This window comes from Rhinolophus sinicus, chromosome 3 (genome assembly GCF_057876585.1).
Source record: "Rhinolophus sinicus isolate RSI-liver-muscle chromosome 3, RSI-T2T, whole genome shotgun sequence".
Taxonomy (NCBI): domain Eukaryota; kingdom Metazoa; phylum Chordata; class Mammalia; order Chiroptera; family Rhinolophidae; genus Rhinolophus; species Rhinolophus sinicus.
In genome coordinates, this window is record NC_142503.1 from 51,635,177 (window position 1) to 51,752,917 (window position 117,741).

The 117,741-nt window shown below is 41.6% G+C and overlaps 1 protein-coding gene, 1 long non-coding RNA gene and 1 pseudogene across 2 annotated transcripts; all 3 read left to right on the forward strand.

Moving 5' to 3' along the window:
* The first annotated feature begins 14,464 nt into the window (after positions 1 to 14,464).
* On the forward strand, positions 14,465 to 106,591 carry SERINC5 (serine incorporator 5). The gene is made up of 12 exons (XM_019728198.3): positions 14,465 to 14,669; positions 58,535 to 58,702; positions 78,525 to 78,703; positions 79,185 to 79,267; positions 81,255 to 81,348; positions 86,746 to 86,957; positions 89,074 to 89,169; positions 91,811 to 91,937; positions 100,276 to 100,342; positions 103,515 to 103,554; positions 104,257 to 104,401; positions 106,289 to 106,591. Exons 1-12 carry the CDS (start codon positions 14,643 to 14,645, stop codon positions 106,434 to 106,436), a joined length of 1,386 nt encoding a protein of 461 aa, XP_019583757.1. The 5' UTR covers positions 14,465 to 14,642; the 3' UTR covers positions 106,437 to 106,591.
* LOC141570688 (uncharacterized) lies at positions 14,680 to 18,816 on the forward strand. The gene is made up of 4 exons (XR_012495067.2): positions 14,680 to 15,281; positions 15,478 to 15,553; positions 15,919 to 15,974; positions 18,650 to 18,816. It is a non-coding gene; the product is annotated as an uncharacterized LOC141570688 (long non-coding RNA).
* On the forward strand, positions 96,284 to 100,269 carry LOC148758490 (heterogeneous nuclear ribonucleoprotein A1-like; annotated as a pseudogene).
* Positions 106,592 to 117,741: the final 11,150 nt, after the last annotated feature.

A 117,741-nucleotide genomic window follows, 5' to 3' on the forward strand; every position in this document is an offset into this window, starting at 1 on the left:
TTAGGAATTTTGTGAGCCAGTTGTTAAAATATCGATAGTTTGAAATTGGCTGTGGTGGGAGTATTTACACTACAGAAATTGGCAAACACTACAAGTCAGGGCTCCAGAGAGCTGATTGTCAAACATTTACCAACATGCACCTGGGTACCACTATCCTGTCTTATTCCTAGTCATCCCACCTCAATATCTTTGAAGCTGATATAGAAAGCTATCAGAGAACTATTTGTTTAATAAGTGGGGAAATACTCTTAGGAGAAAATGTAGGTAAGAATCTCCTCAACACTGGTCTTGGCAATGGTTTTTTGGATATGACCAAAAAACAAACAACAAAAGCAAAAATCAACAAATGGGACAACATCAGACTAAAAAGCTTCTGCACAGCAAAAGAAAAAATTAACAAAATGAAAAGACAACCTACTGAATGGGAGAATAGTTTTGCAAGGGGTTAATATCCAAAATATATAAAGAACTCATGTAACTCAATAACAAAAATACAATTTGATTTAAAAATGCCGAACTAAATGGGCAGAAGAACTAAATTTTTCCAAAGAGGACATCACAATGGCAAACAGGCATATGAATAGATGTTCATCACTGATGATCAGGGAAATGCAAATCAAAACCACAATGGGATATCACCTCACAGCTGTAAGAATGGCTATCCTCAAAAAGAGACAACAGCTGCTGGCAAAGATGTGGTGAAAAGGGAATCCTTATACACTGTTGATAAGAATGTAAGTTGATCCAACCACTATGGAGGTTCCTCAAAATCTTTAAAATATTATAAATAGGTCTATCATACAGTCCATTTACTTTGGGTACATACCCAATAAACAGGATTTTGAAGAGATAAGACATTCCCATGTTTATTGCAGTTTTAGCTCCGATAGCAAAGATATGAAAACAACCTAAATGCCCATGAACAGATGAATGGATAAAAAAGACGTATATATATGTACAATGGAATACTATTTAGCCATGAGAAACAAGGATATCCTGCCATTTGCAACAACATGGATGGACCCTGAGCACCTTATGCTAAGTGAAATAAGTCAAAGAAAGACAAATTTGTGTGACAGTACTTATACGTGGAATCCGAAAAGGTCAAACTCATAAAAAACAGAGAGTAAAATGGTAGTTACCAGTGTGTGGAAGTGGGGGGGGTGGGGGGGATAAGATTTATGTTGTTTAAAGGTACAAACTTACAAAGGATAGTAAATAAGTTATAGTGATCTAATGCACAATGTAGTGAATATAGACCACAATATTGTACTATAATCACCCAGCTTGCTAAGAGACTAAAACTAATTATCCCAACAACTAAAAAGAAAGGATTTTATAATGTGAGAGAGGTGCAAAGTATCAATATAGCAGCCGTATTACAATATATAAATGTATAAAATTAACACATTGTACACCTTAAATTTACACAATGTTATATGTCAAATATATTCAATTTTTAAAACGAAGTGGAGAAGTAGAAAAAATTGGTGAAAATCAGGAAGCACCTGAGAGAGCCTAGCCAGATATACAGTATGGGAATGGATGAGCAGATGCTGTCCCCTCTGTCCCAGGATTTTTGAGTGTTTATACTCAATTTCAGCACAGTGACTGGAATCTCTATTAGAGGTCCATTCAGGTTAGTAAGGTCCTCATTGGAATCTCATTAACAGCTCTAAGAGTCTGAGCCATCAATCACTCACTAACGGGGATGAATGCCATTACCTGTCCTCCTCCTGACTTCTCCCTGAGGTCAAGGATTCTGAGGGGATGGGAAAGAGAAGAGAGATGGCACTGTGGGGAAAAGATGGTGCCTGGATAGAATCCTCCAGGATGTTCTTGCAGCAGGAGGAGGCCCCAGGTGCTCAGAGGGAGGTGGAACTCGTTTTGCCTTCACCCAAGAAAGAGAAAGGAAGCTCTTCCTTCTCCCTCCCAGCTTAGATTCCTACATTTCCAAATTGTTGCTGGTGATTGTCGTTAGTTTAGTTTTGGTGCTGGGCTACAGAGTCAGAGAATAAGATGCAGAATCCAATCACCTGTTATTTAAATATCTATAAGCACTTTTTATGGCCCAGACCAGGAAGATAACTCAGAATATACTCAAGAAACAAAAACATAATCTGATGTAGAGGTGAGGAAACTTGAGAACTAGGTAATTTATAACATGAATCTAGGGGAGTGAGATACGAGGCGCCCTGTTTGGAGGGCATACACTTTGGGTCCCTAATAGCATTGGGACTAGGAAAGAGGGCTCAGCCTTTCCTTCAGAGTCATGAGAACAATACCCTTCAGTGTCCGCAGCTCCAAATCTTACATCCTTGCCTAAATCTTTGGTTAATAAACAACCTCAGTCCACTGAGAAGTCCTCCCCCAATTTTTCGAGACAGTATAGTATCCTCAGTGGACCAGGTCTTTTAATCCTGAGAAAATGTAGAATTTGCTGAACACATCATCCTAATATTTTTGTGTGCTGTTTGTAAATGCTCTTTGAATAAGTGGTATTTAAAGTACTTGAAATATTTAAGAGAATTTGACATATTAGAGAATCTAATAAATTGAACTTGTGATCCCAGTTAAAGTTGAGTATTTTATTTTAGACTTGTGATTTTAAGTTAAAAAGTATGGGAGAATTTGGTCGAATATATAAATAGTGAGGTGGTTAAGATAACTTATAAACCACAATATTTACAAGTTTTTTTATATTTGTAAGAGTTACTTAACTACCAGGTAGGTTTTGTCAGACAAATGACAGAAAAATCAAATTTATAAATGAAATTTAAACATATTAAATTTGTAATATACTGCAAATTAACATAGTATTTTATTATTTTATAGATTAACATATTAAATTTATAAATGCAGTTTAAAATGCTTAACGAAATTTAATTAAGTTTGCAAATAGGATTAAACATTAATGAAAAGCTGAAAAGTGATTATAAATTTTCCTATAGAATAAGTAGATTTGTACATTTAGAGAGTATAGGAGAGTAGTAAGATTTTTAAGTTGAACTTATAAACTTAAGGTTTTGCAATATATATCTTTAATTAACCAAACACTAATTTTAAAAACCAAAGTTTTCTGTGTACCAAGGCTGCCCTCATAAGCAAAAAACAAAACCAACAAAAAACAGTCCACTGATGGTTGACACCTATAGGATTATCTTCTTTTGGAGGAGTCTGGGGAAATGTGTCCTCACCTACAAATAAGTGACTGACCATTTTTTTAGAACATAGCCCGTTTCAACAATGGGGGCTGTCACCATACAGACAGGAAAGGACCTGGGCGCAGCTCTCCTTGCTCCAGGGGCGTCACCAAGCAACGGTCTGTAGCATCAACTAACGGCCTGGGAGATCCTGCTTACAACTCTCAAATCCCTCATTTGCCAGCCACAGGCCCAAGGCACACACTAGCCCTGACTTGGGGCCCATGTGGGGATGTGGCAGGGAACACCTCCCTTTCCTCAACACCCTCTGTTAAACCTTATAAGGATGCTTGAACATGCCTACTTATCTGGAGGGCTGGGGGTGACTGAGGCCTACGTAATGGAAGCTCCCCTTTTCTGACGGAACACGTGACTGACAGGTAACTGCGGCCTATCCCTTATCATAAAAGAATGAAAAGTATTTTCCTCACCTCACCCACTTCCTCAGCAATGTGGTCGAGATGAATCAGCCCTCGAACTCAGGTTTGCAAGAGAACAACTTTATTATAGTTCCCAACTTTCCTTACTTTCCTTACGTTGAGAGCTCATTCTGCCACACTCAAGAAAAACATTACTTCAGTCTTTCTCGGGGTTTCCATTCTTCTCCCAGGATCAAGACTCGAGGAGGCCTTCTCAGTACCAAAGTGGGAGGAGGAAGCATCTGCCGCACAAATTTCTCCTGACATGACCATGGTCAGCACCCACCCCCAGTCTCTGAGGGTAAAAGACCACAAGTTGGGCCCTCAAATCTGTTGAACCCGTGCAGTCATTTCTTTACTGGCCCTCAGCTGTGGGGCTGCAGGAAGCCCTCCAGGGCTCTCCTCCCCGTTTGTCACTCTCCCTCTCAGCATGGGAGAAACTTTCCCTAGTCTGAGGAGGGAAGCCTCATTCTACTCCTTGCTTTTGGCCAAGAAATTTTGTCTGCTCCCAGTCTTCCTTTACTTACTCCCCCAAACTTTTCTTAAGGCTTAGATTGCAGGCACCTGCCACTTCCCCCCTGAGGCAATAAGCTCAGAGTTTACCCGCTGCCTCAAAGGGAGAATTGAGAAAAAGGGCAATATGGGAGTGAGATGGAGTGGTGTCTCAAGGCGCTGCCCCACCACCTTCTGACAACCTCACGTGCTGGTGATCTAAGGTATAGGATCATAGTCGGGTTTTGGTCCCTTCCAGGAAAATTAAAATAGCCACCAGGAATACTGTTTGGAAAGATCAGACTTAATCAAGGAATGAAACTGGAGTTGCTCAAGAGGCAGATGTGGGCAGACAGGAAGGACAGCGAGGAATTCCCCAAGGCTGGCGGAGCAGAGGGGTGGTGGGATCTGGAGCGGCTGTGTCTGCCCCACTCCCACACATGTGAGAACTGGAGAGAAGTCTCTGCTGGGGCACCTGTTGGTAACTATGGACTGGACCCTAGAGCAGAGACGAGGGCTCCAGGTAGCCAAGCCTGCAATGGCAGTCAGGCCATCATGAGGAACACCACCGCAGCCATCCTGAAAAAGACCCTCTACCCTGTGCAGGGAGGACCAGATCCCCATACAAACATCCAGTAGCTGAAGAGCAATGGTAGCGGTGGTAGCCACCAAAGAGAAGGCCCCTAGTCTCATTTTCTGAAGCCGTGTAAGCCCAGAGATTCTGAATGAGGCGATGGTGAAGAAGGACTCTCAGTAGGGCTGACATAGGAGGCCGGCTCAGTCAGTGAGAGCGCAGGACAGAGTGAGAGCAGGCGCTGGGCTCTAAATCCTAAGAGAGGGGAGCAAACAGAAGAGAAGTCGAGGAAGGAAGGACATGAGGAGCAGGGCCAAGGGGACTTGCACTTAGGGAAGACAAGTGGGCCACACGGGGAACCAGAACCACCTTCAGGCTTCACACTCCCCACTCCAGAAGGTGTTTCTGGTGACACTGTTCATCCAACCTCTAGTCACCAGAGGTAGAAGCAGGCAGCATCAGACCCACATGCAGAAATGGGGGCCATGCAAAGCCTATACACTACTCTAAAACTTCTGCACATGTGTTGTTTCTACAAGAGGGTGTGAGGACAGAGCCAGGAGTGCAATTTCCAGGCTCGGTCTCACATGGAAAGGTGCTGGCTCCAGTAGTAACTGGCCATCAACTGTGATTGGATGCCCATCAGCTGTGGCTAGTTGGCCGTCAGCTGTAACCAGTGAGCCACTGGCCACTAATATAACTGCCATGGCTACGCTATGGAGTGGACGGTGGTGGATGGTGGCTGGCAAGCGCCAATTGCAGTTAGCATAGCAGATTGCAGTTAGCAAGGGGTTGGTTGGTTGGCAGAGAAGAAGCAGACGGCGGATTGCGCATCGTGTGGATTCTGCTTCCTGTGTCTCCAGCCCAGCTGCGACCGAAAATATAGTGGTATGACTCCCCTATCTATGGCTCCTTGGGTGTTCCTTTTTGGCCTCACCATATCCTGCGTTCTTATGTGGGGAGCGGGCGCAGAGACCCTGCATGACAGAGGGAGTAGAATAAAAGTTAAGAAAATATCAAGTAGGTGTCCATCAATAGATGAATGAGTAAAGAAGATGTGGTGTGTGTTTGTGTATATATATATATATATATATATATATATATATATATATATATATATATATACAAACACACAAAGGAATATTACTCAGCTGTAAAAAAGAAAAATGAAATCTTACCATTTGCAACAACATGGTTACACCTAGAGGGTCTACCCATGCAACAATTTACCATTTGCAACAACATGGGTAGACCTAGAGACCAAGTGAAATAAGTCATACAGAGAAAAATAAATGCTGTATTCACTAATATATGGATTTTTAAAAAATGAATGAACAAAATAGAAGCAGGCCCATAGATACAGAGAATAAGCTGATGGTTGCTGGGAGGGGTGGGGAATGGGTGGAAAAAATAAGTTAAAAAAATGATTAAAAAAAAGAAGAAAAGAAATTCCACAAAGAGCCCCTGAGTCAAGTGCCCCAGATGGGTGGTACAGCCCAGGTCCCACTTCTGCCCTAGAAAGTCACAGCTTCAGTTCAAAGTACCCTGGAAAAAGGGTTCATTTCACTCTTTTATCAAAGCTGTGATCAAGTGCAGAAGTCTCCTCTTCACTAAGTTTAACTCTCTAAGTAATATCAAATTTATACATTATAACATAGTACAATAGGTACCATGTCAGAGGGGTAGTAGACTGGAGGGGTTATGACTTCGTGAGGGTTGTAAATGTCCAACTATTACGTTGCTTTGTACACCTGAAACTAATAAAAACATACATAATGGGAAAAAAACAAAACAAAAACACCACAATAGGAAATCACTGTTGGGAGCATATGTGTCCACAAACAAAGAGTTGCCCAACTAAGTGTGAACACCTGTTGGCCATATTTTGGGTTTTTTCTAAATAGTCATTAATTGCTTATTTTATGGCATCCTCTAAACAGTAGCAGATAGGTAATGTCTAAGACAATATCCTCGTAAAAGTCTACACCACTCCCACCCCTCTCCCACCAGAATTCTGAGAATCAGGGGTTGAGAACTAACTTCTCGAAAAGTCCCTTCCAGCCCTGTGGTTTCTGTGAGCTCCTGGAGGATGAGGACTGTGCAATATTGATCTCCGTATCCCACCCTCCGTCCCTCAGTCAAGTATTTATTGAGTTGGAAAAGCCAACGGAAACAAGTCCAACAGCAGAAGACTTCAAATTTTCCAAAGAATCCACTAGGGGGCAGAAATCCCTTAAAAATAGCTCTACTCTGACCAAGCTGCTCTTTTTTAGCTAAAAGATGACTCGTTTATTAAAAGTAAAATAACAGCTATAATTTATTAAACACTTACTCTACTCCTTGCACTATGCTAACTGCTAATAGTTCAGTGCTTAAGAACTCTTATTTATCAAAACATACAACAAAAAAACCATCATCCACGAAACAGCCTAAATTTGAATTATTGTGAATTTGGCTCTAAATGAACACTGAAGCCTTATTTTCTTCGATTTCTTTCAGGAATTGCCTAGAGAAGACTTTTTCTTTGTCCCTCAACCTAAATTCACACTGTCTTCTCCGTGAGCCAGGCAAAGAGCCCTTCATCCATCTATTCATCATTCATTCACTCACTCATTCATTCATCATACACACACTGAGCGATTGCTATGTGCCAGGCACCATGGGGGCACTGGGAGGGATACAAAAAAGTACCCAAATCCAGTCAGCTTTAGTCCAGGCCTCTGTGTGAGTGAGAGCCATTTTCATTCAAATACTGATCATAATTGCAACAGTATCATTTATTTTAGTATTGGATCTCTAGATTCCCTGCTCTCTGACTCTATGTATAAAGCATTTATCTGTTGGAAGAACCGTGACTTACTTATTCCTGAGAGTTTTTAGTTGGATCAAAAAGAGCCTTGTCTTAATGTCCCACCCGGAAGAGCAATTTTCCAGGGAGCAGAGGGCAGTTTCCCAGGCCAGCACAGGTCGTTTGACAGAAGTTGAGACAAAAACTGTTTGGCCTGCACAGTGTTTTCATTATTGGGTTGTTTGTTTTACTAACTTGAACAAACGTAACTTGGAAAAGTTCACATAAAGATCTGGATTTCCAGCTTCTCTTAAAAAATCAGAAGCTCTGGCCACACTATCTGCATTGGACAGGGCTATGTCCTCTACACGCCCCAGACCCCATCCAACCCTCCTCACTCACTGAGCTCCTGCCGGGCCCCTTAGGTGACTGAGCCTGAGATCCTCCACTTGCGATGTCCAAGGCATTCTGCAGAGAGCCCAGAGAAGGGTTGTGTTCCACCCCTCTGGCCCACAGCCTGTTAGGTAACTTGCCCCTAGTCCCACAGCTAGAGAATGGCAGGGCCTGGACTCCAATCCAGGTGTCCTAACTCCTTGCGTGGGTAGGGCTCCACAAGAAACAGAGGGTGTACTCAAGTTGGAGAATTGACAAAGGGACTATTTATGAAGGTAGGGGCTCGTTTCAGGAAACGGAAAGAGAAGAGTGCAGGATCTCTTCCTGATCCCCTCCCCCTCACCCACCAAGCAAGAGAGGGGACTGTTCCCACCCTTCCCCAGCACCCTTGGCAGAACAAGTGGAAAGAGCTGTCATTGTTACTGGAGGGGCTAGGGGTGCAGTGAGGGCCAGCCAGCAGAGCTGCGGCCTTGGGTAGAGGGGCCTAGCCACCCTGCAAAATCCCATGCAGAAGGAGCCAAGGAAATAAGTAGCCCAACCTCAATCTCTTCCCCCTCCCTCATTACTCAAACTTAGAGAGTCAGGGTGCAAGGGAGTCCATTGATGCAAAACATTAATGCCAGCCCCTCCAGACAGAAAGCTGGGTGGAGGCAGATAAGGACGGGGCCCCACTTTTGTCTTAGGACAAAGAGAAGACCCCAACACATTTGTACTCCACCTTAATTAGACTCCACCACACCGCCCTCTGCCTCAGGCCCCAGACCAAAACACCACATTGCCTAAGACAGGATGGGGGAAAGACTAACAATAACAGTAATAGCTCAACTTAGAGAGTGTTCTAGACACTTTGTACACATTACCTCTAATCCTGAAAACAACCCTGCAAGGGTGGGAGGAGGAGGAGCCCCTTTTTGTAACTGAAGAAACTGAGGCCTGGGATGGTAAAGGGACTTGCCAAAGGGCACCTATTTTATAAATGGTGGAGGCAAGATTCAACTCTGGTGTCACTGGCTCCAAAACCTCAAGTTATTCTAGAGTTATAGAAGATACTGTGAAGAAGAGTTAACATAGCACTCCTGAGACTGCTTTCTCTTAAAAAGCCTGCTTGCAAAGTTGGCCCTTGGCAGGCGCCTGAGAACTTGGATTCCGTGAGGGTTCCCACCATCCCCAGAACTGATAAGAGTGACTCGCTGGGGCTAAACCGCACACTGTGGTTTCTGCTGAACACCTGCTTTCCTTCTGGGAATCTGGAACTTCGGGATGTGCTGGGCAGAGTGTGTGTACATGTCCAGCCCCCTGTAACAACCTGGGTGCTGAATCGCTAATAAACTTCCCTGGCAGACATTTCACACATGTTGCAACTCTTTGCTGGAGGGAATTAAAAACATCTTGGGTGACTCCTCTGGGACAGCAAATCTTGGAAGGTTGGACCGGGTTTATTCAAGATTTTACCCCATGCACCTTTTTCCTTTGCTGGTTCGGCCGTGTATCCTTTGCTGTAATAAATCATCACCGTGAGCTCGACTAGATACTGAGTCTTGTGAGTCCTCTAAGCACATCACTGAATCTGGTGTGGTCAGTCACCTCTTTCCAACAGCTGAAAGAGGCCTTGGGGCTGTTCAAGTGCAAAGACTAAATGAAGTGCTCTTTCTACCTCACTAATGAAGGAATAATGGGAAATAGGGAGCCAAAGTTAAAAATGAAGGCTAATAACCACAAATTGCCTGTAAAGCCAGAGGATCAGCCTCAAAGTGGAGACCACTGAGACTGGACACATGTGGCAAGGGGCAGAGACTAAACGGAGTGGCTTATTGGGCTAGTGGTGCACCTAGAGAACTTTAAGGAGGGGCGGCCACTGCCTGTATCTACTCCACCCTTCCTAGTCACAGAGACCACAACTTTATCTGGAACATAAGAATGTCCAGAATAAGACTACATCTCCCAAATTTCCTTAGCGTTGGTTGTGGGCATATGACTAAATTCTGGCTGATAGCACACAAGCAAAAATTCTGTGGTAGCGTCTGGGAATTTTTTTTAAAAGACAGTTGATGTTTCCTCTTCTTTCTCCTCCTACACTTGAATGTGGACGTAACCGCTGGAGCTCCAGAAGCCATCTTGGATTGAGGGAAAACTTTAGGAATGAAAATGTCATAGCAGAGAACAAGATAGGCCTGACACTGTGGAGTAACATGCTGGCCCTTAAATTCCACATCTGGACATTTTGAAAAAAAGAAAAAAAAAATTGACCTTTTGGGGGCTTTTCTGTTACTCCCAGTTGAATTTAATTTTCTCTGATATAGGAGGGATTCAAATGAGCAAGGGTTTATAAAGTTATATATCCAAAACCACAGAATGACCAGATTTTATATCTGAATGGTCATAAGGTGCCATCTGTTTTAACCTTCTCATTTCACAACTGAAGAGACTGAGGTCTAGTCACCTCTGATTTGTCAGGGTCACAGGGCTAACTAGGAGCAAAGCTGGGAGTAGAATCCAGGTTTGGCGACTTGCTCAAGCTGTTCCTACTATTGCTGCTATAAGAATCACTTCAGCTAGGCCAGGTGAAGGGTGTGCTCTGAAAAGCTCACCCAGAGCACTCAAACAGAAAGTGCTGTTAGAATAAACATGACAAAATTCCAGTGGCCTCCTGGAAGGCCATGCCCACTTCCTATTTTGATGGAGAGGACCCAGCAGTGGCAAGTGGGCATATCCTGGGATTTCAGAAGCCCCAGCTTTCCTCCCCTGCACCTTCCTTTCACCCCCACCAGACTTCATGCCTTCATCTTCCCTCAGAGTTTGAACCCAAGTCCACTGGGAGTGCCTCTGACTCACATGGTACATACTGAGCAGAACCCAGGCTGGATTTCAGCCCCACCTGGCTCCTTGGCCAACTGCCTTGATGAAGTAAACAGACCCAAAACTTTATACAGAGGCCCTGGTCAATGTCAGGCTTGAGAAAGAGCTCACTGAGCTCCGTCTTGCATCCCAATGCACACGTGGCCTTGTTCAAATCAAGGAAACTATTGTTCCTACTGAAAAACACTATGGCAGATGCTTTGGGTGGCTGCTCCATCTCCCATCACTTGTCAGTCACTGATGTAAAACTGCCAGCACCTATAGTAGTGCTGAGGCCACTTTTTCTGTCTATGTAGCAGACTGAAGTGCAGGGGAATTAAGAGCCCCCAGGAACAGCCCCTAGCCAGCCCCTTAATTTGTAGCCCCTCACCTTGTAGCCCCTCACCTGTGAGGCATGCATTCCATGTCACCTCCAGCACAATGGAGGTCCTATTGCCTCAGTGGAAACTGCTTCCCCATCCCTGCCTCAGTCTCTATTCCCCCACCAAGGGGTCCTTCACCTCCCAAGTAAACAATTATACTCAAATCCTTAGATGGAAGTGCTCAGTGGGCTAAGCTTTCAGCCCACTTGGAACATAAAGGATAATACACAATAAATGTAATAAACAGATCAGGAAATAATAGTGTAAGAATATTATTTGAAAATGTGGAGGGAAAACTGCTGAAATAATTGATAATGGTTGCCTCTGGGGAGGGGCCTGCAAGGTAGGTTGTGGAGAAGGGAGATGCTATTTTTTCATTTTATACTTTGTAAGATTTTTGATATTTAAAAGACACTGTGCATATATTAATTTAATAGAAATAAAGAAGAATTCAGTTACCAGGAGTGGGGTGGGGACACTATCAGGCTGTGATTATTTTTTGCTGACGCCCCAAATCTATAGCTATTTGTTTCTACATGAATACTTTGTTATTTACTTGAAATGGAAATTAATTAAACTTCCACTACTAGATTGAGATTCTGGAGACTTTATAAGTGAATATTAGAGAAATTTCTTCTTTTATATTTAAAAACCAACAGAACGCATCACTAGGCTTTCTCAAAGGTAAGAAAGTTTTAGGGAATTAGAATCATTAATTTTATTTGCTTTTAAGACATTCTTGAACTGGAAATTTAATTTGTAATAAAGTTTTCTAAATTCATTAAAGGTTAAAAAAATGTGGGTATCTATGGGATGCTTTTTTCTTTAATAATACATGTATACTGCTGTTTTCAGTGCAGGGTGTGGTGTTTTTAAACTCAACATTAAACTCTCCAACCTAAAAAGGAAAACAACAACAAAAAAAATCTTCAAATGCAGGAGAGAAAATAGCAAATTATAAAATGGTTATTTATAATATGCCATATATACATATATAATTATATTGTATAAAAGGAGGTAATTCAGTTAATTTAAGAAAATTTTTGTGGGAGAACTATTTCACATGGTCTGCCAAGATCCACAGTCATATTAAAACAGGCCTATTACTGCTTGTTTCTGAAAAATCCACATCAAAAGAGATGGAATGTAAAACTACCTACATGTTAGGAACACCATGTACAACAGTCTTCCTTGAAAAAGTCTGCAGAGTACTTAAAATAAAATTAAGGTACCACTGTTTTATGTTATGTCTGCTGACATTACATCTATTCTTGTTAACCTACCACAGATACAAAGGATACTACCAACCAGAACTTAAATAGTAACTGCACAGTCTTCAGAGCCAGGAAGGCAGTAAACTTCCAGACAAGGCCATATTCCTTTGAGATCTTCCAGCAGGGAAGGGGAAATCAGCCTGCATGGATTATTTCTTAACATCTTTTACATTTATTTATTAGTACCAGTCAGGGCTATTAATTTAGTCGTGCTTAAGAAGGCAAGGCCTTGTACTGCCTGGTCTGCAGGGGTGAGTTTATCTAATCTTTGCAGAAAGTCTTATCAGCTCCCTTTTGCAGATGATAAAACTGAGGCTCAGAAGTTACCCAGACAATTCTTCGTAGAATTAAAATTTGTAAATTTCTGGCTCCAGCAGCCCAGTCTTCCTTTCTGCTCTTCTTATACATTGGGGCACAAATCCCTGTGTTCTCTCTCTCTGTGAGGCTGACATTGATGTAGTTACAGAACCCTCCTACACTGGCATCAATTTGGTCAAAAGAGCACAGGATTCAGAGTCAGGAGGCCCGGATCACACTACTAGCTCTGCCTCTAGCCCAGTGGTTCCTGGTAAGGGTTGTCTGCCTTCCTGAACCCCACTTTCCCTTAAAGGCTAGGAGGCCTCAGGATCCAAGATGGCTCAAACATGTAGATGTCATACCTTCTCTTCCCAGGAAGCTGCCTAGCTCTTCCCCTTGGTGGCAGAAACTCTAGGCACCCATCCCCCCAGGTAAGACATGGGGCCAAAGTGACATATCCAGCTAACAATGAAGTTCAGTAAAGTCTTGGTGGTACTTTTGGCTTCTGATGAGTCACAGGCCACCATGGAGTGGGTTGCTGTGCTAATCTGATACTGTTTATGCTTATTTTCTTTTTTGTGTGTGGTAACTTTTAATTTTGTTATTATTATTTAAAAAAAAAAAAAAAGATTAGCGCCAACTCTCCTCATTACTCTCCATGGCTCTGAGTAGGGCCTGCTCCAATAATTTCTCTCTCTCTAATTGCCGGCATCTGAAGATTCTAGATCCTATGCAGTTTATAACCAGAGGAATGTTCCTACGCGACTCTCCTTAGTCTCTATTTCCTAAACTGCCCAAGCAGGCACACTCATGTCAAAGGCTGTCTGTCTGGAAGCCACTCAAGTTCAAGCCTTGTGTCTTGTGCGAGGGGATCAAACACGTGGATTCCAGTCCCAGTCTTGCTACTTCTGCTTTGCTGTGAAGTTGTAGACAAGTTATTTAACCTGTCTGGGCTTCAGGTGCCTCATTTATAAAATTGGTATGCACAGTATGTTGGTTTTAAAGACTAAAAGGGCTTGGCGTAAAGTTCGCACAAATTCCTCTTCCTGAAGTGACTGCGAGGAGAGCATAATTGGACAGGGAGAAAAACGTGGGGCACTTCTCTTTGCCTTCTGAATGCAACAATTATTGGGGACCCTCCTCTTGGTAAGGTCTGGTAAGAGGAAGCAGGGATGAAAACTGAGTTCCTGGGCCGGGATGTGCTCTCAGACTAGGAGAGCCTGGAAAATAGATCAATATCGAGGTAAGTGCGGACAGGGCTCCCAAAGGATCCCTTAAAGTACCGTGGGAATCGGGGCAAATAGCCTAGTGCTCAGGGATGCGAGGAAGCTTGGGCAGAGGGGACTTTCCCAAAAGTTGACAAGTTTTCTTGGCAGATGAGGGAGGTAAAGGGATTTCAGGGATCCCGTGGATATCCAGTTGGTGCTAAGCAGAGCGCAGACCAGCGCCGGCAGTCCCCACTGCGCCGGTTCAGGGCAGGACACTCGGGAATTGCTCCAATAACAGGCTCCAAGCTTGATTGGAATCGGCAACCAGCATTTTCGCGAGAGCCAGGAGACAGAGGGGCGCACAGCCAGGCTTGCGCTGGAGCTCGGGACTACAAGGCCAGCCCGTGGGTGGGCGGACTTCGGAGCCCCACGAAGCACCGGGAAGTGATCGTAGCTGCCAGCTGCCTGACGCCAGCGGAAGTGCTAGTCTGGGGTTAGCCTGCTCCACCACCGGGGACCCGGGAAGGGGCGGGTACGGGGCGGGGCTGCAGGAGGCCACGGCTCGAGGGGGCGGGCAAGGCGGGGCCTGCGGCGGCAGGGCGGGGTTTGGCGGCGGTTGTTTTCCCCCAGGTCCAGATTCTTGGAGCTCAGCTGTGTCTTGTCGGCGTGGAGGCGTGAGCTGGTGCGGAGAGGGACGCTTGAGGCCGGAGGGAGCCAAGGAGGGTCGGAGGGGAGCTGGGAGCCAGCGAGCACGGCCGTGGTCCTCAGCCGCCGCGATGTCAGCGCAGTGCTGTGCGGGCCAGGTGAGCAAGGCTGGGCTCCGCGCAGGGGGCGACGGATCGGGCGACGAGGCCAGGAGCCCAGGCACAAACTCGGGCTTGCACCCCAAATCCGCCGCTGAAAGTGGGGCGGGTGGTGGATCTCTCGGGGCTGACCCAGCTCCTTCTGGGTTTAGTGTCTCGGGCCCGAGCGCGGCGCTCGGCCGTCGGGGAAACCCTGTCCGCGGGCGGGCGGGAAGGGAAACGGGGAAGCCCGAGAGGCTATCCTGAGATCTTTGGGTCGGGCCTTCAGGACTTCGCTTAGTGCGGGGGCGGAGGATCCCCATTGCTCCTGGAGCGTGTCACCTTCCCCCAGGCCACGAGTGTGTGGTGCTGAGCTCCGTAGCCCACCCGGCTCTGCGTACCGCATGAACCCAGGAAAAGACGTGGATTTGGGCAACGTCTCCTTTCATACCCTGAACAAAACTAGGGTCAGATCGCCCCAGCAGGTTGCGCTGGGCGTCTTGCAAGGCTTGAGCATTGTCTCTGTACCTTCGGCAACGTCTCGAAGCCTGGTTTGCTAACTACGGTGCTCACTCAGCCTGCTTCCTGCGTTTCCGGACCCAACCCCGGCTGGACACAAACACGACTGCCCGGGTAGGGCGCGAGCCTTCCTGTCCCCGATTTCAACTAAATTTGCCCGAACCTGTTTTGTAACTCTCACCTGTTAAACTCGTGGTCTCTTGAAACATATATGTTCACGTGGGTTAGGCATCTGCGACCGGTGAGTAATGCATCAGGGCAGAATTAGTGTGATTTGACCCTTCAATGCTAATTTCACTCCTTTCTGCAGAATTAGCAAAAACGAAGTAGGTAAAGCCTTCCGGACGTCGATCTCCCTTTCCCTGTACATACTGATTGTCAGCATGGTATGTTTTCACCAATAAATCTAACTGCGGGGGCATTCCGGGTCAGGGATGTTCTTGCTTCGTAATACATTCAACCTTCGACCAGCTCCTAAATGATGCGGGATTAAACTGTGGGTTTTTGTAACCCACCTATTGTACTGGCAGGCAATCTGCAGATAATCCACCCTCTTGGGAGTGGCCTGTAGAGTTCTCCTTTGGTTTTTGAGGTCTCATACATGTACTTGGCATGCATTCAAGCTGGCCTTGAAAGAGAGAAGAAACTTGAGGTTTTTAACATGAGGTGTAATGACTTGCCCTGAGTCAGGCAAGGAGAGAGAGAGAGAGAATGAAATTGAATGCTGAATGAATGCTTCCCATCTTTCTAGGGCTTCTGAGACCAACGTGAACATTTCTTTTCTGAATGTTCTGAATTTCAAGAAAGGTTTGCAAATCTTTTATTGTTGTTTTTAGATATTTTCCAATTTGATGCGACAGTGTTTATTATGTAGTAATTACAGATATTTCAGGACATCTTCTCTAGTCCCTTGAAAGCCCCTTGAGGCTTTCTGTCACTCCAAGTAGCAAATTTAGGGCTCTGAAAATTATTACCAGTACTCAAGTGGGTCTTTTAAAAGAACTGCTGGTATGGCTGATATTTTGGCAGGATTTAACGACTTGTGTCTAAAATCTCCCTCTCAGGACTTTGGAAAGAACCAAATCCTGGCCATTCATCACAGGAAAATTAACTTCTGCTTTCTGGGGACTGCTTGAGGCATCACTGTGGTGGGTCTCAAGGCAGTGAGAAGGTGATGACATGATGACTTCATATGGAGGGGCTGATAAGAAACTTACATTAAAAAAAAAAAAACCTCAGAACCATCAGAAGCTAAATCATTTTTGTTTTTTGAGCACCTATGAAGTGTTTTTATTTACAGCACTTCTGACGTCAAATGTAGGGGTCCCACCCCCCACCCCAAACCAGTTACCCAACTCGCTGGACACCAACTGGATATCCAACAACTCAATTCAATTCTGACACTAACCACTTGGAATTAGGAGTCAGTATCCCACAGATTAAGGGCTTAGTCCCACAAGGCTGGACCCCCCTCCGCCCCTGACCCCAACCCCATTTCGGATGCCATTCACAGGTCTTGGGCTTCCCATACAGGGATGAAGACCAAATACATATTTCTTATTATATCACAGCACCAATGATGTGCCAGGAGCTGGAGCTATGGCAGTGAGCCAGACAAACATCATCTCTGCCCTCGGTGGTCATTCAGTTGGTGGTGGTGGGGGGGAGGGCATTCCATAAGCATGTACACAATGAAACAGTATGTACAACAGGTGCTCAAATAACTAAGGTTTTGTTCAATGTCGTTTTGTTATTGATGAGATGGTATAGGAATTTAACTCATGTTTATATCAATTAGCCTATGGTAAAATTGGTTTTGTTATACATCATTTTGCTTAAAGTTCAGAACCTCCTATAAGAAGACCTTATGGTAGAGTCGCCTTGGGTAGGGTTGCTGGGGAATCCTGTTTGAGGTGCCCCTGGAACTGAGACTCGTCAGTGAGCAGAGGTACGCATGTCGGGGCCTAAGTAAGGAGCCATCCAGGGTGTTTGAGGAACAAAAATGAGTCCAGGGTGGCTGGAGTGTCGTAGATGAGGTCAGAGAGGTGAGCAGGGCCATATATGGCCAGACACTGTTGGCCATCATTGGAGTTTGGTTTTATTCTGGTTGCAGTGAGAGGCTGTTGGAGGATTTTGAGCAGGGGAGAGCTGTGGTTTATTTATGTTTAGAAGATCACTTTGGGTGCTGTGAAGCCTGGACTAAATCAGGGACTAGAGTGGAGCTAGGGAAAGTAAGCAGTCAGCTGTTCATTCAGTGAATATTTTTTAACTGCCTCCTAGACGTAAGCCATGTTCTAGGCTTTAGCGGTGAACAAAAATCCTTCCTGATGGAACTTGAATACTGGCAGTCTGCTGTTGCTGTAGTCTGAGGAGGCAGCGTGAGTACAGTGGGCGCTGTTGGCTTCTGGGTATATTTCAGAGGTAGAACTGGATATTTGTATAGATTAGAAGTGACATGTGGGAAAGAGAGAGATTTGGGTTTTGGCCAGAGCAGCTGGATAGTTGATAGTGCCATTTACTGAGGTAAGTTAGGTGGCTGGTAGGGAAGAAGACATTTGGCAAGGAAAACCCATAGTTTTTCTTTTGGCTTTGTAACATTTGAGATGCCTAGTAAAAATTAAATGGAGGTGTTAATTCACTAGTTGGTTATTTAAGTCGAGAGAAGTTTGAGGTTGGAGATAGAAATTTGAGGGACTTTGAGGATCATCAGAAACAATGTGTAACCCAGAAAAAAGCCTGGGCTTTGGACCCAGGTCTGGGTTTGAATTGGGAAATCTGGACAATGAGGGCTGCTGTGGTTGTACATGTTACTTGCCCTCTGTTAACCTCAGCTTTCCTCAACTGTGGAATGGGTGTGATGATTCTTCCTTGGTTATGAGGATTACACATAATAGTAGATAAAATCTCTAGGATAGGGTTTGGCACAGAGTAAGGAACTCCCCAAATCTTGGTTTGTTAGTAGTCATTACCATCCCACACCTCGACAGTCTCCAGGTCATTTTAAAAAATTTTTGCATTGACTCTGATATATACTGGGGTTTTGATTAGGCCATTGGTTAATGGATGCTAATGGCAGCAGAGATTAGAGGAGAGTGGTCACTCAACACCTTCTGGGTACCCAGCACCGCCATAGGCTTCTGGGGACTGAATGATGAACAAAGACATTTCTTGCTCTGCTGGAACTTGTGGGGTAATGGGGGGATGGAGGTATGGGGGAGGCGAGGTACAGAAAAAGACAGTACATACTGTCAGGGAAAATGAGAGGTGTAATTGAAAAATCTAGACAGTCCTTCCAAGGCTATTCGAAAATAAAGCTTGGCAGGGTTTACTCCAGGCAAGTGTAAGCAGTAGTGATCATAAGAACAATAGCTGAAGTTTATTTCATGCCTACAGCGGACTGTCTCTTTTTACCTACATTGTATTATTCACTCTTCACAACAACCCCACGGGTGGGTAATGCTCTCATTGTCCTCCTTTTGCAGGTAATGCAACTGAAGTACAGAGGAATAAATTAACTTGACTGGTGTTACATGATGGTGAAGCCAGGCCTTGAACACTGGTCCACCTGACTCAAGCTGGAGCATTTAATAGCTGTAGTGCTATTCCTGATTATTTTTGTTACAATATGAATAAATGATCATGAGTAACACTTGCTTGTTATTGGTGCTTATAGTAGATCTAAGTCAGTTTTGAATACATAACTATTACGTTGTTTTGGTAGGTATTGGTGGTTGCCAGTAGTTATGGGTGGGCAAGGTTTAGCTGCTTCCTCATAACTTTGTCCAGGTTATAAAGAAAGCAAGTCTCAGACCAAAATCTGCCACTCAGGCAGACTTGACTGGCAGGCAGGCACAGGACGATGATGCAGCCTGACCTGAGGCTTCATGAATTTCCATCCCTTTGCCATTCTTGGTGCACCATGTGTAACTTGCATGTTCCCCTGAAGCAGATGCAAGACTTGACAGACTGCCAAAATAGCAGGACTCCATGGATGGATCAAGCCCACGGTGCCATTCTCAGGGTGAAGACTCCATCCTTTAGGCCAGTTCATGTAAGGGCAGAATGCCCAGGTCAGGGTATTTCCAGCTGTATAATATTACTTGATCAGTGAGATTTTCCCCAATGAAAGCCCATTTCTAATGTCCGTTATGTTAATTAACAAAGCCACGAATGCCACCTGGGAGTATCCATTGTCAAAGATAAATAAACCTGGATGTTAAAGCAATGAAAACAGATTTTACTCAGTAACCACTGATAGTAGGGGAAAGAGCCGAACTCAGTTTTGATATGCATGTGGAGTTTTAAAGAGAGAATAAGGGAGGAAGGAAGAAGAGTGAGTGGGGGCCCAAGTAGCATTAGGGAAGTACAAAGTTACAAAATGTTGGTCAATGTACATGTGATTAGTCCAGCTGTGTCTGCTAGCTGGCAAGTTAGGATTCTGTCCTTTCTGTCCTTCCACGGAGACTGGGAGGCTGTATCTTTCTATTGGGTTGGTATAAAAGTAGTATTTCAAAGGAATGGCTTTTGGGTACTTGAGAAAGACACTCCAGTGTTGTAGGAAATACATATGGTACATATCAAAGGAACAGAGGAAGGAGTCACAATTTAAAGCTCTTTTTTTTTAAAAAAAGGCTCTATGAAAGGGAGACCTATCTCAGGTGTTGACTACAACAAACAGTAAATTTCTTTTGACAGCCCTGAGCTTTTCCAGACAAAATCTCAAAAGGCAAAAGGTGGCTAGGCCACCCCAGGGTAAATTTCGCCTTGGGCTGCTAGAGGCCATGTTAAAGTTTGGTCAAGTCTTGTGCAGGGGTTTGGGCATAGTTGCTATGTGCCAAGAGTTGTTGCAGTTCGCACTGTTACGCCGGTTAACAAAACCTGGGGTCATTAGAGTTACTTGAAGGCTATGCAGGACACTTAGAGTGTGGCCTCTGAGTAAATGTTAAATGTTAGCTGGAATGGTTTTTCCTCATCAGGACAGTTGACCACCTCTAGATTGTAGCTTAAAACATACACGCACACACACACATCATGAAGACATCTTTAAAGATTAAATTACACACCAGAGTAGTAATTTCCTTGAAATGTCCTCTATGGAACCCAAATCTCTCTTTTTAAATCCAAGCGCAAGAAGTGTGTTCTCAGTAATGATCTTCCCTTTGTCTTGAGAGTTCTCAGAACTCGCACTTAGATCGGTCCCCTCCACTTAGTACTTGGTCATCTGAACCACTGGAATTGTTCCGTGCTTGCTGCATGTATGTGTTTCCTCTCCTAGACAGAGTGCATGCTGTGGCCTAGCTGAAGCTCAGTGTTTTGGGTTATAAAACTCTTCCCTATAGCTCTTGGTTTATAGCGATTGGAAATGTTAGGTCTTCAGTTGCTTCCACCCTGGAAGAAATCCAGACACAAAAGGTCACTGTTTGCATGAATGGTGCTTTTATGAGCAATTTAGGGTATTTGTGAAACACAGGAAAACAATCACGTACCACCCAGCAAGAACCATATTTTGATATTTTACAATCCAGTCACTCATGTTTAACATATTTGATCTTTCTTTGCAAAATTGGGATGATGTTGTCTATCCTATTCTTGTTGCTGAATTTTTATGGGGTGATCAAGGAAGTTTTTAACATGCACCAGCCCCTCCTTTGCAGCCATTAATGTTTTCTGGGTGTACATTCAGGTGTAGATAGTCCTCCACCTTCAAACATGACCAACTTCTCCAGAGGTGTTAAAGTTGAATGTGTGAAAGTCAGTTTATAGGTTTATATGTCAGTAGGTTTATGTTTCGTTTCCCAAAAGGCTAAAAATAATGAAGGACATCCCTAATTATACCCCTTTTGGAAGCCATCGTGTACAACATATTTCAACCATGTTCAACATTTTCTTTAACTTTGATCTTTTCCTTCACGGTTATTCATACAGATAGCATCTGTTTAGATGATGTTTGAGTCCCTGTTTTCCTTCAGTATGAAGGTGCATATCTCTGTTTCAGTCACATTAAGTTTGAGTCCTGTGCTTCTTATCACTAGTATTGGCACTTTTATTTTTCTATTCCATTTTTATGAAACAGGCAAAACGCAGGAAAATGCACACATAATTGCTCCCCCACACTGACAAAGGTGGTGATTGGGCTGGTGTTGAACTGCTGGCTCATAATAGCTCACTGGTGAGCTGATGCAGGAGTGGTTTGCAGATGTATTTGTGTAGTTAGCCAAGTTCAGGTTGGAAAGATGAATCTGTCACTTACCTTGAACAATAAAGAGAGTGAAAGTTGCCCTGTTAGGTGAAGAGTTCGCGTCAAGGTTGCTCTTTCCAATTTGTTTTCTTGGGCTGCATTATAGCCGAGCTGGGCGAGGGGACAAATAGCTTTGGGCTGCAGCAAGTCTGAGTGGGATGACATTGCTGGGAGGGTTGAGGAGGGTGGACCCCTAGGAAGTGGAAGGGGGCCACTGACTCATCTCTCTGCTAATGAGCATGAGCCTTCCCTACTGCTTGTTTCTGCCCATTTTCTGTGTGAAGCTCACCTGTAGATTTCCCACAGGTAATGACTGAGAGTGAGTTGACTATGCGACATGGAAGCGTTTCCGTTTCCCAGGTGTTTTCATGTAAATCACCATTTAGAAGCCTCCGTTTGGGTAGAGCAGTAATGATGACATTTCAAAGTAGTACATCTGTGTTCATCTAGGATAAGTTGGTGTTAAAAAGGACGTCCTCGTGTGAGCTGGTATGTCCGCAGAACTAGCCACTGGACACAATTCTGTTTTATCCTTTGACTAAGCTGTTCTCAGTATTTTAGATTGTAATTTATAAATGAAGATTCTGTGTCCTGAGCAGCATTGTTAGTAAACTTTCATTACATATTGCTGTTGTCAGGTGTATCTAAGGTTGAGATTGGATGCTGAGAGCAATATTGATCAAGTTACTGATCTAAACCACTGATTGTTCCTCATGATTAGGTTTTCTAAGTCATCCGAAGTGAAGCTTGGTGACCCTAGTTAAAATGTATTTTAAAATATTTCCAGTTGGGATGCCCTCTTGTTTTCTAGCCTGTGTATTAATGATATTTAAAAGATTTTAGAACCTAATCTAGGAATCACTGTACTGTGCGTGTAGGAAATTCAAATAGTGGATTGGTTTGATTACATAAAACATCTGTTTGAATAAGGAAACAGAATTTTACTTTTGGCTTTTCTTCTGTAGTTTGCCTTGTGAGATTAACGTTTAGCTAATGTTTAAGGAAAGCAGCTGTTATGGAAAAACTTAGAGTGGGTTTTTATCAGAATACATTTCGAAACAATTTGTGGGTTTGAAGTAGGGTTACAGTATACAGTGATTCAACAACATTTCCCCCCTTCATGAAAACTGTCTAGTCAAAACAGAAGTAGGAAACACAGACGCAAAACCCCTTAAGTCTTATTTGTGCAAAGATAACTAGGAGAGATGGAAAATCAGACTTCTGTTTGTTTAAGTATTATTTTTATAAACTGGCTAACTGCACTTTGAAACAAAGCCCATGAAGTCTTTATGAGATTGCTTTTCCGGTTTTTTGTTCTTATATCTCAGCAATTTAACAGAGGGCCGACTCTCCTGATCATCTGATCTTTAGCGTGTGTGGTTCACCGAAACTGGGGAAGAATTCTGTCTTTTGTTCTTCACTCCATGCTCAGTGAACTCCTCCAGTGGCATTCTCAGAAACAATGGCACTGTTTTGTAACCATAGTAATGAAACTGTTCTCTTGTAATAGCATTCTCTAACAATATGAATTTTCTTCGGTTTGGTAGCATTATTCATAAGGATTCTAGGACATTGTTGACGTACTTCATTTGTTGTTTTTTTAAAAAATTCTAACAACCCCTAAAGCAATATGTCAATTGATGAATATTCATTGGGTACCTAGCCATAATATTATTCAAAGGCAGTAACTAGGCCAACTTTCATGCTTGGGAGCAACTAGTGAGTTGATGCTGGAGTTTCTTAGTATAGATTTCTCCTGGGGCAAAATTACTCGGCAGACCTCATTGAGGTTTGTGTACCTCAGCTTTGGACCTTTTGTGCCTGGGAAAGGGAATGAGGCAGGGTGCCCCTTGGAGACATTCCCTTGGGAGTAAATGAGTTTACCCAGGGGAGTACGTGGAAAGCTCAGTCCTCAGGAATGGGCTTCAGGGATTCCATGAAGCCCTGCAGTTACACACATAGTTGTGTCTGTGTTCATTCTGAACACCTTTTGTAGAATAGAGTCCTTACCATTTCTTAGTTTCTCAAAGGAATCTTATGAGCAGAAAAACCCAATGTAGAATGAGAAGGGAAACACAAACAATGGAGACAGATTCACATAAAAGACAGATATTCACTGTAGCCAACAAAGAAAGAAAGAAAATTTAGGGTACAACCTGCCTGGAGAGAAAGAGCCTAGGGGGAACTTAGGGGGAGAGCTGCTGGCTTTGTTGGATGACACCGATAAGTTAGTACCGTGTTTCCCCGAAAATAAGACCTAGCCGGACCATCAGCTCTAACGCGTCTTTTGGAGCAAAGATTAATATATGACCTGGTCTTATTTTACTATGATATAAGACCAGGTATAATATAAGACTGGGTCTTATGTTAATTTTTGCTCCAAAAGACGCATTAGAGCTGATGGTCCAGCTAGGTCTTATATTCAGGAAAACGCAGTAAGAGGCGGAAAACGAAGAATCTTGGGGGGATTTGGCAGCCTTGGTTTCCAAGAAGCAGAAGCTACAATGCTGTGGGTTGGGCACTACTGGAAAGATGAGGAATGGAGGCCAGGAAGAGTCAATTATTATCTTTTAAGACTGTGGCAATGAAGGTTAAGACCGGGGCAATGAAATGGGAGACTAGTAGCTAGCGGGAGATGCGGAGTTTCTGTGGAATGTGTTTTGGGATTGATTTGTTATGGGTATCTTCACAGGTTGCCAAGGTGAAGGAGGATCAGGTTACAACCTGAGCAGATTTGGGGCTGGCCCTTGTTGGGTGGTTAAGAGGCATAGACATTGCAGTCTCCACATTGCAGGATGCTGAATGGAGTTCATTTACTCCAAGTTCTGTAACCTGCCAAAGTTTAGTCTGGAGGTAGCTTCCATCCCCTTGATTTTTGTTTTCTTTTTCCGCCTGCTTCTTCAACCCCAACCCCACCCCTCTTTTTTCTGTTTATATTTGTTGAATCTAACCCACTGGGGTTTTATTCTTGTTTGGAAAATTCTGGAAAGGCAAATCTAGTTCTGGAGAGATCCGGATTTTGCTATTTGTGTGATGATTGTTGAGGCAGATCGTGGAATCAGAGAAACTTTTGGAAGAGACTTTCCAAGACATCCCTTTTAATTCTTCTTCTGAAGCTTAGATGTCTTTTTTATTGCCCTTCCTAAGTGTACATCTGGTGTGTTTGAACCTCTCCAGTATTGGGGGTGCTTACTGCTGTTCCCAGTTCTTAATTAAGTTTTCTGAGCCTTGGTTTCTTAGTTCATCAAATGGGGGAGATTTGTGTCTTGCTTCCCTTATATGGTTGTTGAAAAGGACACGATTATATTAAGACTCTTTGTTAATCTATAAAGTGGTGTTAACCAAAAAAATGTTCAGGCTCTAATAAAGAACAAAAAGAATTTATTTGAGCAAAAAGAGTTGCAACCCAGGAGTTAACAGATTCAGGTAGCAACCTAAATTGTGCTCTAAGAGAAGAAAGAAATGCAGGATTTGTAAAGGCAAAACAAGTGCAATTCCTCCCTGCAAATAAAGGATTGCTGACTAGGTTCACAGGGATTGGTTAGTTGTAATATGCAAATGAGGTGGTGAAAACTACAAGAAAGTCCATATTTGTCCATGCAGCAGTTGTTCCAGGATGTTTATGGCTCAACATTGATCTGAGTTTAGCAATAGGTTTGCAACTTAATAGCAGCTCTGAGAACTGAGGCACAAGATGTGCACAGGCCTCACTTCCTTAATAGCCTCCAGACTCTTAAGTGACTCTCTTAGCAATACTTATTGTATTGTATTTTCTCCATTATCAGTGGTGATCCAGGTGGGTCAGGATTCAAATATGGGAAACTGAGACCACTCTAGGTATTTTAAGTAGAAGGGGATTTAAGGTAGGGAATAGCCTTTTAAGAAGTAAAAGAACTAAAGGAGCGAGAATTGGGGCCACTCTTGGAACACCTGGATTTAAGAACACACCACTGCAGCAGTAACCCAGAAGTCTGGAAGCCAAAACTACCACCACCACCATGACTGCCTCTTGATACCCGTGCAGTTGGTGGCTTAACATGGAACCCCTGAGTCTAGCCATTGTAAATGCCTGTCCTGGGACCTTGCCTGGCAGCGGACACCACAGCAGGAGGGTGGCCCCCATCTTGTTTTCTCCTTCTAAATATTGTGAGTGTTGCTGATTGTCAGGACCCTAACAGCTAAGATTAAGGGAAATGTGGTTTTACTTTCTAGAGTCTTCGTACTGGAAAACTCATAGAAGAATGTGGGAATGGAGGCAGAGTGAGACAATTGTTCTCGTGGATCACAAGCTATACAGAACTAGTATGATAAACTCTACCCTCATGAGCATTGTACTTCCTGCCCATCATGGCTTGACTAAAGGCGAAATGACAACCTCAGCAATAAGGCCAGTGTTGAGAGGGTTGACTTAGAGGCAGAAGATGGAATTGTATATCATATAAACTGGTTTTCCTCCCTCTAGTCCCTTCACTGCATAATCATATTTCTACACCACCAGCAGGTTGAGCCTTCTCTTAAGTATAGTTCTAACCATGTCATCCTCTGCCTCATTTTTCAACCCTGATTGGGGTTAATGGTAATGGATTTTCTAAATGGGAATGCTTTATAGTAATCTGTTAGGGGTTTGTATCAAGATAAGTTTATATTCTAAATAACAGTGTATGTAATACATGTCCCCTCAGTCACTCCTGCTATTAGTAATGTGTGTTCTTTTTTCAATTGACACTAAGGAGTTTATCAGTTTTATTAATCTTTTGAAAGAAACATTTTTTTCACTGTCAGTTGTTTGTTTTCTGTTTCATTGATTTCTAATCTATTTCCCGTTTTTACTTACTTTGAATTTAATCAGTCCTTTTATTGAATTTAAGAAGCTGAGACTATTATTTTAAATCCTTTTTTTCTCTAAAATAATATTTAAAGCCATATTTATATTCCACATATTTTGATATGTTGCATCTTCGTTATTCAGTTCAAAATATTTTCTAATTTTCCTTGTGGTTTCTTTTGTGACCTATGGGTTATTTAGAAATATGTTATTTTCCAAATATTTGAGGATTTTCCAGGAGTATTTTTGTAATTGATTTCTAATTGACTTTTTTAGTGATCAGAGAACATATTGTGTATATATTCACTCCTTTTAAACCTGTTGTTTTATGGCCCAGAATATGATATTTCTTGGTGAATGTTCCATGTTGTCTTGAAAAGAACATAAAGAATGTTCCATGTTGTTTTGAAAAGAACATATATTCTACAGTTATTGGATATAGTTTAAGTTGGTTGCTGGTTTTGCTCAATCAAATCTTCTCCATCTTAATTGATTTTGGGGGGAGGACGGGGTAGTATCTAATTCTATCAATTACTAGGAGAAGGGTGTTAAATTTTCCAAATATGATTGTTTTTTGCCCTTTTTTTCCCTATTCTGTCAATTTTTATTTAGGATTGTTGTCTTAATGAGTTGATCCGATGCTAAAATGATCATTGTTGTCTCTGGTAATGCTCTTTGTCTTCAGGTCTTTGTATGATGGTCATACCACCCTTTTAACTTTCAACCTATGTCTTATATTTTAAAAATGTGTCTCTTGTGAACAATGTATGGTTGGGACTTGCTTTTTGATCCAGTCTGGCAGTTTCTGCCTTTTAATTGGATGTTTAGATCATTTACATTTAATGTAATTATTCATGTTTGAACTTAAGCCTATATTTTGTTGCTCATTTCCATTTCTCTCTTTGTTTTTTTGTTCTTATCTTTTTTTATGGGGGGGGACATTCATTGAATATTTTCCTGTTTCTCTATTGCCTTTTTATTTCTTAAAATGTTGTTGTAAGGATTATAGTACATAGCACCTTGAAGAAGGGATAAATATCAGAATTTCACCATTAGTGATAGAAACCCTTATACGCAGGTCAGTTTACTAGATACTGGTTGAATCTTTATAGCAAATGATGAATTAAGTAATATTACATGGAAGCCAATTTTAAAACAGTATTTTCTGCTCTATGAAAATAATTTATAGTTATAGGAAATTTGGGGAATACAGAAAAGTATAAAGAAAAAAATAAAAATTATTTGTAATCCAAGAGAGAACAAACCTATTAGTATTGTTTTATTGTATTTCATCCTAGTGTTAAAATAAATTGGGCCATATTCTATGTACTGTTTTATATCCTAACTTATTTTCACTTAACGATGTGAACATTTTCACATATAAGAATTCTTGAAAGCAAACATTTTAATAACTGTATTACATTTAATTGGTCATATCAATATTTATTTTACTATTTTCCTTTTATTTGACATTTAGTGTATTTCACCTTTTAAAGAAAAACTATTATAAATAACTTACATAATCTTTCTCTATGCCCATGCCTCTTTCTTTAGGCTAGAGCCTTGGAAATAGTCCTGCTATAACACAGCTTGAGTATGTGTCCTAAAAATCGTATTATGCAAAATCACCCAATAAAACCCACAGGCTTTATGGAGTTAGGGGCACAGCTTTGAAAAACTTTGTCAGTGACGTATTTTTGTTAAAAAAGGAAACTAGTAAAAGGGTATTGCAGTTTTACAATTAAGGGTATTTTGCCGTTTTACAGTTAAGAAATATGAAAAATTTGGTACCTGACCTTGAAAAAGACCTGAAATTTGCTTGTGGAAGTGGGTGTTGGAAGACTTTCAGCTTGTGAATTGTGAAGTAGTGGAATGAGGGTTATCTGAAATTGGATGGAAAGTTGTAACACCAGATGTGCTTTGGAGTGACTCATACATAACGCACTGGGTTGACCTGAAGTGTGTGCATGTCACATATTCCTATGTGGCCTAGTTCAGCTGGACACAGTTTTCTGCCTTCAATTAGTGTTTCTCACAGACAAAATCGCACATCCTGTTATGCTCAGATTGTCCCCTAACATGGTAGAGGAGGAAAAATCTTTCATTGACCCTCTTAGGGTCTCTGACTGGGTTTGAAAATTAAACTCACAAAGAGATCAAAAGGAGAAAAACATACACATTTATTTAATATATAAGTTGTATGTGACTTGGGAACCTTCATAAGGAAATGAAGAACCAAAGAAATGATGAAACCTACTTGCTTTTATTTTAGGTTGAACAAAGAGGGCAATTGTGAAAAAGTGACTAAACTGTAGGGAAATTGTGAAAGGAAAATAATTATTTTAATAAAGTCTGTTTATACAGAATTCTTATCTCAACTTCTTGTCCTTGATGATGTCTTTCTTCCTCCTGGTACCAGAAGGGCTCCTTTCATCGTACCCATGGTGGGAGGTTTATCTCCTGTTTTCAGGAAGAAAAAGCAAGGTCAAAGAAAAGATGCTTCTTGCACCGTTTCTCAAGTCCCTTTAAGTCAAAATAATTAACATGCCAAAGTGGCATATTTTGGGGGTGAGATGCTCTGAACTCCTCCAATATCAACCCTGTTGGAACAAATTTGTGTTTTCAGAGCAAATACTATATAGCAGAACCGACTATAGGAAGAATAGCTCAGATGGCCTGGACGTTGCAGACCTTCAGAAAGGCTGACCAATTCATACTCCTGTTAGCTATATGAGGAAGGAACTGGCCCCCTGCCTCCCTTTGGACCAACTCCCAGAAAGTTGGTGCTAGAAGTAGCTGGAAGGGTCTTCTGCCCCTCCTACCCAATTGTGCTCAGATTTCTTGTACCGTAATAAGCATACAACTCCAGAGACAGGCACTTCCTGTCTTCGGAAGCAGCTCTACTTTTTCGGGAGCTCTGGTTTAATTCCTCTCCCTGCAGGCCTCCCAAGGCTGAAATGACTTGACTGCCTGTGTTTTGGAGAGGGATGTAGTACTTTTGGATGGTCGTTAGAAGAGGCAGGCAGCCTCACAGGTGGCCATGGGTCATGGCCCCTGGGCTATTAAGGACCACAGTCGGGTTGATGCTGCCACTTCCGTGTACCCAAACCATAAAGTGAAAATTGGGATGTACTGACAAAGGGGAATTGTGCCGCTGGGTATGAGAAATTTTAGTTGGAAGCCAAACTCTTGGAACTTTGAGCATATTCAAATAGTTTTTAAGGATAATGGCCAGGCTGTTTGAAATTAGAACCATCTTGGGAAGTCTTTGGTTGGGATCAAGCCAGAGAAGGTCTCACTGCTGACCGTGAGGTTTCTGATGAAAGTGATACCTGTCACTCCTGGGTGTAGGTTACCATTTTCAGATGGCTTATGGACGGTGAGAATCTGGAAAGTCTCACGGTGGTCTCTGGAGCTAGAAGGATCCGGAAGGGAGTGCCATCTCTATCCTCTCCTGTTACTGAGGAGGAGACTGGCCCCCAGAGCTGAGGGCCTCCTCCAAGGCCACACAGCTAATTAGCGTGCAGGAGGGCCTGCCACCCCACTGTCCTGGCCTTTACCATGCCCCAGTGCCCAGGGCATGGTTGGCACTTGGTAAATGACAAGAGATTGAATGGGTGGATATTGGGCTTCTTCTGAAGACACATGCCGTCTTTGCAGAGCAGTTCAACAAAGAGCTCATGGCTATAGATTTTAAACCTCATCTTATGGTTGAAATCTCATATATTTTCTTTAACACTGTATTTTGCTGTGATAAAGCCCGTTTAAACCTTTTGTCCCCTCCATTCTCTTAAACTCTCAAGCAATTGTTCAAATTTTCTTCCAGAAAGTTCTGCTCTATCTGTGGATCATAGGATTTAACAGAAAGCGGTTTTAAAGACTGTGCTTTCTTACCAAGTGAAGTAGTTTATAAAAGTTGCAGGTTGCTGAGTAAGGGGTATTAGGCCATTTGGAAAAAGCTGGTTAACCAGTGAGCGACTCTACAAATTGTTACGCCCAGCAGTGGCTTCTGCCTCAGGCTTTGAAAAGCATGAAGCAGTAAATTATTTCCTTATGATGGGGAGGGGGGAGAGGGGAGAGAGTTGTCATGGGATTGCATTTTCTTGGAAGCAGAGGTCCAGCAGAACTGAGTCTCTGACTTTTTTTTCCTGCTGTGGTGTGGCAGAAAGAAAGCAGGGCTAAGTGCTGATGCTTATTCCATTTGCCCCTCATAATGGAGAGTAAGGATATTCCCAGGTTATTAGGGAGATGCCCCCTCTCTGCTACTCAGTGTTGGCCTTCACTTCCAGATGTTTGTAAAACTGAGAGTGACTTAGGTACTGCACACAAAGTCCAGAGCTCCTGATCAAAAAGTGTATTCTATAAAGCTATTATTAGAAGAGATAAAGAAAAAGCTACCAACTTGTTGAGGTACAGCATTTGGGAGGAAAGACTTCAGATAGTGTACCTCAGAGGCTGTGCTGTTGGTGTTGGGACAGTGCCTTCCCTTGAGGGAGTTCTGTGAGAGCCGATACTTAACATGCTTGATAACCTCCGGATGTCAGGCTCACCAGTCTTTGTGAAAACACTGCCCCGACCTCTATGACCAAGCAGCCACCAGGCCCCAAGGGGATGAGAAGGTGCTACCCAGATCAGAACCACTGACTGAGTCGTTCATGTATTCATAACAATTTAGAGATCTTGTAAAATGGATTGAATCCTCCTCCTAGGAGTGCACAGCTAGAGAGATGAAAAAGGACTCAGATAAGCAAGGTAGATGATTCTAGCACAGCACCACCTTGACACATATAACATACATTCAAAACTTCACATAAAGATGGCAGGACGTACTTTGGGTGAAGTTTACTTTAAGTGTTGCTCAGGATCATATTAAGATTTACTGCTTAAGCTGTGATAGTTAAAGTTACGTGTTTGACAGGAAAGGGAAAAGCATGCTTTTTATAGTGAGAGTATTCATTTAGACATGTTTCTGGTGTGCATTTTTAGACTTTTTGTGGATAGTCCAGAGGCAATGTAGTGGAGTAATTAAGAGCCAGTTCTGGTGACGGCAGCCAGAGTCCAGATGTAGTCTTTGCCTCTAACCAGTGGTGTGCCTTTGATCTGTCCTTTAAATTTCTCATCTATAAAATTGGGTAATCAATCACTAATACTAGTGATCGTCATAGGATTTTGCACTTGGAAGAGTAGCTAGCTCAGAACGGGTTCATTAATGTTCTTTGTTGTGGGGAGGGCTGGTGCTCTGTGCTCACTCTCCCTTGGGATAGCAGTGCATAGATTGTACGTAAATTGTGAGTTAGCTTCTTTTGAGGTTCGATCCATGTCCTTTACATTAGAATAAATAGTGTGTAGCTCTAATATTTAACAGTGTGTTGACATAAGAAGCCTCCAAATGTGTACAGAATTTTTATAAGTGTTTGTTTGAGCCAAACTGAGGACATATGCCAGGGAGCAAGATCTCAAACGCTCTGGAGAAGCCGTTTTGCAGCTTCTTTAAATTAAGGAGGGTACTAAGGAAGATTACATGGAGGTGGGATAAAAGTAAGGTGGGGATTGGATTACAGGATAGTTAATAAGGTTATGTGCTTTCTTGAGGGTGATTAAAAGACAAAGATAAACCTTTTAATTTATGTGCCTGGGGCATGGCTACCCAACATGACCTGCTCCATTAGGAATTTATGATCAGATCACCCAGTGAGGCGCCTTTCCATAGAACCCCTTTTTTTCCATCCACAGTATTAAAATAGGTTAAAAAGTATTATTAAGAGAAAAGATGAGTGAACTTTTTAAAATAATAATCTCGCAATGGTTTTTCTAATTGTGAAGGGAGATACATAAACCAAATTGATGAATTTAACTATTTAAAAGTTAGACACTTGTCCACAGAAAAATATAAACAAAGTCAAAATACAAGTGATACAGTGATTCATAGGACAGAGATCTGTTTTTCTTAATTTACAAAAAGTGTTCCTACAAATCAACAGAAAAGACGCACAATAGAAAAATGGACAAAGGTCAGGGATAGATAATTTAGGGGGTGTAGGGGACTGTTAGCATGAGAACTGCTACTTTAGCATAAGAACTGCTACTTTAAGGTTAACCTATCTTAACAATAGGGTTAACAGCCCTGAGCTTAAAATAACCTAATGGCCTAATTGTTATGTGAGACCAGATGCCTAATAGCTTATCTCCTGCTCTCTGAAGCAATGGAGGCTTTTGTAGCTTATCTATAAACTCTTTGAAGCATAGCCCAACGTGCACTCCCTAAGCAGAGCTCAACGTGCACTCCCTAAGACTATAAAAAAAAAAAAGTTAATGCCTTAGCTATGTGAGATAACCTGTACTCCCTAAAACTATAGAAAATTACTAAGTGCCTTAGAAACGATATAAAAACCCTTAGCTTTAAGGGCTGGGGGTCCTTGTTAAAACCTGCTGCGTCGGGCAGAGACGGGGACCCCAGCTAGCTGGAAATAAACCTCGCTGTGTGGCTTGCATTATCGTGTGTGTCCTCTGTCTGTCTGAGGGGGGGACGATTCCAGGACTTAACAGGGGGAAATGCAAATGGCCAATAAATGTGAGAAAATGATCAGCCTTACTCATAATTGAAAACAGATACAATTCAAAATGAGATATTTTTCATTAATTAGATTGGGTAAGTTAAAAAGTATAATACCCAGAGTTGACAAAGTGACAAGAAAAATCCAACTTTGTGGATTCATGTTTTTCACCTTTGGAAGAGTATTTAAATTAGTATAATCTCTTTGAATCATAATGAAATAAGTTAGTGTTCTTTGATCTAGCAATTTTTTGTATTAGAAGTAAATACAGAACATCTTACTTGATCATTTATAGTGGAGACTAATTTAAAAAAGAAGTTACTAGCCTTCCATACAATGGAATACTATGCTGCCATTCAAAAGAGTGAGGTAAAGTTCTGTGTGAGGAGAGGGAGAGATGACCAAGATACAGTGTTAAGTCGGGGTGAAAGAACAGTGTATACGATGAATCTATGTATAGCTTTCAAAAGGAAGAGGCACATATGCTTTTATGTATGTAGATTGCTTGTATATGCATAAAGATTTCTGAGAGTTTTTAAGATATTCTAGAAACTCAACAGTGTTTACTGCAGAGGAGTAAGAACAGAAGGTGGGGGTAAGGGATAATCTTGGGGGCATTTGCTTTTCATTTGAAACCTTGCTGGTTATTTGAATTTATCATGAGCATGTGTTGCTACTTAAAAAAAATTTCAAGTTTGTTTTAGCAAGCTTTAGGTTTTAGCCAATGTAAATGTGTGCAATATAACATGTTGTACAATTGCATTTTCTGGCACTGTTTTCATTTTGATGTTACCCCTGCCTCTTGACATGGTGATGGTGTGCGCATGTGCGAGAGAGAGAGAGAGAGAGACAGAGAGAGAGAGAGAGAGAGAGAGAGAGAGAGAATTATTTATTTAGGAAGTGGGTTTAAAGATAACAGATTTAACCCATTTTTGCATTAAGACAGGAAACTGAGGTTATTGGTTTGTTTGCACAGCTGGTATGGATATGTGGTGTAATTTATTTTTATCTTTGTTATCGACAATTTACATACGTAAATGTAGATTTTTCTTAACTAAATTGTACTGAGATGAATAGAACTGGAAAAAAAAGTGGGTGTCAAGATGGTAGTTAAACTGTCAACTCAGTCTTTGTCAGAGGACTCCAGCTGCCTGTGGATTATTAGGAGGTATTGAAAGGGCTGCTTTGGTAAAAGACAAGGAAATTGTTAGAGAAGTGGCAGCTCTAGGACTAAGATTCAGCCATTTCCAATGTGCAGTCTCTTAAGAAAACGAAACGTTGAAAGATCGATGACATATTTTATATAAACTTGACAAAGCATTTTGCAGCTGACCAGTAATTTTAAGAAACACATGAAACAATTTCAGCTTCTAAGTGCTGAGAATTTGCCCTTGGGGACACTTTATTCCTGTTTAAATTAACAGGTGTTCAGAAAAAAAAATCCCTCATAGTTTTATTTTTATTCTTAAAGTGGAGTTGGAGAAATGCCCAAGTTTTTATTTCTCTGTTGAGCAAAAGTGTCCAACCGTTTAAAATTATTAGAGGTATTTTTATGTTGTTGTTGTTTTTTTTGACACTTGCTTATTGGTCTAAAAGGGACTATGTGAAGTTTTTTTTAATGATAGAAATTCTTTATAAAATTTGTAAAATTAGCTTTACTAAAATATAGTTCATGTACAATACAGATCACATATTTAAAGTGTATAATTCAGTGGTTTCTAGTATATTCACAGAATTGTGCAACTGTTGCCAGAGAGGGGGACTTCCTTGGCTTGGTGTCCAGGTTCTCGAACAAAGAATTGAACGAGACACAGAAGTAAAGTGGTGAAAGTGTTCATTAGAAGAGATAGTACACTCCACAAAGAATTAGGCGCTGCCTAAGCACTAAGAAAAGCAGCTCAAGGCTCTGCGCTCAAGGTGGCATTATTATTAGGAGAGAAAGTACACTCCAAAGGGTTTGGAGCAAAGGGCTGGAGCGAGGGCAAGGCTCAAAAGGGGCTTAAAGCTCAATGCTCAAGAAGCTCAAGGGGCAGCGGCTCATGGGAGCCTGGGGGTTTTATCTTTTTCTCTGGGATGGGCTGTTCCCCTCTAGGCACAGGACTGCTTGATTGACACCTGTGATTGATAAGGGGCTATTACCTCACCCTCTTAGACTGTGCATGTCCCTTCCCAGAGTTCAGTCCGTTATAATGATATTAATGAACTTCTGGGCATATGTATGACATTACAATGATGGTATATAATGAGGCTAGGGTGAGATGCAAGTCGTGGTGGCCTCTACCAGTGGTTAATGCTTAGAGCAGATAAGGGAAGAATTTGAGAGATCTCCAGGTGGTGCTCCCCATAGATTCTGCTGGACGTGAAGGAATGCAGAGACCGACCCCCATTACCTCCCTCTAACTGCCTGCCTTATTTTTCCTGAGAGACGTGATCCCCATAAATTCTGTGGGGAGTTGAGGGACGGGAGGTCTCTTCTGTATCTGCTTCAAGCTGAGAAGGCTGGTAGAGCTGTCCCTACTTAATGGGGATTCACGAAACTCTCGCCCTATCTGTTCTTAAAGCAGAGGGGGTCTCATATTTGCCTTGGTTAGGGTGCACTGGAAGCCTCGCTGGGGTGTAACTCGTATCCTGATGGCCCCTAAATGAGGACAGACAGATGTTAGTTAATAAATTAAAAGCTCTGGCTCAAGGAGTAGGACTTGAAGCCTAATTATTTTAACTTTACCCAGGGGTTAGGTATGGACTGGCGTGGAGAAGTGATAAATAAAACCCATTTGGTCTCTGAGATGGCAGTTTATTTATCCAAGAGTTAGGTCTGGAATGGCTTGCGGAAATGTTGGTCTACAATGATTATAGCTCACAGGCTTTTAAGTAGTTATTAGGCAGGGGTGACAGACATTCTGTGATATAGGCTAGGAGCAATCTTTAGTTTAGGATTTAGAAACTGATTAGAAGAGTGATTAAAACCAGGGCTTAAGGAGCTAAGAAACTAGGGAAAAGGAGACTTAAAATTTCTATAGTGAGGGGACTTAAAACTTTTATAGTGAAGGAGGCTTAAAACATAGTGAGGGAGCTTTCCTGTATCACAACCATCACTGGAATCTAATTTTAGGACATTTTTGTCACCTCTGTGGCCATTAGTGGTCGTTCAGTTTCTCCTCAAACTTCCTCAGAGCCCTGGCAACTACTGATCTACTTGCCAACTATCGATTAGCCTATTCTGGGCGATTCATGTGAATGGAACCATACAATATGTGGTCTTTTATGATTGGCTTATTTCACTTAGCGTGGTTCATTCATGATGTAGCGTGTATCATTGCTTCATTCCTTTTTGTAGAATGCTTAAGGCATTTTACTCATTTATCAGTTGATGGTTGTTTGGGTTATTTGCACTTTTTGGGTGTTTTAAATAATATTGTTAATCAACATTTGTGTAAAAGTTTTTGTGTCACATGTTTTCATTTCTCTTGGGCATATATCTAGGAGTGAATTTGCTGGATATGTGGTAACTATATTTAACCTTTGAGGAACTGCCTAATTGTTTTCCAAAGAGTTTGCTGCATCTTGCATCCCCTCCACAGTGTATGAGGGTTCTAATTTCTCCGCATCCATCCTCTCTAACACTTAATTATTGTCTGTCTTTTTAAAAATTATTATTATAGCCATCCTAGTGGGTGTGAAGTGGTATCTCATTTTAGTTTTGATTTGCATTTTCCTAATGACGTTAAACATCTTTTCAGGTGCTTATTGTCCATTTGTGTATCTTTGGAGAAGTGTCTATTCCGATCCTTTGCCCATTTCTAAATTAGGGTGTTTTTTATTACTGACTTTTAAGAGTTCTTTATGTATTTCAGATACCAGCTCCTTATAAGACATGTGCAAATGTTTTCTCTCCTTCTGAGTTATCTTTTCACTTTCTTGATGTTATCATTTGTAGCATAAAAGCTTTTCATTTTAATGTAGTCCAAATTTGTTTTTTCTTCTGTTGCTTGTGCTTTTTGTCTTATATGTAACAAAGCTTTTCCTGACCCAAGGTCATGAAGATTTAATCCTGTGTTTTCTTCTGAGTTTCATACTTTTAGTTCATACATTTAGGTTTTTGATCCATTTTGAGTTAATTTTTATGTATGGTATAAGGAAGGGGTCCAACTTCATTCTTTTGTATTTGGTAATCCAGTTCCAGCACTATTTTGTGAAAATATAATACATTTAATTCTCCGTTGAAGTATCTTGGCCCACTTATCAAAAATTAATTGACCGTAAATGTTAGGGTTTATTTCTGGTCTCACAATTTTATTAATTTTTTAAAAATTGACTATACGTTGGAGGGATTGATTATTCATCTGGGATTTAGACAGTGGGACCATCAGTGAGTAGGCTGGAGAATGCAGTCTGGGGACTAGTCATTCTCTGTCATTCTCAGATGGCTGACTCATCTTTTTGTGATCCTGAGATTAAATATTTACAGAAGTTTAATTGTAAGTTACACAGGGCTGTAGAAGATGTTAGAGGAATGAGAGATGGTTTTGTTTATACAGATTACAAAACATAAATACTGTGGCAGCAGAAACTGGAGTCATCCATACATCACAAGTTAAACTGTTCCTGAATAATGGAGTTGTCAGAACTAAAGTATGCTTCCCTGCTCTGTGGAGCAATAGCTGGTTTTTATTTAACATTTTCATTTAGTAAGCAATAAGTTAATTGAAAAATGAATTTTGATTTGGTTTTTCAAAATAATAATAATTTTTTTTTAAGTGTTGTTCACTCTTTTCTTTTCCACACTCAGTTCGGTGAGGCAGTTAAGAATACTGGCTTTGTAACTACACCTGGGTTTGGGTCTTGTCTTCACCTCTGATGAGCTGTGACCTTGGACAGTGTGGACAGTGTGTTTCCTTGAGCCCAAGTGATGAGCTGTGACCTTGGACAGTGTGTTTCCTTGAGCGCAAGTTTCTCATTGCTACAGTGGGGAGAAAAATAAAAGTAATTGCCTCACACATTGGGAGAAATTGTCCACATGTAATAGTCTGTCACAGCACTTGGAAGTGAGTGCTGCATAAATGGAAGCAGTTGCCTGCATTGTTGTTATTTGTTGTTAAGTAGTTATAAAACGCCTCCTACCCCCCCTTCTTTTGGAGAAAGTTGGCAAACAGAAATACAAAGGGGAATAGCTTTTTGGTCAGATGTGAGGCTTGGGTGATGGGACGGAGGATGCTAAAGCTGCAAGTTTCTGGAGCGGGTTGAGCTGCCAAGAGGACGGAGCCCTTGGGATCCTTGTTCCCAGTAGTGGCCTTGAGCAGTGGGAAGAGAGCTGACAACCAGTGAAGTCTTCCTAAGTGTCAGCTCCAGGTTGAGTTTGAAGAAATTAGATGATAGCTGCTTTGGAGATAATAGGTGCAGATCCCAGCTCTATAAACCTCCAAGCTTCCTTTGTGAGGGCACTAAGAATAACACTGGTTACTAACTTTCTAAGTACTTGGAAGCGCTTTGAATATGTTTTCCATCCTAATGATCCTGTGATGCAGGAGCTACTGTTATCTCCATTGTGGACGTAGGTGAGGTGACTTGGTGCAGAGTATAAGTAACCTTGTGGTGAATGAAATGAGCATTTACTACTACAAGCTACTGTAGAACACACCTATTATGTGCCAGGCACATGGGCTAAGCACTTGACGTGGCTGATCTCATCATCCTTACGATATGGGGCAGGGCGGGGGTGGGAAAGCTTGTGTGTTTTTTATTGCTTCACTGGCCAAGAGATTCCTCCCCACATTGGGGAGCAAGTTTCTGTTATTTATTTTTACCCTTTTTTAGTGTTGACTTAAACTATAAATGTTTAATGTAGGTGAGTTCAAATTCTTGTGTTTCTATTGATCGTTTTTCAGTTATTTGATAACGTCAAAGGTTGGTTGCAAAACTGTGTTGTTTTATGCAGTCTTTGAAAAGAGAGGATCCCAAGTTTTGTTACATTAGCAAAAAATTTGTTTACATCTATGTCAAGTATTGAGATTTTTTTTTTTTTTTAAAGATTTTATTGGAGAAGGGGAACAGTGTGTACTTCCAGGATTTCTTTTTTCCAAGTCAAGTTGTTGTCCTTTTGATCTTAGTTGTGGAGGGTGCCGTTCAGCTTCAAGTTTTGTCCTTTCAGTCTTAGTTGTGGAGGGCGCAGCTCAGCTCCAGGTCCAGTTGCCGTTGCTAGTTGCAGGGGGCACAGCCCACCATCCCTTGCGGGAGTCAAACTGGCAACCTTGTGGTTGAGAGGACGTGCTCCAACCAACTGAGCCATTCGGGAGCTCAGTGCCAGCTCAGCTCAAGGTGCCCTGTTCAATCTTAGTTGCAGGGGGCGGAGCCCACCATCCGTTGCAGGACTCCAGGAATTGAACCAGCAGCCTTGTGGTTGAGAGCCCACTGGCCCATGTGGGAATCGAACCGGCAACCTTCGGAGTTAGGAGCATGGAGCTCTAACCACCTGAGCCACCGGGCTGGCCCAAGTATTGAGATATTTTGAGGGGAAGGGAATTTTCTGAACTGATCAATACATTTGCTTTAAGGCTAAGTATAGTTTTTGTTTTCTGTGTTTTGCATTGTAACTTGTAATAGTTTTATGTATCTTAGAAAGAATAGGAGGTATTCTAATGTTAACAGCAGAAAAATGTGAATTGTGGGACATTTTAGAATTGGACAAATTTTATGCTTGCTACAAGTGCCACAATAACTGGAGTCAAATAATTGCTAGAAACTTTTAAACATCATCCCTCTCTATAGAAAATAATTTTATCATGGGTATATGTCAGCAACTCTTGATAGTTGTTCTGCTTTAGAGATGGTACCATAGAAGTTTGGGTGAGAGTTTTAGGATTTAGCAGACTGAGTTCACATCTCAGGACCTTAGGAAAATTACTTCACTGCCGTCCACTTCAGTTTTCTCATATGTGCAAAAATGGAATTGCCATTTTTTTCCTTTTTCCTCTCATCTTATATGTTTTCTCTACTTATTTTGTCTTGTAATTACTTTTTCAAAGTTGGCATGGCTTAAAATTTTTTTCTGATTAAAAAAGTCATACTTTTTCATGCTAAAAAACATAAGTAATACTTTCCCATTTGTGAAAAAATGGGAAATGAGTATTTACATTATGGGGTTGTGAGGCTGAAATGATTCTATGTCAAGAATTTGACATAGCTGGCACCTAGAAAATATGTAATATAATTTTCTGTTATTTGAAAAGTTGTTCCTAGTACCATTGCTGGAACTTATAAGACGAATGAAGAACGCCTTTTAAAATGATGCTGGGATGCCGAAGGCCATAGCTATACTTAGAGCAAGCCTTCAGAATGGCACTTAGTGAGGGCAGGTGAGGACGAGGTAGGTCCAATGGGCTCTTCTGAGTATATTGGGCCTTCCGTGCATATACTTGTTTTGGTGTCTCTTGATTTTATATTTCTATTATGGGGGCAGGTGGAGGAGGCTTCAAAAACAGTGCATTCCAGGTCTCCTGCAGGTGTGGTGATGTCAAAACACTTTTTGGAATCCTGATGAGCTTTGTAATCAGAAACTCAGGTTTTCTCATCTGTAAAGTGGGGATTGTGGTACTTACATTACAGGGCCCTTTTGAAGATTAAATGGAGAGTGTCTTGAAAAGCTCCTTAGTTAGTGTAGTGTGTTGATACAGGGCAAGTATGTATTTGAGAAATGGTAGGTAACTATTACTTATAGTGACTACTGGGTAAGAAGGATCTTCCTGGTTGCTGAGGTCACTCCCCTCTTTAATTTTGTGTTTTGATGGCAGCACAGCATATAATTTTCTGCCTTCTTAAATTGTGGAACTTGCTGTGAAGTTTGACACTTTGAAATACAGCTGGGGCTCTGGAACTTTGTTCTGCCTCTGGAGCTTTGTTTGTTCTTCTTGGATGCACATGCACACAATATAACCCTGCGTTTTCATGGTAGAATCAAGGTGGCAAAGCTTCTGTCTTTGTCTTTTCTGGTGTCAACAGTCTCCTCTCTCTCTCTCTGCGCTATTAGAGTTTTGCTGGTCATTGCTCTTACCCTTGCAGGGTGCTATGTTAGAAAGAACAAGAACGAGTTCTGAAAGTAAGGCCACTTATCTAGGTTTCATTCATCTCTATGATGGGAATAATGCTACTCTGCCTGCCTATCACGTAAGGTGGTTATCAGGTTAGAATGACAGGAAGTTTGTGAAGGCGTGATCAAAGTGTTAGATTTTGGAAGTGTGAGAACGGAAGAGTGTAGCCTCATGAGGGAAGTGCAAGCCCCAGAAAGAATTTGGCTCTATGATTTTATAAAGTTAGGTTGCAGGCTCCCGGAACATAGAGTTCACACAGTTCTTCTAATCCCATAATGGGCATACCTGCCTTATAATCTTTAAAATGGAAAGAGAAAAATCAAGAAGCAAATGCCTCCTCTTCGATGGTAGAATTGTTCTTATATTTGCCTTTGGTCTGTGCCAGACATTTGGCTCTAATGAAAAACAAACAAACCACCAAGAAAAAACAAAACACTCCTTCTTCCATGAGCATGCCCAGATGACCTCAGCTATAAATCACATCTCCCTCTGAGGCTGCACCATTCACTCAAGTCTGTGCCTGTCCATCCCATGCCACAGTTATTTCAGTAAGAGTCCTCTCCTGGTAAACAATGAACTCCTGCAAGAGTCAACAACTATTTATGGAGCACCTGCTTTGTTGCAGGCACCAGGCTTTGTTGTAGGGACACAGCCTAGAACAAGACGGATACTCTTCGCTTTGATGGAATATAGAGTCTCGGGCAGGGGACAGATTTTAAATAAGTCATTCCCAAAATACCTAATTCCAATTGTGATGAGTTTGATGGAGTTAAGAAAGTTTATAAAAGGAACTTAGTCCAGGCAGGAGGATTAAGGGAGGCAGAGTGGGGAAGCATTAGCACTAGGCTGCCATACCAGGTCACCCAGTTTGTATTCTGCACAAAGGTAACCAGCTGAGAGGGGAGGGAGAGCTGCAGTGCAGTTCCTATCCCTGGCTCACGCTGTGCCTTTTTCTAATTTGCAGAAAGGCATTGTGTTAGACTAGCAGGGGAAGTATTTAGTTCTTGCCCTCCTTCACCCCCGCCAAAAAATACATTACTCTGATAATTAAACATGATAAAGTAGGGGGAAAATGGACTTAGGGGGCACCTGACTGAGGCAGAAATCCCAGTTCTTCCAGTTACTAAGTGTGTCTTTGCTATTTGATCAAATTTCTTATCTATAATAAAGGTTGATGATAAAGTTACGGTGAACATTAAATTCTGTAATGTATAGAAAGAATCTAGTAAAGTATATGTTGCATATAATAGGTACTCAATAAATTATGTTTGAACAAATATGTCAGTAGCTGTTGCTTTGGTTACGGTTGTTTCTGCTGCCTGTTTTACCCTATTTTCTCTACATTTCCCCCAATTTCTTCTTTGCCTTCTTTGGGAAGACTGGACATTGGCTAAAATGCCTGCCATCAGCCCCTCTTACTTTCTAATTGATAAGTGGGAAGTGGTATCATCGAAGGTTAAATATTCAGGTTTCTATTTATTCCTGACAGCTCCTTTTTTTGTTTTGTTTTCCTGCTCTGGAATGCTTCATTTCTAGTTATTCTGAATGCCTAGGGCAGCAACAATTTAAGTCTAGAAAATGAATTTTAATTTCATTAGAATATTGACATTTAAATTTGTTCTCAGGGTGGGATACCCTTTGAAAAGCATGGTTTTCCTTACTGAGGAAGTTAGTGATATGAACTAGATATGATTTTATAGCAGAATATGATTTTATATATGTCCTATAAAATCCCAAGCATATTTGTTCATGAAACAGCAAGCTGAATATCATTTTCTTATTCCTACTTTTCCATTAATTTTGTGATGTGATCTGTTTGCCCTCTCCCGTACATAATTGGGAGCAGGTAGTGAAGGCTTAAGGAAAATTTATGGGATTAAAAAATGAAAACTGTTATTAAAATGAAGTTGTTTTGGGGGTATGTTTTAAAACATAGGTTTAATTATTATCCAGGTATTGTGAAGCCAACAGACCAAGAGATGACTGCCACTGAAAAGAGTTTGTTATTCACATTTCCTAAAGAGAAGGGGTTACCCATGCATGCATGCATGCAGAGCCACATGGGGGAAACCCCGGGGTCAGTCTGGAGGCAGAAGGGGCGAGGGGAAAGCATGGTCGGGAGACTTGATTATGCTCTCCTTGGGAAAGGCAAGGCAAGGCAGGGTAAGCTGGTTTAGGATTGGCTCGCTTGAATAATTTCAGTGGGCGCTGGAGCATAGGGGTGGTCTCTAGTTGTCTGGTACTTGGACCTAGGATGGTTTGGGTAGAGAACTGTTAATATCCTGGAGTGTACGAGCCAAACAGAAGAGGAGGTCCAGAATTTGGGCCCTAGATTGATTGATTTGCACAGGCATGGTATATTAGGTAGCATAGGAGTAATTTGCTATCTCTAGGAATTGGCTAGCCCTGGGAGGGACAATGCCTTCTAGGTCAGCAAGGCCCCAGATGCCAGAGCATCAAGAATATAGAAAATAACTATATTTTGTTCCAGCAAATGAGGAGAAATCTACCATGATTTAATGTCACTGATGGACCTCTTGGTCCCGCAGGTGACATAGTAGGAGTGATAAAGGAGCAGAGTTTAAGAACTCTTGGGTTGGAGCAGATAAGACCACAGGTTTGGGTCTTGTCTCACGTGGACCAATTTTATGCTTACAGAGTAAAGTCTCTGTTCAGGAACCACCATATCACAAATTGTTAAGCCTCCTTGTAGACACCAAACTTGCTGGTGACGATGAGAGGTAATGGCTGGAGATAGTGGATCAGCAAAACTTTTCCCTGCCACTGAGAAATCTCTTGAAAACAGTGACCAAACATGGTTGCTTGGTGGGGTGATGCTTCATGGAGGACAGTACAATAAGATGTTCCCCCATGTCAAAGCAGTCTTAGAGGGGCTTACCACAGAGAGAAGTTGGGACCATTTCTATTATAGTTATCCTTGAAATCCATTTCTTCTGATAGTCTTTGATTTTGCCAAGGTTATGTTGCTCTTAATGTACCCCAATAAAATGAATTTTATACATAAAATAGCAAGTCATGGCATTTTAGCAAATGCCATGGTAGCAAATTAAATGGGCTTTTTTACTTTTTACTTTTTTATGGATCAGAAGATTTCTACTCTTCGATTCATGCATAATTTTCTCTTAATTTAGACAACGTATTATGAAATTCATGCTAATGTTAAAAACCTGAAAAAACCAGGACAAGATAAAGAAAAGAACGATCATCTAACTTCGTCACTCTGGTGAATATTTTAGTGGATTTATCTTTTCCCAAGGCTGTATCCATTGGCATTTTTCCGTATTAAATTACTTAGACATCTTTTTTAGTCTGTCATAATTCCCTTATCTTGTGATATTGAAGTAGTATTTGTTCCCTAGAAACTTGCTTTCCTTATTTGCCATCACTGACGAGTCCTTCTGAATGAAGAACTTAGGGAAACTTGCCGTGAGGTGTGTGGAATGTCATCTTTAAACACAGGACTATTTAAAGGTGCAGTTTGAATACACACCTGTGCCTGCTGTTGGGCTTGTTTCAGATACTGGATGCTCAGAAGAGAAGGCCCTGTCACTGAAAAGGAAAGCACTCACTAGAGTTCCCCAAGCTTGAGTAAGACTTTGAACCAGCCATCCATCACCTGGGGAGCTTATTATGAGTCAGTAGGTCGGGGGTGGGAGCTGACAGGCTCCCAGTGATTCCCAGGAGCTGGCCCATGAGCCACACTTGGAAAGCTACTGTAGAATTTGTCCAGTGCTCTCTGCATTTGCTGTGAAGCGATATCTCCCTTTTTTCTTCTCTGGTCTTGTCTGAGGGCCTTGCTCCACTTCCTTTTTCTTTTCTTTTTTTATTTCCCTTCCTTTTTTAAAAAAGATTTTTATTAAAAAATATAGCTAAAATACAGTATTGTATCAGTTTCAGGTGTACACCGTAGTTGTAAGTCCCGCGACCGGCTGACACCGTGCTCTGCCATCACAATATTACTGGCTGTATGACCACGCCACGCCGTATGTTCCATCCCCGTGACTTACTTGTCTACCTCCTTTTTCCATCCCCTCTTCCACGTTGCTCCAAGCCCCAGTTTTTGTACTTGCCTGGGGCTCACACCCATGTTTCCAGCCAAACCTGTTTTACTCCTCACTCAAGCAAGCTCTAAAGTTGTTTACCGCAGGTCCTCTCCTCCTGCCACCATCAGGTCAGGATCCAGAGAGATGTTTTGTTTCCTACTTTTCCCCATCCCCCCACTTCCTGTCTGGGAGTTCAGGCCTAGGGCTGTCTGATTTCTTTCTGTCCATGGAGGAGGGGGGAGGAGCTCCCATTTTAGAGGCACCGTCTGTCCAGACGACTGTCCCCACCGTCGTTCAGCACTGCCCTGGCCCAGACCTGTGCTTCCTACCTTTGGGGCTCCCTGAATACCAAGGGTTTCAGTCTTCAAAGGAGCCCTCTGCTCAGTATGACACCCACTCCACCCAGCTGACTGAGAAATGCTGGGTTTGACTCAACAAATAACAGTAATTAAGGTCCATTTCCTGAAGTACCTACCCCTTGGCCTGTTGACCAATGGCAGTTGATTTAGTGTGTGCATCAGCCGGGCTTTGTGGTCTGTTGTGTTTGATTTTGGTGCTGAGGTGATGGTCTGCATAGTCTAGGGCAGATAGAAGAACTGTATCTTTATACTTTTAAGAAGAAAAGGAAAACACCATTCCCAATCTGAGGAAGTGACTTATTTCATTCAAAAGAATGCCCAGGGTCAAACCCTTTTTAGACTCCCCTCTGACCCCCAACCTCACTCACATAAGATATTCCCTGATGAATAAAAAATAAGGTGAAAGTTGAGATAGAGACCCTCTATATAAGAATATTTTTATTTCTGTTGATATTTTGATAGAAAAAAGAGGATTCATGGGCTCCTTCATTTGGCCCTGGTTCCTTTTGCAAAAGTGTTTTGCAAAGAACATTAACAGGATGTTTCTCAAGTTGGGGGGATGGTTGGACGGGGGAGTTGCATGTGTGTGATGGTTCTCTGCCAGTTGGTGCCATTGTGACAGCCCGTACCTGAAGCAAAGCATCTTCACCAGTGCTGCCTAGGGCTCGTGCCCACTGGCCTTGTCGTGCAGACCTGGTTAGAAGAGGATAGAGGGGGTGCCAATACAATCCATTGGGCATATTTTTCAGTTGAAAAAGCAGTCAAATGCGGATATTTGCTTGAGAAAGGCACACGCCTATTCATTCCTTCCTCTTAAGTTAGAAGTGGGAGAAGGAGATGGATTCCAAGGATGAAGAGGGAAGAGCCGGAAAGAAGGCTTCCTGAAGTTTGGAGGGACTGCTGAAAGGTGAAATTAACTGTGAGAAAGTTTCCTCAGCTGTAAGAAAACAGTATAGCTGTTAACCTCAGCTTCAAGAAATAGCTGTTAAACCAGGACCTTTCACATGGCCACCAGGCTTTCATCCAGAAAGATGCAGTGTCTTAGAGGGAGGGGTAAGGGTAACCATGTAGGAGGGACGTGAGGCCTGCATTTCCCCAGGAGAAACAGGAGTGGAAGCAAGTGTGGGTCTTTCCCTCCCTCTCCCCTTCTTGCTCCTGCCCCCTGTCTGACATTTCTGTTTTCCAATTTGTCTTCATTTATGTGAAAACCGGTTTGAAGTGTCACCTTTTGTTGGGCATTTTATGAATGATAAAGAATAGGATTATGTAAAATCCTGACTGCTGGAAAATCTAAGGTAGAGGGTGTGTGCAAGTTTTTCCTTGCACAGAGGCAGGCATTGGACCTGGACTAACCTTCAGAGAGAGGCATCTTGTCATCAGGCAGTGGGTCAGAGGTGTCTTTTGAGTAGTGGCTTCTTTCTGTGGTATGGGCAGGGACAGTGGCCAGCAGTTGGCCCTGCATGTGGTTTGTGTGTAGGATGGGGGGTGGGAGTTTTTTGCTGTCTCCTTCTCAGAAGGGAGGGAGGTTTATCAAGGGGTTGGGCATTTACCAACCATAGCCTATAACTGTCACGAGCATTCAGTTTTTTGTGTTCACCCCAGAGTTAACTCATAGTGTACGAGGCCAGCCTCTCATTTTAACTGTTGTGAAAACCTTTCAAAGTGTACTAGACACTTAGACATTTGCTGCTTTCTTTCTAGGGTTAGCAAAGCATCGATTAAACCTACTTACAGTGGCTCATTTACTTGTTTTGAATGTCTGTTAGTTTATCGCACTATAGATAACAGAAGTGTGAGACCCAGAGGTTGAGTCATTAGCTCCTCCTTCCTCCAGATTACGGAGTTGTTTGAACTGGTGTGGTTTTTGCTGGTCCACTGATTCCCATCACTGGATTTGTCCTTGAGCAAATCACCTAACCTTTCTGGGCCTAGTATTTCACGTCAGGAAAAGGAGAGGAATGGCTTGGATCAGAGGCTTTCAGCCTAGGTGCTGTGACCTGTCTCAGTTTGGGTAGAATTTTGGGATGCTGAGTTTGATATAAATCCACTAGAATATAAGCTTCATGAGGAGAGGCGCTGTACCACTAGCTCCTAGACCAGTGCCTGGTCACTAGTAAGCATTCAATAAATATTTGTTGTAGGCAAGTACCTTTGTAGTATTATACCTAGTGCATCCACATGTGTTATGCATTGGAGTTGCATGTAGAATTTCATTGGACTCCTTAGTGTACTGCTAACCCCTTGACATCACTGGCCCGCCTGAGCTCTGAGATGCTCCCTGCCTGAACAGTCTGTGAGCTGCTAAAGCGAGCTCATTTCAATTCTCTGAAGGGGTTCAGAACAGGCCTCCCCAAGATGTGCCCCTTTGGCATGTGAATCCTTTTGAGCTGAAGGCAATTGAGACCGTGCAGCCCAAGATAAACTTTTACCTCTCCCTTAGATAGTTTAAATTGGGGGCCTTGCCCATAACAGTTTTCACCAGAAATAACTTTTTATGACCTGTCTGTAGGGCAAGGCAAATGTCTAATTACTGAACATCTGCTCTTCTTATCATCCTGCCATGACCTGTCTCCCCTCTGAACCCCCAAGGCATTGTGCCTCATCTTCAGCTCAGAATACCTCATATACTCATTTTAGCTTTCTGTCTTTGAACCTCTCCTGTGTGTGTGTGTGTGTGTGTGTTTCCCCCATATGTACGTATGCAGTTAAATTTGGTTATTTTGTTAATCTTTCTCATGTCGATTTAATTATTAGAACAGCCAAAAGAACCTAGGCGGATAGAGGAAAGTTTCTTCGTCCCCCACACCCCCATCCCAGAGCTTACTTGGATCGTGTTGGCAGTTGGCTCTGTGTCCTCTGTCACCAGACTGTAAAGCATTCTGTGGCTTGGCAGGGCTTGGGGACTGGCTGGCATGAAGCACCTCTTGGAAGGGGCTTGGCAGATTTCTCCATTGCAGCGTAGTCTCCATGACACAATCAGGCAGATTTGGGGTTTTGTGTTTCATTAACTGCTTGTTGATAAGCTCATCTAAAGTAGAAAAACCAGGATTGTTTCCCTTCTTATTTTGATGAGAAGATTTAAAACTAACTTTTAAAAATGGTTTAAACCCAGTGAGCACTTTGCTTCCCACATCCTACACTTGTCCATTTTGAATTTCTAAGTTTCATTTTCTTACACTTTTTTTTTTTCTCTAGAACTTGCTTAACTCATCTTTCTCAGTCCTGTTCTGTGGCAGGTATTTGTGGCTTCCGTGGGTGCACATGAGTGTTCTAACTGCCTTATTTGTTCCTTGTTGGAAATAAGGATGACTTCAGCTTTCGGGCATACGGGAAGTGCTTCTGCTCACACGGAACAGCTTTATCCCAAGTTGCTCTCTTGGATTCAGATCTCAGGAGTTTTGTTTCTAAAAGTACTTTCCATCAATAGATGGATGCATTTATCATCCGTGTTAGAGCAGAAGAAAAGATTGTTACCAACTAGATATTAATGATTTGATCCCCGCCCCCTCCCATCTTTACCTCTTTTCCATATTGACCAGTTGGAGGGAAGACAGTGGTCATCTCTGAGGCGGAAGGAGGTGGCTATGATGAGGCAGATGATGAGAACAGCTGGCTTTCTTTGTGTGTGTGTGTACCCTGTGCCAGGCTCTGTGCTAAGAACTTTTCCTGAATTGTCTCCTTTAATCCTCACAATCAACTCTGTGAAGTAGGTATTTTATTCCCATTTTACAGATGAGGTATTGAGACCTAGAAAGGTAAAGAATTGGTCCAAGGCGCATCACCAGGCAGTGTTCCAGCTTGGGTGTGAGCCTGGGTAACCTGACTCCATACCTTTTGCTTTTAACCCCTAAATCAGTGGTTCTCAACTGACAGGGAGGGCAGCTTTCTGACACATTTCTGTCTGTCACCACTCCTGAGAAAGAAGGGGAGGTTGCTACTGGCATCTTGTGGGTAGAGGCCAAGGACACTACTAAACATCCTACAGTGCACAGGACAGTCCCCCAACAGAATTAGCAGCGCCCAGTGTCATGGGGCTGAGTTTGACAAACTTCTCTGAATGATCTGTTTTCCAGGAATGTTTGTTTTCTGTTGAACTGCCAGAAAGTGGAGTTAGTTGATCTTTTAACCTTAAACCTTATAGGTTCTCTCCAGCAACCTGCTAAAATGCATCGCGTTTGGAGGGTCATGTGATGGAATGATTCAAAGAATCCAACTGTTGTCTAAGAACAGAGAACTCAATCAACATTCTTTGGTGCTGAAAGTAACCCTAATTTTTTGTGTTTTTGTGAGAAAGGAACACCCCGCCAGGAGGACAGTTTTGTCCTGGCCTCATTATAACTGTGTTCACAGCCTGTCTTTGCCCATTTCAGATTCGGACCCCAGGGGTTCTAAGTGTCATTTAAGGGAGGAAACTGACCCTTGACCTCACTTTTCATAGAAATGCTGTTGATTGCTGGTTGGTAGAAACTAGCACTTCTAGAATGTTGAAACCTGTGTGAGAAACCACCTGTCAAACTCCTTTCGGACAAATCCTCAGAATCCTGTTGCCACTGTTAGGCAAATGGTTGTGAACACCTTGGCTCTTTAAGGTAGTCTCTGAACTCAAAAGAGAAAAACGTAAGAAATTGATGTGAAGGCAATATGTGTAAGAGCTAATTCCTGGGCTAGGCCAATATATAGCTTCTTGTTCATTTCATTTTTATTTGTTTCATATTTACCTAGTACAGGTTTATTTATATACATTAAACTCTAAAAATTACCATGGGTAAGGAATTTTCTCTTTTTTTTTAAATAGTGGTAAAAAAAACCAAAATTTCCCATCTTAACCATTTTTAAAGATACAGGATAGTAAAAATTTTTTACTTTTATGCCTCAATTCCAGTGGTAGTTCATTCTGGCTGTTTCCTACCAATCATAGCTGAAGTTGATTAGATTTCATTTACTCACTGGCTGATTCATTTAACAAATATTGGAGTGCTTATCACCTACAAGATAGAACACGAATATGATTTTGTTTTTTTCCAAAATGGAAACTTCTGATGCTTTCCTAACTGTCAGATATGTTCTTGTTGCGAAGAGCTTAGAAAATAGAGAAAAGCATAGTTGCTCGTAATCCTACAACTCCATTAACAATGTTGACATCCAGGTACATCCTTCTGTATCGCTTTTTGTTGTTATTGCTGATATATGTCATATTTTTACCCCAAATGATGTCATCTTCTATGCTTTTGTGTTATTAACTATTTTCAGTTAATACAGTGTGGACATCTTTCCATGGCAGTGAATAGTGAATATTTCTGTATAATCTGTATAATAATTTCAATAAGTGCACTGTATTTAATAATATGAATGTACCATAATTTTAGTGATCATTACTCTTATTTTTTAATTTATTTTATTTTATTGGGGAATATTGGGGAACAGTGTGTTTCTCCGGGGCCCATCAACTTTGAGTCATTGTCCTTCAATCTAGTTGTGGAGGGCGCAGCTCAGCTCCAAGTCCAATCGCCATTTTCAATCTTTAGTTACAGGGGCTGCAGCCCACTATTCCATGTGGAAATTCAACTGGCAACCTTTCTGTTAAGAGCTTGCGCTCTAAGCAACTGAACATCCGGCCGCCCCTTTGGTAGCTCAGCAGCAGCTCGTTCTCTTCAATCTAGTTGTGGAGGGCACAGCTCAGTGGCCGATGTGGGAATCAAACCGGCAACCCTGTTGTTCAGAGCCCGCATTCTAACCAACTGAGCCATCTGGCTGCCCTTGATCATTACTCTTTTATTGAACATCCAGGTTTCCTCTCTCTCTTCTAAACAACACATAGATGGGTCATTCTTACATTTATATTCTTGCTTAGTGAGGGTAGAGACAGGGTCTCTTGTTTATTGCTGCATTCCCAGGAATTAACACTGCCCACAGTAGGTATGTAGTATAAGTAGTGGTTGAGTGAATGAATGGCCTGGTTTTCCATAGGATTTAGAAGTAAGGCTTTTAAGGTGAGGTAGGACTTGGTGGTGAGATAGGGAGGTTGGTGATTGGGGTGGTTGAGCTGCTTGGGCCAGGGCTCTCGAGGTCACAGGTCCACTGAAGCCAGAAGTTGCCTGGGAGAGAGGAAGGGGCCCAGAAAGGGAGATGCCTTCTCCATGTATTTGTTGAATGCTTATGGTGCACCCAAGGACAGGAGAGAAAAACAGCTTCCTCTCTTGCCTCCTCCTTCCCACGTAGCCGGTTTCCCTTCGGTAGGAAACCAAGGTTTCAGGTGAGTTTTACCTGTTTTGTTCCCCCCTCTACACCAGCAGTAAGTAGAGCAGAATGGTAGAGAGCCTACTAGATTCAAATCCTGTCTCTACCACGTACCAGCTTTTTGATTATAAGTTGCCTAATTGCTCTGAGCCTCCTCGATCTCAGCTCTGTAAAGTGGAGGTGACAATAGCTGATAATAATAGTTGTACCTTGCAGAGAATAAGAGATTACTAAATGTTAATTATTGTTAGCTAATATTATTATTGATTAAGTAAGTTTTAGTAGGTTGTTCTATATTCTTTTATAAGGAGAAATCCGCTGTAAGCCTCAAACCAACCATCTAACACAGTATAAAAATGTGTTGAGTGTGTGTGTGTGTGTGTGTGTGTGTGTGTGTGTGTGTTGAGTTTTATGAAACAATCATTTTGTGGATTATGGACTACCTGCAACTCTACTGGTGGTGCTGGGAGGTATTCCTTTATCAAGCAGAGGAATTGTGTGTTCTTGTTCTCCTGGATTCAATCCCATCAATCCCTTGCATAGCTACCAATTAGGACAGCACCTGGCACCATGCAGGCAAGAGTTGATATTTACCGCCATCACTGCCTCCTTGTTGTGGGGAAAAAAAGATCTGTGTGAGTCAATGGGAAGCTATTTCTGAACCTGGAGTGAAGAGAATGAGCTGCAAAATGTTGTTTGTGGAGTCCAGAATTTAAATGAATATTGCTATCAAAGTAGAATCAATTGTTCCTTGCCTCTCTACTGACCACAGTGATTCTAAAGCCTCAAAGGGGAAGGAAGGAAAGTGGGTCGTGACATTGCATAAGTAGTATATTGTGTATTACTGAAAGACGTGGAAATCGAAATATGGTTAAAGGATAGAGAGCCACTGTTTAATGAAAAATTTTGAACCCAATTTTATGTCTTTAATGTTTTTCTATCATCTGTTCCCTTGATATTATAACCCCCCAGAATACCCAGGAACACCGGGTTCTGCTAACAGCTTCAACAACTTTTAATTTTTGAGAAACTTCCCTACAGCTACCCCCTCCCTTTGCCACTTATTAAGGAACAGTATTATAATTAATGTAGTTAACAAAAATCTCTTCTGTCTTTTGTCAGTTCTGCGAGGGCTCCTGTTTTTCTAAGACAGAGAAGGGACTGAATGAAGGGCGGTGTCAAATTTGAAGATTTCTTTCCTTTGGCAGTTTGGACTTAAGTTAGATGCACCAAAGCCAACTTGGCTCTCCAGATCCTCGAGGAATAAATCTTTCTGAATAAATGTTTTCCACATTGCTGAGGGATTTACATGCTTAAACACTAAAGCATTGAAACTAAAAAAATGTGACCCACATTTGGGATGATTCTTGTGACAGACGTGTCCCACGCATTTTATTGCCTTCCTAAGTGAAATGAAGGGAACGTGACAGTGTGATTCCAGGGCCATCGTCAGGAATGTGAGTTACTGCAGTCTTGTGTGAGCTCTACGTTGCAGAGCACAGGCTGTGAAGCAATAGACTGATGCTCACATTACCTGTGGGGTGCTTGAAGAGCTTTTGACTGCTCCACTGTGCAGTTCTTGATGGATTTTTCTTGCTTCTTTCTTGCTTTGAGGTTAACTCAGTGTGCGAGCCTCTTGCAGTTTGTTTTTCAACATCTAAGAATTTATGGGTGGTAGGGATGTCAGTCACCTCTTACAGGGATGACAAGAATGAAGCATGGATGCCACCACACCTCTAGCGTATGGGACTCATTGATCTCTGCATCTTCCCCGTTAAGACATTTAGCCTTAGAACCCACCTCAGCATGGCATTCCAGGACACCATGGTCATGATGAGTAGAATGAGAGATGAATGTGAGATGAAATCTCTTTACCTGCCATCTTCTGCCTACCTAGGCCCCTTCAATTTACAAGTGAAGAAAGCCGAGACCCAGAGAGGGAAGGTAACTGACCCAGTGCAGCACAGTGAGAATCCAGGTCCTCCTGTTCTCAGATCTGTGCCCTTCCCTCCAGTTAGTCCCTCCTAGACCCTGTGGGCTTAAGAACCTGGTAGCCCAAGCCTGTTGCAACTGTGAAAACAAGACTTGATGGAGGGAAGAGAGACGGAGGGACTTTTATGAGTATAGTGTGTGTGTGTGTGCACATGCCAATGTGTGTGTATGCTGATTATGCGTTTGTTTGGCTTTCTTCCTGATTCTTTGCTGTTTCTAGTTGATGTTGCCAGCTGGGAATTCTAGGTAGTGAATTGTGCTTTTTAATTGGCTAGAACCTGGAAGTTACTAGGGCTGCTGGTGTTTCTATGATCATTTGTTTACATGCCTAGGATCAGTCCTTAGAAGAACTATCTGTGCCCAAGGCCAGTGGGGAAGACAGGGAGGGAGACTGATATTTATTTATCGTGATATGTGTGTATGTCTGTATGTTTATGTGTGTGTATTGGGAGGGTGGGTGGGGTCCTTAGAAGAAGAAAAATAACCCTCGGAGGTGAGGCTCAGCTCCAGGTAGCAGCAAGCAGCTGGCTTTTCTTCTCATGTTGACTCTTGCCCTGGCAAGGACAAAGCACCTTGTATTTAGAAAAGCCTTTGCTATACATGTTGTTTCTATTTCAAAGGAAGTTAGCTAGAGGGAGGGTGAGAAGGGCTCTTTGAGATTTTTCTTTTTCACTATGTTTGGGGAGGGGAAGTTTCTTCAGAAAGGAAAAAATATATAAGTCAATGCCACTTTTGCAAATGGCTTTTATATCAGTATCTTCAAACTTAGTTGCTTTTCTTAATCACTTTTCCTTTCTTTTAAAAATTATGACAGTAATATAAGCACATGGTAAAAACCCAGACAGAGTAGAACAGAGAAGTATGCGTAGATGTCTCCTTTTCCTCCTCACATTTAGGGCCACTGGACATATGATCAGTGTTAGTGGTCATTGTATACACACACACACACACCACACACACATAAAGATACACATAAAATACCAAGGCATAATGATTACTTTGCTGGGACTGTCATAACAAACTACCATAGGCTAGGTGGTTTAAACAACACAAATTTAATTTCTCACAGTTCTGGAGGCTGAAAGTCTGAAATAAAGGAGTCAGAATGGTTGGTCTCTTTTGAGGCCCCTCTTCTAGGCTTGCAGGTGGCCGTCTTCTCCCTGTGTCTTCACGTGGTCTTTCTGTGTGTCTGTGTCCTAACCTCGTCTTCTAAGGACACCAGTCATACTGGATTAGGGCCCATTCCAATGACCTTTTCCAACCCTAATGACCTCTTTAAGGACCCTACATCCACATATTCTGAAGTACTGAGGGTTAGGACTTCAACATGTGGATTTTTGGGGGTGGGAAGACTCAGTTCAGCCCATAACGCTGACTTTTTAACTACATTGTATTGTATAGATAGCCCAAAATTCATTTATTGAGTCCTTGTGGCGCTGGAGAATAAGACTGATTCCATGATTGTAATGAACAACCTCATACCTAACTCTCTGTGCCCCCGTGTAAGTGTACGTGCCGGATGAACTTCTAGAAGAATTGCAAGCATTGCCCTCCAAAGAGATGATCTTGGGTCCTTCCCAAGTACGGAATAATTTCTTGTGGAAAAGGAGAGTGTGCAGTATCTACAAATTAAAGCCCTAATACTTTGTGATATACTGCAGGTGTGAGAAATTCAGAGTGTGGTACATGACGTGCACTTGGCCCTGTGGAGTGGGATTGCCAGCCCCTTTGTTTGAGGAGTGTTGTCCTTATGACTTTACCATACGTTATTCATTCAGCATCCATTGATTGAGCCATAGATGGGTACTGTCTTGTTTATTTCTCTGTTGCTATTATTTTTTAATAGACTTTATTTTTTTCAGCAGTTTTAGGTTCACAGCAAAATTGAGAAGAAAGCACAGATTTCCCATATACCCTCCACCCCACACATGCATAGCCGCTCCCCTTTTCCACACCCCCCACCAGAGTGGTACATTTGTTACAGTTGATGAACCCATAGTGACAGATCATTATTCTCCGAACTCCATAGCTTATATTAGGGTTCATTCTTGGTGTTGTACATTCTACATGTTATTTGTTTTTTCACACCCTCATTTGTTCAGTGAAAGGTTCTGGCCCTCTGGAGCCAGGAGTAACAAGACACTGGCACTTGTCTTCAAGCTTGTGACAGCCCTGGAAATTAGGCTGTTTTGAAATTTCCCAGTTTTGAAAGTAAGGATCAGGGAAGTGACATGCTCAGAATAGTAAAGGTATAAGTGGCAGGGGTGGTTGCTTTCCCAGAAAGAAGTAGGAAGTCAGCAGGACTGTGAGATACCATTTCTTTTATAGATGCTATTTTGAATTTCTACTTTGTGTATATCAATGTTTATTTAGCTAAAGATAATGTGCTTGTACCCTTGGGTATTGGCATAGTTTGCTTTGATTAAACAACTTTTAGGCTAGTAGAAAAAGGCTGTTGGATTTTAATATTAGGCATGTGTGTATATTTATACATACATTCTATCTAATACCTGTCTATCTATATATCTTATCAATGAACTCATACCATAGCATTATATAGAGTGAAAGTGAAAGTAAGGAAAGTTTGAGAAGTCAGAGCCATAGCCTGCCACATGACTTTAGTGACAGAATAGGATTAAACCAGTATGATTTTCTTTTCATATTTTCCATAATCACATCCCTCTGTCACTGTTTATCTTTAAATGATCGGTTCGGCTCACATGTATGGATCTGTTCATTTTTCCTTTCTGTGGAGATACTAGGTTAGTGCAAAAGTAATTGTGGTTTTTGCAATTATTTTTAACCTTTTAAACCACAATTACTTTTGCACCAACCTAATAGTAAGTTTAAATGTTGATTCTCTGTGGAAATGTTCTATCATGAGAATCATTAACTGCTTCTAAAATATTTCTTTTCCTAAATAGGATATTTTCTTTATCACATTTGAATTTGAAATAGAGTAAGACTAGTTATCATAGAACTAAAGAATTAGCAACCAGTGAAAGAGGCAGTTGAGAAAGAATTTGGAAAGCTGAGGAGGAGGGAGGCAGGGCCCAGAAAAAGAAGTTTGGGCAAGTGAGTGGAAAGAAGTAGTAAAATCAGGGATAGAAAATAGGAATGAGTGAATTGTAAAGAAAAGTGGCCCATAAGAACACAACGCTGGCAGTCGTGTTAGGATCCCACTTGTGTGATCTGTTAGCTCAGCGCAAGTAGAATAGCTTATCTTACAGCAGTGTGGTCTAACCTTACGAAGCAAGAAGAGTCTTTTGAGGAAAATGGCTTTGAAAACTGAAAGTAAGATGGAGAGAGTACGTTAGCAAAAATTTAAAGTAATGAAATAGTGCAGAATGACCCACGGCTCAAACAATGGCAGTTTCATGAAGTAGATGAAATACCTTGGGATGTCTGTGTTCCCAAGATCTGTCATAACATCTTTATAATGATAGACTGCTGCTGTCTTATACCTGTATACCTATGATCTCTTCTCATTGTAAGTGATGTATATAGTGTGGCATTCTAATTGATGCTTGTTTTGAAGCTGTGTAAAGTCTTGAACTTCCTTCCAAATCATTATCAAGGGACTGAATTGTTAGGGTGTAGGTTTTGTATAGGCCATCATGTAATGCATGTAGGTTTTGTTGTTATTTGTAGTTTATGGTAATCTCTTTGTAGAATTCCCTATTTGCTAAACAGAAATCTCTCCCTAACACCAGAGGTGTCTGATTAGGTCATCCAAGAAACCACAACATAAGCATAAGCACTGTTACCACCCCACTTTATAAATGAGGAATCTTAAAAGGGTTAGTAACTTACTCATGATTCATTGTTAGTAGGTGGTAGAGCCAAGCCCCAAACCCAGGTATTGTGACTTTGAGCTTGAACTTTTAACAACACTGTGTTCCACTGCCCTATGCTTTAGTAAATATCTAGTTTCCTTTTAGGGCAGTGGGAGTATTCTGTACGATATCATAATGATGGATATATGTCATTACACATTGGTCCAAATCCACTGAATGCACAGTGAACGCTTAGGTAAACCAAGGTCTTTGGGTGATTGCGATATGTCAATGTAGGTTCATTTGTGGTAAAAAAGAAAAAGTACCGTTCTGGTGAGTGAGTGGTAAAGGGGAGGCTGTGCATATGTGGGAGTAAGAGGTATACGGGAAATCTCTGTGCCTCCTTCTCAATTTTATTGTGAACCTAAAACTACTCGAAGAAAAAGAAAAGTTTTAAAGGGAAAAAAATTAACACCAGACCCAAACCTGAAAACTTAATCCCTATTTTATTTAATGCTCCCAAATTATGTGTAGTGGCATTGGCTATTAAAAGCCCAATCAGAGATTTTTAAAAAAGAGAGAGATCTAGATTCCCCAAATAGAAGGTGTGTGTACAAGTAGGTGTGTGTGCTCTACACCCATGCCCCATTAGCCTGAAAGCTTTCCATCAGGGGCAGGAAGCTGTGGTAATCAGTGTCTGCATAAGAGGCACCTATGCCTTTTGAGCTTCAAATTTGACATTCCCATTATTTCCTGCCAAGGAGGATGGATGCAAGCATAACATTGCGTAGCCTTTACATCCCAGCATGTTCTCAGGTGTTCATACAGTTCATTCTTTGGCTCATGGATTTTGACAGTTCCTTTAGTTGGGCCCGATTTCCTGTTTTTCATGTTCTCCTCTCCTCACGTAGGCCTTTTTCTAGTTCTTCTTGGCTTCTCCTGCTCTTAGCTGATCTTTTTGTTTTGCCAAGGAGTAATGATTATAGTGCTTCAGATGAATTGTGCCTTTTCTATTTAATTATCGGGCCTCTCCCAAGCCTTAATGCTTATCATTAAAAGCAACATCAGACCAGTTCTGGTGAAAGCTTTGTTCACACACTAAACTGTTGTTCCTGCATGTTCTGCGGGCAGGATGGCTCGGAAAAATGGTAGCTTGAAAGGTCAACTTGCGCAGGGCTGGTGTTAAATGGATTTGTAAAGCAGTGGCTTGAAGAGGATGTTCCATGTTTCTTTTCTAGCTGGCTTGCTGCTGTGGGACTGCTGGTTGCTCCCTGTGCTGCGGCTGCTGCCCCAAGATCCGCCAGTCCCGGAGCACCCGCTTCATGTACGCGTTCTACTTCATTCTCGTGTCCATCCTCTGCTGCATCATGATGTCACAAACCGTGGCTAATGCGATGAAAGAGCACGTAAGTCTGTCGCGTTTCTACTCTTCCCATTTCTAATGGTCGATGAGGGGGTGTGGGAAACATCCAATTTAGGATGTGGTTTTGGGTACACTCGCTCTCTCCGAACCTTCCGGGATGCCTCTTCAGTGCTTTCCTGCCGAGTAGACGAACCATTCAGCGTCTTGATGTGCAGTGGTAGTACCGATGCGGTCTGCTGCTTTTGGTGGAGAGGACTGTGTGTTTTATCTGAACCTTGTTCATAGCTGTTCCTGATGGGATGTATAGTCTTTCCTTGTAGCCTTTTGTACCTTTCCCTTGTCCTAACGATGGCAGCCAGTATCCCAAGTAACAGCTATTAAAAACACTTAATTTGGATAATTCCACAGATAATGAGGAGTGGGTTATAGGGTGATTTTTACTTTTCTGGACATATCACTTATAAAGTGGGTGTCTCTAGAGAAGAGGATGGATTTCCAGCCATGTCCTGAGCAATGTATGCAGAGGTAGGCTGGGTACGTAATGCTGATAGAGACATACATAGGGCCTTTTTCTGGAATTTCCTGATAGTAGGCCTCTTAATTATCCAAATTACTGGGGTAGGGGGGGTGTTGGAATTTTTGAGGGAGTCCATTAAATAACACCATCCTTCCCTTCCCAGATTCTGAACAAATTGACAAAGAAAAGTACATTGTCAGCAAGTAATATACATGCCAAAAATCACCTTTATCCCTCATAGAGCTAATGTGAGTTGTATCCGCAAGGAAGTGGGCTTCCCACTGCTGAACCCCAAAATGAGTCAGACTTACCCACCCGGGGAGCCCCCTGGGGCCAGGGCAGGCTTTGTCTGGAGGGGCACAATTTGCTGAGAAGAACAGCTCTCATCCAAGGGAAAGGGGGAGAAGAAAGGCTAGCTATGCAAACCCCATTTGCCCTTATAGACTTATTACTTTACTGCTCAGTGGTCTTGGAACCCCTCTGCAATGGAGATGGCGTCCCCAGGAGCAGCTCCAAGGAAATGTTTATTCTCCTCATTCTTAACGCTGAAACTACAGGCTATTTTAAATACACTGAAGTGCTTCAGAAACAACCATTTTTCTTAAAAGCACTTGATATGTTCTCATCCATTAGTTAAAGTAGGCCCTTTGAATCTTCTGTTGAGTAATGCTTTGGAATTGTTGTATGGTCTGGAACAGGAGTGTCAAAACTGCGGCCTGCAGGCCAACTGCGGCCCGCAATCCATTGTTAATTGGCCCGCAGCAAATTCCAAAAATATATTTAGTTTACTTAAATAAACCAGGTGAGGCAATACGTACTTCACCTCGAGTGAGTGGCCCAGTGGCCCTCGGCTCTTTGTGTATTTTACCGCGTATGGCCCTTGGTAAAAAACGTTGAAAAAAGTTTGGCCACCCCTGGTCTGGAATATACCGGAACTACTGTCAGAACTTGTGAAATTAAGATTCTCCTTTGCTTTAAACAAGTAAGGCACTGCAGTGGGAGCTGTGGGACATTCGAATTTGTGAGAAATGGAGCTGCAAATCCAGAAGACAAGGCATAAAGTCTTCTGAGGCATAAAACAAGGTAGAAATTAATAAGTGCCATATGAGAGGGTGCAGGAAGTACCACTGTGGAAGTTTGGAGGCAGGGAAACCAAGACCTAAGGCTGCTTCATTAGTCCATACTGGGTTTATTCCATCTTGGAGGTGTTTGCCCCTATTCTCTTTCTCTTACCATGGTTTAATCTCCATCTTTATTACAAGATGTTTGAGAGGAGGAATGCTGCAAGGGTAGGTTTGAACTTTTATTCTGAAGGTTCACTTACTCTCTCACTTACTACCTTTGTTTTTCAAGGAACTTAATGTTCTCTTTTTAAATTCAATAAGAATTGGCTTTAGGACCCATTGGTTTCAGTGTGGACCAGATGTAGATGGTACGATTCCCGTTCTTAAGAAGTGTTTAGACTTGGTCGAAGTAAGCTTAGGTTCCAAGAAACAGAATCAGAAACTATACAAATACATGGTACCTCTTAGTGGAGAACCCTTCAGTAACATTGTTACTGGAGGTGGAGAATTCGGGAGCCACAGGTACATGTTTTAGGACATGATTTTTATAATACTTTTAACATTTGATTACCGTCCATGTAACCTTCTCCGTGAAACAGTCCCTGACAACTCCAGCCAGTCGCTATGATTTCTGACTGTCCATAGAACATTTAAGAAACAGAAGATGTTGGCTGGTGTTGCTAGCAAAGGCACCATGAAAGAAGTGACTTGTGTGAAAATAATGAATTTTAATTGCTGATATTTATTGGGTGATGCCATGTATCAGGTTTTGTTCTGAGCCTTTTACCATCTTAGTTCATCACTACCATACTCACCTGAGCAGTAGGTGCTGTCATTATCCCTGCTTTACAGAGGAGGAAACAGAGGTGTCGAGTCATTGAAGTACCTTGCCCAAGGTCTCCAGCTCTAAGTGGTGGAGTTGGGATATGAACCCAGGCTGAATGTGTTCTTAGTGAGTAGACTATGTAGGTAGAGAGAAGGAAAAATAACAAGAACAGGCACATGCAGAAGGACAGAGAGTAGACGTGAGCAGGTAAAATGACCAAGTCTTGCAGGAATTTCAGTGCGAAGGTGAGTCATTTGACCATGGTCTGATGGCAAATGGGAAGCCATTACAGATTCTTGTAAGAGGTTGTCATAGAAACATATTTAGGGAGGTGAGCCCAGCAGTGGTATATGTGTGATTTGGGGTCAGAGTAGAGGGAGGGAGAAAGGAGAGGGTCTCTTATAAATGGGAGCCTCACAGAGGCTCTTATAAATGTTTCTATGCCTGTCCCCTGAATGTACTTATTTAAAAATGGTTTAGTTGGGCTTCCTGCATAGGGAATGAGGTCCCTGTGGGCGAAACCAATCCTTCTCCATCTTTAGATCCTTACAGAGCACCAGCCAGCTGGTCACAAAGTCAGCTTGTTTCGTGGCCTATGGAATAGAGGCTGACCTCATCCTCAGGCGGTGCTTGAGAGCAGGCAGTGAAAGGTCCCCTTGTGGGGTTGCACACTGGGCGTCTGCTGCGGTCCTCGCCCCCTCATTGTTGGCCTGTGGAAATGTTTGAGGTTGTGATGGGAAGAAGAGAAAGCATGTATACTTATAACGGCCTGGACGGGAGTGTGTAATTGCCTCCCACCCAGCATTCATGTGCAATGGACACGAGCTGTCTGGAGCCACAGGGCCTTTGGTATGTGGGTTAAGAACAGGAGGGCAACTCCCTTTTCGCTGATTTTCAGTTTTTGCCTTGGTTTTAGAATGCACCCTGTGTTTAAGTTTGAGCAGGAGGGAACTGCAAGGAGCTGCTGAGCCAAACTTTGTCCTATTTCTTTTCACTAGGGACATTCTTCTTTCCCATGACAACTTTGGCTCAGAGAAAGCTTTACTGTGGTGATTGTATAAGGTGTGATTTTTGTCTTCTGGAGTATTTTTCTGGAGCCATTTTATTGCAAATCATTCTTGTCAGTAACCATGTATTATAATTCAAGCAGTCTTGAGATATTTGATGCCTGGTGGATTAAAAATCCACTTTAGAAGGTAGACTGCCCCCCCACCCACACACACACACAAATGGGTGAGAGAGTTAAGATTCCTGACCTGCACCACTAAATCAAGACGTAACTTTTAAGTTTGGAGGCAGGCAGATGATGATGACACTTTGAGGTTTTTGTGCCCTGGGAAGCTACCTGGCATTTTGGGAGGGAGGAGAACACAAGGTTCTTCTTGTTTTCTGTGGAAGTGGGACCTCTAAAACTAAGCCTGCATTGGAGAGGGGAGGACAGGTACCCTCTGTGGCCCTCACGGCTTCTTCCCTGCGAGCTCAGAATGCCAGGCCAAGGTGGGAAGAGCCTTACAGGTTCCTAACTTGAAGGATCTTTGACCCATTTTCTTCATCCTTGTTCCACTTGGTTCCTGGGCTGCTCTCATTCATCGAGATGGGTAGTAGGTAGTGCCTGAGATGGCTGAATTATTGCCTTTTTTTTTTTTTTTTTTTTTCAGAACCAAAACACATCTTCCACATTATGGTAGACTTTTTGTGTTATATGTTTGTTTTAAATTTACATTTTGAGGAATTATTCCTTATATTGAGAGGAGAGGCAACTAAGATTTTTATTTTGATAGCAGTCTTCTTTTTGTTCCCTCATTTGTTTTAGAAGACATTATGTTTTGTTTGTAATCTTACTTGATCCCTTTAGGAAACATGTTTTACTTTACACATTATTTCCTGCTGTCAGGGTTGGGTCAGTTTTCCTTTGAATGAGTAGTAGATTCTGACACAGCAGTCCTGTGATGCTTACTCTTACCCTGGATGAAAGAGCTTTTTAGTTCTTTTCAGCACAAGGCTGATAATGTTGCAGTAGAATAGGCTTCAAAGGAACATCGGACCAGACCTAACGAGATCGGACAAGAGGGGGACTCATGGCTGCAGTTTCGTCGGTTGTAAAAGAGCTCCTGAATTCCGTTCTCTCCCTGGACTTGATGAAAGTCAGCCAGTCTGATGTTTAGGGCTCTGTGTCCTTCCCCACCCATTTGCCATTGCCACACCTTCAGGGGAGCCCGGAACTCTCCTAGCCTAGCCGAGGCGTTGTAAATTGGCATACGGGTTGTGTTTGGGTGGAACTTTTTTTTTTTTTAATTTTAATTTGGCTCCCTTTAGAAGGGCTAGCATACTGTAGCTCACCATAGGCCCCCACCCCTGGGTGTTTACTTACAGCACGTCTCACACATTTCCCCTTAGTGCTTGCCCCCAAAGAAAGGCATTTGGATTTGCAACTCCTGAAGTAGCTTAAATCCTTTGAGTTCACCAGTTTTTGAAAAGGCTGTAAATTAATTCAAAATGGACACCAGGGCTCTCTTACCTTGCCCATTATGGTGGGCAGCATGGAAGGTGCTGAGTGTGCTAGAGTGGTCTGCAAATCCACATGCATAGCTCTGGGCTGAGACCCGAGAAGCCCTTCTCTACCATAACTAGTCTTCCCTTTTACATGCTGGGATCTGGCATTTTTATCCAAGTAACTATTTAGAAGTTGTCCCGATCGCTGTGGTCCACTGGGCTCAGTGGACCACCCAATTTCAGGACTAATGTGGGGTGGGGGTGGGACATTGACTTGGATCTCAACCAGGCCCCGCCCTCCCCAACTTTCAGTCTTCACCTCCCCAACCCTTATCCCCTTAAAATCTTAAGTACATATTATAATCACAGTCTCTACGTTTATCATGAAGTCAGATTTTCCAGGAAAGGAGAAAAGGGTTGGGAGCTGAGGCTACTGACGGGATTTAGGCCCTTTGAACAAAGATAGCAGGATGGGCTTAAAGGATTTTTCTCTGTTTATTCAGCAAGTCGTGTATTGTAACACATTCCCTAGGGGTGATAGTTCTCAGTCACTTTTACTGTTCATTGCCTTCATCAGAAGGGGAAAGTAGAAGGAGATGCAGTGATGGGAAATTCATGTATATCAACAGTATTGATATCAGGTTATATAGAAGTAGATGAAAGTGAAATAAAGAAGGATTCTTTGTAGCCAGTCTAGTCCCAAGGCCACGTCCACATCACGTCATCCATCACCCAGAACGAAGTGGTGCTCTCTGCCTGAGCCTTTAAACACTGCCCTCTGCCCTTCTCATTCTTGGGCTTTCCTCCGTGCAGCTCTTTCATTTCTGGCTTTGGTTATTCTATATGTATGCCTGCATTAGAGGAAGTATTGTTTGTGGGGAAGCCCTCTCTGTGCTAGTCAGGGGGGGCTAAAAACAGAATACATGAAACAGTTAATAGTTAAAAGAGCTAGTGAAAGAGATAAGAAATGGAAGAAAAGCATACAGCTCACATTTAGATGAAGTGTTCTGCCGTGTGAAGAGATAGCAAATATCATAGTGTTAAGGAAAGAAAATAATGCTCTCGTCTAGAGTATAATTTGAATAAAACATTAGCATTTCTTTAAATTGGAAAAATCTTAAGTCATAATCCGAACCAACGCCCTCATTTGACAGGTGAGAGGATGTGGCCCAGGGAAGGGCAGTGACTGGCCTAAGGCTGTGTGTGGCACTAGGTAGAGGTGCGACCAGATAGAGCCAGGATTGCTGGCTGCCTGGCCGCCTGGCCAGTGCTTTTCCTGCCCTGGGTTTGATTGTTGTGCAGATGTTCATCGAAGTAACAGGGAAAGCCTTAGCAAACTTCCCCTTCCTCCTGGTTCCTAATCTTTCTTTTGGAGTCAGCAGTGAGGGAGAAGTATTTCTTCTGGAAACAGCACCACCGTGGGCCTTTGCAGTTTTATTAGCTTGTCTTCCCCACCTGCCTCCTTCTTGTTGTGGAGGCCAAGAGCTGAGCTCCAGGGACAACTGGTAGTCTGAAGAAAATAGGCACAACCACAAATCTAGTGTTTATTTATTTGGTGGCTTTGCGTGTAAAATAGAACCTGCCTTCAAGTTGGGTTTGGTGTAACCGCCTTTTTAAAGTAAACATCGGCGATGAAAAATATTCCACTTTGATCCAAAACACCACGCAGTTTGTCCCAGCAAGAATGGTAGGTGTTTATGCTGAAGCTGGAAAGTCTGGGCTTTTAGTTTTGATTTTGGTGTTTACTGGTTGAATGTTAAGAGAACTGTGTATCTGAGAACTAGCCTCAGGTGTTGCTCTAAAGCGTTGAACTCTAGAGAAGAACTCTACTTAGCTGGTGTGTTACGTTTTTGTGTTAGACCAAGTGTCAAATTCTCAAACTCTGTGTGTGTGTGTGTGTGTGTGTGTGTGTGTGTGTGTGTGTGTGTATGTATTTATATATGTATGATTGCATGTATGTGTATATGTACTGTTGACCCAGTTCTTTTAAAAAATTCCGCTGAGATAGAATGCTTTTCAAAAGTTCTCTTCCTGAACAGCAGCTGAGTTCATTGTACTGTTGTACCTGACATGTGTCAAGTGTATCAGTGAGAACTTTTCTGAGGTTAAAAGTGGGTTTGGTCCATCAAACCTGAAGGCCATTGTTGAACCCGGAGGGAAAATTCTCATTGTGGCCTAATCAGAGTTTCCTTGTGGGGAGCTGGCACTGAGGTTCCACCTCCTAAATCCTCCTGGCTTTCCAAACAATTTTATCTTTGGTCTAAATTCCATCCAGACATAACACCATGACATGACACCATGTGGGAGAAAACAGAGTCCCTGCGACCCTCCCATCCCTGGAGCCTTACCCTCTACACACAAGTGAATGCCGGGAAATGATGGTGGGAAATAATTTTGTACTACAGGCAGCGGGTTGAACTAATGGATATCCCACTGAGAGGTTTTTTTTGAGTCTGAACCAAAGACAAAGAGGTTTGATTCTTGTCCAGAAATAATGAGCTTGCCAGGAGCCAGAAAACAAGGAACAATAGTTATTGTCCTTGGTCTGCAGGATCTATTACCCAGAAGCTTTTGGGAGGAGGGGGACATCAGACATTAACAGGATCTCTGTTTCAGGATGGGTTTGGCCGTGGGAGAGGGAGAACGATAAGATGTGAGAACTGAAGTTTTCCTCACCCTTTTTTTGGTCATATCAAAAGCATCTGTTAAGCAACTGTCCACAGACGGGGCCTTGGAGCACTGTGCAGATAAATAGGACAGACAAGAGCTTACAGTTGGAAATGAACAGTTCTGTCGGGGCCAGAGGGAAAAGACAAATGGCACAACAAATAACGAACTAAGAGACAGTAGCCTCACAATGCTGGGAGCAGGAAACATAAATATTGTGAGTAGTTGAGCCTTGACAGTTTACACAGAGTCTAAAAGTAGGTGATTATGGTACTCGGTTAAACTGTAATCTGAGTTAATGTTTTAGAAAATCTTTTAAGTCTTCCTTCCTTCCTTCCTTCCTTCCTTCCTTCCTTCCTTCCTTCCTTCCTTCCTTCCTTCCTTCCTTCGTAGGTGCCAAATACCCTGTGAGGTGCTGGGGATAAAACTGATAACAAATCATAAAAATAACTCAAATTTAGCTTTTATTTAAACTTGTTAAATTAGCCTTCTTAACAGTCTTAACTCCTCTGTGAAGGGAAGCAGCATTTGCCACCCTAAGACATGCCTTTTGGGATATTGATTTTAAGCTGGTTGTTGGGAAACAAGACTCAGAAAAAAATCTTTGACCTCCCCTTAACTGCGCAGAAGGAATTTAGATGGAGGATGTGCTCCAGGAGGTCCATTCACATGGAGATATCAGCAAACATTTGTTTACCAAACATTTGCTTTTCATCTCCAAGCAAATGGCTTTCCTACCCTTTGAAGCCTCAAATCACATTCGCCTAGTCTTAGCTTGGAACTGGCATGTAAACCTTATCTACCCAATACTCCTTTGGGTCTCTATTCTTATGGCCCTCAATATACATTCCTATCATAGATGTTATTACACACTTTCTCCTCTTCATTGGCCTCTGTTGATTTGATTATTAGCACAGCTGGAAGAACTTAAAACATGAGAAGAAAGATACCTTTTGTCCCCACAGCTGGCTGTCATGATTTCTATTTAAAGGTTAGGAAAGAATACAACATCCCGGAACCTGAAGATCTGCCTGTAAAATGGGTTTCAGGCAATATATTGCTTGACATAAGGAAAGGATGTAACAACTTGTTAAGCCCAAGATGGATAGATCTGTTTTTCTGTTCTTAAGGTAACATCACTGACACACAATCCCAAGATGGATTGCAGAACTCTGGTTTGTTTGGAAACAGGAAGACCTCTCAAGTCCAGCAATGAAGACCCTGAACAGGATGAAGCCAGGGGAGAAATCAATCAGATTAAGAAAATTATGGAACCTTACCACCAATCAACACAGCCCACAGCCTTGAACCCTTTATTCGAGACTTTAGTTCTTAAAAGACCCTGCTTGCAAACCATCAGGGAATTTGGGTCTTTGAGCATCAGCTGCCCATTCTCCTTTCACTGGTACCTTTGAAATAATATGCCCCCTTTCCTTTTACTACAACTTGGCGTCAGTTTATTTGGCTGTCTAGGTGCCGGGCAAACAGACTCCCCTTCTGGGTCAACAACAGGGATGTGGGTATGAGTAACATACAGTCATTGTCCTTAGAGAACTGGACCTCGGGATAAGAGAACAGTTTGCTAAACGTATACAAAAGGAGTCCCCAAAGTTAGACTGTGTATGCACCCAGCTAAAAATATGTGAACTCCATTCACAATTATAGGGGCTGGTGGTGTAAGGTTAACTCTCATTTCTGTTGACCTTTGGGTTGCATTAGAATTCAGGAATGCTTTCTCTTATTCTATGTAAAAGACTGGGAGCTGAGGTGAGGTAGCAGGTAAAAGGGACTGGATTGTGTTGCAACCCCTTTAAAGCAGGGCTGAACTTAATCACAAGGGGGTTGCTTATTTTGAGGGTGTGTTTTTTAAATTTCTGTGAGGCTGTTTCTACAGTCTTAAAAGTTAAGTCTAAAATTATCTTTTGACATTCCGGCTTTCATCAGTGTGGGTTTTATTTTTGGTTCCACAGGCTGTGTTTGCATAACAGATGTGAAGACTTTTTTCTGTTAGAGCTGTTAAGGGCTTCTGACCCACAGAGCAGAAAGCATTGGCACTCACATGCATGTCCTCGCCCCAACCCCTCCACTACCCCTCCAAAAAACTTTGCAGACACATGTATTAAAATACTTAATTTGCTGCCCCCAAAATGGGAGATGCGCTATTAGATTCATTTAAAGCACAGGTTCCATTATGGGACTGCAGTGGGGCTCACTTAACCCTTTGGAGAAGGGAAAGCATCTAAGTGGAGGTGAAAAGGCAGGACAGGGTGCTGAAATACTCGGAATACAGCCACATGAGCTGCTGTGCTCTCTTCTGCTCCTTTGGCGCTTGATCTGTCAAGTCAGTTATCATCAGTTGTCTTTTGCCTTTGAGATGTTAATTTATACTTCAGCAGTTCTGCATAACTTCTCAGCTATTCTTCCTGGTGGTCCCCGGGTAGGCGAACTTTTCCTATGAAGAGCCAGCTAGAAAACATTTTTGACTTTGCGGGCCATGTGGTCTCTAGCAACTGCTCAACTCTGCCATTGTAGTGCAAAAGCAACCAGAACAATATGCTGACAAATGAGCATAGCTGTGTTCCAATAAAACTTTATTCGCAAGAACAGGAGCTAGCTGGATCTGACCCACAGATTATCATTTGCTGACTCCTGTGGTAGACCTTCTGTGGCTCTCTGCATGTCCTATGCAGTTAAATTCTCCTCTTCTCTAAAGGGGAAACTTCCATGGCCTAAACTTTGGGCCTAGGATACCAGAGTACTTGCTTAAGTTGCAAATATCTGGGCTGTGTGAACCACATATTGGGTTGATTAGGCAAGAATAATGTAGCAATAAATTTAGCGTGACATGTTTAACAGTGTATTTGTCTTATTCTGTGTGGCCTTTTGAAATATATGGTAAATCATTCACAGGTAACAATAATTCGTATTCTTTTTATGTAGCCAAGTTTTCTGGTGATGGAGAAGTAGGCATGGAGGAAAATGAGTGTGTCTGTGCCCTACTTTCCTTGCTGCTGGAGACCCCCAGTTTTAGGTCTAATAAATGGTAAAATGGGAAAGATGCTGGGCCAGAAACCTAAATGTCTGACATGTCCTGATCCTCAGTACTAAGCTTGGGGAACAAGTAACTAGGGGCTATCAGAATCATGAGGTTATAGGTAGAGTCCAACCTTTTTGGGAGTTATTAAATTCTCATATTCCACCTAAAATTCATAGTTAAAATTAACCATAAAAATGCTTGAAATGTCCATAACGTAGAGCACACATAGTTTTGTCTTTACAGCATTTCATTAGAAATTTAGGTCTTTGTTAGTATGGATTTTTTAACTTGTTTTATTCACTTCCTTGTATCCCCATAACCTAGAACAACACCTGCCCGTAGTAGATGGGAATGAGTGAGGGAATGATCAAACTCTGTGTTTATGGAGTAAAGAATGCACGTGCCAACTAATTTCACTGGGTTTTTAAAAATTACTTACAGAAGACAGTCATGAACATAGTTGAATTTGCATATGTCCCCAGGTATTCCAGGTTCACACATTTAAGAAGAAAGCTGATTTGGGGCTCACTTAACCTGTAAGCATGTCTTCTAAGGGGTCTAAATAGAAAACTTTGCCTGTTCAGATAGTTAGTCCTCTTGTTACAGAAACCCCAGCATCTCTGTGTTCAAGAGGACTCCTTCAGTCGGCCTCGTCCCTCTCAGGGCAGCACAATGTCCTTTATGAGACCCTATGTTCTGTGGGACGGGGAGGGGCTGTAACCATATTTTTGGCTAAAACAAAGCACAGACTGCAATAGCTGTGGTTTTAAGTTTTCTCTAGGGTTAGCTGTAGAGAGTTTGCTTGGACTCAGAGGGCTCCATTCCCATCCCACTCCCCTTGATTGCTGGGGCAGGGCTTATGGGCACAGACCCTCAGAAATGAGGGCTGAGTTGATGATTCTCGGGGTGGGGTGGGGTGGGGTGAGGTGAGGGTGAACACCAGATTTCCCGGCACCCCATGGGGATGTGTGTGGCTCTGCTGGCATTTCTGTTCCTTTCTTCTACTCACCCTGTTACCCTGAAGCCTAGAGTTTTCAAAAACCATCCCTGGGAAAGAGTTCGGCAGTATCTGTTAAAATTTAAATCATACCAATTTGTGACCCTTTCCCCCTTGGTTCTTCTGGCTAGTCAAATAATTGACATACAGCAGAGTAACAGGAGAAGATTAAGTTTTAATATGTGTGCACTGCAAATTCACATCATGAGAATTGTGAAGACAGGTAAAATGAGGTATATATGTCATTCTGAACTGAGGAGAGGGAGGCATGGGGTAAGGGACTTCAAAGGGAAAGTAGGCAATTCACAGGTACATGAAAAAGAGCAAACATTTGGTAAACAAATTCTTGCCTTGCCAAGGGCCACCCATAAACAACGGACACAGAGGTGAATCTGGCAACCTTGGCTTGGATCCTCTGTCTGCCACACTTAATTTATATACAAGATGTGATCAAACAATATAGTGAATGTTTACATTTAAAAAAATTTATTACAGTAAAAGACAGATTGCCATTAACCCCCCTCAAAATACTCCCCCTCATATTGAACACACTTATCCCACTGTTCTTGCCACTTTCTGAAGCAGTTCTGGAAATCCTCCTTCATGAGTGTCTTTAGTTGCGCTGTCGTGGCTGCCTCAATGTCCTGAGTCATTTTGATTTTGGGGAAGAGCTAGAAGTCGCACAGTGCCAGATCCGGTGAATAAGGTGGATGAGGACACTAATGTTTTTGTTTGACAGAAATTGCTGTACAAGAAGTGATGTGTGACACGAAGCCTTTTCGTTATGATCAAAAAATACAGTGAATACTGCTTCCAAGTGCCATGCAACAGAAAGGCAGGGATCTTCAATACGGGAAGCGGCGTGTCGAACCTTAGTAACAGTGTGTGACAAGTTTCACCTTGTTTGGTGCAGTCAGTCGGGTGTGAGCTATGCTTGAGAGAAAGTGTGTTTTAAAGTGTGCTGTAAGTCATGGATCACGAACAACGCATTAACATGAAATGGGCAAACAGTTTCATCCTCCATCATGACAACACTCCATGTCACACATTGCTTCTGGTATGGTAATCCCTGTCCAATAAAAACATTACGGTGTGTCCTCATCCACCCTATTCACCAGACCTGGCACCGTGTGACTTCTGGCTCTTCCCCAAAGTCAAAATGACCATGAAAGGTAAACGTTTTGAATCGATTCAGGACATCGAGGCAGCCACGAAAACGCAACTAAAGATACCCATGAAAGAGGACTTCCAGAACTGCTTCAGAAAGTGGCAGGAACGTTGGGAAAAGTGTCTTCCATGCGAGGGGAGTATTTTGAGACGAATTAATGGGAATGTGTCTTTTACTGTAATAAATTTTTTAAAATTTAAACATTCACCTTATTTTGTGATCACACCTCATACGCTAAGATGAACAGCTTCCTTGTGAGCAAGTTTTTCTGCCTGAATGCTTCTAGGCAGGTTAAGGGGGCGTAAAACACCAAAATCTTTTCTTGAGTTTGTTGGGCTTTAGTTGTTTTCAGCTTTAAATAATCTGCATGCCAGGGAGGCACATTGTGGGGAGACTCACTCTGGACCCCTACAGTTTACATGTGTACAGAGAGATACGCAAAATAGGGACAAAATCAATTGTGCATTATTTATAAGAGTGAAGAAATCAGAAACATCCTAAATGCCTGCCAGTTGGGTGACAGAAACTAAGCGATGGTTGTTCCAGACTGTGGAATTCTATATAATAGTTAAAAAGAATGCAAATAGATTGTGTGTTGAACATGCAACCATCTACAAGATGTAGTGAGTGTAGAATAACACAGCAGAGAGTCTAGAAAGATACACATGCAGCTCTGACAATGCTTACCTCTGGGAAGCAGTCACGTTAGGGTTGGGCTAGTAATGGTCTAGTTGTTGGGCCATTAAGAGGATTCTGTTTTCTGTACCTGTGTTGTAATTTACAACTTGTTTGGCAATAAGAATATAATTACTTGTTGCTTATATAATTGCAAATAAATAAAATTGAGGAATGGTTCTTGGATCCTTACCTTTCCAATTAGATTTCTGGAAAGCATAGGTAAAAAGCCCACTTCCTGACCCATATCCAGACCCCCTGACTATCTCCTCAGCCATCTGCAGTCCAGCTTCTCTTACCCAGCTCTAGAGTCTATTCTGATCAATGTCTCAAATGACTCCTTGCTGTTCAATCCAGTGTTACGTCTCAGTCCTCATTACATTGGCAGTATTTGACACTACTGACCGTGCTCCGCTTCTTGAAAGCCAGCCACTCTTTCAACCTCTGTCTGGTTCTGTACCTTTTCAGTTTCTTCTTGGGTTTTTTATTCCTCCCATCCCTGGAATGTCTACATTCCGCAGGGTTCTGGGCTGTGCTCATTTCTGTCTCCCTCCCTCTCCTCTACCTACATTCCTCTCCAGGTGAGCTTTACTCCCATTGAATGTGCCCTTTGTGGTCTCTGCTGGTCACATCAAATTTTTATCTCAAGTGCCGCTCTCTCTCTGGGGCGCTGCACCCTTGCTTAACCATCTGCTCACACTTTCCTTTGATATAGGCACTTCTACCCAGAAACTGCTGGTCTCCTGTGATTCCTATCCACTACTGGTCTGCCATCGGGTCAGCTGCCAAGCTAGGAACCAGGATTCCTAGTCCGGGTTCCTCTGCCTTTATTTATAGGCCCCATCACATCGGCAGACCGGATCTATCCATTCCGTGGCCCCCAGTCCCCACTGCTGTTGCCTCATTGAAGACTTCCATAAGTTTTCATTGAAATTAACTCTTACATCTCCTTCAAGATCATTAACTGGTGTGGTTCTTGTTTGTACAGTCCGCCTTCGATATTACTGAATTCTCTAAACAGAGATTGGCATTAGCTGATCCCTGTTCCCCTTCTGTGGAGGAGCCCTTCATACCATCAGATGAGTCAGTCCAGAAGTTGTCCTGTTGAGATGGAAAGCTTACTGGTTATAGTTTGATTAGAGGTGTTTTCTGACTGTCTCATCATATTTGTGGCCGTTTGATCCGGAGGGAAATGCTCGTGGTGGAGGAGCTGTGAGCATGCGTCCGAGATTCTGAGGAGTTACTGTGTGAGTGGGAGCACTAAATTCCTAATTCTAGGGATAGCAGGGTCAAATAAAAGTAGTTTCAGGAGTTTTATTTCCTCCTGTGGCTTTTAATGATGACACAATGTAGACTTTTCTCTCTCTCTCTCTCTTTTTTTTTGGCTTAAATAATAAAAATTTATTTTCTCATATTTCTGGAGGTTCGGAGTCCAAGATCAAGGCATTGGTAGGGTTGGTTTCTCCTGAATTCTCTCTCCTTGGCTTACAGATGGCCGCCTTCTCACTGTGTCCTCGTATGGCCTTTCCTTTGTGTCTAGACTTTTCTCTTAAAAATGTGTAGGAACCCAAAGAAAAGAGAAGAAGTGCTGGTTGTTGTTTCTGTTTTTTTAAACAACCCTCACATCCCACAAAGGGCCTCATGATAATAATGTGCTGAGACATGAGCCTTGGTTGCCTGGAGGCTGTGCCCGGGAGGATGGAAACAGATTTTAGCGTTCCCCATTTCACAGTTTCTGCCCATTGGTAGGTAACAGACGGACATTGCTGTCATGGACTCTGGAATGACTCCACAGAGAAAAATGAATTGTCTTAGAAAGTTGGAGGACAAGTGGAATATCAGAAAGAGGAGAGGCTCTCAGTTCTGAAATTCATTTTCACATAAGGGATATTAAACAGAACTTGCAGATCTAGTTGTTCTAGTTTTCATGCTATTACTCATGCTGAGCTGCCCAGAGCTTTCTTTGTATCTTGGTTTCACTCAGTGCCCTAGAAATTTGATATAATGAAATGTAGGAATCATTAGCTTTGTTAACATGCTGTTTTCTCATCTCTCCCAAGTAATACTTTGATATAGGAACATGACTCTCATCTTCCTCCTCTCCATTTCTGTAAGAACCGCTCCCAGAGTCTATACTTCCTCGAAGTTTGCAACATCTGGGCCCCTGGCCAACTAGACCTGTAGGCCTTTCTGTAGCTTTCCTATTGTTTCTGTATATTTATTTGCCTGAGATGAAAGTTATTTGGGGGGGGCACAGCTAGCATCTCTTCTATGGAGACAAAATTATGTGGATTTTCTTCTAGCTCCCGTCCTTTTGAGCTTAATACTTGTGTTGATGTTTGGAACGTGTCTTCCATGATTTGGGAGTTCAGATGTATTTTCTTCGGGGTAGTGAATTGGCCTCTGAAAGACAAATATGTGAGTACTGTTTTTTTAGAACTCACTTCTTACATAATTGTGCCAGATAAGGATTCATGTTATTGAAAGTTACCCTGTATCTCACGATACGAATCCTTTGGTAAAGTGAATAGAGCATTTATACAGAGTTCTGCGATGTTCATTTTCCCCCATGTTTAAATCAGAGTGCATCATCCAGTAAGTGGTTCATGTAATGTGCCGGACTCCCTTCCCCAAAAGTTCTTTTTGTAAAAATGACAGTGCCATAAAACTAAGGAAGTTTACATTATGGAACTATCTGGTGAGCATTTTACAAGGATTAACTGATTGAATTCTCAGCGCAACTTCATGAGGTGGGCGACAGTATTATTTCCTTGTACTGACAGGGACATTGAAGCTCAGGGAAGGGGTGTAATTTGCCCAAGTTGGTGGAGTTAGGCTTGGCAGTGAGCTTTTTTATCCTTACTAATAATTTGTGGCTCTGTGTTTGATTGTTTTGAGGGTTAGGAGGAAACCCCTTGCCCTCAGGTGTGTATAGAACCAACACAGAAGCAGTGTCCTTGGATGCCGAGAGCCAGACTTAAAAGGCAACACCCTTAGCAGGCCCATCCCCTTCCCCCCACAGCGTGGAATCTGTGTGTGTTGTATGTGTTCTTTTTCCAAAACTGGGATGGAGCTTGGAACAGCAAATATTTAATCAGAGCAAATTCTCCTTGCTAAATCTTGCCAGCTTTTCCAACTCGAGGTTCTCTGCCTAAAAATATACAGTACTTACTGAAGGCTAAATGACTAAGTCACCCACAGAGCATAAAGCAGGTCTTAGTATTTGGAGCAGGGGGTTGTTTGCCTACTTTTATTTTGGATGAAGTATGCCATGCCACATACTCACCCTTTGATGAGCCTAAGGGCCTCGGGGAGTCAACAAGGGAGGGCATTTGTGGGGGATGATAGAAGCTCAGGCCTACTGACATTAGCGTTCTCCTTAAAATGGATTTTAGAAGAAGGAGAGGAGAGAAGTGGGTTTGGGGTGGGAGATGGAGAACAGCCTGAAGGTGAAAGATGGGCTAGTGTAGATGAAAGGGGTACTGACATAATGTATTACAGGGGATGAGGGGGGGTGTGTGTATCATGAATTGGCTTTACCAAAAGAGTGGAAGAAAGGAGTTAAGTGAGTATTATAAATGAATATTATATATTTATTACATATATAATAAAGTCCACATAAATAAAATAGTCTAGTAAGTGAGGTAGGTGGTTTCTTCATCGGTATAGTGTTTACAGATTAAAAACATTATCTCCTTGTTACTTGCACCACTTATGGGTGTAGCTGTTTTTTCCGGTTAGAGGCTCTGAAACGCCGACTTTGTGTTGGGGTCCACCATTACTTTAGTATCTAAAGATTTTAACTCTGTGAGTTTGTTTACTCACGGTGAAACACAGCAAAACAGACTCCTTCAGAGAAATTGCTGACTACTCTCAGTACCTGCGTTCGGTCCCTTCTTGAATCCTTGCGTCTAGTCTTAATTGCTATTCTGAAGCAATTTCCAGCCCAGGCACTTTCACTGGAACGACCCAGGAATGACCCTTAAAAACAAACTCCTGATGGGTTCTTCCAGTTCCACTCTTTGTTCTCTGCCAACCCTGTTCTCCCTCCACCCCAAACGGCAATGTGTCAAAGCAGAAGAGAACCCTCTTCCCGTCCTTCACTTCGCTCTTCTCACCCATACAGTCCTCCCAACTATGACTTCTACCTACAGAATTTCTAGTTTCCCTGCTACTGGTTTACCTTCTTCATCCAGCCTTCTAACTTACCCTCTCCCTCAAACCTGTCCTCTCTGCAGTATGTCCTCCACTTGGCAACAAGAGGCATTCCAGCATAAAGAGTCATTTTCCCTTTCCTACAGACGGGGCCAGACTGCTTTGCATGGCATATACCTGGCCCTTCCCAAAGAGCCCTGCCCTCTTTTGAGCTTTGTCTCTTCTTGTCAAGGAATACCTTTTTAGTACAAATATGTCCCTTGCAATATTTAGTTTAAGTATGTCCCAAATACTGTATGGTACATATTTATACTAAGAAATTAGTCATTGTTTATCTGAAATTCAGATTGAACTAGACATTCTGTGTTTTATCTGGCAACCTTACATGTGTGTTACTTTGTTTTGTAGCCTGGTCAAAAATACATTAGTGTTTCTCTTCATGCATTTACATCTTGCCCTCATCTAAAAAAAATTGCAGTTGTAAGAACTTGGTGACATAAAGCATTTGATGTTTCTGTGAAATCTTTCCTATCTGTTTATGAAAATGGAGCTGTACTAATAGGATCTCAGTAACAATGCATTTTTGCCTGAGTCAGTAATTTTGAAAAACATGTTTTGTTTTGGAAAAACATGTTTGAGATTCAGGTATAGTAATAACTACAGGCCTTTTCTGAGGGGAGGGAATCCGCATTCAGGAAGATGAACTCCAATTAAGTTTAGTCTTCCTTTTGTGGACGTCTTTCCTATTATGGAAATCATAATGGCCTCAGTTATTGTTTCTTTAAGATTTTTTTCTGGGGAAGAAACTAAATTAATCATGCTTCAGTTTTACCTCCAGCCTTGTATCATTTTTTTTCCCTCTGTGACATTTTTTGTCTTGTGAATAACAACTATAATGTGATTTTCAACTTATTTTCTGTTCTGAAAAGTGTTCAGCTTTGATGTAGGTAAGAATCAAGTTTTTTTAATCACTGGCTAAAATCCTTATTTTCTTACATTAATAGAAATGTGTTTACCTGTTATGATTATGTAAGTTTTTAATTATTCTGATAATGTTAATAGGTTTCAGATTGAAAGCTTCTGATTAGACTAGAATAAACCATTGTCGACATTTATCAGAAGATGAAGACCCATAAATAAAGAGCTCCAGTGGATCAAGAAAAAACTAAACAGCCAATTCACAAAGAAAAATACAGTTGACCATAAATTTAAGAAAAGAAGTAAACCTTACTATTAATAGTAATGAGGAATGGATATTAAAACAAGATAGTGGGTTTTTTTAATCTTTGAACTGAATATTCAGGTTGGGAACTTGAGCAGTCTCGGATATTACTGGTGGGATATAAATTGGTGCAGTCTTTGAAAGTGTGATTCGACTCACTCTTGAAAGTTTAAAATGTAGATACTATGTGTACTGGACCCATTGAGGAGTCTATCCTGTATAAATAATGGCACATGTGCAATGAGGCATGTACAACAGTGTTTATTGCATCAGTGTTTCTAATAATAAAAAACAAATACACAAAGCAAAAACCCTTCCTAACAAGATCAATGTGGGAATGCTTAAGTCTTAATCTAAACTTACTATAAAACATTATATACTGGTTAAAACAAGAGTGGGGTGGGATTTTATGTATTAACAGGGAAAGACCTCCACTGCTTATTGTTAATTGGAAAAAAATGTATTGCAGAACAATACATAATACTCTTCTACTTAAAGGGTATACCTACACACAGACACACAGTATATATGATACCAGAGTAGGGTATGTGTATGTATGTGTTGTATATAAATATGGGGAGGGTGTATACACACATATGTATACATACATACGTACACACACATACACACACATTTATATATCTATAACTTAATAAATATTCACCAAATTATTAACTCTCCTAAGGGAGAGGGCAGTGACGTTTTGGGGTGGGAGTCAAGGAAGTCTCCCACTTTTTATTCTACATATTTATGCATTTCAAGAAAAATATATCTATGTATTACAAGTATAATTTAAAAACATTCTGATGCTCGATTTGAGTTAATTTGAGGTAAGTAAAGGCTGAGTGATATGAGCAGTATATCTTTAAAAGAGATTCAAAGAACATTAGGACAAAACCTTTGGAAGAGGGCTTTCTTCTCAGTATTTGCTTCTCTGTGCACATGGTGCATTTCCACATGGGATTTTGACTTGTAGGCTAAAGGAGCACTTCACGACAGCCCGTTGACCCAGTTTTAACATCACTTTTCTCTCTTTTTCCTCAGATTCCTTTTTACGAAGACATTTGTAAAGGTATTAAAGCTGGTGACACCTGTGAGAAGCTGGTGGGGTATTCTGCGGTGTATAGAGTCTGCTTTGGAATGGCCTGTTTTTTCTTTATCTTCTGCCTCCTGACGTTGAATATCAACAACAGCAAAAGTTGCAGAGCCTATATTCACAATGGGTAAGCCTTTGGTTTTCGTGGGGATATTTTCCCCTTTCCTTATATTCAGAACAGTGTTATAGGACCACTTCTACTTACCAGACTCTCTACCTGCTCTTCCTCTTGTTGAAATTGACACTGATTTTAGGGAAGATAGTACTGATACTTGTCCCCAAATAGTGGCCTAAGAACTAGAATCCTATCTGTAACACTGACACCATAATGAGAAATGCAGTGAAGGCAAGAGTTAATTTCTTACCAAGACCTTTCCCCAGGTCATTTCCACCCCTGTAATAAAGTGGTGTTTTACACAGTCAGAGGCCATGCTGAGTCTGTCTAATTATGGGAAAAGATAGTCTCCAGTCATTTAATTACTTCCCCATGATTTGTAGAGAACAGTACCAATGACAGAATCGTGGATAGACATTCTTATCTTCTAAGAGGTCTTTTGTCCTTCCTTGAATATCATTTAAATACATTTCCTTTTTTTTTCCCCTTCCAGCTTTTGGTTCTTCAAGCTTCTGCTGTTGGGGGCCATGTGTTCAGGAGCTTTCTTCATTCCGGATCAGGAGACCTTTCTGAATGGTACAAATGGGGTATTTGGGGTACCTATTTATTTTGTTTTTACCCATTTTGTAAAATTGTTTAAAAGTGTAGCCCAGGGTACCTTTGATATTTCGAGTTACTGGTTTTCTTGTGTCAAGCTCTAACCTACCCATATTTTATCTACTTTCACTACTTCCTGTCCCTCTCCTATTGAGATAGGAAAGTCATAGGCAGTTAGGGACAGGAAGGACTGCAGTGGAGGGCATCAAGACCCACACGAACAGTCTCAAAGTGAGATGGGAAAATCGTGGGCAGTCAGGGACCCATGGCAGAGGGCCTCAAGGCCAAAGAGAACAGCAGTTCACAGAAAAAAAACGTAGAAAAGGGAACTAGGCAGGAGGGGCTACCCTGTCAGGCTGCAGAGTCAGCCAAGATACCAGCCCAGGTGCAGGAAGGGGAGCAGGGGAGCCCAACCGGCTCCTGGTAAACAACTTCAAGATTACGGATCCAGGGACAGATAGTCTCCAGCTCAGCTTAGCCTGCGGGGCATTCCATTGGGATCCGCCCTCTCTTCGGAGAGCTGTACGCTTGTGCTTTTCGCTTTTGCAGTAAAACTGTAAACTGCTTAAATTTACCTCTCCAAGTCCACGTTCTCATTCTCCAAGTACGTGAGACCACAAACTCCGGGCACCAGACATGAGAATCCCATATCACTCCCCGCCCCCTCTTACCCTTTCCCGTACTCCCTCCCTTCCTGGTAGGTCAGGGGAGGACCTTTAGTTACTCAGCAGGCTGAAGAATTGAAATGATAATTTTAAGGTTATTGGCCTGAAGGAAAAATGAGACACTTAAAATTAGTTTGAAAATCAGTTTAGCATGTCAATCTGACACCACCAGCCATGTTTGAAGAGGCTCTGGAGACCTTGTTCTTTCTAAATACTGCGCAGAACATCTGGGACATAGAACACAGGGCTTCTTAGCAGCTTTAATCTGCTGCAGCTATAATGCAATAAGAAAGGCCTCCTCTAGTCTGTTTCTAAACTTACCTTATATGAAACTGTATAACATTGAATTAGATTCTTTATTGATAAAACCTACAAAAATTAATTTAATATGATGCCTTTAGTCATAGCTAAAACAAGGGACCCTTCTTCATATGAGCTAGGGAGGGAAAAGAGTCTGAATTTCAGTGGTTCAAAATACTGTTCAATCCAAATGAATTCACTTTAATAATTTTGATAGTAAAAATATTCACACTGTCAGTCCATAAGGACTAGCCATAGACCCACAAATAGTCACATATCAGGGTCCAGCTAGTTTTTCAAGATCACATTAGTTTTATGTACTCCTCAAGGAACTTATAGCCAGGTTTTGTTTTTACCTAAAATGCTGTTAACTGGTTTTCTCTTCCCTGCAGACGTACTTGTATGTGGTAGAATAATATGTTTAGAATGGAAAGGAACATAGCAGTCTTCTAGTCTAGTTCAGTCACTTTTATAGACAGACTGTAACCCAGGGATGTGACATGGTGCATGCAAGGTCAGAGCTTCTTTGTCACAGAGCTAGGAGTAGAATCTGAGTCCTTGGGCCCTAAGTCTGAATCGCATTTCCCCACTAAACACTAGTGGCTCCCTATCCAATAAAATTAGAATGCTTGATTTTTCTGGCAATGTGTTGTTACTTTTAAATTGTAGATTGTGATGACTTTATGAATCACTGCATCTGTTAGACTATCGGCCAGTTATAGCATGGAGGTTAAACTGGGATATTCCATAGGAAAACTGTCTGTGTTCGCGTTCCAGCTACACTCTTTTCTGGCTATGGGCCCTTGTCAGCTTATGTAGACTCAGTTTTCCTCATCTATAAAGTGGGTCCAACAGTAGTACCTATCTTATACGATTGTGTAGGAATTAACTGTGTTGCAGATACAGTGAGCATACAGTAAAAATGGACTAGTCATTATTCTCTTTTGAGCTAACACTTGGAATAATCATGTCATCTCCTCTTGGGCCATCTTCTTTTGCAGCCTGGCGCTATGTGGGAGCCGTCGGAGCCTTCATCTTTATAGGCATCCAGCTCTTCCTGCTTGTGGATTTTGCACATAAATGGAATAAGAACTGGTATGTGCATTTATGGAAAGTTTCCAAGTGAACGCATTCACTGACGCAGACACTGCCCGCAGTGCTGTGTTGATACAGGCTCTCCTGTGAGGTGCACTGGCAGGGGTCAGCAGCCTCCTTACAACAAGCACAGCTTTTGCAGCCATTCGCCCTTCTCTCCAGCTCTTTGCACCTCTTCATGTACTTTTCTCTCCCACACCCTTTTTTTATCCTTTCTCCCTCTTCTTCTTCTACTTCATTTCTTCATACTTTTTGGCATTCTTTTCCTCTGCGCTCTCTCATTTGGGCTCCAAGTCAACCAAGGGTGTGACTTAGACACACTCAACCCCATCCTGGCACCTGTCTGCCCCGGCTTTGTGGTTGTGTTGTTGGCTAAAAACTTGGGTCGGCTTTACCTTACACTCCCATCCTTAGGAGATTAAAGAAAAAATTATTTTGGAGCTGGAGGTTCACTTTCTGTGAAGAATATGCGATGGAATAGTTCTTTCCTTAAAAAAAAACTTTTTTTTTTTTCAACTGCTTAAGAATGGAAGGACCCCTTCATTAGGAAGATCTGTTGTGCTACGTTAGAAAGCCATCCTGCATTTTAAAACCCTAGACTTTTTTTAAGTGCCTTGAAAATAGAATTCATATCCCAGGATAAGTGGGAAATGCCAGACTATTAATATTAATAGCTAGTTTTTATTCTTACTGAGCCACATTGAGGAAATAACAGCCAGACATGGGTCCAGCCCCTTGAGTGCTAAGGCCAAGGTGACCCTCTTTGTGACTCTGGGCAAAGCACTTAGCTGCCCTCTGTCTTACTTTACTTATAAAATGTGCATTGAAATTACTGCCTATTGTATTCAGTAAGGCTTTTGTTATTTTTGTAGATTTTGTAGGCATCATGTTACTTCATACTGTTTTGGGAGAAAAATATTAGAAAGTTCTATATGAATGTGAATTTTATTTTTTATTTGGGACAAAACAAAATGTACTTTCCAAATTCTCTCCAAATACTTTTCATTCTGATTATATTCCTCAGCTTGGCAGTGGTAGGTATGTTTATTTGGGTTTTGGGTTTTTTTTAAAGATCAAATCATGAAATGCATGCTGAAAAGATAGTGTTAATCGCTTTATTATTTGGTAAATATTTGAATAAAAACCCAAATGCTTATAGACAATTTTTAAAATATTTACAGCACATTGAAAAGTCATACAAATAGCACTACAGATATGTTTTAGTATTTTTTTCAAGCTTTAATCTCTATGATAGTACAGATTTCTAAGTCTGAGTTGTGCTCATATATACGTCAGTGCTTGCTGTCCTGCTTTTTGGGTCATCCCTGAAACCTAGTCATTTATGTTTGGGGTCTGCACTAGGTCTTATTCTGAGGCAGCAAAGTTTTCCTAAAGATAAGTCAAAGGGGGTGACTATAGTTATATGTGACCCTATTTTCTCAGTTGTGCAGAAGAAATATACACAATACGTTGGACATGCATTTTCATTGATTATGTATCACTCTTTCCATATTCCTTAATTGTACTTCCACTCTTAATTTTTTATCAGACAACATAAATATGCCATCCTAAATTTTCCCCAAAATTTTCACAAATGTACTTCAAATAGGGAACTTCATGGTAAAATAATAACATCTTTGATGTCGAGGGCGTTGTTTGCCCGTTAATTAGTATGTTCCGTGGAGAATACTTGTGCTTCTTCACTCTGACTTTAATGTTTTGATTGATTCTGAAGCCATTTGCTGGGACTAATTATTGATGCCAGCTTTTAAGAGGCATTTTGGAAGAGTTTGGTTGCTTTAAAAACTTTCCAGAAACCACTCACTAAGAATGGCCTAAGTGCTTTGCAACAAACGATGTTGCTGTTGTCCAGCTTTTGATGCCAGTGGTCCAACAAAACCCCTTTTGTCAGCACACTCATTGTTGGTTGGTTTGCCTAAAATTAGGATTAAGCTAGGAAGCTCACGAATACTGTTATTTTCATGTAAATTCATCCCATTTAGAGTTTTTGCTGTGTTTTTAAACAGAGACTCCTGCTTATCTTTCCTGCCCGCCCCCCCCTCTTTTTTTTCACTTACTGTAAAGTCTTGAGAAGGAGAAGATCCCTGAGGCAGTAGGGTTGAAAGGCCGTGGACCTGGAAACCAGAAGACTGCAGATTTTTATGTCCCTCACGCTCTAGCTTTTTGCTGTTTCACATTAGGCATATCTTTTGGCCGCTCTGACTTCAGTTTTCATAGCTGTAAAATGATGTGGTTGGACCAGGTGTTTAATGTGTTTTTTTCTTGTCTTAAAAGACAAAAAAAGCTTATTAAGAAATGTAAGAGTTTATTTTAGTAAAGATTTATTTGAATCCGGCAGCATCCAATCCTGCAGGTACGAAGGCCCTCTGAGGAGCCCGTGCAAAATGAATGACTTACAGACAGAGGGGAGCAGGGACAAGAAGTTACGCAAGGCAGAAAAGTGGGTTGGTTATTGCAAGGTTCCTTTCACATAGGGGATGATGGGAGGGGTGTGTCAAGCAAATTACCTCGCTAGTGCTGCTCAGGCGATTCCTAATTGACTGGTTTAAGATTCCGTTTCTGGGAGAGCTGAAACTGGAATTAAATTGTCTTGGTTTGGTGTCTTAGCATAAGTTGTCTTAGGGTAAGTACATCAATGTAGGGCCTGTGGTCATGTATTTAAGACTTTCTGGCTCACGTTTTGTGATTTGAAGTGTCAATTCTGTATCGAAACTGAAACAGAAAGTAGATAGTATATCCAGGTACTTCTAATGAAGACCCACTTTCTAAATTTTCTAGATTTTCAGTTCATGTTGTTTTTGGGTTTTGTTTACTCCCAACCTTCACTCTAAGCTTGAGCCCAGCCAACTCTCCCAGTCTGGTGCATGCTTGCTGCTGTGTCGTGTACTGTGCCTTGTTGCCTGGTCCTTTCCTAATCTCCATTCACGTGCTTCTCATTTTGCATTTATTTAGTTTGGAATATTAACTGTGTAGCAGGCATCAAGACTGTGAAGATAAGTAAGTCATGGCACTTACTTGGGATGTCTGTAAAAACAAGATGTCATCAGGAGGACCAACTGACTCTGGAGCAGCAAAAAAGCAGTCACTCTGCTCACTTTACTGCATACTGTTATTTTTTAGCAGTTTACAGTCCTTGCGCCAGTATATTCATTAAACACCTGTTATTTGCCAGCTCCACGCAATAGAACAGCAGTGAACACAACCATGTCTTGCTCTGTGGAGCTTACATTCTCCTGGGGGAGAGGGGAGAGATAATCAACTTGATTGATTGAGCAAATAAGCAATTCGTACAGTGGTGAAAAGTACTCTGGAGAAAAAAACAAAATGGTGGGGGAGTTGGGGCGAGCAGGGCAGGGAAAGGCTTCCTGATAAGGTGTGAGGGAGATGAGGGAAGTGGGGGAGAAGCAGAGGCCGGACTCTGCTGGGCCCTGCTGTGCTTGTTTAAGGAGCAAAGGAACATCCACTACAGCTGGACCCCAGTGGAGAGGGACGGGTGCCAGAGATGAGATCTGAGGTGGCACTGGGCCAGATCCTGTAGGGCTTCTGGGGCCATTGTATGAGATGGAAGGGCATGTAATCTAATGTATATTTTACACTGAGAAAAGATTAGAGGGAGTCAGAAATGCAAGTAAGGAGGCCAGTGGGAGATAAGCCCTTGAGAGTTGATGTGGCTTGGAGCCAGATGTTAGTAGCAGTCAGGTCTGATACATTCTGAAGTTGAAACTAGTAGAATTTGCCGCTAGTGATGTCATGGCAGTGGAGGAGGGGAGAGAAGCAGGGGGAGAAGAACAGCAATCAAGGGCAAAGGCGGTTCTTTTCTTCATCTCTCCGCTGACCTCCCCTCCTCCAGAGATGGAATTGTCGTTTTCTGAGGTTGGGAAGGTCATAGAAGAGTAGGTTTAGAGGATGGAGGTTTGAATGTTGGGAAGTTCATCTGAACATGCTGATTTTAACATGCTTGTTAGACCTCTCAAGTGGGGACACTGAACAGTTGGATATTATGAGTATGGAGTTAAGTAGAGAGGTTAAGGGTGAAGATTTAACTTTCAGAATATAAGCATAAATTAACTGTAAGAAAGTCCTTCGTGTAGTAATAACCAAAAAAAACTAGTGAAGAAATAGTTGGACCTCTCCCACACATTGGTCAGCAGTATTTACCTTTTTCTACATAATTCATTCTCTCTGTCATCAATTACTATTTGGCTGTTAGAATCCCCCCCCCCCCCCCCCCCCCCCCCCGTTTCTCAAGTCTCATTTTCTCTTCATTTCCTTTGTGTGCCTTTTATGTTAGAATAATTCTGTGGTCATTGGAGCGCCTGGCTCAGTTTCAGGAATATAATTGTCATTATCATTTTGGCCTATTTTCTTGGTCTCTGGCTGCAGTAAGTTTTTCATCATTAAAATATTTTAGCTGCGTTGCTTGAACACTTTCCAGTTTTGTGCAAACATTAAGCAAGTTGCTTTCTCTGAAGGTTTGTGAGAATGTGGTTACAAAGGGCAATTTAATCATAAGGCAGATGACAGAGATTCAACCCATTCTTCCTGTTGTTGTTCTGTCCTTTTCATTTAGCATTGATGAACACTTTTCTTTGTGCTGAACAATTTCTGTAGATTGCTACACCCCCACTTATGTCCCCCCTCCTTTTATTAACATGTATATAAACTAGAAAGCACATGAATCCCCTCTTCCAGATTCTTCGCTGTAAATCTCTTGAAATTTTTACTCTTTTCCTGGCTGATTTTATTCTCTCTTTTTTTAAATGTCAGATTCTCCCTTAATCATACTTGGCATTGTTTTGGAGAAGCAGTGCTGTTACAGATCCTCCCATTCAGTGCAGGGATAAAAGAGCTGAGTTCAGCCAGTCTTTCTCTGAGTGGACTTAAGTTGCTTCTCTCCCTAAAGACAAGATGAGCTTCAGTAGGAGCTGCTGACAGCACCTGGAGTAAGAAACTGTGGCACCTCCAGTCTCTGTGTTTATAGGGAAAACTTGAAGTGAACTCTAGCCAAGAGCCACTTTTCAAGACTGCCAAAACCTCTGTCCCAGGGTAATTCACATTCATAGTGGGGGAGCTAGAGTAAAATCTGTGGGTATTCATTTCAGCTGATGAATACACTCAAGTCAGAGCAGAATTCTTTGAGTATTTGGAAAAAAATTCTAAGCTTGAACCAGTAAGTTTTTGCATATTTACGTGTACCTTCTAGCTTTGATGGAGCAGAGTCATTGGTAAAATGAGGTCTTCTGGACAACTCGATTATGATGGCCTGGGGCTTGACAGCATTAGTTAATGTTGAAGGATGATAAATGTGGTCAGAATCAATTGGGTCCTTTACTGATTTGTCTTCTCTCCTCTCTTATCCACTTCTGGGAAAAACAGGACTGCGGGCACTGTTCACAACAAGCTGTGGTACGCCTCTCTGGCCCTGGTGACACTCATCATGTACTCCATTGCTACTGGAGGCTTGATTTTGATGGCAGTGTTTTATACAAAGAAAGATGATTGCACGGAAAACAAAATTCTCCTGGGGGTAAATGGAGGCCTGTGTCTGCTTATTTCACTGGTAGCCATCTCGCCCTGTGTCCAAGATCGTAAGCACAGTGTTTTTTTTTCATTCTTCCTTATTTACGTTATAATTTTTTTTGCGCAAACTCAATTTTAAAAAATTATGATCATTCCTTAACTTACTGTGAATGGGTCAGCAATAGGAAAGGTGGGACTCCAGTCTTCTCTTCATATCCCATGCTTGAGCTGAATGTTATCATCAAGCACGCCTCATGTCAAGAAACACCTGAATAAAATGAAGTCAATGAAATAGGGAGCTAGATATTGCCATTATTAAATAATGTACTACAAGGAGCCTTTAAATGGAGAACGCCCTTAGTGTATACTGAGTTCTTCCCTATACTCTGTGTAAAACTTGAATGAGAACGCCCTTAGTGTACATTGAGTTCTTCCTTATACTCGGTGTAAAATTTGAATGAGAAGGCTCAGGAAGGAGCTGTTTATGGGCTCATCTTTCATCCCAGGCCTGTGGACCAGAAATCAGGGACAGTGTGGTCCAGGAGTCAGGAAGCAGGAAATCCGATTCCAGCTCCGCCAGCAGAAGCTGGCTCCATGAGCTGACATTCCTCAGACCCAAGTCCTTGCTCATAGTTGTTTCAAAGGAAATGGAAGAGACAATGAGATTTGAAAGTGCTTCAGAAGGTATAAGCATGAATTGTCTTTTGTAAATGACTTCTAATAGCATAAGCCAGTATGCTGTCTTTGGTTATAGAGAGAATTGTCCCTGGTCTCATGTTTTCTTGTACGTATCTTACTTTACAGGTGATGAAAAAGCACAACATTTAGGTTTCTAGACAGGAAAAGGAAAATACGGCCAATAAATTTATAGCCCTTTGAATACTTTCTAAAATGGTGATTTAAAAAGAAGTTAGTATTGGATAATTTAAAAGTTTTTCTATACTAAAAATTTCAAGTCCATTATTGAAATTGAGAGTATTATTCTTCCAGTCTCTTTAATTGGTCAGTTAAGAATTTCTTAAAACGTTATTAGTATTCAGATTAAAATATACTTTGGGTTAAATCCTACCTTTAGAAATGGTTATAATATTTTGAAATATTAGGTGTAAAGGGGGTCATGGTAATGGATATGGTGATGGAATATATGGTGATGGACGGAGAACTAACTCTGGGTAGTGAATACGCAATGTGATATATAGATGATGTATTATAGAATTGTACACTTGAAACCTATGGAATTTTACTAACATTTGTCACCCCCAATAAATTTAATTAGAAAAGGAAAAAAAGAGAAAGAAATATTTAGTTTAAAGCATTAGTTGTTAAGGTAAATCTTATTCCCATACCAAAGAGCAACATTTTTAAGGGTCCATTTCTGTCTTCGATGGTCATTGTAATTTACTAGTTATAATTCTAGAAGAAAATTTAATCATAGAGAAGAATGGGTAAAACTAAATCCTTTCATGCCAGCAGGTGGTTGAAAATTTCACCAAAAAAAAAAAAAAATCCCTTTTCTGTGATAGCCAGGAGTCATCCTGCTTATTCTCAATGATCCAAACACTGATTTTGATTTAAATGCTATAATAGTAAAGTTCTTCCAATGAATGCTAAGCCCTGTAGCCTTCCTCTTTGACCTGGACCAGCTCGGGTATTCACGTTTTTTTGTTTGTTTGTTTATTTGTTTGTTTCTGTCCATTGACAGACATGAATGAGCCTTTTCCACTATCATGAACTGTAAAGTGTCTGCTGGCCTTGGAGAATCTGGAATCCATGACCTATGAAATCTGTCATTTATGCCACTAAGCCGTGTGATCTCACACAATAATGATAAATTTTCTTCTGAGATCTTGTGATTTAAGAGCTAATGTTGTGAACCTCAGGGGAAACCAAGCCATATGTTTAAGTACAGCTGTAGTTATTATCAAAGTAAGGTGTTGGTAGAGAATTTGGCAGAACTTGGCATCACTGAAATAGCAGTTAGTCTCAATGTGTAACTAACTCCCTCTCCGCAGATCTTTTTAGTGTTATCTGAGAAATACATCATGTACCTCTTCTTTCCTTTAAAGGCAGGGGTCCAACTTTGAGGAATACCACTTGGGGTGTCGGGTGACCTATTTTTTTAAGCATTTCTTATCGTTGAAATGTAAAACACTGTCTTAAAATCTGTCTCTTGTCATTTTCTAGGACAGCCACACTCCGGGTTACTGCAGTCAGGTCTCATAAGCTGCTATGTCACGTATCTCACTTTCTCAGCGCTGTCCAGCAAACCTGTAGAAGTAGGTAAGCTGGCCTTATGAAGGAACCTGTGTTTGCAGTATGAAGATTTTCATTTGTAGAGGAAGGAATATGTCCCTGTGACACTATTGCTTAAGTATCAGGCATACAGTAAATCAGGCTGAGCCTGTGTTTTTTCCGGAGTGGTGTCGAAAGCTGAGCTGAGGTGGAGGTGCTGGGAGTTGAACCCAGGGCCTCATAGGTTCCAAGCACATGCACTTCCATGGCGCTATACCCCCTCACTTGTAATAAATCAAAATAGAGAGATGATTTAGACTTTTTTAGTACATAAAGTCCTTACGGTGGGATATGAAAATGCTTTCTTTTGAGTCTTCTTACTATGTAGGAAAGACTTGAATAAAGATGGGCTGTTGAGTTTGCCTTTAGGCCTAATCTGCATTTTCCCGTTCTGTTTTCAAGGAGCGTTTTTATTTTGCTTAGTTTGTTTTGTTTTTTTAGTTGGTTATAAATTTACTTTTCTTCAAGTGGTCATTTCTGTGTAACAGAGAGGGTGGAAAAAATGTGGGAGTGGGAAGCAGGAGAAAAGATTTGAGCCCAGCTCCACCCTTTGCTACGTGACTTTGAATTGCTCATCTAAAATAGCATTTATTTATAGAGATAACAGAACATGAATGAGCTTTAGATTTGGACTGCCTAGGTTTATAGCCTGGTTCTGCCACTTAGGTAACTTGCACAAAGCTGCTTACCTTTCTCTGCCTAGATACCTCACCTTTAAAATAAAAGTAGGATTACTATTTTATAATGTGGTTTCTAAGAATTAAATGAATATGTGTATATATGTATATATAAGTATGTACAGTTCCTAGCATGTAGTAGGTGCTATATAACAGTTAGCTATTATTACTATAGAACAGTTGCAATGACTATTTGAGAACTGTAAAATCACTATTATATTGTAAGGTGTAACTATGTGAGACCCTGAGCCTCGCCAGTCAAAGAGCAAATTTTGGGGTGGCCAATTATCTCAGTAGGTTAGAGCGTGGTGCTCTTAACAAGGTTGCCGGTTTGATCCCCTCATGGGCTACTGTGGACTGCGCCATCCACAAGTAGATTGAAACAACTACTTGACTTGGAGCTGATCGGTCCTAGAAAAACACAAATAAATAAATAAGTATTTAAAAAAGAGAGAGAAAGCAAATTTTGTTGTTTTGATTTCCAAACTTGTTATAATTTATTATCTTTATCACTTTTGCGATACATACCTGTGTGTGAAAATGTATACACACACATATATACACATAAGTGTATATAAATGTGTATATGGTTACATTTGATCTCGTATAAATCAAGTTAAATAAATGTGCTATCTTTTCTCTGGAATAGAAAAATTGAAGTTGTTTTCCTGTTTTTATATTTAGGAAGCAAATGCAAAGATAATTTGAAAGTTTTAGCATGTACACATACTATGTTACTATGTGAGCCCCTGAGCCTATGTATAGGTCTTGTCTTTATAGCTATTTATAGTACAAAGTGATATAATTGTAGACCTTATATTAAGTATAATCTATCCTGGATACAATTTAAAAAACAAAATGCTATCTTTACTCTAAGTTTATTTAAATTTAATCTCTTTAAGACTTATGACTATTTATATATTAATCTCTGGTTTTAATGGGGGCTTAATGGGGGAATTTTGGTTACAGTAGTTTTCTTTTTAATGGCAGGTATCACTTAAAAACAGAAAAAAAACTTTTATTTTTAATTTCAGGTGATACTACTTAAATAGCAAAGTTCATATTTTGGTCAATTCTTTAAAAAAACTTTTTTTCATTGGCCTAAGAATAAAGACTCCTTAAACCATAGCATACACAGTTTTGTTTACTCTTTCAAGTGGGAGTACCAGTAATAATTTTAGTCTGATTTCAAACAGAATGCGTATGTTTCTAAAATGGTTTCTAGGTTGTTATTTTATGTTTATGTCTCCTATTTTGGGGCAGAGTTGGCAATCGAGATCTAGCTTGAGTGTTCAAAATTGAAGACTCTATGTTAGATAAAAAATAAACTACCACTGATGGTAATATTACAGAAATCTTTGTTATGTAGCCTTTCAAAATATCTTAAAACTCCAGACCACCCTAGGAGGTTCCGAGATTATAGACTGAAAGATGTCACAACCATCCTATTACTGGCAGTAAAATGAATTCTCATGTGGGTGGAGACGGCGGTCAGACAGCTGTTATATTGCTGGTTCACGTTTGGCTGTTGAGTGCCCTCATCGTTCCTGCAGAGAAGATAGACATGGAGGGAGTGCTCAATTATCTATCTACACATGATCTCTGTTCAGAGGCTGCCAAATAACTGAAAAATGCATCTAAGTTTACTTTTTACTATTGTTTGAATAGTACTGAAAAAGAGTAAGACTCTTACAAGGTCCCGGAACTAAAGAACCCCTTAGCACTAAGCTGGATCTGATGAGGGTCTTATTCTCAGAGGGTTCTGAGTTGGGAGAGGGGTGCTTGGAAATAGCAGCAGTCTAGTCTGAGTCGAGTTGGACTACAGAGTGGAAGTTCCCAGTGAAAAGTGTAAACTCTTCTAAGCTACGTGAATTTTCCAAAAATGAATGCTTTTGTGAGTTACGACAGGCTTTTCTAAATTGACTATGACTACTTTGCCTTTTCTTTACAAGTTCTAGGTAGTGATGGGAAGAACGTTACGATCTGTGTGCCTGACTTCGGTCAGGACCTGTACAGAGATGAAAACTTGGTTACTGGACTGGGTACCACTCTCTTGTTTGCGTGCATCTTATATTCATGGTAAGTCTTAGGAGTTACCTGAGGCCATCTTTGCAGGCTTTAAAAAGTACAGGAGAAGAATTTAAATAAGTTCCAGCAGCCATGAGGCAGCAAAACAAATACCATCTGAGGAAGAAGGATAATAGAAATAATACGTGTTTGGACTTCAATTGCCTTATTTGTGTTTATATGGGATAAATCAAATAAGTATGTGGTATGTTGCGACCCTGTAAAAGACAGTTGATTACTTGCTAAAGCATTATTGGAGGGTAAGGGAGCACAAAGTGAGGAAGAGATGGTATGTGCCACAATGTTTGGACAGCTTTCTAATCCAAGGGAAATACCATTCATCCTGCTGTTGATGGAAAGGATATAAAGCACTAAATATACTGTCATTTCGTGCCCAATCCAGGAAAGACAGGAAACTTTTCTTTTACACTAAAATGCACAATGCTGTTAAGGCAGGAGGCTCTCCAAAAGTAGGTGTGATATAGAAGCAGGCTGTATTTCACATGGTGGGGTTTAGTCTACCTTTAAAATTTTAAAAGATTGCCAGAGGGAGGAAAGTAAAGGATAAAAATGATTCGTTTCCTATTCTGGGTACATATTTCACTGATAATTAAGCTTCCCTTTGACAGTAACCTTATGCATGGTTAGGTTTTACTTCTGTGTTTTATGTTTTGTTTGTTTCAGTGTATAAACATTTCAACTTGTTATAGGCATATTAAAATCTTCCTTTGGCTGAAACTAAACAATCCTGATGGCAATAGTTTGTATAAATAAAACTTTCTGAGCCCACTGTCATTTTCTCTTACTGCTTCTAATACCCACTGATGCTAGAAAGGGACCCGCAGACATAGACATTTTAGAGACGAGAGAACTAAGTTTTATAAAGTCCTTGTTCAGAGTCACGCATCCAGCTATAGCTACTTGCTGGTGGTGCAGGTAGTTATTATAATGAAGATTGTGTCACATTGATTATCAGTCTGTTTCTGACATAGGGACACATTCTCGTTGTACCAGAAGGGACCGTGGTGTAAGTACGTGCAGATCCAGGTCACAGCCCTCAGACTGAAACATCTACCTCCATAAATAGAGGGCAAGGAAAGACCAAAGAAAGAGGCTGGCCACTCCTGTCTGGTAGTTAATAGAGTTTGTTAAGGGAAACTTACATACGAGGCATGTCTTGGGTGTTTGTAAGATAAAATGGATCCCTGTACCTCTTGGTAGGTGCCAAAGAATTACCGTGTTTCCCTGAAAATAAGACGTAGCGGGTCAATCAGCTCTAATACGTCTTTTGGAGCAAAAATTAATAATAAGACCCGGTGTTATAGTATAGTATTGTATTGTATTATATTATTATGTTTTATTTTATATTATGTTGTACTACATTATATTAATTATATTACATTATACCTGGTTTTATATTATAGTAAAATAAGACTGGGTCTTATATTAATTTTTGCTCCAAAAGATGCATTAGAGCTGATTGTCCGACTAGGTCATATTTTTGGGGAAACACGGTATATAGAGTGAAGGGGGGATAGTCATGGGTACTAGTGCATGGATACTACCAGGTACTGGAAATTACATGCTTAATCAGGTCAGGACAACAACCTGTTCCAGGAACCAGCGCGTTGCAGGAGGCAGGGAGGAGTGCCGATTTATGTCAGAATGAACGTTAATTACGATCAGTCTCTAAGAAGGGTTTGCAGAAAGCAACTTCCATTCTGGCCCAGGCCCAGCTTGCAGGACAGACAGTGGTCACGTCATGGAACAGTCTCTCCTCCACACATGGTCACCATTTTCTGGCCTTTCATTTTCACTAATTCCATAATTGTCCACTGAGTGTCTACTATATACAAAGCAATGGATAGGATTTGGGCCCAAGTTAATGAATGTTTTCAGGCAAACCATAAGGGCACCCAAGTTTTGAATGCTGATTCTCAGCTCTTCCTTTTTTGAGTAAGCTTTTCCTTCCTAAATCTGTTATTATTGTTGGGCTTTAGGGAGAAATGGCAGCAACATGGCTAATTAATTTGTCACTCAGTTTTTTTTCCTGTACTGGCATATAAATACTATTGGTAAATCAAGGGAGGAGAAAGGTTACTAAACTTCAAATATAGTATATTCCATTTTAAAAATAAAATGTAGCTGTGTTTACATATATAGAAAAAATCTTCGAAGGAGATAAACCAAACTTGTAATACTGGTGACTTATTTTTTAGTCTTATTCTTCTGTTTTATTATTATTATTTTTACATTGAGCTAGCATTTCTTTTGTCTTTTTATTATCAGAAAAAAACTATAAAGATATTTGAAAGACTAAAATCATATGTTTGTGTGGGTTGCTGGCTACTTAATAACACATGAAAGAAAATTCTTACCCCTCAGATAAAACAGGGCTTGGATTTGCTGTAAACCAACCAAAGGAAAGGTGGTAAAAAATGCTACTTAGTGTGTTGAAGGAAGTGCCACCAATGGCATTATTTTACAGCGTGGAATTTCACCCTGTCAGATTTTCACTGCCACCCTTAAGTGAGAGATAAATAAAATGGGCTTTATTTGGAATTTCAAGGCACCGTAGTGGAGGTTGGTATGGTCTAGTCTGATAATCCCCAAAGATAACAATTTTCAAAGCTGACAGCTGCTACTTACAATCTGTCTCGATGCCAGTAACCATTGTTGCTGAATGCTAGTAATTACACTGCAAAATCCTCGTGCCCAGTGGAATGAGGAGATGGAAAGCAGCTGCACCAAGCGGAGATGCAGAGTAACCAGGCAGCGTGGGGTGGGGTGGGTCTGGGGGTGCCTGGGTGGTTAATGTGCCGTAATTACCCACTGAAGCACACATTAGGAGCTTCAGGAGGAGTCCGCTCCGGGAGGAGTCAGCTTTGAGAATTTTATAGCCGAGCATCTTGGAGCTCACTGGGAAATGAGTTCAAGCCTAGTATTGCCTTGAAGAAAAGTAATGCTGCCAGTGGGGGGAGGCGGCCCAATTAGGAAGTTTTCAAATCTTGATTTCTAGGGTTTACGTTTTCCTCCCATACTAGGAGGAATGAAAGTTTGGACAATATTATGAAAAGAGGCTGGGTGGAAACTGTCATTGGAATACAACTGCAGGAATATCTAAAGCTCTTGATAGAAATTGTAGGAAGTCAAAAGACTGGATAGTGTGAACATTAAAGGGAAAAAATCACCCATTTTCAATGAAAGTCCAAGATTGCTGGAGCTGACTTTTCTGTAAGGTCATAGTAGAAGGCTCACCGTGCTGTCTCCTCACCTTCAGAGTTTTCCCTAAACATAGCATCCCCTCACCCCCAGCCATCCACCTCCCACGCTTCTTCAGGGAGCTCTCATTATGGTGACCTCCATCTCAGTTTCTGGTTCTCTGTTCTAAGTCCTGCTTCTGACACACTGGATATATTTTACTCTTGGCTGTCTCAGCTTGGAAGAAGGGCTCAGCCAAAACCCACTCCCTGGTTTTCTGACTGCGAGCCTTGCTCGAGAAGCTCGTTCCACTGCACCCAGGCATTACTGCTGTGAAGAAGAGTCACAACTTGAACCCCGTGCAGGAGTTCCCTAATGGCTCATTCTATAGGCCGATTTTCTCCACATCCCCTGTAGGCCTAGATCCCAGCCTCCCCCAACTATTCCTTCATTCCCTCCTCGTCTCTGGACTTTGACATTGTTATTCTGTGGGTTTCAAGTTCAAGCTGTCAGACTGGACAGGATCCTGGAGTCAATCAAATTCAATCCCCTCTTTGGACATAAAAGGAAACTGAGGCCTGGAGCCTATTCCTGTAGCTCTCTACCCCCAATTTCAGGAAACCTTTTCTCAAGTCTCCTTTGTGGGATATTTGTAGACAGGTCAATTTTTTTTCTCTGTGTTGGCTTGAAGTAAGGTTCGTTCTTCACTGAGGTAGAAAGATAAACCAGATGACTCGCATAATTACAGTTACTGGGAGGTGTTTGTGCTATAAAACATGTCCCTGGCTACTTCAAATTCCTAGACAACTTAAATAATAAATATGTTTTCTCTTAAGCATAACTAAAATTGAATACAAAACTGGAAAAACTAAGAATATTAAATGTCATTCATACAGCTTGCTAGTGCAGAATGGGACATTCACAACAATGTGGCAAACCATGTGAAAATAGGTACAAGGTTGGTAAGATAGCATTGGAGAGAAGACTGGCTTAGAGAAAAGCTGGTAAATCAAGGAAGAGTATCTTTTTTTGGTGTGTTCTGGGCCTTCTGGGCATGCTACTCTTATGTAAGCAAAAGGGGGGGTTGTATCTTTATTTTGGGGATCCTGCCACTTCCTAAGCTACCAGCTAGAAATTTTCATGGCTGTGCATCGGGCATGTTGAGGCCTGCCCCCAGCCCAGGTAGGACTCTGGTCTCCTTTAGGAGCTGAGTCACCTTACATGGTACAGTGGGGACATAACTGAACTTCATCACCCAAAAACTGGGAACAGTCATGGGATCTATCAAGGGCCACCCTGTAAGTTTGTCAGGGGAGCAGAATCCATGCTCTCCAATGGGGAAATCTGGACATGTTTTTTTAGAGATTTTCTGTAATCTGGGGGCATTTTGCCAGTTCTGGAAGCGACTGAAGCAGATGCAGAGGGCCACCTGTGTTTCAAATCACTCTGCCAATATGGCAGAGGCTCTGGGCACGGCAAGGGTAGGGGGGGAGGCATCTTATCTTTTTCGTTTGTCACAATGACTTAAGTCCCTGCTGGCTTTTTTGTGACTGGGGACCAGATATAGCAAACATGCTTAGTGCACTGGACATTCTTTGTATGGTTAGCATTATCCCAACGAAAAACTGTTAAGTCTCCTCCACCCTCTGTCCCCCACCCCCACAGGAAGTTTTGCTTACAGTCATTCGTACTTTAGCCCTAGAAGACAAGAGGTTATGGATAATCCGGGAATTGTTTTACAGCAACTTGTCTTGTGTTGACCAAAAAGATCGGTCAGTAATAGCCAGAATACAGACAGCAGGAATTGCCCATGCTTTCTAAGAACTTCTAAACACCATATTTTCTTGATAATTCCAAGAAGAATGTTTTGTAGGGAAAGGCCATGACTCAGTATATTTTACGGTAACATCTACTTGTGGAAGTCACATGCCACTAATGATGAATGGAATAAAGGTACTTTGACAGATAAGAACAGTAGTGCTTTCTGATGGTGGAAGTGAAGATGCAGAGGTGCCAGAATCAAAAGCTTTATTTTTCTGAAACCATTTTATTGCAAAGTATTTATAAAATGGCATGTTTATTCTGTCCCCTTTAAAGAATGGACATTATATGGGAGGAGGCCGGTTAGCTCAGTTGGTTAGAGCGCGGAGCTCTTAACAACAAGGTTGCTGGTTCGATCCCCGCATGGGCCACTGTGAGCTGCGACCTCCACAACTAGATTGAAACAACTATTTGACTTGGAGCTGATGGGTCCTGGAAAAAACACACTTAAATAAATAAAAAGTTTTTAAAAAAAGAAAGAAAGAGTAGACGTTATCTTTTAGATGAAAATTCCAGATACTGGATCTCTTTCTAAAATTAAAAGTTCTCTTCCCCGCCATGGAAACTATATATGTATTAAATCATAATTCATATGCACAAAATATATCACACTCTTAAATTTAAGAGCAAGGCATATGTTTCTTGGGTGCAGAGCCATTGGGAAGTGTTTGTACCCAAGTCAGGAGATGGGAGTGGAGAGGGCCCTGATTAGCATCCATTGTTCAAAGCTGAAATACAAATGATGCTATTGGTCTTGAGTGGACCGCAAAGGAAGCAGTGCGCTTGGATCGCAGAGGACCTTTTTAGAGGGAAGGCTTTTTATCGTTATTTGCATCTCATTGATCTCTTCTCCTTGGGAAAGAGGATAAGAATGAGCAGAGAAGGCAGTGTTGCCTCATGTGGTTTATTGGGTTGAAAAGAGTGTTAATTCCTGCCTCTCCACTAACCAACACCCCCACACATACCTGCCCACCTCCAGGATAGCAGGTAAGCTGCATGATGGTAGGGATTGTCTTTTGCATTGAGTCACTGCTTAGAACAGGGCCTGACACATGGCAGGCCTTCAGCAAATATTTGCTAAATGAACTTACTCAGTTAGCTGTATAAGCCTACGTATTATATATATTTCTGTTTGTTTAAAATGTTTGCCCCTTTTTTTCCCAAGGAAAAAGAAATGCCTCCTTTTTACCCCTGGAAGGCAAATTTTATAACATTTTACTTCTCAAGTCATGGAGAAAGTGGCAGAAAGAATTTTTTTAATCACACTGACAGCTACTCCATTTTGAACTTCTAAACAGAAAACCCTGTTCTGTCACAGGCCCATTATCACAATAAATAACTATGACCTTTTCTTATTTATTTATTTATTCATTATTTATACAGTCTCGATGGGGCCTCTTTATATCGTTAGTTATAGGGGTTCTGTTCAGCTAGTCTTCAGATGATTGTTGAGGTTGATTGTTCTATAATTTAGTTGTAATTTTGGTGTAATCCTGGGATGCAGTAGGCATAGCATTTGCCTAATCTGCCATCTGACCTTTGCTTTTCATGCCCTTGTTTTTTATTGCCATCTCTGGGTTTTTTCATTGCTTCTGATCTCTTCTAAGTGAGACTAGTCAAAGGGAGGCAAACAATAAAAGTGAAATTAGAAAATTATTTTGTTATTTGAGGGAGGAGAGGCAAAATCCAACAGTGAAAAGCTAAGCTAAGAGGACCACAAGACATCTTATTTCTTTACCTACACACGTCTCTCTGCATAAAATGATCTAATACAATCCATGTAAAAAGACATCAACTATAGAATTGGTCAGCTAGTTTTAGAAAAAAGTGGATATTAAAATTAGACTACCTTTGCTTTCTGTGGGTGGACGCCTCCGAGGAAGCATCGTTAGTCTCCCTTCCCGCCGTCGTCATGTCTAAGAGTCTCCCAAGGAGCCTGAACAGCTGCAGAAGCCCTTCACTGGAGGTTTGAGCTTTGAAACAACCGATGAGCCTGAGCCATTCTGAGCAGTGGGGAACGCTCCCGGAGTGTGTGGTGACGAGGGACCCAAACACCAAGTGCTCCAGAGGCTTTGGGTTTGTCACCTATGCCGCTGTGGAGGAGGTGGGTGCAGCCATGAAAGCAAGGCCACACGAGGCGGGTGGAAGAGTTGCGGGACCAAAGAGGGCTATCTCGAGAAGATTCTCAAAGACCTGGTGCCCACTTCACTGTGAAAAAGATTTGTGTCGGTGGTATTAAAGAAGACTCTGAAGATGACGACCTAAGAGATGATTTTGAGCAGCGTGGGAACATCGAAGTCATTGAAATCATGATTGACCAAGGCGGTGGCAAAAAGAGAGGCTTTGCTTTTGTCACCTCTGATGACAATGATCTGTAGACAAGCCTGTCATTCAGAAACACCATGCTGTGAATGGCCACAACTGTGATGTAAGGAAAGCCCTATCTAAGCAAGAGATGGCTAGTGCTTCCTCCAGCCAAAGAGGTCAAAGTGGTTCTGGAAACTTCAGTGGTGACTGAGCAGGTGGTTTTGGTGAGAATGACTTTGGTCGTGCAGGAAACGTCAGTGGTCAAGATGGCTTTGGAGGCAGTCGTGTTGATGGATGATATGGTGCAGTGGGGAGGGCTATAATGGATTTAGTAGTGATGGAAGCAATGTTGGAGGTGGCAGAAGCTACAGTGATTTTGGCAATGACAACCAATCTTCAAATTGTGGACCCATGAAACGAGGAGACTTTAGAGGAAGAAGCTCTGGCCCCGATAGTGGTGGAGGCCAGTACTTTACCAAACCACGAAACCAAGGTGGCTATGGCTGTTCCAGCAGCAGCAGTAGCTATGGCAGTGGCAGAAGGTAATTACTGCCAGGAAACAAAGCTTAGCAGGAGAGGAGAGCCAAAGAAGTGACAGGGAAGCTACAGGTTACAACAGATTTGTGAGCTCAGCCGAGCACAGTGGTGGCAGGGCCTTGCTGCTACAAAGAAGACACATTTTAGACAATACTCATGTGTTATGGGCAAAAGACTCGAGGACTGTATTTGACTAATTGTATAACATGTTATTTTAGTTTCTGTACTGTGAAAAGTGCAAAGCATTCCAACAAAAGGTTTTAATGTTGTTTTTTGCACCCATGCTATTGATTGTTAAATGTAGTAGTCTGATCATGACACTGAATAAATGTGTCTTTAATAAAAAAAATAGACTACCTTTATTTAAGCAGCAAGAACTGTAGGTTTGGTGAGACTCTGCAGCATTGGTCAAACAGCTCTGCCCTTCCTTTGATGTGATATAACATGTTAATATGCTCTGCTGACCTTTCTGTTTATTTTCTAGTTTGACATCGACGACAAGATCGAGTTCTGATGCCCTGCAGGGGCGATATGCAGCTCCGGAACTGGAGGTAAGTTCATTTCTTTCTCGTCCTGCTTCATCTCAGAAGACCCATGTTTCAGGAAAGCTTTTTATGCTTATTAGCATTTTTATCGATACGCATTCCATGATCCCATTTTTCTTCTGGAAAGAACACAATTTTTGCACAGAAAAAGAAATTTCCTGTGTATACTATAGGCTTAAAATGAATCCTTGATTTTCCTCCAACAAAATGGGCCTCTTGTGTGGCGTCCTTCTGCCCACCTCCCCACCAGAGAGACTTTGTCAGGCTGGCCTTTGCTCTTTTCCTCTGTCATAATGGAGAGAAAGACAGACAGACAGACTTCTAGTCCGTTCCTCTATTTTACACCTGTCTGCCTCTATACATAGCACAACTATGAGGTTATGTAATAGCTGTTCTGAAGGAGAGAAGATGGAGAAAGGAAGGAACCAGCGTCTGCTCTATGCCACACTGCTGAGTAGTGCCTATACGTTAGCTTTTTTAAGTGAATCAGTTCCATCAGGTGGGCATTTCATTGGGTAAAGAATTGTGAACAATAAGTATCCAAAAAAATCATGGTGGTTGGCAGATGCCTATCGGTCAACAGAATGTATTATTTTATTATTTATGTAAAAGTCTTTCTGGGGTCCTTAGAGGAACTTCTACCAAGGTCTGGAAAGGTCTCCCCAGACGGAGGCAGCCAGCAGAAAACTCCGCCCCGACCCCAGGAATGGAAAGAATGGGAGATTCCAGTGATGCCTAAGACTTACAGCACTTGCTATGTGCCAGGCATTGTCCTAGGTGTGACACGTCTTTTCATTTAATCTTCATAAAAACCCAGTGAGGGTTTTTTCTATTTGCAGAGGGGTTAAAACAGAAAAAGTCGTTTAAACATTTGGTTTGCCCGCATGTAAACCGTGCACTCTGGCTCCAGAGCCTGTTCCCAGCTACTGCTGCCCAAGATCTCAGCTGCTGTCTCCTGGCCCTGCTGGTGACCCTGCCTGGCATCCGGCCCTGGCTGCATCCTAATAGCTTTCCCGGGATGGAAGAGCTCTGGTATCTGATGGGCGCTTTATTCTGCAGCTGGGTCTCTGGGGATGGTCTTCCCTGCACCTGACCTGGAGAGAGTGAAGTATTATGAAGGGTTGTCAGTCTGCCAGCATCATTCACCAGCTCTTTCTGTCACTTAAAAAATGAGAAAACCGTGCTGAGTCTGAATAGGTTACTGCTATTATACAGAAGAGAATGGTCTCTAGAAGGCAAGCGTTTGTTCTCACCACCAACTGGGTAACCACCTGCTGAGGTTGTACCATTATGGTTTCAATATCCCCATTGTATACAGAGTTAAAGTGCAAAGAACAGCAAGTCTCTAGGTTAGATTTAAGGGAGGATGTTTTTCTTCTCATTCCAAGGAAAAAGTGCCTGTTTATTTCTGAAGTGGAGAGCATGCGGGATGGAGGTTGGTTTACGCTCCTTGCATCACGTTTCACAGGATACACCTTGGAAAGAGTAGTTTCTTGTGGTAACTTAAGCTTCAAAAGAGCTAGGACCCCAGCATGCAATGTCTTGGGCCCACTGAATGAATCTGTGAATCTCAGACTGTGTCACTTGATCCAAGATTCCATCAATTGATCCGTCAAGGCCAGTCCCTCTGTTACAAGTATCCTTTGATGTAGGAGGGAAACGAGGACGTGGCCTTGAGGTGTATAAATGGGACAAAGGCTCAAGCCCCCATGTCCTTGTCCTTGGGCTCTCTGTTCTTTGTAGTGAAAATAACAGCCAGAAAGGGCCAAGGACCCAGCCCTTCCCCGACTGTCTTGGTACATGTAGTGTTTCTTATTTGTTTACCAGAGTCCTTCTGGAATCACGTTTTTCACAACTTGATATTTTTTAAATTAAGTTTGTTTCGAGTAGGTCAGAAACATGATAGGAAATTTGAAAGGTACCAAAGACTCTTCAAAAGAAAGCATCCCACCCATCTCTGTCCCCAGTATCCCGGCCTCCATGGAGGCCGCCAATTCAGCAGCCTAATTTTAATAGGAAATGTAGGTAAGCCTCCTGCTTCTACCTCCCTTAGCTTTACCGTTGGCTCTACCGTTTCCTAGATATCACATGCTACCTATTATTTCTTGTGACTCATGGACCTTGGAGTTCCCAGCCTGCATTCATGTCCCAGCTCTGTCACTAACTTAGTTGTATGACTTCAGGTCTGTAATGGAACCTGCCTGGCCTCAGTTTCCTCAGTGTAAATGGGATAATTATCCCAGCCTCAGAGATCGGAGAAGATGGAATGAAGTAGCCATTAGAGCAAAGCACCAGGAGTGAGCTCCGTGAGAGCGATGACCTTGTCTTACCACTTTGTGTTTCAGGTTGAGTTTTTCAGAGGCAGCCATCCAGGCAGAGTGTGCTGTGCAGGATATTTATTTAGAGATCAACATAAGTGGAAGGGGAAGGGGGCAGATTGGGCCGAGAGTGATGTCGAAGGGCACGGCAGGCTGGACAAATCTCTGCTGACCCCATGCACAAGTTTTCCAGGGCAGATATGGCCCATCAGAGCTGTCCTCCAGCGGCTAGTGGCTGCTCCTTTACACCCCTGCTGGGGGCAGTCATTCCTTTGGGTTGTCCAGGAAGGGCTTGCTCTCAGGAAAGGCGACTCTGGCTCTGGGGCAAAGCCTGGAAGTTGCCACTAGAAACCTCTCGCAAGAAGGTAAAGGGAGAGAGGGTGGTAGATGAGAGTAAATGAGGTCAAACATATGGTGATGGAAGGAGAACTGACTCTGGGTGGTGAACACACAATGTGATATACAGATGATGTATTACAGAATTGTACACGTGAAACCTATGTAATCCCATTGTCATCCCAATAAATTTTATTTTTTTAAAAAAAGAATGATTAAAAAAGGAAGAAAGAAAGAAACTACTCACAGCACTCGCAGTAGCTGAGCCAAGCAGTAAGTGTGCACCTTTGGAGTAGATCTGGTGGCTCACCTCCATGTCCGTTGTATTTCCTATCACTAGCACCCAGAGCATCTGAGAAGATCAGATGCTTAGTCAAAACCTGAAGGGATAAAGTGTGCAGTTCAGGGCCTGGGATGTAATTCAAACGGAGAAGGCTTGGCACACAGGTGGCCCTTAGTGCTTTAGTGATGTGGAGAGAAAAAGCAGAAAGCAAGCCGCCTGACTGTTGCCTTTGCTCTCCCAGGTAGCTCGGTGTTGCTTTTGCTTCAGTCCCTATGGAGAGGGTAAGTAGAGATCTTTCCTTCTGTATATCTGTGTGTGACCCTGAAGACCTCTAGCTCTAGACTATGGGCATTTGGGATTCAGGTACAAATAACTTGAATGGTAAAGGGGAAACTTTCATTACGAAGCTGGTTTACTGTTTATATACTTTTCATGTTATTCTCAAAGGGTTGGTGGGTTTTGTTTGTTTGTGTTAGTATTCTGGCAAGTGAGAAATTAGTCTAGTATTCTGACTCATATTTAAGTTATACAGTGAGATTTAGTGAAGCAGAAAGTACATTTTTTTAAAGGAATGAAAATTTGGAAAACATGAAGAGGTCCTGACATCTTGTTTTGGACCATTTCTTCCCTTCAACTTTATTTTCTCCTTGGATTGGGGGATCCCAGGGCCTTGAGAACTCCTGGTCTACTCTCTTTCACTTTCTTCTGAGCTTATAATAAGTTTTGTGTTTTCAAGGGCTCTCTTATGCGCTGTTAAAATAAATGGGATGTTAGGTAACTCATCCTATTAAAAAAGGGTTTTGGGGTGGGGTGGGGGCTTTGTGCTTATGGCGCAGATGAAAAATGCCTGAGTGTACAAATGGCTTTTGACATCTTTTCTACTCAGTGGGCACTGGGGTGGCCATGAGTAAGTGTGTTGCTGCTAAAATGGTAAGTGTGCGTGTGTTCAGTCATTGAGCTTGTGCTGGCTTTGTGGTTCACAGACAGTGAAGAGCAGAAGAATATGAAAGAGGGACCAGGGGTTATTTATGACGAGAAGAGAAGCACCGTCTATAGCTATTCCTATTTCCACTTCGTGTTCTTGTTGGCGTCCCTTTATGTGATGATGACCGTCACCAACTGGTTCAAGTGAGTGGCTCATTACCTTAGACACTGTAGAAGGGGCAGTCTTTAAAAAAGCAGCTTGGGTCCTATTCAAGGCGCTGAAGTATGGGTCAGATCTCCTAGAGTCAACTGAACTCTTCAAGTCAAACTGTACTCACCTTTACAGAAACAGTCCTGAGTTCCTGACAGTTGATCAGCATGCTTTTAACCTTGGAAGCTGCTTGCTGCCCCTTTTAAAAAAAGAAGGTTAACTGCATATGGACAGTCTTGAAAAACATAGGAATAGTAATGGAAAAAGCACTTGGAATTCTTAAGTAATGATCTGCTTTTAAGAAAAAGAAAATACCTTTTCTATTTTGTATTTTGTTTGTGCTTTTTTTTTTTACGCTTTCATTACAGAAGTTTAAAACATCTTTTTAAAAAGCTAACGTGGAAATATCAAAAGTATCAATGATAACCACCCCCATAATCAGTGCAACAATATGATATGTGTCCTTTCATTCCTTTTCTATGCATTTACAAGTCTAAGTATTTTTTTAACATAAACGTGATTACATATATTTCCCTTGAGGGTTTTGTTTGATTGTTTGTTTTTAACTTGGCAGTACATGATGGGCCTGACTTTCCCTGTCACTACATGGAGATCCTTTTGAATCATACAGATTCTTTCTGGATTGTTCTTTGACTGATGCAAAGTTTCTTTTGGGTCATAATTTGCTGTAAGTTAGGATATACATAGGATAGACGTTGAGGGTCATTGTGCTTTCTTTTATTCATTCATTCAACAAATATTTGAGTGTTCCCATGTGCCACGCTGTTCTAGAAGGCGGGGCTTACATTCTAATGAGGGAGACAGACCATGATCCAAATCTAATACAGTGTGTCAGATAGTGATGACTATTGGGGAGAAAAATAAAATGAGGAAGAGGAATCAGAGCACCTCGTGGGGTTGGGGATGGTAGGGGGCGGCAGTTTCAAACAGAATGATGGGGAAAGTCTTCACTAAGGAGATTCTTCCCAAACATCCTCCTGAGGGAGAAGGTGGAGAGGGAGCATCTAATGTTTCCCAGTGATGTTTGAGAATTCATGGAAAAATTTGGCTTGGGAAGCTTAAGAAAGGATGGAGGGAGCTCTAATCAGTCAGGCAGATAATTACAAGTGTTCTTGAGGATATGGAGAAATTGCAACTCTCTTACACTCCTGGTAGGATTGTGAAATGGTATAGCCACTTTAGGAAACACTTTGGCAGTTCCTCAAAAATGTTAAACATGGAGTTTTTATATGATCTGGCAATTTACTCCTAAGTGTATACCCAAGAGAAGAACAAGCACATATGTCCACACAAAAACGTGCCCACAATGTGCACCGTAGCATCACTGGTAATAGCCAAAAAGGGGAACCAACCCAAATGTCCGTCAACTGATGACGGATACATAAAACGTGCTGTATCTATACAACGGACTATTACTCAGCAATATAAAGGAATAAAGTACTGATACTGCAACGTGGATAAACCTTGAAAACTTTAAGTGAAAAAAGCCAGTCACTAGAGGCCACATGATTCCATATGAAAATGTCCAGAATAGGCAAATCCGTAGAAACCAAAAGTAGGTTAGTGAATGCCATGGCTGGGAGGAGGGAAAGGAACGGGAAGGCAGCAAAAGGATGCAGGATGATGAGAATGTTCTACAATTGATCGTGGTGGTGGTTACACAAGCCAGTGCACATAATAAAAGTCATTGAATTGTACACTTTAATTGGGTGTGAATTATACATGAATTCCGTTAGGAGAAAAAAAGAAAGAAAGGCTGGAGGGGGCAGAATCAGGGAGGTACTTAGTAAAGAGAGCTTGTCCTGTCTTCCCCTGTTCTCTTCCTGCCCTGACCACCGATGGCTCTCTTGTTTCCACAGCTATGAAAGTGCCTACATTGAAACCTTCTTCAGTGGGAGCTGGTCCATCTTCTGGGTGAAGATGGCCTCCTGCTGGATGTGTGTGCTGTTGTACCTGTGCACGCTGATTGCGCCCCTCTGCTGTCCCACTCGGCAGTTCTATGTGTGAGGATCTGAGCAATCCCCTGGGTTCTGCAGGCTGGAAATGACATCCTTTGAACAAGTCTCCCAAGACACTGAGCAATGGCTGGCACTTTGCGAAAAGCTGGCATCCCCTGGCCAGCTTGAGTGTCTGAAAAGGCTTTTAGGGGGGGAAAAAAAACACCTGATGAGCTTTTTAATTCTGAAATTCAAAAATACCACATTATCCCAGAAGAACTGAAATTTTCAGCCAAGCTGATCATGAGTGATAATACATTTTGTATGTGTCTTACCCCTAAAAACTGGGATAGTAGTTAGGTTAGTGTTTTCCTTCTGCGTGTTTTTACCAAAACAGTTTGGGGCACGACATCTTCTCACAGGGAGAAAAACTTACCTTGTATGGCTTATCGTTTTTATGCTTGGAATAGAAAATATGCCAAAATTTTGAGCCTTCAGCCTCTGACAGAATGCAGACTCCTCTCCCACACCTTGACCTGCAGGACCCTGCTCACAGGCCCCTGGTATTTATAGGGTACAAGAGGAAGCACCTGTTTGTAACCCCTCCCTTGTGTGGCTTCCTCCTGGCCCCCAGCCATTTCCCTTCGAAGCTGTGATGCTGGGAATCACAGAGAGCACTCTTTGCCGTCACCCTCCCCCTCATCCTTCCCTAGGTTCAGCATCTTTGTTATTAATGTGAAAAAGCACAAGTTGCCATCACCACTTGTGTGATTCCCCACCGTATTATCACTACCTGATCCGAGTTACTGCAATAATGATGACTCTGACTTGTGGTGTTATGCACATGATTACAGAGCAGTATTCATGTTGTTTTGTCTAAATGATGGAGAACTATAGTTTTTACTTGTTTGTCCTATTAATAGTAATAATACTTTAGGACCTGAAAAGTTTCTTCTTGACTGGAACCTGATGCACCACTGTTTCAGTTGTTAAGGGCAGCCCGTACCCCCTTCTCTTCCACCTTGAGGCCTTGAAATCGTAAAAGTAAAACAGATCTGTCACACAGCCACACTGTTGATGTCCATTACGGGTGTTTTGGAGTACATTTGCAGAGGTGAGCATCACAGGTAGCACCTCATACAGGGCTGACCAGGTAAGGCCTATTACACAACTGGTAGAAGTGACTGAATACACTTAGAAGAAAAGGTAGGTGATGGGGGTATTTAATGAAGCCATAAATAACATCCACAGAAACTTCCAAAATATGTACTTGTAATACTCATCAGAGATGGGACATTGGGCAGTTGCCCGAGAAGATGTCCATTTTCCGTGTTGATGTTCTCAGTCAGGGAAGAGTTTGTGGAAAGTCCATTAGAGACCCCAGTGGAGACACAGCGGGGACACTCCTGTTAATATTTCATGCAGGATGAAAAGAACCTTTTCAAATTCCCGGGCAGAGAGAGTCTGAGGATGAAAAGACTGGCCTGTGCCCTACTGTGTGGGTTGGACAGAATTGGGTTCCACCTAAGCGAGGTTCCAGGGTGCCACAATGCCGGTGTGGGAAATTAGTCAAATTCTTCATTTCTACTCCTTTGCTCTCTTTCCAAGAAAAGAGGCGGGGAGAAGGGATAAATACAGTGGATGAATTCCTCTAGGAACTTGCCTTATTAACAATGTCTGAGATTCGATTTTAAAAGGCACTCATTATGTGTGTACGTGAGAGCCTCGTTTTGTAAACTTGATCGCATTTCTCTTTTTAGGCAAGGAGTTTTTTGTGCTCAGGAGTCGAAAATGATATGGAGTCACAACATGAATAGCCACCACGTGCAGCCCCCATTAAGCCAGTGGGAGTGGAGCTCTGTGGGTCGGGGACAGGTTGAGGGATTGTGATTGTATGTGTAGAAGCAGCTCCCTGGCAGAGGCCACTGCAGGGTCTGGTGCAGTGACACGGGGTTCCGAGCAAGATTGGTTTTAGGAAAGATCATGAGAAAAGACAGATCAAAAACTGGGGATGTATCAGCAACGAGTTTTATGTTTTCTTCCTGCTTGCTGGGTCTGGCAGCCAGCTGTGTGACTTTAGAGCTGGTCCTCACAGGTCAAGGTCAAGCTGACAAGGCTTTGTATTCCTTGGCTGGCCTTTATTAGCTCTCTTCCCCTGCAGAAAGAAGCTCAGGGAAACACAAAAGAGGGCCAGTGGCAGGGCCCTCGGAGTTTCCTTCCTTAGCCTGCCCAGCCAACCCATGTTTTCCAGTTGCTTAAGATTTGGTTTGTGGCCTGAAGTTCCTTTCTAAAGTTTGGTCTGACACAAGAGGAGTAGTTACACTCTCCTGGTTTTTTATTCTCAACTAAGAATTTGAGCAAGTTCATCTGAATGATTGAGAGAAATGTGGATATACCCTGAGGACTGTGGGCATATAAATAAGAAGTTGACTATAATTAATTGTGATAAACAATACTCAGGTGATGAGTCAACATTCAGAGGTTTAAAGAACCTACATTATTGTGCTATTGTGATACTAGAAACTGGAAAAATTGTGCCCGTTGCTTTGAGTTGCTATAATGATTGTACTCATTTGATAAATTCGTTTTTAAATAATAGACTTGCTTCCTACAACTTTTTGTACATGATTTTATAAGTGCATTTCCAGAAGCTGCAGGTCAGACTCCTTTAGCAATACAAGCTGAAGAAGCTTTTAAAACTCGATATATGTGTATTTCTTCTGTTCATCCAACCTGGAAATGTTTTCCCCCTTTCGTTTCCGTCAGTAAAAAAACACTAAGTGGGGGAAGGGATTCTTCCCAGGAGTGTTGTTGCATACCTAGACGTGTCACCTGACTGAAGACCAGAGACTGTTCTATCAAAACCTTTCCAGGCACCCTACTTTTGTCCTAACTGGGTCTCACTTTTGTTGGTTTTGCTTTTGTCCTCACATTTTCTTAGGAAATGGCTTGAAAGAATTGTTCCCCAGAAGTATTTGGAGTTCTTGTAGTATAAAGGACTATTCTCATGTGGGCTGTGGGAGAGTGGGGTTACTAGAGATATGGGGTTCTGGTGCCCTTCAGGAATAGCCAGCAGGGGGTTCCCACACCACACTATTTCCAGTTCCTCAGAGGTTTCTTCGTTATGGATGACTTCTATGTAATGCTCACCCCCCCACCCCCTCAATTGTCACCCTCTGCCTTTGTAAAAGTATGTATTTACTTAATTTTGACTAGAAGTTTACTGCCATTGGTGCTTCATGTTACCCACAAAAAGGGAATTCAAGAGCCTGTATTTAAGCTGCCTGGGCTTTTTTTTCCCTTGACTGCCTTTCTGAATAGCATCTGGTTTTGGTGTGTATTCGTGTCCTACCCCTCTTAGAAATGAAAGAAGGTCCATTCTGTAACTAAGAAGGGTGTCACCTTGGGCTAAGACCCTGCGTGTCCAGAGAGAACACTGGGCCCTCCTTAATTAAGAACAGTACAGGAGCCAATTGGTTCACGGACTTCTAGGTAGGATGTTCTTCTTAATTTGCTGATAGCAGTGACTCCCTATGGCTTTGTTCTTAAGGCCACCATGTTTCGTGCCATCTTGAATATATTCATAAAGCCTCAGACATTTTAATCTAATGTTGCATTTCAGGCAAAAATGGGCTCTCTCGTTTTCGACTTATTTCACAGGACAGGAGAGCTGTTTACACAGATCTTTTGAACTAATGCTAGCCATTCTAAAGATCTTTTATTTTTCCTTCCTCAGTATATCATTTGCAGAGGTGTTCATTTTTTTTTTTTTTTTTTTTTTTTTTTTTTTTATTAAATTTATTGAGGTGACAGTTGTTAGTAAAATTACATAGATTTCAGGTGTACAATTCTGTATTACATCATCTATAAATCCCGTTGTGTGTTCATCACCCAGAGTCAGTTCTCCTTCCATCACCATATATTCGATCCCCCTTACCCACATCTCCCACCCCCCACCCCCCACCCCCCACCCCCAAGGTGTTCATTTTGAAAGGGGGAAATATTTGGCTTTTACCAAAGAGGTGGGTTTTTTTTGTTGTTGTTTTAAAGCAAAATCCTTTCAGCAAAAATTTAATTGGGGAAGGATGGATTAAGAGTACATATGTCCAAATCCACTTCTGTAAGAGTTTAATCATATTTATGTGATTAAATGATGGAAGAATTCTTTAAGGTAATCCTTTTGGGGTGAAGGATCCTGGGAAATTCTCTCAGGTAAAGAAAGCTGTAGCAGATGTGTAATATATGTCTTGAGAGCTATTTATAAGAAATTTAAAAAGGATTGTTTCCTTTATTAAAATTTTAAGGGTTTTTTTTTTATTTTGCAAAAAAATTTACAAAAATTTTATAGTCATAACGGTTAATTTTTAAAACTTTTCTTAGACAATTAGCTGTAGCCAAATTTTGTGGTTATGTTTTGCTATATTAGAATTTGAAAATGTAATATGTGTGGTAAATCTACTGTTTGAAATTTATAATGTTCTCAGATTCAGTTAGAGTTTTGGTAACTTTTTAAATAGTTTTTGTCCCTTTAGTCACAAAGGCAACTATGGGTTTGTATTTGTTTTTTGAATGCTAATTTTTCTATGAAGCGTCTTAGGTTGACTGGTCTTCTCCTATGTAGAAAATTCAACACTTGTTAACTCTGTACTTAATAAATTTAAAAACTGAAAAACATGTTGTTTTTCTCTCTTTTGTTGGATATATTTACAATTAAAGTTCTCCTGGTAGTGTTTTCCAAAATGCTGCCTTCAAATGTTAATCAGCTCTCTCTTAAGCTTCTTAGAGTCTATTGTGATTCATGAGAATGAAAATACAAACATGAAAACTCAAGCTTTTTGACTTCTCTGGGCTTGAAAGCCCCTGTGGCCTGCTTTCTTTTTCTTATTCTTAATGCTAGTGACACACTCTTAAATACAAGAATTAGAGTAAGTCTTTAAGAAAGGTAGTGGGAGTCCTCCAATATGGTTCCTTTTCAAGGTGTGGCTATGCCAGGTATTCTGCATTCCCCTTTAAAGTTTAGAATTAACTTGTGAATCCTTAGATTGGTATGGCATTGCGTCATTAGATCAGTTTGGGAAGAATTGACGACATAACAGTAAATCTTCTGATTTATGATTTTATCTTTCATACATATAGATCTTTTAAAATTTCTTTAGTATTAATAAGTACTTCTGTTTTAGTTAAAATACCTTTATATAGGATTTCATCTGGATACTTCTAAATCTCATTTTTATGAAATTAGTTTCCTGAATTTTTAAATTTTGTGTATCACTTAACATAAAATGTACCACCTTAACCTTTTTAACTGTACAGTCAGTGGTGTTAGTACATTCATATTGTTGTGCAACCAAGTTCCAGATCTGTTTTTATCCTGCAAAGCTGAAATTCTGTACCCATTAAATAGTTCCTCATTTTGCCCTCACACCAACCTCGAAACCACCATGTGCTTTCTGTCTCTATGAATTTGTCATTTGCTGCTCCCACCCTATCCCCATCCCCCGTTTCTTCCCAGATAGATGCTGTTCAGGCTTCTGGCATTTGATGGTTCATCCATCCCACCTGTGCTTTGGGGTTCACTACTTTTTGTTGTAATTGTCCATAGGTTATGGTTGTGCTATCTAGTTCCAGTTTTATATGGGAGTTCAGAAAGATCCAAAAACTGTTCTACCATTGCCGACATTTCTTTTTCTTTTTTTATTGGGGAATAGTGTGTTTTTCCAGGGCCCATTAGCTCCAAGTTGCTGTCGTTCAATCTAGTTGTGGAGGGCACAGCTCAGCTCCAAGTCCAGTGGCTGTTTTCAATCTTAGTTGCAGGGGGCGCAACTCACCATCCCATGTGGGAATTGAACCAGCAACTTTGTTGTTAAGAGCTTGCGCTCTAACCAACTGAGCCATCCAGTCGCCCTCTTCCATTCACTCTTCAACTGAACCCACTGCAATAAGGCTTTCACACACACCCTTTTGCTGAAACTGCTTTTTAGGGTCATGGTAACCTTCATGTTGCTGAATCCATTGTCCTCACCTTATTTGACCTATGCAGAAGCACTTGACACTATTAACTAAATTACAAGTCTTACTCAGATTTCCCTGGTTTTTACATACGAGGTATGACAAGTCCACAAACTCATCCTAGAAAAAAAAGTGCTACATAACCTCATTACTGAATATCACTACCGTCACCTTCGAAGGACTCCCCTTGGGAAGCTATGCACCGACACCAGCCACCAGCGCCTAGTCCACCCTTCAAAGCAATTTTGGAACTGTTTCTGGAATGGCCATCAGAGCTGTCGTCATATTACCCTTGATGTCCTGAATGTCATCAAAATGTCTTCCTTTTAATATGTCCTTTATCTTTGGGTAAAGGAAGTCATTGGGGGCCAGATCAGGTGAGTAAGGCGAATGTTCCAATACAGTTATTTGTTTGCTGGCTAAAAAACTCCCTCACAGATGGTGCCATGTGAGCTGGTGCATTGTCGTGGTGCAAGACCCATGAATTGTGGGTGAAGAGCTCAGGTTGTCTTAACTGTTTCACGCAGCCTTTTCAGCACTTACAAATAGTAATCTTGGTTAACCGTTTGTCCAGTTAGTGCAAATCCATAATGAATAATCCCTCTGATAACAAAAAAGGTTAGCAACATCATTTGACTCTTGATTTGGAGTGACGGAACTTTTTTGGTCATGGAGAATTAGCTGACTTCCATTGTGCACTTTGATGCTTTGTTTCAGGGTCGTATTGATACACCCATGTTTCATCACCAGGGATAATATGGCCCAAAACATCATCTTGCCTCTCCAAAAGGTCTTGGCAAACTTCGACTTTCCTTTGCTTTTGTTCATTAGTGGGCTCCTTAGGGACCAGTTTTGCACACACCTTTCTCATGCCAAGATTTTCAGTTAGGATTTTCCTGTTTCTCTATCGATGTGTACTTGGTCTGCTATGCTTCTCACAGCCAACAATTTGGACACACAATTCGACAAATTTTTGCAATGTTTTTTGTCAGTTCTGCTCGTTACTGGCCACCCTGACCTCTCTTCATCAGTGACGCGTTCTCTCCCCTCAGAAAAACATTTAATCCATTTGTACACTGCCATTTTCTTGATGGCAGTATCCCCATAAACTTGGACTAACGTGTCCCTGATTTTACTTCCACTCTCGCCAAGTTTAAGAAATGTTATGTTTTCTCATTGCTCTAATTCAGGCTCAGACATTCTCCCAACAGCACACAAAAACACACAACAATAATGAACGCGACTCAGCAAACACAACAGCACACAAAAACACACAACAATAATGAACGCAGCTGTGAGGCACTGATATACCAAGGTTATGACCTTACTGAGCTGTTTGTACAGTGCTGCCAATGTAAACAAACAGTGGCCAGTTCGCAAACTTAATTGTCAGACCTTATACATGCATCCCCATGTTTTGAAAGTGATTATTGTAGTTATTCTGTTCCTGTTTACCTTGCTCTTATGGGAGGTAAATAACTTGTCTTTTTCTCAAATCTCTACACCCACAGAACCACACCCAAGGAACCACTGGGAGCATCATCCATGACTGGGCCTGACTTAGTGCTTAGCTCAGCCTCCTACGGCAAACTTTTCTTTTCTGTAAGAAAAGGCCTGATTTGCAGCTGAACAGTTTGCTCAGCTGCTTCTGGTCCATAAATGGTTGAGAGCCCGGTGGTTTCAGTTTGAACTGTCTCAGTTTAGTGTGAGCTGGTCATGCTTTTTTGTTAGTTCATTTCTCTTAAAATTGTGTTTTCTGTGAATCTTCGCTATGTTAGATACAAAATCCATCCCCACCAATCTTTTTCAGATACAGCCCCTCCCTGCCCCGCCCCCCCATACACACACTTTGGGCTGCAGGTCAGAGTGTGACAACATCCTTGTTCTTGCAGAAGCCCTTTCTCCCCCTGAAGATTAGGAGGCACACCCTTAAGATTCTTAGAAATCTTTTCTTCTAGCCAGGAGGACTTGAGAAGCATTTCCTTACATTTTTTCTGAGACAGCTCTTTACAGCTCTTTACTTACCTTGACCCTAAGACCCCATTTTTACATGACATCTTAGAATGTGTTTTAGATTTATTGTTTTGTGAAAAATCATTAAGAATACTATATATACAGTGTGATCCAAATCCCATGTGTATGAACTGTTAAAGAAAAAGTTATTCTGACTCTGACGCTTGTTAAAATGGTAACATTTTATCCAAGTCTGTTGCCATAGCGGTTTTGCAATAGGGCCGAGAGATCAGGCTCAACTCTGAATAATGTGTTTTCCCGAAAATAAAACCAGGTCTTATATTAATTTTTGCTCCAAAAGGCACATTAGGGCTTATGTTCAGGGGCTGTAATCCTGAAAAATCATGTTCGGGCTTATTTTCCGGTTAGGTCTTATTTTCGGGGAAACACAGTACAAGGACAAGTGGGGATTTATAGCAAACAAACAGAGGAGGGAGGGGGGTCCAGTGGATGGAAAGTTAGGAGACATCAAGGGTAAGGGGATTCTTGGTAAAGGTAGGCCAAGGACTTACATCAAAGGGGGGGGGGTGAAGAACTTGATCAGATACTAAGGCTGTGGGAAACTCGCTAAGACTGGGTGTGCAGGCGCAGGAAGGACAGGATGGACATTGACGGCTAAGGTCAAGGCCTAGTCAAGAAGAGGGCCCAGAGGAGCCTGACTAAAGTTTGGACAAGGAGAGGGGTCTTTGGCAGAACACACACGTGATTGCCCATTTAGGGATAATGTACTGGAAGTGTTCATCTATTTTCTCTTCACAGCAGCACTCCCCTCCTTGCGTTACCCCCTCCATATTTTGGGCACTGTTCTCACGGTTTTAGCAGCAAGAGTTGCTATGTTCTTTCCCCACAATTATCGTAGCTACAGTTAATTGATCTAGGAGTGGTCTTTCCATCTAAGCTGAGCAATCAGCTTCTCTGGAAATTTGGACTGAAAGTGCAGCTGCAGACTGGCTGTGTCGTCTTGAACCGAGGAGTTGGAAAACAAGTTGTTAGTGACTTTTTAGGCATTATGGACATGGGAATAAAGCCAATTTACAGAAAGATAGAGGATGAAAGCCATGGTACAGAGCAGTTGTGAAAAAGAAGGTGGGGGTGTGGCAGAGAGAGAATGGCTTTCTTAAGGTGTTCCAGTCCCCAGTTCTAGTCCATTCTGTTGGCACAGCTTAAAATAATGATAGCTAATGTTTATTGAGCCCTTGATTGTGTCTGGCATAATTCTCCCAATGATCCCGTGGATGTTATTGTTGTAATTCTTGTTTTATACGTGGGGGGGGGGGGTGCAGAAAGGCAAAGTTATTAAAATCCTTACTAAATGCAATTGTTTTTACAGAGGTTGCCAAATCTCACCTCTCCCTTCCCCCTTTTCCCATCTCCTTTTCTTTATCCCCACCCAGCCACCCACCCTCACTGAAGATCATCCCATTTAGGTCGATTTTCCTTTTCCTATGTAGAGCTTTCTCTTGGCTTCTCTAGTTAGATAATGATTGTATCAGTAAGGAATTGCCTATGAGTAATGGAGACTGGACCTTCGTGGCTCAGACACCTGGGATTGGGGTTCACCATCTCATGGATGTCAGGTCAAAGTTTACTGTGAATATCTGGGTTTTCTTTGGCCTTCAGGGGCTGCTTTGCAGATTTGTCTTACTTATATTCCAGGCAGAAGACCAAGAAAGGGCTCAGGGCTCCCTGGAGAGAAGCACGTTGCATTTTTTAGGCAGGAAATAATGAGGGTCTGGAATATCTTGTGATTGCCAGAAAACAGGAATACTTTCAAAGACCCTTTGATGACAAGCTAAGTTATGTTTGGTAATGAATTTCATCTAGAAGTAAGTTTTGTAGTCATTACAGTATTTTGGATGTATTTCTCTGCCTTTTCAGGTGAGAGAAGAGACTGATGCATTAAGACATAATTTTAATAAAAATTTAGAAGAAAATACAGGTAATTAAATTTGAAGTCACTGTTTAAATGTTTAAGTTAAAAATTATTACATTTATAAGGTTAAACTTTTTCGATTCAGTGTGTTTTAAATGTTTAGAAAGATTTTGTCCATAGAAATGTGAGTTCTTTATTGGGTGTTTGAAGGTGTGGATGAAAAGGGACCACATACTAAACCTGACAACCTCAAGGGAGGTCAGCCTGGGCAACCCTACAAATTCAGAGACCAAAATTAACCACATAGGATAGTTTGAACATAAAAATTCCTAATTAAAAGTGGGTCATGGCAGGTAGTCGCATCATTGGCCTGTAGCTTCCTTGACAAAGGTCAATCTTTACCTTAAGTGAGCCTGTCTATTGTCTTTTTGCATCCAAGATATGGTACCCTTGGACTGTCAGAGTAATCCCTTTTTCTGTACTCCTCAGGGCACAACTGCCAGCACCAGAGCACAAGGCCACAGAACCCCTCATTGTTATCTTGTTCCCAGAATACCATCTCTAGGTGCTGTGAAGTGTTAATTATTAACTATCCTGTACCCAGCAATATAAAAGAAATATGTCTCCCCCTTTACTTTTTATCTATCCCAGAGATTTCTTGCTTTACTTTCTCCCACCCCCTTAATCTACCACCAATGGATGTCATGTAACCCTTCTTATGTTTTCTCCTTTGATTCTAATGTATAAAATAAGCTGCACAACTACCATTTGCTGGAGCATTTTCTTAATGTGTCGAGATGTTGCTTCCTGGCAATTGTCCGTTTGGCTCAAATAAACTCATTGAAGTTCTCTACAGGTTTGGATGCTTCTTACATTGACAAAGGGCTTGAGAAAATCAAAGGTGTTAAAATTAGGTTGTACTTTAAATTTTCCCAAACTTAATTTAAAAAGTTTGATAAACCTTTGGGTATACTTTATCAAATTTAAAAGCCAAATAGGCATTAATCAAAATAAAATAAAATTGGGTAATAAAATATTAACACAGAATTCATTCAATTTGTAAATAGCACAAGTTTAAAGGTTTAGAAATTGTTTCAAAATATGTAAATATATAAGTTGCAACTCTTTATTTATTTCAATGCATACAAGCTCTCTTTACGTATAAGAAAAACTCAGTTGACAATGGTATCAGTCAGTGTAGAGTAAGTTATGGCAACAAGCAACTCCAAAACCTCAGTGATTTATAGTGACTAAGCGGTTCTTGTTCATGTCACATGTCTATTGTAGGCTATCTCCAGCTCTGCTCTGAGTTCTCTTAAATCTGGGAGCAAGGCTGATGCTGATAAAGTGTTGCAAAATAGGCCACTTTGGCAGAAAGGTTGTTTTGAACTGAATTGAGAAGCAGATACAAGAAAAGCTCTCTGTCCTCCCTCTATTTACCTAAAAGAAGGGCATAAATTTTCAAAGGTGTCCGTCCTCT

Excerpts from the sequence above, each read along its gene's own strand:
- SERINC5 (XM_019728198.3), top strand. The coding sequence starts at position 14,643 with ATGTCAGCGCAGTGCTGTGCGGGCCAG. Across the intron at positions 14,670-58,534 it reads CGCAGTGCTGTGCGGGCCAG|CTGGCTTGCTGCTGTGGGAC; the intron begins GTGAGCAAGGCT and ends TTTCTTTTCTAG. Across the intron at positions 91,938-100,275 it reads GCGTGCATCTTATATTCATG|TTTGACATCGACGACAAGAT; the intron begins GTAAGTCTTAGG and ends TTTATTTTCTAG.